Source organism: Oncorhynchus masou, chromosome 3, assembly GCF_036934945.1.
Source record: "Oncorhynchus masou masou isolate Uvic2021 chromosome 3, UVic_Omas_1.1, whole genome shotgun sequence".
NCBI classification, from domain to species: domain Eukaryota; kingdom Metazoa; phylum Chordata; class Actinopteri; order Salmoniformes; family Salmonidae; genus Oncorhynchus; species Oncorhynchus masou.
The window spans coordinates 42,927,789-43,071,967 of record NC_088214.1 but is presented as its reverse complement, the minus strand read 5'-3'; the positions used below and the strand labels follow the sequence as shown (position 1 = coordinate 43,071,967).

At 42.8% G+C, this 144,179-nt stretch overlaps 7 protein-coding genes across 9 annotated transcripts; 4 read left to right on the top strand and 3 right to left on the bottom strand.

Moving 5' to 3' along the window:
- Window positions 1–81,657: 81,657 nt before the first annotated feature.
- LOC135517215 (B-cell lymphoma 6 protein-like) lies at window positions 81,658–88,252 on the top strand. Its single transcript, XM_064941322.1, has 8 exons — window positions 81,658–81,712; window positions 84,363–84,534; window positions 84,660–84,881; window positions 85,072–86,069; window positions 86,181–86,339; window positions 86,553–86,683; window positions 86,835–86,972; window positions 87,244–88,252. The coding sequence occupies exons 2-8, from the start codon at window positions 84,374–84,376 to the stop codon at window positions 87,385–87,387; spliced, it is 1,953 nt and encodes a 650-aa protein (XP_064797394.1). The 5' UTR covers window positions 81,658–81,712; window positions 84,363–84,373; the 3' UTR covers window positions 87,388–88,252.
- Window positions 88,253–90,797: 2,545 nt separating this feature from the next.
- Window positions 90,798–95,940, bottom strand: cmpk (cytidylate kinase). Its single transcript, XM_064941517.1, has 6 exons — window positions 95,690–95,940; window positions 93,767–93,913; window positions 93,250–93,402; window positions 92,976–93,052; window positions 92,340–92,436; window positions 90,798–92,093 (listed from the first exon to the last, which is right to left on the bottom strand). The coding sequence occupies exons 1-6, from the start codon at window positions 95,831–95,833 to the stop codon at window positions 92,052–92,054; spliced, it is 660 nt and encodes a 219-aa protein (XP_064797589.1). The 5' UTR covers window positions 95,834–95,940; the 3' UTR covers window positions 90,798–92,051.
- Window positions 93,825–117,952, bottom strand: LOC135517276 (UDP-N-acetylglucosamine transporter-like). Of its 3 annotated transcripts, XR_010452020.1 has the most exons (10): window positions 112,733–112,884; window positions 108,605–108,881; window positions 108,253–108,407; window positions 107,980–108,102; window positions 107,511–107,685; window positions 104,481–104,599; window positions 102,569–102,702; window positions 101,976–102,182; window positions 99,913–100,034; window positions 93,825–93,913 (listed from the first exon to the last, which is right to left on the bottom strand). XR_010452020.1 is itself a non-coding variant. In XM_064941441.1 (8 exons), exons 2-8 carry the CDS (start codon window positions 108,813–108,815, stop codon window positions 102,089–102,091), a joined length of 1,011 nt encoding a protein of 336 aa, XP_064797513.1. In that variant the 5' UTR covers window positions 108,816–108,881; window positions 117,311–117,952; the 3' UTR covers window positions 101,300–102,088. The 3 variants fall into 3 exon arrangements, 2 of the variants coding, with proteins under 2 accessions (XP_064797513.1, XP_064797498.1); XM_064941441.1 differs by lacking the exons at window positions 93,825–93,913; window positions 99,913–100,034; window positions 112,733–112,884 and adding an exon at window positions 117,311–117,952 and having other exon boundaries at window positions 101,300–102,182; XM_064941426.1 differs by lacking the exons at window positions 93,825–93,913; window positions 99,913–100,034 and having other exon boundaries at window positions 101,300–102,182.
- fam78ba (family with sequence similarity 78 member Ba) lies at window positions 95,965–100,825 on the top strand. Its single transcript, XM_064941465.1, has 3 exons — window positions 95,965–97,402; window positions 97,788–98,067; window positions 98,598–100,825. Exons 1-3 carry the CDS (start codon window positions 97,068–97,070, stop codon window positions 98,838–98,840), a joined length of 858 nt encoding a protein of 285 aa, XP_064797537.1. The 5' UTR covers window positions 95,965–97,067; the 3' UTR covers window positions 98,841–100,825.
- An 8,323-nt stretch (window positions 117,953–126,275) lies between the features above and the next one.
- imp3 (IMP U3 small nucleolar ribonucleoprotein 3) lies at window positions 126,276–128,235 on the top strand. The gene is made up of 7 exons (XM_064941544.1): window positions 126,276–126,523; window positions 126,871–126,978; window positions 127,117–127,191; window positions 127,325–127,404; window positions 127,573–127,624; window positions 127,718–127,790; window positions 127,957–128,235. Exons 1-7 carry the CDS (start codon window positions 126,387–126,389, stop codon window positions 127,981–127,983), a joined length of 552 nt encoding a protein of 183 aa, XP_064797616.1. The 5' UTR covers window positions 126,276–126,386; the 3' UTR covers window positions 127,984–128,235.
- Window positions 128,187–132,250, bottom strand: LOC135517325 (vesicle-trafficking protein SEC22b-B-like). Its single transcript, XM_064941531.1, has 5 exons — window positions 131,760–132,250; window positions 131,439–131,548; window positions 130,761–130,921; window positions 130,336–130,482; window positions 128,187–129,047 (listed from the first exon to the last, which is right to left on the bottom strand). The coding sequence occupies exons 1-5, from the start codon at window positions 131,832–131,834 to the stop codon at window positions 128,893–128,895; spliced, it is 648 nt and encodes a 215-aa protein (XP_064797603.1). The 5' UTR covers window positions 131,835–132,250; the 3' UTR covers window positions 128,187–128,892.
- Window positions 132,251–132,262: 12 nt separating this feature from the next.
- On the top strand, window positions 132,263–140,169 carry LOC135517340 (uncharacterized protein C1orf21 homolog). The gene is made up of 7 exons (XM_064941558.1): window positions 132,263–132,565; window positions 133,804–133,964; window positions 135,009–135,144; window positions 138,097–138,179; window positions 138,329–138,399; window positions 138,539–138,599; window positions 138,787–140,169. The coding sequence occupies exons 2-7, from the start codon at window positions 133,962–133,964 to the stop codon at window positions 138,829–138,831; spliced, it is 399 nt and encodes a 132-aa protein (XP_064797630.1). The 5' UTR covers window positions 132,263–132,565; window positions 133,804–133,961; the 3' UTR covers window positions 138,832–140,169.
- The last annotated feature ends 4,010 nt before the right edge of the window (window positions 140,170–144,179 follow it).

The window sequence follows — 144,179 nt, the reverse complement described above, 5'->3', positions numbered from 1 at the left end:
ATTGACTGGGCCATCAGGCACCAGTTAAGTAATACTTAAAATGCAAATCCAGGAGTTGTCAGATCTGGCATGCACCAGCAACGTCTGAGCAGGGAAACACAACCTTTCACTTTTGCACTGATTCCTTTGCAGACACCACCACCTTCTGGCAACACCTAGAATTGAAACATTTCACGAGATGTTCATTTTTCATAGACCATAAAAGGTCATTCAGGTTTGAAAAATAGGCTTTTAAATCCCAAGCAACATCCTTGGGAGATGAAACAAGTTATACTGCGAAGGCCAGTAAGTCTGAGAGCATCATTTCAGGGTTTATTTATTTTATTGCCACATGTGTGGCAACATAATGTCTCTCTCTTTAAAAAAAAAATTGCAGCTAATTTACTCTCTGTACCGGTATTGGAACACTTGATAAGAACTTTAATAAATGAATATTTAAAACATTTATAATCATGAGGCATACATTTTAAAATGGCTTCGTTAGCGTTATTATACAGGGTCAAGTATCGATGAAATATCTGACAGATAAATGCCATTCGTGATAGTAATACTATATTGACACAACCAAGAATTGCCATGCAGGTAAAACACCACTAGAGGACAACAGAGGTCCAATTTAGTCAATTAGATCACATTCCTCTCCTGTGGAGATGAGAGCTCATTTGTTCAGCATTTATCGTCTTGGACATTTCAACAAGTGATCCTTTCAGGCTAAGCTGCAGCGTCTAGCTGGGGGGATAAGGAGGATGAACAGTGTGCTAAGTGACAGCTATCTCTGAGATAGCTTATCCGAGTTCACACAGAGCAGTAACAGCAAATCGTTCACATGAGTGGTTTATATTCGTACATACTGTACGCTGGGGTCAATTTCATTCCAAGACAAGACTCATCTCCCCAGGTCATATGGCTATAGGAGTTTTTTTTGGAATCATACAACACATGGAATCAATCAACCAAATACACTACCCGATGCAGCAGAGTGACCTCACTTTTAATGCGTTAAAAGTGACGTTTTATGGCCCTTATTGATAGTATAGGGGGAGACGGGCATTTAGACTGATGAAATGCATTCACACAGCGGCACTTAACACAAAGCACCGGTTCCCCCGCTTCAGCACAAACGTATCGGATCTGGATTGTATCCAGCTCTCACTAAAGCGATCCCTTCTACTGCTCTAGAGCTGGGCTGCTGTGCTGCTGGTGAATGCAGACATTTCACCTGCATGGTGCAGTGTGTGTCAGGGATGTGTCGAACCTAAACGACAAATGGAAATCCGTTGCAGCATTAACATCCCCGTTGCCATGCTATTTCATAGATGCACTTGCAAACAGTATGAGATTCCAGATGATTCCAGAGGATTCCAGATGATGTCGCTGTACCAGTTCGGCTTTTAACAAAGTGCAGCTTTATTATAAAAGCAAGGAGAGAAAGGGATAACTTTGTCCAAGACTTGGTCGAATGTAGATGCAAATCTGATAGACGCCTCACACAATGAAGAGTTTTTCTTGTCAAACACACACAGCTTTGATTTATTCATATCTGTCGACAAAGCTCTGGAACTTTTCAATCGTGTCCTCGTATCACTCTGATCTCACCCTCAAGCGTGAACTCGCATGGACAACTGTGTCAACTTAGTCAATAATGCGATAGAACGGTTAAGGCTTCTACTCGATCATGACTTTCAGTAAGACATTTATCCATAGATAAAAAAACCAAGGTACTATTTTTAGAATTGGGAGTGCATATTCTATACTCTTTCATTCTATAGTGTTTGAAGTGTGGCTTGGTCTTCTGACTGTAGGGCTACAGGCCATGTACACTCTAAAGTCATTGCACATATGTAAATTAACCCTGTATCATCCTCACCTCTTGCTATACACCTGCCACCAAGCTTTCACACGTATCTCAGTCACCAACTAGTTAAGCATTTCCCAATAGCTCTCTTGAACAGGAATCTATGGTGGCGCTCCTTCCAGGTTAACACTTTAAAAGGACAATAATCCCTCAAGGGGCTCAGCGGAGATCGTCTGAGAGCTGCGCTTTAGGGACTGTTCGTATTCCTCAACCTCACCTAACATGACCTTTAACGAAGACTCCGCAGGGGACCGGAAAACCAGAGAGAGTTGGCATTTAGGCCAAAGACCATGTGGGGACACCAAGGGTTAAACCAGGCAGAAACACCTGCCAGGAATCTCCTATTTGACAATTAGCGAGATTTAGTTCACGTAAGTGGATTAGTTGATTAGTGAGAGTCAACAAGAATCTGTGTCGGTGTAATCTTGACCTCTTTGCTCGGGCATCCAATCGTCATCACTGACCAACCCTCATGAAAAAGTACTACTAAATTACTACACAAAACCTATTTTTGCCGTAGTGACTATAGAGACTTGTAGTTGTGTTCATTATGGATCCCCATTAGCTGCTGACATGTCAGCAGATACTCTTCCTGGGGTCCAGCAAAAATCAAGGCAGTTATACATTTAAAAAAAATACATTACACTACATTCACAACAGATTTCACAACACATTAAGTGTGTGCCCTCAGGCCCCTACTCTACTATCACATATCTACAACACAAAATCCATTGTACGTGTGTATAGCGTGTATGTATCATATGATTGTTAGCATGTGTCTGTGCATATGTTTGTGTTGTTTCACAGTCTCCGCTGTTACATAAAATGTATGTTTATGTGTTTTTTAAAATATAATTTCACTGCTTGCATGAGTTACTTGATGTAGAATAGAGTTCCATGGCTCTACATGATGTAGTACTGTGCGCCTCCCATAGTCTGTACTGGACTTGGGGACTGTGAAGATACCTCTGGTGGGATGTTTTGCGGGGTATGAGTGGGTGTCCGAGCTGTGTGCCAGTAGTTCAAACAGACAGCTTGTGAATTCAACATGTCAATAGATTTCACAAATACAAGTAGTGATGAAGTCAATCTCTCCTCCACTTTGAGGCAGGAGAGATTGACATGCATATTATTAATGTTAGCTCTCTCTGCACATCCAAGGGCCAGCCGTGCTGCCCTGTTCTGAGCCAATTGCAATTTTCGTCCCTCTTTGTGGCACCTGACCACACGATTGAACAGTAGTCCAGGTGTGACAAAACTAGGGCCTGTAAGACCTGCCTTGTTGATGGTGCTGTTAAGAATGCAATCCAGGCCTCCCAGGTGGAGCAGTGGTTAAGTGCGCTGTACTGCAGCGCCAGTTGTGCCACCAGAGACTCTGGGTTTGCGCCCAGGCTCTGTTTTAAACAGCCGCGACCGGGAGGCCCATGGGGCTACGCACAATTGGCCGAGCATCGACCGGGTTCGGGAGGGATGGCCGGTAGGGATATCCTTGTCTCATCGTGCACCAGAGATTCTGTGGCGGGCTGGGCGCAGTGTGCGCTAACAAAGGTTGCCAGGTGCACGGTGTTTCCTCCTACACATTGGTGCGGCTGGCTTCCGGGTTGGATGCGTGCTGTGTTAAGAAGCAGTGCGCCTTGGTTGGGTTGTGTATCGGAGGATGCATGACTTTCAACCTTCGTCTCTCCCGAGCCCGTACGGGAGTTGTAGCGATGAGACAAGATAGTAGCTACTAAAAAACAATTGGATACCACGAAATTGGGGAGAAAAAGGGGTAAAAAATCAACATTAAAAAAAGAATGCAATCCAAGGTTACTCCAAGCAGTTTAGTCTCCTCGATTTGCTCAATTACCACATTATTCATTGCAAGATTTAGTAGGAAGTTTAGGGTTTAGTGAATGAGATTATGTAGTGAATGGGTAGTTTATGCACTACTCAAGATACACAAGTTGTGTTATGTTCAGTCGGAAAACAGTAGAGATTTTTACTACTTGATATTGCTAGTAAATAAGTAGCCAAAACACTACAGTTTTACTAGACAGGCTTTTTTTTACCACATCAAAAAGATTGCTTGCCAAAACAATATTGTGTTTAGCCTAGCTTGCTAACCACATTGAAATGTAGCTATTTAGCCTCTGTTTTAATGATGCTAGCTAATTAGTATGGAGAAACACAATTTTTACTCCACTTCGATACAGCTACTACGAAGTGACTTTTTCGTAGCAGATTAAGATAATTCTCCTAATCTGCTGCCTAAATTAACATAGCAGGTTAAGAGAATAAGGTTAAGGTTAGGAAAAGGGTTAGAGTTGGGGAGAGCGAAAATGGTCTCCTAACCTGATAGCTACGAAAATCACTTCTGGCTGAAGTTGTATCGAAGTGGTGTGAAAAGAGTGTTTCCCAATAAGTATGTGTGTGTATGCAAATGTACAGTATGTTCATATTGGTATACTTACCCACTCTACTTTTGACTGAAGACTATATTCACCTCAAAAATGAATAAGAAATAACAGTTTTTGTATGAGGACACAGTTTTGGAAATCCGTGTCTTTGAGTGCCATGATGAAATTGCGCACCTGCTAAAATCGGTTTCCTATTGAACATACTTCTTTCATATTAAATACTATAGTTTGATTACATTTTAGGGTGTCTGAGGAGTAAATAGAAATGCATTTTGACTTGTTGAAACAAAGTTTAGAGGTTGATTTTTCGATGAATTTCTCTGCTGGTTGAACAAGTGGATTACTTAAATCGATGGCACCAACTAAACAGACATTTTCGGATATAAAAAATATGTTATCTAACAAAACGACACTACATGTTATATCTGGGACCCTTTGGATGACAAATTAGAGGACGTTTTTAAAAAATTAAGTAAATATTTAATCTTTACATGTGAATGTATGAAACCTGTGCCGGTGGAAAAATATTTTGATGTGGAGCACAGTCCTCAAACAATTACATGGCATGTTTTTGCTGTAATAGCTACTGTAAATCGAACATTGCTGTTAGATTAACAAGAATTTAAGCTTTCAGCCGATATAAGACACTTATATGTACCTAAATGTTTAAAATCCATAATAACTATTAGAATTTATTTGAATTACGCGCCCTCCAGTTTCACCGGAAGTTGTCCCGCTATTAATTAAGGGAGAATTATGTAGTGATTTTAATAGGAAATATGTGGTATCAATGTATCATTCATAACTACTTAAATGACTACATAAATCACTACTGGTTTACCACACATCTCTTGTGTAGATCTTGTATAGTACTGATGAGTAGTAATTCAGTAGTACTTTTTCATGAGTGAATGACTGTAAATCAAATCACTGACCCATAATTAAAACACTGGGATGGCACAGAACCTACAGTAGGAGGAGAGAGTAGGCCACTGTAGTGCCTGATCAGAATAATCATAAATACGAAGACCCATAAGTGTCTATGCTTTGTTGAGTCCACATGGTCTTCTGAGGAACTTGACTAATTTACCTTTGTGTATGTTACATTATGTCACCAGCACACCTTTCAAACATCTAACACAAGCTTTTTCAGAAACTGTATTTACCCAAATTGAATTGTATGAGACATCACTGGTTATGGAACAATGCAGAATGTTGTAGTTTGTAGTACATATTGGAGACTCACTGAATAGCCAGTGATCTGACCTTGCAGTAGATGATGGGGATAGGACCCACAGGATCCTACACAAGGAAATCTAAGCAGAAAGAATCAGTGATGCAGGAAACAGATAACCTAAGGACAGCAAATAGGAGATGTGTGCAACCAGAGCAGCTCGCAGGGATCACAATTGACAAGACTATGGCAACTTGGCAAGACACACCTAACCTCTCTACCTTCAGATAATCTTCAACTGTTGCTTTTGACAGTGCGCTGCAGGTTTTGATTTTAAGATGAATATAAGCCAACATGAATGATTTGCAGTCAAGATTATTTTATTTAAGCTAAGGTAATTAGATCATGCTCTGTTGATGCCAATTGCAATTGACTCAGCATCACTCAGCTAGGCTGAGTAGCTGGGGGTGGGGGAGGGGGAAAACCCAGCTGACTCATAACGTTCTGGGAACCACATGTTTCTTAGAGCTTGGTGAAAGCGTGGTTGTCCTATGGTTAATTTGCATACAACCTTCCCACAACTTTCTGGGAATGGTGCAGGATAGTTGCTTGGCTTTGGAACATTCTCAGCACATTTAAGGAACTTAACATTTCATTACTTTAACAGAATGTTTTTTTAAAGTTCAAACTGTTATGTACTTGAGTGAAGACCCAAAAGCGGTTTTAACAGAAAACAGAGTTCTTTAATGAAAAAACAGGAATGGCATAAATCCTCTTCCAACGTTGTCAATGGAACAAAAAGAACGTTAGTATAATGCAGGATGCACCTGCCAGGCAGACTCCGACAGGATAGGACAAGGTGGAAGCAAACGAGACGACAGCTTGCTTCTGGCATGAAAAACACAAACAAGAATCAGACACTGAAAGTAGCAGGAACAGAGAGAGAAATAGAGACCTAATCAGAGGGGGAAGAGAGAACAGGTGGGAAAGAGTGAATGAGCTAGTTAGGGGAGATGTAGAACAGCTGAAGAATGAGAGACAGAGAAGGTAACCTAAAAAGACCAGCAGAGAGAGACAGAGTGAAGAGAAAGGACAGGAACAGACATAACAAGACATGACAGTACCCCCCCCCACTCACCGAGCGCCTCCTGGCGCACTCGAGGAGGAAACCTGGCGGCAACGGAGGAAATCATCGATCAGCGAACGGTCCAGCACGTCCCGAGAGGGAACCCAACTCCTCTCCTCAGGACCGTACCCCTCCCAATCCACTAGGTACTGATGACCACGGCCCAGAGGGCGCATGTCCAAAATCTTACGAACCCTGTAGATAGGTGCGCCCTCGACAAGGATGGGGGGGGGAAGGGACGAGCGGGGGCGCGAAGAACGGGCTTAACACAGGAGACATGGAAGACCGGGTGAACGCGACGAAGATAGCGCGGGAGAAGAAGTCGCACTGCGACAGGATTAATGACCTGAGAAATACGGAACGGACCAATGAACCGCGGGGCCAACTTGCGAGAAGCTGTCTTAAGGGGAAGGTTCTGAGTGGAGAGCCATACTCTCTGACCGCAACAATATCTAGGACTCTTGGTCCTACGCTTATTAGCGGCCCTCACAGTCTGCGCCCTATTACGGCAAAGTGCCGACCTGACCCCCTTCCAGGTGCGCTCGCAACGCTGGACAAAAGCCTGAGCGGAGGGGACGCAGGACTCGGCGAGCTGAGATGAGAACAGCGGAGGCTGGTACCCGAGGCTACTCTGAAAAGGAGATAGACCGGTAGCAGACGAAGGAAGCGAGTTGTGGGCGTACTCTGCCCAGGGGAGCTGTTCTGACCAAGACGCAGGGTTACGAAAAGAAAGACTGCGTAAAATGCGACCAACAGTCTGATTGGCCCGTTCGGCTTGACCGTTAGACTGGGGATGAAAGCCGGACGAGAGACTGACGGAAGCCCCAATCAAACGGCAAAACTCCCTCCAAAATTGAGACGTGAACTGCGGGCCTCTGTCGGAAACGACGTCAGACGGAAGGCCATGAATTCGGAAAACATTCTCGATAATGATCTGAGCCGTCTCCTTAGCAGAAGGGAGCTTAGCGAGAGGAATGAAATGAGCCGCCTTAGAGAATCTATCGACAACCGTAAGAATAACTGTCTTCCCGCTGATGAAGGCAGTCCGGTGATAAAATCTAAAGCGATGTGAGACCACGGTCGAGAGGGAATGGGAAGCGGTCTGAGACGGCCGGCAGGAGGAGAGTTCCCAGATTTAGTCTGCGCGCAGACCGAACAAGCGGCGACAAATCGACGCGCGTCACGTTCCCGAGTGGGCCACCAGAAACGCTGGCGAATGGAAGCGAGCGTACCCCGAACGCCGGGGTGGCCGGCTAACTTGGCAGAGTGGGCCCACTGAAGAACGGCCGGACGAGTAGGAACGGGAACGAACAGAAGGTTCCTAGGACAAGCTCGCGGCGACGGAGTGTGAGCGAGTGCTTGCTTTACCTGCCTCTCAATTCCCCAGACAGTCAACCCGACAACACGCCCCCAGGGAGAATCCCCTCGGGGTCAGTGGAGACCTCAGAAGAACTGAAGAGACGAGATAAAGCATCAGGCTTGGTGTTTTTGAGCCCGGACGATAAGAAATAACAAACTCGAAACGAGCGAAAAACAGAGCCCAACGAGCCTGACGCGCATTAAGTCGTTTGGCTGAACGGATGTACTCAAGGTTCCTATGGTCAGTCCAAACGACAAAAGGAACGGTCGCCCCTCCAACCACTGTCGCCATTCGCCTAGGGCTAAGCGGATGGCGAGCAGTTCGCGATTACCAACATCATAGTTACGTTCTGACGGCGATAAGCGATGAGAGAAAAACGCGCAAGGATGGACCTTGCCATCAGAGAGAGAGCGCTGAGAAAGAATGGCTCCCACGCCCACCTCTGACGCGTCAACCTCAACAACAAACTGTCTAGAGATGTCAGGTGTAACAAGAATAGGTGCGGATGTAAAACGATTCTTAAGAAGATCAAAAGCTCCCTGGGCGGAAACGGACCACTTAAAGCACGTCTTAACAGAAGTAAGGGCTGTGAGGGGAGCTGCCACCTGACCGAAATTACGGATGAAACGACGATAGAAATTAGCGAAGCCCAGAAAGCGCTGCAGCTCGACGCGTGACTTAGGAACGGGCCAATCAATGACAGCCTGGACCTTAGCGGGATCCATCTTAATGCCCTCAGCGGAAATAACGGAACCGAGAAAAGGGACAGAGGCGGCATGAAAAGTGCACTTCTCAGCCTTCACATAAAGACAGTTCTCCAAAAGGCGCTGGAGGACGCGTCGCACGTGCTGAACATGAATCGGGAGAGACGGTGAAAAAAATCAGGATATCGTCCATGTAAACGAAAACAAAAATGTTCAGCATGTCTCTCAGGACGTCGTTAACTAGTGCCTGAAAGACAGCTGGAGCGTTAACGAGGCCGAAAGGAAGAACCCGGTATTCAAAGTGCCCTAACGGAGTGTTAAACGCCGTCTTCCACTCGTCCCCCTCCCTGATGCGCACGAGATGGTAGGCGTTACGAAGGTCCAATTTGGTGAAAAACCTGGCTCCCTGCAGGATCTCGAAGGCTGAAGACATAAGAGGAAGCGGATAACGATTCTTAACTGTTATGTCATTCAGCCCTCGATAATCCACGCATGGGCGCAGGGACCCGTCCTTCTTCTGAACAAAAAAAAACCCCGCTCCGGCGGGAGAGGAGGAGGAGACTATGGTACCAGCGTCGAGCGAAACAGACAAATAATCCTCGAGAGCCTTACGTTGGGGAGCCGAAAGAGAGTATAATCTACCCCGGGGGGGAGTAGTTCCCGGAAGGAGATCAATACTACAGTCATACGACCGGTGTGGAGGGAGAGAAGTGGCCTTGGAACGACTGAACACCGTGCGCAGATCGTGATACTCCTCCGGCACCCCTGTCAAATCGCCAGGCTCCTCCTGTGAAGAAGGGACAGAGGAAACAGGAGGGATAGCAGACATTAAACAGGTCACATGACAAGAAACATTCCAGGATAGGATAGTATTACTAGACCAATTAATAGAAGGGTTATGGCGCACTAGCCAGGGATGACCCAAAACAAGAGGTGTAAAAGGTGAATGAAAAATTAAAAAAGAAATGGTTTCGCTATGATTACCAGAGACAGTGAGGGTTAAAGGCAGCGTCTCACGCTGAATCTTGGGGAGAGAACTACCATCTAAAGCGAACAAGGCCGTGGGCTCCCCTAACTGTCTGAGAGGAATGTCATGTTCCCGAGCCCAGGTCTCGTCCATAAAACAGCCCTCCGCCCCAGAGTCTATCAAGGCACTGCAGGAAGCAGATGAACCGGGCCAGCGGAGATGGACCGGAAAGGTAGTGCGTGATCCAGAAGGAGAGGCCTGAGTAGTTGCGCTCACCAGTAGCCCTCCTCTTACTGATGAGCTCTGGCTTTTACTGGACATGAGGTGACAAAATGACCAGCGGAGCCGCAGTAGAGACAGAGGCGATTGGTGATTCTCCGTTCCTTCTCCTTGGCCGAGATGCGGATACCCCCCAGCTGCATAGGCTCAGCATCCGAGCCGGCGGAGGAGGGTGGCAGTGATGCGGCAGGTGGCAGTGATGTGGAGAGGGGAGCAACGGAGAACGCGAACTCCTTTCCACGTGCTCGGCGACGAAGATCAAACCGTCGCTCTATGCGAATAGCGAGAGCTATTAAGGAGTCCAGACTGGAAGGAACCTCCCGGGAGAGGATCTCATCCTTAACCTCGACGAGGAGACCCTCCAGAAAACGAGCGAGCAAAGCCGGCTCGTTCCAGTCACTAGAGGCAGCGAGAGTGCGAAACTCAATAGAATAATCCGTTATGGATCGATTCCCCTGACATAGGGAAGACAGGGCCCTGGAAGCCTCCTCCCCAAAAACAGAACGGTCAAAAACCCGTATCATCTCCTCCTTAAAGTCCAGATACTGGTTAATACACTCAGCCCTCGCCTCCCAGATTGCCGTGCCCCACTCACGCGCCCGTCCGGTAAGGAGAGAAATGACGTAGGCGATGCGGGCTGCGCTCCTGGAGTAAGTGTTGGGCTGGAGAGAGAACACCACGTCACACTGAGTGAGGAATGAGCGGCACTCAGTGGGCTCCCCAGAGTAACACGGCGGGTTGTTGATCCTGGGCTCCGGAGACTCGGAAACCCTGGAAGTGGGCGGTGGATCGAGGTGGAGTTGGTGAACCCGTCTTGTGAGGTCGGAGACTTGGACGGCCAGGGTCTCAACGGCATGTCGAGCAGCAGACAATTCCTCCTCGTGTCTGCCTAGCATCGCTCCCTGGATCTCGATGGCGGAGTGAAAAGGGTCCGGAGCCGCTGGGTCCATTCTTGGTCTGATTCTTCTGTTATGTACTTGAGTGAAGACCCAAAAGCGGTTTTAACAGAAAACAGAGTTCTTTAATGAAAAAACAGGAATGGCATAAATCCTCTTCCAACGTTGTCAATGGAACAAAAAGAACGTTAGTATAATGCAGGATGCACCTGCCAGGCAGACTCCGACAGGATAGGACAAGGTGGAAGCAAACGAGACGACAGCTTGCTTCTGGCATGAAAAACACAAACAAGAATCAGACACTGAAAGTAGCAGGAACAGAGAGAGAAATAGAGACCTAATCAGAGGGGGAAGAGAGAACAGGTGGGAAAGAGTGAATGAGCTAGTTAGGGGAGATGTAGAACAGCTGAAGAATGAGAGACAGAGAAGGTAACCTAAAAAGACCAGCAGAGAGAGACAGAGTGAAAAGAAAGGACAGGAACAGACATAACAAGACATGACACAAACATTGTTACATTTCAATTTTGGTAATAGTTCAGAGAACCCCCTAGAGTCGATGTCCGTGCCTCCATAATTTAAAAAAATCCCAATACAAATAATTAGAAAATCATATATATATATTAAAAAATAACCTATCATTTTCAGTTCTCAGAGCATGAATAAAAACTCTGAGGGACACTTTCAAGGAACCATAGTAAAACATTCTCAGAACCTCCCCACAACCTAATGAAATTTTCACTGATGTTCTCAGAATGTTTCAAAAGCTCGTTTCACAAACAATGTGAAACGAAAAACATACATACCCACAACATCCAGGGAACCAAATGTGCTAGCTGGGAAACAATCTGAACAGCAGCATCTCCAGTAAACAGCATGTCCCTAATATTCCTGTCTCCATCTCAACAGTATAATACATTCCACTGACCTGAACAAGCTACGGGATCACACTGTACACCAACTGAGAATGGGTTACCATGGCAACACATGTGTCATCCATTATCCCTTGAACTGTGATTATTTACCTCAGCAGGGATGTTATTGTCTCTGTCCATTCGGCACGGTGTGTGTGTGCGCGTGCGTGTGTGTGTGTATGTCCCTGGGTTTGTGTGTGTGCGAGCAATAGTGTGTGTCTCTCTCTCCCATCTCGTCAGAGTATACTACAGTAACAGTATACTAAAATAATATAATGTGCTTGTTTTAACAAGGTGTTCCTTGTTAACACGGAGAACTTCTTTTATCCTAGAAACATGGGACGGTTTCCCACCATGCCATGATCTAAGGAATTAAATGAGCCCCGCTAGCACATGGCTCCTATGACGGGACACAGATAACCAAAGAGGTAGGCTTATTTTATTAATAGATACTGTGTATGATTAGAATCTATCTACATTAGTTCTTGGATCGAGTCGGGAAAGCGCACCTGGAGCACAAATTGTGCATACTGTATCCATCAACGTCGATTATTCATGCCAGAAATGTAAAAGGAAAATCTTTAGTGAAACCATGAAATAAGATTTCAAAGAGTGCTCCAACAAAAGACAAGCAGGTGCAACCTGGCTATGGACATTTTACTTGTGACAGAAGAGTCATATGACATAAGAGTTATATCTTGAGAATGTGTCATGATAGGCTGCCGTGGCATTCTGTTTTTAGATAAAGTACTATTCAAGCACCCTGTTTGTGGGACTACTGCCACTACTACCGTGCTCAAGATAACAGCACAACACATACAGATAGATGAGCCAAACATGGTACGTTGATTTGCCCAAGGTTCCGCTTTCCGTAACAGAAATCATGTGTAGATCGGGCAGGAAAGGGTTAATGGGCAATAGAAATATGTCAATTCCAATGAGTTTAGAGGCGCTGTGGCGGCAGGAAGCTCGTGGGGCCAGCTAAGTTCACGCTGTGCGGAATGTGGACGATGTTTCCAACTGACTTAATTTACAGGCGACGTAGGCGTACCGTGCAGCACTCAGAGGCATGTCGAGAGGGGGGACAGAAAGGGGAAGAGGGGAATTAGAGGAAGCCAATTGTGAACGGCGGTAGACATTGTTTCATTGTGAAGTGTAACTGTATTTTATTTTGATTTAACTAGGCAAGTCAGTTAAGACCAAATTCTTACTGACAATGACGGCCTACCACGTCCAAACCCTGGGCCAATTGTGCGCCGCTCTACGGGACTCCCGATCACAGCCGGTTGGGTTACAGCCTGGAATCAAACCAGGGTCCGTAGTGACACCTCTAGCACTGAGGTGCAGTGTCTTAGACCGCTCCGCCACTTTGGAGCCCACACAATACAACCTCTCGCTACCTGTGGCTTTCCCGCCATCTGCCTCCGTATTGTGCTCTCCCAGATACCTGACAAAGAGGGAAACCAGTGTGGTCGAAGATTGGGTAAGTATGCAAAGCTTGTTTGGAGAGCTGTATTTGTCGCTACCAGCGGGGAATAGGTAATTTTCTGTGATCATTTCCCTGTAACATGCTGGTCTTCTTGGTCTCTGTCTGCTGACAAGAATAAATTGCAGGCTACTACCCTAACATTGTCTTTGTTTGTCCCTTCCTTGCTGAGAGCGGCAGCGGTGATCAGAGGAGAGTGTGCAGGTGACCAGCCGGTGACCATTGAGCCTGAGCCCCTTCAGCATCAACTGGAAACCCCAGAGAGCTTCTGTTGCCAAGGCCCATCTCAGGCAATAAACCCACGGGTCACTAAGTGTGCGGCTCAATGTGATTCATCTCTATGGAAAAATCAAAGGGGGCTGGCTACACTGCCCTGCTGGCAACGCAGCATTGCTGGACTTTCCAGAGCCAGAGGAGGCATCCCAATCCAAATTAATTGTACGGTTTACTTTCGGAAGACAGGCCTCACAGTGTGAACTCATAAAAGTCAGAAGTGTTGATCACAATGCACTCCATATCTACCAAGTTCAATGTGCCAGTATAATGTTAAGGGTAGTTAAAATCCGGTCATATCTCTGTGTTAGTAGAGCGTTTACATCATATGTAAGATAGAACTCTCCTGATATATACCTGTAACTGCCAAAATAAAGGAAACACTTGAGTAAATTAGGGATACAAAGTATATCGAAAGCAGATGCTTCCAAACAGGTATGGTTCCTGAGTTAATTAAGCAATTAACATCCCATCATTAATTATCCCATCATTATTTTGGCTACTACGGCTAAGAGAAAAGATCTCTGACTTTGAAAGAGGGGTCTCAAATGAGCATAGGGGGTTTAAGTGTGTGTGTGTGTGTGTGTGTGTGTGTGTGTGTGTGTGTGTGTGTGTGTGTGTGTGTGTGTGTGTGTGTGTGTGTGTGTGTGTGTGTGTGTGTGTGTGTGTGTGTCACCAGATGTCAACCCATTTTAACACTTCAAGAGCGCTGCCATACACAGCATTTTCCACCACCATCAACAAGACACCAAGAAGAATGGTGTCGCATCCCTCCAATAGGGATCCAAAAACTTTGCCAAGGTGCATTGAAGCTGTTCTGGCGGCCCATGTTGGCCCAACGCCCTATTAAGACCATTTATGTTGTTGTTTCCTTTAGTTTGTCGGTTACCTGTAGGTGCCCTTTGCATTGCTATGTGCAAAATAAAAATAGCCTTGGGTAGATCACGAGTTGAATATGGTGGATATGGGGGTGTTGATAGTATGCATATTTTCTCCGTCCTAGTTAGGCTGGTTAGAGTTGCTGAGGAGGCAAACTAGATTTTGAAAGTGTGGCTGGACTTTAAAGGGATAATCAGTCATTCTGATTTATTTTATTTGATCTTTATTTAACTAGGCAAGTCCGTTAAGAACAAATTCTTATTTACAATGACGGCCTACACAGGCCAAACCCGGACGACACTGGGCCAATTGTGAGCCACCCTATGCGACTCCCATTCATGGCTGGTTGTTATACAGCCTGGAATCAAACCAGGGTGTCTTTAGTGACGCCTCTAGCACTGCTGCGCCACCCGGGAGCCCAAATTATAAACTGTAGGCGAGACCTAAAGGTGTGTGGTCATTCAGATGTGATGAGAGAAAGATCAAGAGGTCTCATGATGACTATGAGTGATGAATAGTGAATGGGGATTGTAACAGTGAAAGAGGAGTGCCCATGTTGTGTAACTTGTTTCCAATCACAGTGTGAGCAGTGTTCCCATGGGAACAGTGCCCAGCTACAGCAAGGGCTGCTGTGCTGTGTACTCAACTGATCCCTTTACAGGAAATACATGGGGGTTACATTTCCTGCCTTTTAATGACGTTTGTAATAAAAAATAAATCTCATGCGAATTATATGGAGACTGTACATAATGTAGTTTGTGGTCCAGAGAGCTGTTTATTTTTGTCCTTGACGCCTCAGGTCTGCCTGAATAACTTTTATACTCAAAAACGCTGAGCCCACCATCAAAATCTGTTCTGGTATAGTTCTTGAGTGAATCCTTAGAGACATTTGGAGTCTTTCAACTTTCCACTATTGTACATAAACGTCTTGCTTATTGCCTCGAGTGGTAAAACCAACCGGCCAGTGGGCCAGCCTGTACAGTTTCCAACTGGAAAGGGGACATTTTTGTTACGTAACCGTGTCAGATATGATCAATAATTGGACATTGAAAAACCAGTTGTAAGATAAATAAGCTTATGTTTTCATCTGCATATGTAAAAAATATACTTATAGTAGTGTAATAATAAAGCAACAACAGTACGTGAAGTCCTGACCTCGTTGACTCTTGGAGGCTTCATAAAAATGTATCCTTTCACCTCTATATCCTCTCTTGCTCTCATTGCAATACTGTGGGGATGTATTGCAATATGAGGGTGCATACACGTGCGCGTACAGAGACAGACACGAGCACACACAGCCCTTTCCAGTTTATCCCCTCACTTTGATTGTACTCATCTTTGGCTGGCTAGCGGCCAAGCGAAGGAGTTCTGAGCAGAGGAGATGGTATGACTCTGAGCCTCCTCTACAGTAGGCCTGGAAGGAATGTTCCCAGCTCTGGGAATCCACCCAGATCTCCCGTAAGATCCTCCTGACTGTGGCCTGTATGTGAACCGAAATACCTCAACTGAAGCTAGCTAGTTAACTAGCTACCAGCTATCAATCAGCTAACCACTGCTAGCGGTCATCAGCTTACCTTTAGCTCGGGAAAGCTCTCGCCAGTTCGTACAACGCGCTTCAAACCAGAGCATACCGGACCTATTTTTCTCTCCATATCCCCAAATTCCTACCACAAACTCTGAACCTTTTCATCTGAATCATCACAGCTAGGTAACCGCAACCCGGTTTGATTACTCCTGGCTAACGTTTTCGTTCCGGTGCTAGCACCAACTAGCCTGGGGCTAGCCCATGCTAGACCCATCTCCCGGCTCACTACTGTGCTACAATATCCGGACCCCTTCTACTGCCGGTCCAGGGCATGGACCACCACCATTCCTCTACGACTGGAATACCGACATAATCTGCCCGAGAATTCCAACAGGCCCCTCAGGCACTACGCCCGCTGAAGGCCCATTCTGCTAACCGGCTAGGCCTGCTAGCTACCTAGAGCTACTTGGAACCCTACTAACTGCACGACGTCACCGCACGAAGAGGCAAAAACAGACTTACCCCCATCGCGACGTCTCCCAAAGGCTAACTTGCTAGCCCCGGTCTACTAACTGATAGCTTGCCTGCCCCGGTCTGCTAACTGCTAGCCCCTGCTAACTGCTTGCTAACCCAAATATAGTAGGCCTAGCCTATAGAAAGCTGATGGGATCCTCCTCTTTTTAATAGAGGCCATCAAAAGTCTGTTTTCTGACACAATTGCAAAGCCTATAGAAATGTGGCTTAACATGGGCTCATAGGAACACTTATTTCATTCCATGCATCAACCAGCTATGAGGAGCTGACTCTCCCTGTGATCCTATTACGCTGAAACTCTGAGTGCCAGGGCTCTTATGAAGTGTTTGATGTGATTTTAGACTGCATTTGCATTGACGTCAGAGTGATTAGAGGGACAATGGAGCGCTGAATACCAGGCCATTAGCGACTGGCAGTTAGCAAGTTGGGTAGCCTACTAACGACCATCAGAGCGCAGTTTTCGAGAAGCCTAGTTACCGGTGACTCAACGGAATTTGACTGTAGTCATGACTGCCGGTGTGGCGGTAATACGCTCACTGTAACAGCCCTACTCATGGTTACCAAAGAGAACCAGCAGCCTCACAGCTTTTGCAACTGGGACACTGACTGACAATCCCCTTAACTGGCAACACCTGTGTGCCAATGAAGGCTTGGCTCATCACCAATACCCGGTTGCTGCTGCCACCTGGGGATGTAGTGTGGAAGTGTATCATGGTAGCGTGTCTATGTCCTAACACTAACCCCCCCCCTTATCATAATAGTTGCACTTTACATATTTGTTTTAAGGAGAAAGAATATTATTTTGTAATTGTACTTTTTTCACGACAGGACAGTCAGAAAAGGGGGATAGACAATGAAAGGAGTCACAGGCAGTAAGGGCACAGACAGTTGCCGATGCTCAAACCCCTATTGCCAATGGTGGTCTGGGGTTGAGAGCGTTACCATTTGACCAGACTCCGGTACTATAGTGTTTTTGAAGGTTAACATTCATTCTTTTGTACTCGTTTTCAGTGTTACCAAATACCACTTAAAATATAGTGAAACGAGGTTCAATGTGAAATGTGTAAAGGTATCATCTTCCTACATGCCTTTGGGCCATGTCTGTCCAATTTCCTAGACAGAAAATGTACTATATCCATACTACAAACAGGGTCATCCCTCACTTCAATGTGTGGCATTCTATACGCTACAAAGCAAAATTACATTACTGTAATGTGCTTGTCTGTAATAGGTTCAAGCAGACCAAACAAGGGTAGTAGTGAAAACCTGTCACCTACAGCTTTCAAATACAAGCCCCAGGTGGGAGCCATTTGTGTGCTGTGGTAGGGACCGAAACAAGCCTGCTGACTTGTCTTCTCTTCTCTCCCCTTCCAGCCCGCTCCTAGACTGCTGGGGTCGGGTTACCGTTGAGCTATTTTGGCAGCATGTGTCTTGTGAAACCAGAGATGGCATGGAATTTGATCCTTTGACCCCACGTCAACGTTTGCCTACACCTCTCCTTTTCTTTTTACTCCACCGCCGCCCCATTGAACGTTCAAACCATTCACTTTGAAAGGTTTGATTCATATTAGCAATAGTTTCCAAAAGTTGAGCCAACATAGTGTAGTTTAAAACGTTTTCATGCAGGGCCAATGTTGTTAGCCATATTTGCAACAGTAGCACCAACTTGTGCTTTGTGAAACGGGATACAACTGTAGTGTTTACATAAACCATGACACTCATTGGAACAGCTATCTATTTCAAAAACCTTGGACGGGGCACATTTCTCACACAGGTTTGTTGAAAACATAAGAATCCCTCTGCTTTTGCTACTTGTAGTCTACAATCTAAAAAGCCTAGCTAAATTGGCGGCCACGACCACCAAATAGCTAAAATAGTTTTTCAGAAACCTACCGACCCATTAGGTTAAAAACCGCTCCAAAGGCATTAGTTGACTGACCTTCTGCTGTGGGGTGATCTGAGTAATAGTTTACCAACACATAAATCACCCTTATAGACTGGCTGGGCCTGTGTGGCTTAGAAGCACATGTAAAGGGTTACTGATGTTACGTAAGAGACAGTTCCATAAACAGGAAGCTACTGTGAGAGTGGGAAAGTTCATGATGAAAAGGAGAGAGATTGTGAACATTCATGCTCTGGTACAGTGCAGTCCTTTGTGAGCCATGCTGTGGCTAATGGCTTACTTCTCATGTTAGAAACCAGTTCTTCCATCCTCCCACCTGGTGAAGAAATGTTTGTTTTAGTGGAACGAGAATCGGACATAACAGAAAGTGCTCTTCACTGTAATCAGAAGGTTAATATTTATACTGTGCGTCTCTCTTAGCTAAGAATTGAGGAAAGACTGACTGCGTCTCTTGTTTTTTTAATAAGAAACAATGTTGGAAAGAATGTTGGAAATTCCAAATTTTTTGCATAGTCAACTTACTCACCGCACACTTACCAAGTGAACAGAACGTGGTTTCAAAAACACAAATAAAGCAACACCTCATGGCACATCGCCTCTCCCCCATGTGACCTACTTGTTGTGTGTAACTGATAGATGCACAAACACAGGTCACATGGGGGAGAGGCGATGTGCCTTGAGGTGTTGCTTTATTTGTTTTTTGGAAACCAAGTTCTCTGTTCACATGTGCTTTATAAAAGGAAAGGGAGCTCCATGCACTGCAGTCATGGCTCTGTATAATACTGTAGGTTTCCTTGAATTTGTTCTGGACACACACTACATGTTAATGTTCTAAAATGTATGTCAAGTGTTTTGTCTGTGTGTTTTTGTTATTTGTCAGACCACAGTAAGACTAGCTGTTGCCATTGGCGTCGGCTAATTGTGATCCTAATAAAAATACAAATCAAGAGGTCACCAGATGACGACCTGAGATCAACCTAATTGCACAACAACCTTTTTCTTGACATCAAGCAAGAATATAATCCTTTAGTTTAAACTGGTTCATCATTATCATTAGTCAATCTGTGTACTGAAACCCCAATTGTTTCCTAAATTAAGCTCTTCTAAGCCTGATTACAAGCCACTGTGCCTTACAGCTTGTAATTTATCCCCTTAGCTCGTTGGTTTGCTCATTCAACAACACTGCCTCAGCAATGCTATTTGTCCCTAATTCATTCACTCGCTCTCCAACTCACAGAACATTAGATTTGGATCATTCAGTGACTAAATCCACCCATCATTGTCATACATTGAGTCAACTGTTAAATGATGCCTTTGTTCGGGACACAGTTTTCCTATTCATTGCTTGATTAGATGAATTAGGTCAAAATGCATGACCATTTACGTAAATTTGCCATAACGACTTCAGGAACACAGTGCTCTAAAGCGAGCGATTACATAAACGGTTCACTAACGAGGAAGAACCTGATATTAAATGCGTGAAAGACCACAGATATTAGACGGTCACATTTTGATCAGTTCAAACCACTTACAGTGATTCAATCTTCTGCACTTCCCAAAGTTAAACTCAATAGGGGCCATGTTGTCATATGATTTTTCCGAAAGGATATCTCAATTTTGCTTAACTCACGTCACACTGTAACAATCAAAGAAACAAACGAGTGTCCTACCCTAGGGACAGGCATGATGAAGGGTCATGACAGTTGCCTGTTGTCCTTTTTCCAGCTCAGCCTCTCTAGAACATAAGAAAAAGCCAATCCAAACAAAGCAGTATAAATCCCCAGTGGAGAGACATCCAATGGGCAAACAGAGACAGAGGGAGGCGGGGTAATCTTTCAAGATGACAGTAATAGCTGGCTAATCCTGTCAGGACAATCAGTTGTTTAGTTTATAAAAAGTTGTGAAATGGCAGCCTGAGTGATGTAACAAAACAAAGTCGGATAGGCACAGTGAAATGTGTGGGTTTACTGAGTCAGTCATTGTAGTACAGCGCCCCTGGAGAAAATTAGGCTTACATATCTCACTCAAGGGAACATCGGCAGATATCAGCTTGTTATAACCAAACTAGATATTTAGGTAAATTAACCTTAAAGCTGGAATCCCTGGTTGCTACATCCATTTTTGGACTTATAATTTAATGATATACACTATCGGTCAAAAGTTTTAGAACACCTACTCATTCAAGTGTTTTTCTTTATTTTTACTATTTTCTACGTTGTAGAATAATAGTGAAGATGTCGAAACTATGAAATAACACATGAAATCTTGTAGTAACCAAAAAAGTGTTAAACAAATCAAAATACATGATATATTTGAGATTCTTCAAATAGCCACCCTTTGCCTTGATGACAGCTTTGCACACTTTTGACATTCTCTCAACCAGCTTCACCTAGAATGCTTTTCCAACTGTCTTGAAGGAATCCACACATGCTGAGCACTTGTTGGTTGCTTTTCCTTCACTGCGGTCCGACTCATCCAAAACCATCTCAATTTGGTTGAGGGCAGGGGATTGTGGAGGCCAGGTCATCTGATGCAGCACTCCATCACTCTCCTTCTTGGTAAAATAGCCCTTACACAGTCTGGAGGTGTGTTGGGTCATTGTGCTGTTGAAAAACAAATGATAGTCCCACTAAGTGCAAACCAGATGGGATGGTGTATCGCTGCAGAATGCAGTGGTAGCCATGCTGGTTAAATGTGACTTAAATTCTAAATAAATCATAGACAGTGTCAGCAGCAAAGCACCCCCACACCATAACACCTCCTCCATGCTTTACGGTGGGAAGTACACATGTGGAGATCATCCGTTCACCCACACCGCGTCTCACAAAGACACGGCGATTGAAACCATAAACCTCCAATTTGGACTCAACAGACCAAAGGACTGATTTCAACCAGTCTAATGTCCATTGCTCGTGTTTCTTGGCTCAAGCAAGTCTCTTATTATTGGTGTCCTTTAGTAGTGGTTTCTTTGCAGCAATTCAACCATGAAGGCCTGATTCATGCAGTCTCCTCTAAACATTTGATGTTGAGATGTGTCTGTTACTTGAACTCTGAAGCATTTATTTGAGCTACAATTTCTGAGGCTTGTAACTCTAAGGAACTTATCCTCTGCAGCAGAGGTAACTCTGGGTTTTCCTTTCCTGTGGCGGTCCTCATGAGAATCAGTTTCATTACAGCGCTTGATGGTTTTTGCAACTGCACTTGATGAAACTTTAAGAATTCTTGAAATTTTCTGGATTGACTGACCTTCATGTCTTAAAGTAATGATGGACTGTCATTTCTCTTTGCTTATTTGAGTTGTTCATGCCATAATATGGACTTGGTCTTTTATCAAATAGGGCTATCTTCTGTATACCCCCTACCTTGTCACAACACAACTGATTGGCTCAAACGCATTAAGAAGGAAAGAAATTCCACTAATTAACTTAAAGAGGCACACCTGTTAATTGAAATGCATTCCAGGTGACTACCTCATGAAGCTGGTTGAGAGAATGCCAAGAGTGTGCAAAGCTGTCATCAAGGCAAAGGGTGGCTACTTTTAAGAATCTCAAATATAAAATTATATTTTTTGGTTTCTACATGATTCCATATGTGTCATTTCATAGTTTTGATGTAATCTCTATTATTATACAATGTAGAAAAAAGTAAATATAAAGAAAAACCCTTGAATGAGTAGGTGTTCTAAAACTTTTGACCGCTTCTTGAAGAATGAAACTTATAAATTCCTTGTGAGCTTATTTCAACCTCAACAGAACCCAAAATACAAGCTAGTTTTACTCCAATGTTAGTAAAGAAACACTGTACAGTCTTAACATGATTAACTATAATGTTGATATCATGGATGGACAATCCTTGCATCCATAGCTAGAGTGGTTACATTTCTCCAGGCCCATCCCGCAGCATTCACCAAAACACAGGTGGAGTGTCGCTTTGTTATTGTTTCAATTAAGGATTCTAGCTTTAATTTAGGGTCTAATCGGCAGGAGCCCTCAAAAACAAAGGAGCTTTGTGAAAATAAGTTGTTTTCCCTTGTGAAAACATGATATTTAACAATAAATCAAATTTGTTCAAGACACTCAAAAGACACTCAAACAGCCATATTTTCTAACATACCTTAACACAACTGTAGCAACACCCATCTGTTTAGCCTCTCCAGTCATTCTCTCCATGCTTGTGGAATGACCACTATGTAAGGTATTCCGACTACCAAAGCCCTGACCTGCTTACAGTATGTGAGTAGTAGAGTGAACTACATCCTCAGACGTTTAGTAGCCTGGTACTTCATCGATTGCAACTCTCTTTTCGCTCATAGAAAAGAGAATCGCAGTAATCTTACTGAAATCTGAAATTGTTTAATGTCAATTTGGCACTGTGAAGTGTAATGCATTATAATCGTAGGACACAGCATACCCTTCGGTTATACGATAATACCAAACAATGCTCTTTTTGTGGATACCGGGCGTACCCAAAAGATTCCAATAGTGTTATGAGATGGAAGTGAGTGAAAGTGTTATAGTGAAAATCCAAAGGCATGTTTATCTCATAACACTTCGTGTATTAGCATTGAATTATAGAAAAATTCATTGAATTATCAGTGACATCCTGACCACTTGAATATGTGCATTCAAGTCCAACTTGCACATTGATCCTCTATCGGCACATTTTGTGACCACTATAAAACAGCAGTTGGCAGTAGCCGTTGTAATGCCGTTAGTATTACAACGGCCTTAAGGCGTGGTTAAGGGGCTTAGGTGTGGGGGATCAAAATGCAGTCTGGTGAATGGCTGACGCTCTGGGTCGGGGGACATGGGACAGCGCTGTCATGTGGCATGAACATGTGTGTCCTTGTGAAAAATCTCTCTCTTCTGAAAACTTGAGAGTGAATGCAACTAACATAAGTGTATCAACAAACATGTTTTCAGCATTCCTCCCCCATTCCTCCCCCAGTCCACATCTACATTCTACATTAGGGATTGGCAACTGGCGGACCCTGTTTTGTAGGCCCGAGGATTCATTTCCCCAAAGAATAAATAAATTCAGTGACTTCCGGCGCCGACAGAGATGGCCGCCTCGCTTCGCGTTCCTAGGAAACTATGCAGTTTTTTTTAATGTGTTAATTCTTACATTAGTACCCCAGGTCATCTTAGGTTTCATTACATACAGTCGAGAAGAACTACTGAATATAAGATCAGCGTCAACTCACCATCAGTACGACCAAGAATATGACTTTCGCGAAGCGGATCCTGTGTTCTGCCTTTCAACCAGGACAACGGAATGGATCCCAGCCGGCGACCCAAAAAAACAACTTCGTAAAAGAGGGAAACGAGGCGGTCTTCTGGTCAGACTCCGGAGACGGGCACATCGTGCACCACTCCCTAGCATTCTTCTCGCCAATGTCCAGTCTCTTGACAACAAGGTTGATGAAATCCGAGCAAGGGTAGCATTCCAGAGGGACATCAGAGACTGTAACGTTCTTTGCTTCACGGAAACATGGCTCACTGGAGAGACGCTATCGGAGGCGGTGCAGCCAGCGGGTTTCTCCACGCATCGCGCCGATAGAAACAAACACCTTTCTGGTAAGAAGAGGGGCGGGGGCGTATGCCTTATGGCTAACGAGACGTGGTGTGATCACAGAAACATACAGGAACTCAAATCCTTCTGTTCACCTGATTTAGAATTCCTCACAATCAAATGTAGACCGCATTATCTACCAAGAGAATTCTCTTCGATTATAATCACAGCCGCATATATTCCCCCCCAAGCAGACACATCGCTCTGAACGAACTTTATTTGACTCTTTGCAAACTGGAATCCATACATCCTGAGGCTGCATTCATTGTAGCTGGGGATTTTAACAAGGCTAATCTGAAAACAAGACTCCCTAAATTGTATCAGCATATCGATTGTGCTACCAGGGCTGGCAAAACCTTGGATCATTGTTATTCTAACTTCCGCGACGCATATAAGGCCCTGCCCCGCCCTCCTTTCGGAAAAGCTGACCACGACTCCATTTTGCTGATCCCTGCCTACAGACAGAAACTAAAACAAGAATCTCCCACGCTGAGGTCTGTCCAACGCTGGTCCGACCAAGCTGATTCCACACTCCAAGACTGCTTCCATCATGTGGACTGGGACATGTTTCGTATTGCGTCAGACAACAACATTGACGAATACGCTGATTCGGTGTGCGAGTTCATAAGAACGTGCGTTGAAGATGTCGTTTCCATAGCAACGATTATAACATTCCCTAACCAGAAACCGTGGATTGATGGTAGCATTCACGTGAAACTGAAAGCGCGAACCACTGCTTTTAATCAGGGCAAGGTGACTGGTAACATGACCGAATACAAACAGTGCAGCTATTCCCTCCGCAATGCTATCAAACAAGCTAAGCTTCAGTACAGAGACAAAGTAGAATCTCAATTCAACGGCTCAGACACAAGAGGTATATGGCAGGGTCTACAGTCAATCACGGACTACAAGAAGAAAACCAGCCCAGTCACGGACCAGGATGTCTTGCTCCCAGGCAGACTAAATAACTTTTTGCCCGCTTTGAGGACAATACAGTGCCACTGACACGGCCTGCAACGAAAACATGCGGTCTCTCCTTCACTGCAGCCAAGGTGAGTAAAACATTTAAACGTGTTAACCCTCGCAAGGCTGCAGGCCCAGACGGCATCCCCAGCCGCGCCCTCAGAGCATGCGCAGACCAGCTGGCTGGTGTGTTTACGGACATATTCAATCAATCCCTATACCAGTCTGCTGTTCCCACATGCTTCAAGAGGGCCACCATTGTTCCGGTTCCCAAGAAAGCTAAGGTACCTGAGCTAAACGACTACCGCCCCGTAGCACTCACTTCCGTCATCATGAAGTGTTTTGAGAGACTAGTCAAGGACCATATCACCTCCACCCTACCTGACACCCTAGACCCACTCCAATTTGCTTACCGCCCAAATAGGTCCACAGACGATGCAATCTCAACCACACTGCACACTGCCCTAACCCATCTGGACAAGAGGAATACCTATGTGAGAATGCTGTTCATCGACTACAGCTCGGCATTTAACACCATAGTACCCTCCAAGCTCCAAGCTGCACAACGCATCACCGGGGACAAACTACCTGCCCTCTAGGACACCTACACCACCCGATGTTACAGGAAGGCCATAAAGATCATCAAGGACAACACCCACCCGAGCCACTGCCTGTTCACCCCGCTATCATCCAGAAGGCGAGGTCAGTACAGGTGCATCAAAGCTGGGACCGAGAGACTGAAAAACAGCTTCTATCTCAAGGCCATCAGACTGTTAAACAGCAACCACTAACATTGAGTGGCTGCTGCCAACATACTGACTCAACTCCAGCCACTTTAATAATGGTAATTGATGGGAAATGATGTAAAATATATCACTAGCCACTTTAAACAATGCTACCTAATATAATGTTTACATACCCTACATTATTCATCTCATATGTATACGTATATACTGTACTCTATATCATCGACTGCATCCTTATGTAATACATGTATCACTAGCCACTTTAACTATGCCACTTTGTTTACATACTCATCTCATATGTATATACTGTACTCGATACCATCTACTGTATCTTGCCTATGCTGCTCTGTACCATCACTCATTCATATATCCTTATGTACATATTCTTTATCCCCTTACACTGTGTATAAGAAATTAGTTTTGGAATTGTTAGTTAGATTACTTGTTGGTTATTACTGCAATGTCGGAACTAGAAGCACAAGCATTTCGATACACTCGCATTAACATCTGCTAACCATGTGTATGTGACAAATAAAATTTGATTTGATTTGAAATACATTTGGAACTCAGTCTGGGTCTACACAAGGTGCAACTTGAAATGTGGTTGTGCATCAGCAGTTTTTCTCTTATGTCAGTCACTGATAGTGACTCAATTAGCCCATGTCAGCAAAAAATGGATTGGTAAATTAGTCTAGCCAGCCATCTAAACGTGCAGTAATCATGGTCGAATTACCGACCGGAGGGCCCCATTGATTTTGTTAGTCACTCTCACTCAGATATCATATTAAAAACTACAAACATTTCTCGCCACCCTATGGCAAAATGTGCAAACAGACTCATTTGGATAGAATTGCAGGCAAATAGTGGTAGTAGTAGTAAAACTACTAATTCTTCTCTCTTCCCAATGGGTAAATGAGTAGAATTGCAGGAAATTAATTTGTCTTTTTTTTTTAAGAAGGAAAAAAAAGATCTCTGCAGTCAAGATTTCACTTTGGGTCTCCAAAATGCTACGGCTGGTTCTGACTGCATATGTGAGTATGGATGAGGGTGCGCAGCCCCTCATGATGAGTGCAGATGTTTTGTGGCTCCCACCCCTTTTAAAGTTGCCCATCCCTAGTCTACATCTATGTAGGCTGGCATGTACCCTGGCAGGCTATATTACTTTCGTAGTGCAAAGCCAGTTCATGTTGAAACATGTGGAACATGGATACCGTATTTCACTGGCTCACTGAAATGGGATCAATTATCAGTCAGGGCCTTTCATTGGTCATTGGACAGTCTAATGTTGAGATCACAGGTGGCTTTGCACTTAGCCTATCTAGTTCATGAGGTCAAGTGACAGATACACTCTTCCACTTCCTGGTGAAATCCTGACTTGGCTTCCCTGTTAGCACTTCTGATCTCATCCCATCAAGCAGCTTAGTGGTCTTGCTTGAGGACAGACTTCATTCACAGTAACCTTATCATCAAATTACATCTGGAAAATATTCACAACAATGTACAAAATGAATGAATGGACAATGGCAGTGCTTTAAAGAGCAACTTAATGCAAGAACCAACTTCTCTGGTTCAAAAAGGTCCGTGGGATCAATATTAGTCCGAAATATTTATTCCAGTGCCAAAATTGACAAAGTGTAAGGAGGATAACTTGTCATAACTCAATTTTGGAATATAATGACTTTTTGTCAGATTTGTGTAACTGAGTTTGTCACGGTTTACATGGGTTTGGGTTTTGAGCATGCCCACTTTGTTATGTACTTGAGTGAAGACCCAAAAGCGGTTTTAACAGAAAACAGAGTTCTTTAATGAAAAACAGGAATGGCATAAATCCTCTTCCAACGTTGACAATGGAACAAAAGAACGTAGTATAGTGCAGGATGCACCTGCCAGGCAGACTCCGACAGGATAGGACAAGGTGGAAGCAAACGAGACGACAGCTTGCTTCTGGCATCAAAAACACAAACAAGAATCAGACACTGAAAGTAGCAGGAACAGAGAGGGAAATAGAGACCTAATCAGAGGGGGAAGAGAGAACAGGTGTGAAAGAGTGAATGAGCTAGTTAGGGAAGATGTAGAACAGCTGAAGAATGAGAGACAGAGAAGGTAACCTAAAAAGACCAGCAGAGAGAGACAGAGTGAAGAGAAAGGACAGGAACAGACATAACAAGACATGACAGTACCCCCCCCACTCACCGAGCGCCTCCTGGCGCACTCGAGGAGGAAACCTGGCGGCAACGGAGGAAATCATCGATCAGCGAACGGTCCAGCACGTCCCGAGAGGGAACCCAACTCCTCTCCTCAGGACCGTACCCCTCCCAATCCACTAGGTACTGATGACCACGGCCCCGAGGGCGCATGTCCAAAATCTTACGAACCCTGTAGATGGGTGCGCCTCGACAAGGATGGGGGGGGAGGGACGAGCGGGGGCGCGAAGAACGGGCTTAACACAGGAGACATGGAAGACCGGGTGAACGCGACGAAGATAGCGGGAGAAGAAGTCGCACTGCGACAGGATTAATGACCTGGGAAATACGGAACAGACCAATGAACCGCGGGGCCAACTTGCGAGAAGCTGTCTTAAGGGGAAGGTTCTGAGTGGAGAGCCATACTCTCTGACCGCAACAATATCTAGGACTCTTGGTCCTACGCTTATTAGCGGCCCTCACAGTCTGCGCCCTATTACGGCAAAGTGCCGACCTGACCCCCTTCCAGGTGCGCTCGCAACGCTGGACAAAAGCCTGAGCGGAGGGGACGCAGGACTCGGCGAGCTGAGATGAGAACAGCGGAGGCTGGTACCCGAGGCTACTCTGAAAAGGAGATAGACCGGTAGCAGACGAGGGAAGCGAGTTGTGGGCGTACTCTGCCCAGGGGAGCTGTTCTGACCAAGACGCAGGGTTACGAAAAGAAAGACTGCGTAAAAATGCGACCAACAGTCTGATTGGCCCGTTCGGCTTGACCGTTAGACTGGGGATGAAAGCCGGACGAGAGACTGACGGAAGCCCCAATCAAACGGCAAAACTCCCTCCAAAATTGAGACGTGAACTGCGGGCCTCTGTCGGAAACGACGTCAGACGGAAGGCCATGAATTCGGAAAACATTCTCGATAATGATCTGAGCCGTCTCCTTAGCAGAAGGGAGCTTAGCGAGAGGAATGAAATGAGCCGCCTTAGAGAATCTATCGACAACCGTAAGAATAACTGTCTTCCCCGCTGATGAAGGCAGTCCGGTGATGAAATCTAAAGCGATGTGAGACCACGGTCGAGAGGGAATGGGAAGCGGTCTGAGACGGCCGGCAGGAGGAGAGTTCCCAGATTTAGTCTGCGCGCAGACCGAACAAGCGGCGACAAATCGACGCGCGTCACGTTCCCGAGTGGGCCACCAGAAACGCTGGCGAATGGAAGCGAGCGTACCCCGAACGCCGGGGTGGCCGGCTAACTTGGCAGAGTGGGCCCACAGAAGAACGGCCGGACGAGTAGGAACGGGAACGAACAGAAGGTTCCTAGGACAAGCTCGCGGCGACGGAGTGTGAGCGAGTGCTTGCTTTACCTGCCTCTCAATTCCCCAGACAGTCAACCCGACAACACGCCCTTCAGGGAGAATCCCCTCGGGGTCGGTGGAGACCTCAGAAGAACTGAAGAGACGAGATAAAGCATCAGGCTTGGTGTTCTTTGAGCCCGGACGATAAGAAATAACAAACTCGAAACGAGCGAAAAACAGAGCCCAACGAGCCTGACGCGCATTAAGTCGTTTGGCTGAACGGATGTACTCAAGGTTCCTATGGTCAGTCCAAACGACAAAAGGAACGGTCGCCCCCTCCAACCACTGTCGCCATTCGCCTAGGGCTAAGCGGATGGCGAGCAGTTCGCGATTACCAACATCATAGTTACGTTCTGACGGTGATAAGCGATGAGAGAAAAACGCGCAAGGATGGACCTTGCCGTCAGAGAGAGAGCGCTGAGAAAGAATGGCTCCCACGCCCACCTCTGACGCGTCAACCTCAACAACAAACTGACTAGAGATGTCAGGTGTAACAAGAATAGGTGCGGATGTAAAACGATTCTTAAGAAGATCAAAAGCTCCCTGGGCGGAAACGGACCACTTAAAGCACGTCTTAACCGAAGTAAGGGCTGTGAGGGGAGCTGCCACCTGACCGAAATTACGGATGAAACGACGATAGAAATTAGCGAAGCCCAGAAAGCGCTGCAGCTCGACGCGTGACTTAGGAACGGGCCAATCAATGACAGCCTGGACCTTAGCGGGATCCATCTTAATGCCCTCAGCGGAAATAACGGAACCGAGAAAAGGGACAGAGGCGGCATGAAAAGTGCACTTCTCAGCCTTCACATAAAGACAGTTCTCCAAAAGGCGCTGGAGGACGCGTCGCACGTGCTGAACATGAATCGAGAGAGACGGTGAAAAAATCAGGATATCGTCCATGTAAACGAAAACAAAAATGTTCAGCATGTCTCTCAGGACGTCGTTAACTAGTGCCTGAAAGACAGCTGGAGCGTTAACGAGGCCGAAAGGAAGAACCCGGTATTCAAAGTGCCCTAACGGAGTGTTAAACGCCGTCTTCCACTCGTCCCCCTCCCTGATGCGCACGAGATGGTAGGCGTTACGAAGGTCCAATTTGGTGAAAAACCTGGCTCCCTGCAGGATCTCGAAGGCTGAAGACATAAGAGGAAGCGGATAACGATTCTTAACTGTTATGTCATTCAGCCCTCGATAATCCACGCATGGGCGCAGGGACCCGTCCTTCTTCTGAACAAAAAAACCCCACTCCGGTGGGAGAGGAGGAGGAGACTATGGTACCGGCGTCGAGCGAAACCGACAAATAATCCTCGAGAGCCTTACGTTCGGGAGCCGACAGAGAGTATAATCTACCCCGGGGGAGTAGTTCCCGGAAGGAGATCAATACTACAGTCATACGACCGGTGTGGAGGGAGAGAAGTGGCCTTGGAACGACTGAACACCGTGCGCAGATCGTGATACTCCTCCGGCACCCCTGTCAAATCGCCAGGCTCCTCCTGTGAAGAAGAGACAGAGGAAACAGGAGGGATAGCAGACATTAAACAGGTCACATGACAAGAAACATTCCAGGATAGGATAGTATTACTAGACCAATTAATAGAAGGGTTATGGCGCACTAGCCAGGGATGACCCAAAACAACAGGTGTAAAAGGTGAACGAAAAATTAAAAAAGAAATGGTTTCGCTATGATTACCAGAGACAGTGAGGGTTAAAGGCAGCGTCTCACGCTGAATCTTGGGGAGAGAACTACCATCTAAAGCGAACAAGGCCGTTGGCTCCCCTAACTGTCTGAGAGGAATGTCATGTTCCCGAGCCCAGGTCTCGTCCATAAAACAGCCCTCCGCCCCAGAGTCTATCAAGGCACTGCAGGAAGCAGATGAACCGGGCCAGCGGAGATGGACCGGAAAGGTAGTGCGTGATCCAGAAGGAGAGGCCTGAGTAGTTGCGCTCACCAGTAGCCCTCCTCTTACTGATGAGCTCTGGCTTTTACTGGACATGAGGTGACAAAATGACCAGCGGAGCCGCAGTAGAGACAGAGGCGATTGGTGATTCTCCGTTCCTTCTCCTTGGCCGAGATGCGGATACCCCCCAGCTGCATAGGCTCAGCATCCGAGCCGGCGGGGGAGGGTGGCAGTGATGCGGCAGGTGGCAGTGATGTGGAGAGGGGAGCAACGGAGAACGCAAACTCCTTTCCACGTGCTCGGCGACGAAGATCAAACCGTCGCTCTATGCGAATAGCGAGAGCTATTAAGGAGTCCAGACTGGAAGGAACCTCCCTGGAGAGGATCTCATCCTTAACCTCGACGAGGAGACCCTCCAGAAAACGAGCGAGCAAAGCCGGCTCGTTCCAGTCACTAGAGGCAGCGAGAGTGCGAAACTCAATAGAATAATCCGTTATGGATCGATTCCCCTGACATAGGGAAGACAGGGCCCTGGAAGCCTCCTCCCCAAAAACAGAACGGTCAAAACCCGTATCATCTCCTCCTTAAAGTCCTGAAACTGGTTAATACACTCAGCCCTCGCCTCCCAGATTGCCGTGCCCCACTCACGCGCCCGTCCGGTGAGGAGAGAAATGACGTAGGCGATGCGGGCTGCGCTCCTGGAGTAAGTGTTAGGCTGGAGAGAGAACACCACATCACACTGAGTGAGGAATGAGCGGCACTCAGTGGGCTCCCCTGAGTAACAGGGCGGGTTGTTGATCCTGGGCTCCGGAGACTCGGAAACCCTGGAAGTGGGCGGTGGATCGAGGTGGAGTTGGTGAACCTGTCTTGTGAGGTCGGAGACTTGGACGGCCAGGGTCTCAACGGCATGTCGAGCAGCAGACAATTCCTCCTCGTGTCTGCCTAGCATCGCCGCTGGATCTCGACGGCGGAGTGAAAAGGGTCCGGAGCCGCTGGGTCCATTCTTGGTCTGATTCTTCTGTTATGTACTTGAGTGAAGACCCAAAAGCGGTTTTAACAGAAAACAGAGTTCTTTAATGAAAAACAGGAATGGCATAAATCCTCTTCCAACGTTGACAATGGAACAAAAGAACGTAGTATAGTGCAGGATGCACCTGCCAGGCAGACTCCGACAGGATAGGACAAGGTGGAAGCAAACGAGACGACAGCTTGCTTCTGGCATCAAAAACACAAACAAGAATCAGACACTGAAAGTAGCAGGAACAGAGAGAGAAATAGAGACCTAATCAGAGGGGGAAGAGAGAACAGGTGTGAAAGAGTGAATGAGCTAGTTAGGGGAGATGTAGAACAGCTGAAGAATGAGAGACAGAGAAGGTAACCTAAAAAGACCAGCAGAGAGAGACAGAGTGAAGAGAAAGGACAGGAACAGACATAACAAGACATGACACACTTGTAACATCTAGGGATAATTATCGGAGAAACAGCAGTGCTGATTGTGTTATATCCAATGCTATGGCAGAACAGACAGTAACCACGTTTCCATCCAACAATTAAATGCAGATGCATTACCTGACGCATGAAAAAAGTCATGACTGGGCTGATGGAAACAACATGAAATTCTATAAATGCCGACAAGACAATTTGTTTGTTCGATGTGGTGGGCTATTTTTGTGTTTGTGAAATTAATTATGTGAGAAATGCCAGTGGAAACTCGTTTATTTAGCTACAGATTAAATAATTTATGAGGAACTTCACAGGCCGGTGAAAGTGCACGGTGACATGATGTAACTGTAGATGCTTGGCTGCCATTTGACAAATAAAAATATTCTCACTCTTATCCATAATAATCCTCATGTAGACTAGCCTACCCGCACTGTATCTGCGAGCTATTGGCAAGAGCACACGTGTCAACCAGAGTAGGTACATTTGTTATTTTACGCAACAGTTTTTGTGAAAAAACTATCGGTAGAGTTGAAAATGTGATGGAAACACAGGTGCAAGAGACTTTAAGCGAAGAAGTACATTTTTTTAGCACTACGTCATCCCGCACTGATTTTAAAAAAATCAACAACAAGTCCATTCGGTGGAATTACGCCGCTGGTGGGGGAAAACGTGCATATTTTCTTTATGCTGATTTTGGAATATCCGCATGAAAATCTTAGCGCCAATTGGATTGATACCTAGCTAGTTAGAAAGAACTGTCCACGTTACGCAGTGCCACGGACTTGTTTACATAACACATCACCAATGTTATGTTGAAAGAACACTTGACCCCTATAACCCTTTATGGAGTGGCCACCTGTAGATGTGTTTGATAGCGATCACTCCAGTCTGCCCAATGCTTGCCTTGGACTGAAATGGGTGGAAGCCCGTTAGCCTACTCATTTTGGGTGTCGGTACTGTTTACATTTAGGTGCAAGAACTCCATAATACCGATTAGCTAATACTCTATAAGAGGAGCAGGAAGTCGAGCAGTAGAAATTGAGGTGTTGTTATTCAGTTCTATGACTTCCTGCCCAAGTCAAGCACTGAGTCCTCCACCGTTTTGGGCAAAATGAGAATCAACTGAGACAATGCCCACTTACTTGAATCCCAACTCGTACCCGGATCCCCTCAGTTGAAACTCTTGCCACCTCAGTTTTAGTTTAATGTCCTTTTATAAAATTATCAAAAAATATGAAATGATTGAGTGACAGGTTGGCACAAAATCTGTTTCTCCACTGCTCTGTGTCAGCACAATGGACATAGCACACAGTCGTGTGTGTAGGGGGCCTATGGAATTCCACTGGTTTCCGTTGGCTTTTGGCAGATAAAATAAATGAAAAACCAGATTAAATAAAATTATAGCAGGCCAAATTGTCCAGGGCTTCTGCTGAGGAAAGAAAAAGTGAAAGTGGAACCTTGGCCTAGGCTACTGTTGATTGTGACGGATGGATGCCTTTTTCATTCAAGTAAAACAAAAGTTTGAGTATGCCTAGAGTGGAAAGCCTACAAGGTAGGGCTCTAGACTGCGATCATTTAGTCACGTTTTGCGACCCTTTGACACCTGGCTGTGGGAGTAAAACAAATATTGGTTGGATCGGTATGTGCTGCGCATCCATTCACCTCACTAAAACGTCCTGTTTTTTTTAGGAGGCTGAAACCATGATTTGGTCAAACAGTTTTAGGTTGTAGTTATTATAGGAATATTTCTCTCTATACCATTTGTATTTCATATACCTTTGGCTATTGGATGTTCTTATAGGCACTATAGTATTGCCAGCCTAATCTTGGGAGTTGATAGGCTTGAAGTAAACAGCACAATGCTTGAAGCACAGGAAAGAGCTGCTGGCAAACGCAGGAAAGTGCTGTTTGAATTAATGCTTATAAGCCTGCTGATGCCTACCATCGCTCAGTCAGACTGCTCTGTCAAATATCAAATCATAGACTTAATTATAATAACACACAGAAATACGAGCCTTAGTTTCCGGATTTGACCATATTAATGACCTATCATTTCGAAAAACAAAACATTTATTCTTTCAGTGAAATACGGAACCGTTCTGTATTTTAAGTCTGTAAGTCTAAATATTTCTGTTACATTGCACAACCTTAAATGTTATGTCATAATTATGTAACATTCTGGCAAATTCATTACGGTCTTTAGGAGTTAGGAAGAAATGGTCTTCACACAGTTCGCAACGAGCCAGGCAGCCCAAACTGCTGCATAGACCCAGACTCTGCTTGCACAGAATGCAAGAGAAGTGACACAATTTCCCTAGTTAGAGAAATTCATGTTAGCAGGCAATATTAACTAAATATACAGGTTTATAAATATATACTTTTGTCTTGATTTTAAGAAAGGCATTGATGTTTATGGTTAGGTACACATTGGTGCAACGACAGTTCTTTTTTCGCAAATGCACTTGTTAAATCATCACCCATTTGGCGAAGTAGGCTGTGATTCAATGAGAAATGAACAGGTACCGCATCGATTATATGCAACGCAGGACAAGCTATATAAACTAGTAATAACTACACATGGTTGATGATAACTAGTGATTATGTTAAGATTGATTTTTCTAAGATAAATTTAATGCTAGCTAGCACCTTACCTTGGCTCCTTGCTGCACTCGCATAACAGGTAGTCAGCCTGCCACGCAGTCTCCTCATAACAGGTAGTCAGCCTGCCACGCAGTCTCCTCATAACAGGTAGTCAGCCTGCCACGCAGTCTCCTCGTGGAGTGCAATGTCATCGGCCATAATCGGTTTCCAAAAATTGTTATGAAAACCCGGCCCTAATTAATCGGCCTTTCCGATTCATCGGTCGACCTCTAGTAGGAAGCTCTCTCATCTATTTATATGCAGATGATAGTCTTAGACTCAGCTGGCCCCTCCCAGGATTTTGTGTTAAACGCTCTACAACAAAGCTTTCCTAGTGTCCAACAAGCTTTCTCTGATCTTAACCTTGTTCTGAACACCTCCAAAACAAAGGTCATGTGGTTTGGTAAAAATGCCCCTCTCCCCACAGTTGTGACTACTACCTCTGAGGGTTTAGAGCTTGAGGTAGTCACCTCATACAAGTACTTGGGAGTATGGCTAGAAGGTGCACTGTGCATCTCTAAGGACATATCCAATCTGCAGGCTAAGGTCACATCTAGACTTGGTTTCCTCTATCATAATCGCTCCTCTTTCACCCCAGCTGCCAAACTAACCCTGATTCAGATGACCATCCTGCCCATGCTAGATTACGGAGAAGTAATTTATAGATCGACAGGTAAGAGTGCTCTTAAGCGGCTAGATGTGCTTTAATATTCGGCCATCATATTTGCCACCAATACTCCTTATAGGACACATCACTGCACTCTATACCCCTCTGCAACCTGGTCATCTCTGTATACCTGACACAAGACCCACTGGTTGATGCTTATTTACAAAACCCTCTTAGGGTGGAATGAGGCCTAAGGCCTATCTGAGATACCCCCTGTCCTCCACATACAACATCCGTTCTGCCAGTCACATTCTGTTAAAGGTCCCCAAAGCATACACATCCCCGGGTCCCTCTTTTCAGTTCACTGTCGCTAGTGACTGGAACGAGCTGCAAAAAAACATTACAACTGGACTGTTTTACCTCAATCTCTTCAAAGACTCAATCATGGACACTCTTACTGACAGTTGTGGCTGCTTTGTATGATGTACTGTTGTCTCTACCTTTTTGCCCATTGTTGTTGTCTGTGTGCAATGTTTGTGCTGCTATCATGTTGTGTTGCTGCCGTGTTCTTGTGTTGCTACCATTCTGTGTTGTCTTAAGAGTCTCTCTTTATGTAGTGTTGTGGTGTCTCATCCTGATGTGTTTTTTGTCCTACTTTTTTTATCCCAGTCCCCTCATGGGGCCTTTTGCATCTTGGTAGTTTGTCATTGTAAATAAATATTGTTTCTTTACTTACTTGCCTAGCTAAATAAAGGTTAAATAAAACATGTACTGTTTGATTTATAGATAGCTACTATGAGTGGGTCTTTTCTTAGGAGTTAGTGATCTAGCTAATGTATTTTGAGTTTCCACTTACTCAGGTGGTAAATTAGCTCCAAATAAATGTGCCTATGATATTAGAGCACATAAAGATGCAGGCAAATTTATATCTATTGAACCCCCCAAAAAATCTGAAATTCTGGTGCCCTATTTTAAATATTCCAAATGTATTTTGTTTCATTCTGAGACGTTTTCGTTGGAAAAATGTGTGTGCTCCATATTTATTTTAAGATAGGTTAAGTAGGCCTGTTGTAAAATCAATATCATTAGCATATTGCTGTCATTTGTTGTGTCCGGTAGGCACTAGCCTTTCTTGCTTATTGCTGCAAATTAACCTGTTCAATTTTTTTGTGACGGTTTAAACCAGTTTGCAAGTGTTTTGTTACATTCTGTTGAGCCATTTTCTTTGGCCAAATCAAATTCCAACTATAATGTTGTGTTTGCCGCAATATAAAATCCTTCTCGTATTTTCCCTATAAACAATGGCTTGACTTACTTTTGATGTTACCCTAATAAAGTTTACAAACTTTTGTGAAGGTTTGGTGTGGTATGGCTATTAGCCTATTATACTGCAGGTCTGAAGTATGGTATGAAGGCAGTGCGCACAGGTGCTCCAAATGACTCCGACACTTGAACTTGAGGTGTTGAAGAATGGTTTAGGCCTATAACCTAACAATATAATGCTTAACTTTAATAAAAACATATTCTAATAGAAAATGTACAAATTAAATTCTTCTACTCCTTTATTATGGCATGTATAAAGAAATTAATGTTGGGGTCGTAGCATGCCACCAGCATATATCTCCCCTCTCTCTATGCCTTAGCTTCTCTCTCTTCTCTCTCTAGGCCTTAGCTTCTCTCTCTTCTCTCTCTAGGCCTTAGCTTCTCTCTCTTCTCTCTCTAGGCCTTAGCTTCTCTCTCTTCTCTCTCTAGGCCTTAGCTTCTCTCTCTTCTCTCTCTAGGCCTTAGCTTCTCTCTCTTCGCTCTCTAGGCCTTAGCTTCTCTCTCTTCTCTCTCTAGGCCTTAGCTTCTCTCTCTTCTCTCTCTAGGCCTTAGCTTCTCTCTCTTCTCTCTCTAGGCCTTAGCTTCTCTCTCCCCTCTCTCTAGGCCTTAGCTTCTCTCTCTTCTCTCTCTAGGCCTTAGCTTCTCTCTCTTCTCTCTCTAGGCCTTAGCTTCTCATCCCTCATATGCAGTGGATGCCTATGCATGCAATGGCTTGATGTATTTAGAGCTAAACCTGAGGTGGACAATAAAGGCTATACAGTTTTGCATATGCTACAGATAGAAGCACAAGGAATCTGTTATGGTTTTCTTGGTAGCCTATTTGTTTTTGTGGTTGTAAATGGAACAGTATGTATTGGAAACGTGTTCGAATTTGAGCCACAGAAGGGTATTGTGCCATATCACAACATGTTTGAAGTGGGCCTATAGACCTATTTATTTGGCAAGACAGCTGTGCATGGCTCCATCTCAATGTAGTAGGCTGTGTTTTGGTTATTTGGATCCCCGTTCACCTTTTTGTTTGCTGTGTTTGTTCACCGTTAATGTAACCAGTTTAAATATAGATTGTCGTGCCTTTTATCGATCTGATATTTTGTTGAGTAGGCCTACTATTTGGTTCCACTGTTGTTCTGTTTGCATTCATTCGCATTCGCAGTTGTTGGTATTTTAAACCAAACTGCTACTCAGTATACTAGGCTAGGTTGCATGAATGACTAGGCTAGATTTAGTTCCATTATTTTGGTTGCATTCACATATGCAGTTTAGTAATTGGTGAATTACCCCATCTATCTTTTGGTCTATATTCATTACCAAAACTGCCTCACTTTACTGTGTAGGGTGTTGTCCGTTGTGCTGATAAAGATTGTTGTGAAATCTGTAGTTTCCCTGTAACTTCAAAAGCCCACAAGCCCCACAAGACTCTGAAAGTAAAACATTACAGGTCCGAAACATTTATGGAAGGGAAAAGGGCATTTCCACGTCAAAGGTATATGGGTCATTCCAAGGTTTAAAAAAAATTACAGTCTAGTGTCCTTAGAGGGTTTTAAATAGCTAGCATGTTAGCTAACCCTAATTCTAACCTTAATAACACTTTAACAACTTAGGGTTAGGTAACATGCTGGTGTTATGTCTTTACTATGGTTTAAATGATATGACATGCTATTTTATAAAATCAATTCTCTGTAATTGATATGACCTGATTAAACTAATCACGTAAATGTAATTAACTAGGAAGTCGGGGCACCACATACAAATTTTTATAGAGCTGTTGTCTTCCGAATAAACTCTTAAAGACCTGGTAATATTTTATATCAGTAACAGTCAATTATTAATCACCTTATTCAGTCTCATCTGAACGTCGTAAAATTCTTGGTTATCTTCACGAACCCTGGCTAACAAGTTGAATCAGCAATTACAAAATTTGGTTTAATTATTTATTTACTAAATAATCACACACAATTACATGTACACAGGATGGATCATACATTATTTACTAATTATGTCATTAAATAAAACGTCCCGAGCGGACAAAACCGATATGACGGCTGTTTACACAAAGAAAGGGGGTTGGGTTTAAATGAAAGCACGGGAAGACTGAGGAAGAAAATAATTGAGTCTCGTAAATACAGAATCTTATGCATTCTAAAAAACCGCCCATTTGGAAAAGGAAAATGCAAGAAATATTTACTCTGAGCTGCTCTTCAATAGATTGGTCATAGATGGAAGGCTGGGTTGCCCAGCAGAGATCTCCCTTGTCCTTTGAAGAATATTTCTGGGCGGATACGTTGTAGTACCCTGTTGTCTGAAGGGATTGTCCGATCTTTCCTAGGCCACACACGTTTACAGCTGCTGCTGATAACTCGACGTCTAGGATGTATCACTTCTTTAGTGAATAAGAGTTCAAATTCATACCAAGTTGCCATACTATAAGCTCATGCTCGATTCTAGCTGGTTTAGTCGAAATTCATCCTTCCAGGGTGGCGATTGTCACCGCCACATTGAAATTCTCCCTTCTAAATGTATGGACATCAGTCCTCACGTCATCGGGAACACAATATTCATTTTGTTAGGTTGTAGTCGTGTAATTAGAGCTCACGCTGAGATTTGCTTAGTTCGCTGTGATTTGGGTTACGGGTCTCTTATAGGAAAGGGGTTGGGTCATCATTTCCAACCAATGCCTATTCACGTGGGCGTGGCCACTGAGCATATTTTACTTATGAAAACAATTCTCTAATCTTAAAAACTAAAATTACATTTAATCTTTTGACAAATAGTTTCATATTTAAACATTTAAATTGCACAACAATTCCATGTGAATCTGATGTGTAGACTTTGAATGTGTAGGCTTTCCAAGATACAGTTTATGTCATCCTATCATCAGTAATAATTTCTCAGATGACAACTGATCTGACATCATATTTAAGTACCAACGGATACTTTCAACTGGTTGGATTCCTGAAATATTGTTCCATTCCCAACCTTTTGATGTTGCCTTTCGGTGTGGTAGCAAAGGGCTTTCCAATAGTCCATTCTGTAGAGTAGAGAGAGAAAGGGGGGAAAGGTATTTATGGGGGTCATAAACCTCACCAACAGGGCATCGTCATGACACCATCTAAGTCTAAGGCTAGAGTTAGGGTTAGCTAACATGCTAGCTAATGTTAACCCAACCTTAAACTCTAACCCCTAGCCTAGCTAACATTAGCCTCCTAGCTTAGCCAATTTGTGTCTATTTCACACTAAGCTGTGATAGTGTTGGATTTTGGGCACTGATAAACAGCGAGTAGCTTGTGTGTTATTTAGGATAGTTTCACAGCTTGCTCAATAGTCTGCAATGCACTACCAGTTTTCGAGCACATTTGAGAAATACTGCATCAAACACCTTAACTAGATGTAAAATTGCATGACTAAAAAAACATCCAAAGGAATTACAGATTTTTTTATTTAGTTTAGAATCATTCTGACTATTTTGAGGAAGTGGTAGGCTAGTGGCTATGTTTTTGCTATGATGTCTCAAGAGCAACCAACAACAGTAACTGCCAGGGTATGATAACACACCCACATCGAACCACACCCCCAAGACTGAAATCTAATTTTTCTTTATGAGCAACAGAAAAACACATGGGGAATCAATGATTTCAGTCATTCTTTAAACTCTCACAGGCCCGTGTTTGTTTCTGTCTCAATTCTCTTCCGCTTTAATTGCTAACCTCTGTTTGCTTGTTTGGCTCACTTTGAGAAGAAGGTGATTCTACTAATTGGCAAGACGACAAGGGAAATATAGTGTTCTTGTTGAAATTTTCCATCACCTTTACCCCAACGTGGTCTCAGGGCAATTTGTTTTTTTCTGTACATAAATCTGTGACAATCCATTTAGTATAATATACAGTGCCAGTCAAAAGTTTGGACACCTACTCATTGAAAGGTTTCTTTTCGTTTGACTATTTTCTACATTGTAGAACAATAGTGAATACATCAAAACTATGAAATGACACATATGGAAATATGTAGTAACCAAAAAAGTGTTAAACATAACAAAATATATTTTAGATTCTTCAAAGTAGCCACCCTGGTGCATTGATGACAGCTTTGCACAGAAATACGTAAAGTATGCTCCGTATGGCTCTGAGGCCAGGTTGTTTAGCCACAACATGTTTCAGGGTGCATTAGCATTGGCTGGTTTCAAGAGGGATCAAACACACCTTATTCCACTTGAGTAATGATAATATCCAATATTTTCTATATGTTTCCAAAAGTGTTTGGATTTCATCTTAAGCCCATCATGTCAGAATGATATACCTTCACCAACCTGGAAACATAGTGTACATGATGAGCTGTATGTTACAGCAACATATTTGACAACTTTGTCAGGAGATTATAGGCCACATGAAGGGGGTACAAGTTGTGCAATGGCCCTATTGATAAGTTCCTAGACTTCCAAACGTTTTAATCTTTGAAGAAACATATCAGCGAGAACAATTGACAAAATGTATTATTGTGAAACTACCAGGCCTCCTTATCCAAACAAATTGAACACTAACCTGTATTTGTGTGCTCAAACATGGTTTGTTTATGTAAACTGATACTTGCTCACAGAGCTCGATAAACAGCACCAGGCCATGTATTCTGTCCATGACTCTAGCATGCTCTGTCCAACAGCTGTCACATGGTAGACGTATGCTCTGTCCAACAGCTGTCACATGGTAGACGTATGCTCTGTCCAACAACTGTCACATGGTAGACGTATGCTCTGTCCAACAGCTGTCACATGGTAGACATATGCTCTGTCCAACAGCTGTCACATGGTAGACGTATGCTCTGTCCAACAGCTGTCACATGGTAGACGTATGCTCTGTCCAACAGCTGTCACATGGTAGACGTATGCTCTGTCCAACAGCTGTCACATGGTAGACGTATGCTCTGTCCAACAGCTGTCACATGGTAGACGTATGCTCTGTCCAACAGCTGTCACATGGTAGACGTATGCTCTGTCCAACAGCTGTCACATAGTAGACGTATGCTCTGTCCAACAGCTGTCACATGGTAGACGTATGCTCTGTCCAACAGCTGTCACATAGTAGACGTATGCTCTGTCCAACAGCTGTCACATGGTAGACGTATGCTCTGTCCAACCGCTGTCACATGGTAGACGTATGCTTGTAAACCAAGGCCCAACTGATTTAGCTGGGGGTGAAATCAGACGACAGAGGTAGCTTAATGATGAATGGGGGAAACAAGGGGTTATTTGTGGGGCAAAATACAGATTCAGGATGATCAGGGCCTCATTTACTAAAGGCTCTTACTCGCAAATTTGATTGTAAATTGTGCTTAGCCTATGTCACAATCAACCGTAATGCTTTAGAAACCCTGAACTTTGTGATTTGGTTTGATTTTGTATGTACATTTGTGATCTGACTGTAACCATCTGGTTTGTAACTTGTTTAACTTTATTAATGCGTTTAGAGACCTTATTAAAACTTATTTCCTCACTTTTTAAGAAAATTATATTTTGCCTACATGTTGTATATCATAAAGCACTTAGTCAGTTCTTGGTGCTACTGTAAATTAAGTGTAAACAAAAAACAGCATTAAAAAGATCTTGGTTGTCACTAGTTACCACAAAGTCAAAATTATAGAGCGCAATCAGCATGGCTGTTTCTCCATGCAATACCATGTTCGTGGGAATGATCGAAATCAAAAACCCAACCACATGCAAATCGTGACAACTTTATTTCACAAATCTCACAAAGCTCTGTTTTGGAATATACTGACATTATGACAAATGTCCTACTTACACTTCTTAGTCAATTTTGACACTGGAATAAACTCATATCGATGCCACGTAGTCCGTTCTGAACCAGATATGTTGTTTATTGAATTCAGTTCCCCTTTAAAAGCATGAAGTCTAAATTACAGCATGAAATGACTTAATACCGTGGAAAACATTTAATTGACTGCTGGTTTTAATACATGGTTGATGGTCCAACATATGGGCCTGGTCTAAATAGCTCTGATTATAGGAATTTGTGTTGTGGCCTTTTGAGTGAGTAGAGAGAAATCCTGTGAACAAGCTGCGTTGCATTTGAACTAGAAATATTGGCAACCCACAGATATGTCGTCAGCATAAAGACGGGATGTTTCAGTTAGCTCCAGTTTGTAAAGTATGTGGCCGTTGGGGTGTTGTGTTGCTGCGGAGGTTTTACTTTGGCGAAGGCGTTCATTCTACAATGACAGTACTGGTCATATCAAATATGAACAACTTCAAATACTGTTCAAATGAATTGCTATTAAACACCATTGTAATCTGTAATTAGCAGTTGAAACGACAACAAAGCGCACTTCCCGCCCCTTAAAGTAGTCAGAAGTGTTGTATTTGGTCCCATATTCCTAGCATGATTACATCGAGCTTGTGACTCGACAAACTAGTTGGATGCATGGGCAGTTTGCTTTGGTTGTGTTTCAAATTATTTTGGGCCCGATTAAAAATTATTCTTAAATAATGTATTGTGTCATTTTGGAGTCACCTTTATTGTTTATAAGAATAGAATATGTTTCTGAACACTTCAATATTAATGTGAAGGCTACCATGATTATGGATTATCCAGAATGAATTGTGAATAATGAGTGAGAAAGTTAGAGGCACAAAGATCATATTGTCCCTGTGAGGAGCCCAGAATTTTCCCATATATGGGTGAGTTCTTGTCTCTGACCAGGGTGGGATCCTTTCGATACACCTATGGGGCTTGGGCACATGAATGGTCCTAGAGAGAAGGGGGAATACTGAAGCATGCATTGATGACAGTACTACTATCTCCATAAGAGGCTCAGGCTTTTGGAATAGACTGTAACATTGTAAGATTGCGCCCCCCACCACACTTCTCTCGCTGTATAAATTGATGGGTAAGTTACATTATATTTACAGTGCCTTCGGAAAGTATTCAGACCCCTTGACTTTTTCCACATTTTGTTACGTTACAGCCTTATTCTAAAATTAATAACTTTATTTTTTTCCCTCAGCAATCTACACAAAATACCTCATAATGACGAAGTGAAAAAAAAAATACATTTTTGCAAATGTACTAAAAATAAATCAAATAAATATCTTATTTACATAAGTATTCAGACCCTTTGCTATGAGACTTGAAATTGACCTCAGGTGCATCCTGTTTTCATTAAGCATCTTTGATGTTTCTACAACTTGATTGGAGTCTGGAGTCTACCTGTGGTAAATTTAAATTGATTGGACATGATTTGGAAAGGCACACACCTGTCTATATAAGGTCCCACAGTTGACAGATAATGTCAAGGCAAAAACCAAGCCATGAGGTTGAAGGAATTGTCTATAGGGCTCCAAGACAAGATTGTGTCGAGGCACAGATCTGAGGAATTTCTACAGCATTAAAGGTCCCCAAGAACACAGTGGCCTCCATCATTCTAAAATGGAAGACGTTTGGAACCACCAAGACTCTTCCTAGAGCTGGCCACCTGGGCAAACTGAGTAATCGGCAGAGAAGGGCCTTGGTCAGGGAGGTGACCAAGAACCCGATGGTCACTCTGACAGAGCTCAAGAGTTCCTCTGTGGAGATGGGAGAACCATCCAGAAGGACAACCTCTCTGCGGCACTACCAACCAGGCCTTTATGATCGTGGCCAGACGGAAGCCACTCCTCAGTAAAATGCACATGACAGCCCGCTTGGAGTTTGCCAAAAGGCACCTAAAAAAGCAAGATTCTCTAGTCTGATGAAACGAAGATTGTGTCACGTCTGGAGGAAACCTGGCACCATCCCTATGGTGAAGCATGATGAGTGGCAGCATCATGCTGTGGGGATGTATTTCAGCGGCAGGGACTGGGAGGTTAGTCAGGATTGAGGCAAAGATGAATAGAGATCCTTGATGAAAACCTGCTCCAGAGCTCTCAGGACCTCAGACTGGGGCCAAGGTTCATTTTCCAACAGGACAACGACCCTAAGCACAGAGCCAAGATAATGCAGGAATGGCTTTGGGACAATTCTCTGAATGTCCTTGAGTGGCCCAGCCAGAGCCCGGACTTGAACCCGATCGAACATCTCTGAAGAGACCTGAAAATAGCTGTGCAGCAGCACTCTGCATCAAATCTGACAGAGCTTGAGAGTATCTGCAGAGAAGAATGGGAGAAACTCCATAAATACAGGTGTATCAAGTTTGTACCCAAGAAGACTCGAGGCTATAATCGCTGCCAAAGGTCCTTAAACAAAGCACTGAGTAAAGGGTCTGAATACTTATGTAAATGTGATATTTCAGTTTAATACATTTTCAAACATTTCTAAAAATATGTTTTTGCTTTATCATTATGGGGTATTGTGTGTAGATTAATAAGGGGTTTAAAACGATTTAATACATTTTATAATTTTACCCAGCAGCATACCACCCTGCATACCACTGCTGGCTTGCTTCTGAAGCTAAGCAGGGTTGGTCTTGGTCAGTCCCTGGATGGGAGATCAGATGCTGCTGGAAGTGGTGTTGGAGGGCCAGTAGGAGGCACTCTTTCCTCTGGTCTAAAAAAATACCCCAATGCCCCAGGGCAGTGATTGGGGACACTCCCCTGTGTAGGGTGCTGTCTTTCGGATGTGATGTTAAACGGGTGTCCTGACTCTGAGGTCATTAAAGAATGAAAGATTAAATATATAATTTACATGAGTATTCACAGTCAATAATTTGTAGAAGCACTTTTGGCCGCATTCGATATGCTGATAAAGATGTGGAGCCTTGTTTTCAGATTAGCCTTGTTATAATCCCCAGCTACAATAAATGCAGCCTCAGGATATGTGGTTTCCAGTTTACATAGAGTTCAATTAAGTTCTTTCAGGGCCGTCGAGGTGTCTGCTTGGGGGGGATATACACGACTGTGATTATAATCAAAGAGAATTCTCTTGGTAGATAATGCGGTCGGCATTTGATTGTAAGGAATTCTAGGTCAGGTGAACAAAAGGACTTGAGTTCCGTATGTTGTTATAATCACACCACGACTCATTAATCATAAGGCATACACCCCCACCCTTCTTCTTACCAGAGAGATGTTTGTTTCTGTCAGCTCAATGCATGAAGAAACCAGGTGGCTGTGCCGACTCTGATAACGTATCCCGAGTGAGCCATGTTTCCGTGAAACAGAGAATGTTACAATCTCAGATGTCTCTCTGGAAGGCAACCCTTGATCGGTTTTCTGTCTACCTTGTTGTCAAGAGACTGGACATTGGGGAGTAGTATACTCTGGAGCGATGGGTGATGTGCCCGTCTACGGAGCCTGTCCAGAAGACCGCTCTGTCTGCCCCTTCTGCGGCGCCATTGTTTTGGGTCGCCTGCTGGGATCCGATCCATTGTCCTGGGTGGTGGACCAAACAGAGGATCCGCTTTAGGAATGTTGTATTCCTGGTCATAATGTTGGTAAGCTGACGTTGCTCTTATATCCAATAGTTCGTCCCGGCTGTATGTAATAACACAAGATTTCAGGAGGCTGAAGAAATTTGGCTTGAAACCAAAAACACTCACAAACTTTTACAGATGCACAATCGAGAGCATCCTGTCGGGATGTATCACCGCCTGGTACGGCAACTGCACCGCCCACAACCGTAAGGCTCTCCAGAGTGTAGTGAGGTCTGCACAACACATCACCGGGGGCAAACTACCTGCCCTCCGGGACACCTACAACCCCCGGTGTCACAGGAAGGCCATAAAGATCATCAAAGACAACAACCACCTGAGTCACACACCCGAGTGTGTAATTGTTTATTGTTAATGGTGTATGTTCATGTGCTATACTTTTGTTCATTTGTTCCGTGTTTTTTGGGCACTTAGATGTCATTTTGTGCCTATTTTTTGACCGGAATAAAAGTGCGCCTCTTTACTCTACTCTGCTCTCCTGCACCTGAATTCGCCTCCCTTACACAGCCTTAACAATGAGAATGTTTCACTGTCATATACAAAAAAAATCAGCTCCTCCCTTGACGGGGATTGATCAATTTCACGTTTCTAGACTTCGGCCGATCACCTAATATGGATGAAAATACCCTCAAATGAAAGCTGATAGTCTGCACTTTAACCTCATAGCCATTGTATCATTTCAAATCCAAAGTTATGGAGCCAAAACAACAACAATGTGTCACTGTCCAACAAATACATTGGACCTCACTGTATATTTTTCAAGTCTCAATGGGTATATATCATTAATTCATAAGTAAAGAAAACAGATGCAGCAACTGCTGATCGCCCCTTTTAAGTCAAGGTCAATGGATGGGATAACTTGATATCTTGGTGAGTGTCATGTGAGGCAACTGTGAGTCGGCCAAGTTAATCTGGTATCATTGAGTGGAAACCAACTGCTGATCTGGGGATTGACGTAAGATTGGACATCCTGTGACAGCCATCTTGTGCACTGCTCATGGGAAGGATCTTCAAAATTGTCTGTAGCGTCCGAACAGTTTGGGCTACACGTTAATATTATGACCCCTCTGTAAAAGTGAGACTCTCACATGCCTCACAAGACTCATCGGAAGGTCCCCCTGGTACCACTTGAAAAAATTTGCAAACTATTAATAGCTCATTTGGAAACGTGAAAGAATAATTACAGGGGAAAGTGATTTTTTTAAATTACAGACCTTTTTTATTATTAGTATTATCATTATTAGGTTAAGCAAAGGCTATTCTAAACTCTGGTAACAACCTGTTGATTGGGATCACTTTAAAGCCTCTTTTTTGGAAAAGCTAGCAAGAAGGTGCATGCATTTTTGTCTGTAAACATGCAAAACCAACTCTAACGGCCTACTGGTGGCAAACGTCAGCTCAATTTAGCTACCGCTAGATAACAATCAATGCAAGTGAAAGGGGCATGCAGCACATGTTTAAAAAAGGAGACAAATCACCTTTATAAGTAACGTTAAATCAAATAATTGAGTTGATTTTCAGTTGATTTGTCCATGATGTTTTTAACATAGGCTGCATGACTCCCATTGAATCTTAGCCAGCATTTAGTTGAAATTGGCTGAATAGGCTGCATGACTCCCATTGAATCTTAGCCAACATTTAGTTGAAATTGGCTGAATCGGCTGCATGACTCCCATTGAATCTTAGCCAGCATTTAGTTGAAATTGGCTGAATAGGCTGCATGACTCCCATTGAATCTTAGCCAGCATTTAGTTGAAATTGGCTGAATAGGCTGCATGACTCCCATTGAATCTTAGCCAGCATTTAGTTGAAATTGGCTGAATTGGCTGCATGACTCCCATTGAATCTTAGCCAGCATTTAGTTGAAATTGGCTGAATAGGCTGCATGACTCCCATTGAATCTTAGCCAGCATTTAGTTGAAATTGGCTGAATTGGCTGCATGACTCCCATTGAATCTTAGCCAGCATTTAGTTGAAATTGGCTGAATAGGCTGCATGACTCCCATTGAATCTGAGCCAGCATTTAGTTGAAATTGGCTGAAATTTGTAGTGGCTTTTTAAAGAACCAAACCATGGATTTACAGCTGACCATTGAATACTTCCCGTGTGAATAACGATCTAACATAACGTTAAATACTGAACTTCCCCTTTAAGTAACTTTCAATTAACATTGTGTCTACTTGGGGCACATGATGACTTGCAACTAAGGGGAAGAATTTAGTAAGCTGCGAATTCAATGCATCAATACAGAATAGAAATATGTTTTAATATGTTAGTAACCGTTTTATAAAAGCTAGGCGTTTGATATACGGCCAGTTATATTGAGTTGCCCTCATAACAGCCTTCATTTGGTGGGGCATGGACTTTACAATGTGTTGAAGGTGTTCCACAGGGATCCTGGCCCATGTTGACTCCAATGCTTCCCACAGTTGTGTCAAGTTGGCGGTCCACCTTTGGGTGGTGGACTACGGAAAACTGTTGCGTGTGAAAAACCCAGCAACGTTGCAGCTCTTCACACAAACCGGTGCGCCTGGCACCTACTGCCATAGCCCGTTCAAAGGTTTTGTCTTGCCCATTCACCCTCTGAATGGCACACATAGACAATCCATGTCTCAATTGTCTCAAGGCTTAAACATCCTTCTTTAATCGGACTCCTCCCCTTCATCTAAACTGATTGAAGTGGATTTAACAGGTGACATCAATAAGGGATCATAGCTTTCACCTGGTCAGTCTGTCATGGAAAGAGAAGGTGTTCTTAATGTTTTGTACACTCATTGTACACAAGGCAGAAACATTGTTTCCTTGCTGAAAACATCAATGCAACTTTGTAAAAGCTGACCCCGTTTTTCCAAAGCCAAACCCTCCCATTAGCCTCTGAGTCGACATTTTAAGGTGCCAAAATGAAAAATTTGATTTTTTTTTAGCAATTGTTTTCAGTATCCTAATGTTTTTATGTTGTGTTGTCTGTTTCAGTGCAAATCTGCTTGACAATCTATAGCAAGACTTGAAAATGGTTGTCTGGATATGATCAGCAACCAATTTGAGAGAGCTTGAAGAATTCTGAAAATAATAATGGCCAAATATTGTACAGTCCAAGTTTGCAAGCTCTTAAAAATGTACCCAGAAAGACTCACAGCTGTAATCACTGCCAAAGGTGATTCTAACATGTATTGACTCAGGTTTGTGAATACTTATGTACATTAGATATTTATGTATTTATTTTTCAACAAATTTGCAAACATTTCAAAAACACGTTTTCACTTTGTCATTATGGGGTGTTGTGTGCGGATGAGTAAGAAAAAATATACATGTGTATTTCATCCATTTTGAGTTCAAGCTGTAACACAACAAAATGTGGATGAATACTTTCTGAAGGCACTGTATATCGGCCTAATCGAAGTGTAGATTACATCACACTTTCCAATGTTCAAACTTGCAACACGGCTGCATGAGATTTCTACTAATGCAATTCGATGCATCCAATGGCAATGTCCTAATAGGTATAACGCCGCAATGATATGTTACGCATTTGCCGCTTGTCGCAGGTTATTGCTGAACTGATTTGAATCCTGGCCATAGTTGAATACCATGAGCAACTTATGACCAAGAATTTATCAGTTCCTCCTCGTCTTGTTTGTGTGTATACACCTCAGAGACACAATCGCACACCTGCTTTGGAGTTGATTTGTCACCCTACTTTCCACACTCCACTCTAGAAGAACCTTCACTTATGGTCAACACATATCGCTGGCATATATTCCTACAAATACAAGTGATAAAAGTCCAAGTTGCGTTGGTCTCTGGTCTTTAGGCTGTTTCACCAGATGTCAGGTTGCTTTAAGTGACTTGAGTTACGGGACAGCCATGCTGGATTGCACCAGTCACATTCCACCCTCATCAACGCATTGGAAACACCCCTGGTGGTTTTCCACTGGCAATTATAAAATACAGTGCATTCGGAAAGTATTCAGACCCCTTGACTTTTTCCAAATTCTGTTACGTTACAGCCTTATATTCTAAAGTGGAATAAATAGTTTTTCTCCCTCATCAATCTACACACAATACAATATTTTTTGCACATTTATTAAAAAAATAAAACAGAAATATCACATTTACATAAGTATTCAGACCCTTTACTCAGTACTTTGTTGAAGCACCTTTGGCAGCGATTACAGCCTAGAGTCTGACTTGTCGCAAAGCCACTCCTGCGTTGTCTTGGCTGTGTACTTAGGGTCATTGTCCTGTTGGAAAGTGAACCTTCGCCCCAGTCTGAGGTCCTGAGCAGGTTTTCATCAAGTATCTCTCTATACTTTGCTTCGTTCAACTTTCCCTCGCTGAAAGACATCCCCACAGCATGATGCTGCCACCACCATGCTTCACCGTAGGGATGGTGCCATGTTTCCTCCAGACGTGACGCCTGGCATTCAGGCCAAAGAGTTCAACCGTGGTTTCATCAGACCAGAGAATCTTGTTTCTCATGTTCTGAGAGTCCTTTAGGTGCCTTTTGACAAACTCCAAGCCGGCAGTCATGTGCCTTTTTTACTGAGGAGTGGCTTCCGTTTGGCCACTCTTACCATAAAGGCCTGATTGGTGGAGTGCTGCAGAGATGGTTGTTCTTCTGGAAGGTTCTCTGGAGCTCTGTCAGAGTGACCATCGGGTCCTTGGTCACCTCCCTGACTGAGGCCCTTCTCCCCCGATTGCTCCGAGTTTGGCCGGGCAGCCAGCTCCAAGAAAAGTCTTGGTGGTTCCAAATGGAGGCCACTGTGTTCTTGGGGATTTTCAATGTTGCAGAACATTTTTTGGCACCCTTCCCCAGATCTGTGACTTGACACAATTTTGTCTCGGGGTTCTACGGACAATTCCTTCAACCTCATGGCTTGGATTTTGCTCTGACATGCACTGTCCACTGTGGGACCTTATATAGACAGTAATGTGCCTTCCCAAATAGTGTCCAATCAATAAAATTTACCACAGGTGGACTCCAATCAAGTTGTAGAAACATCTCAAGGATGATCAATGGAAACAGGATGCACCTGTTTTTGAGTCTCATGTCAAAGGGTTTGAATACTTATATAAATAATGTATTTCCATTTTATATTTTGAACACAATTTGCAAAAATGTAAAAAAAAACTGTTTTCACTTTGTCATTATGGGGTATCGTGTGTAGATTGATGAGGGAAAAAAATATATGTAATCAATTTTAGAACAAGGATGTAATGAAACAAAATGTGGAAAAAGGGAAGCTGTATTGTTAGCTCATGTCTGTATAGGACCCTTAAGGCCAAGTGATAAAGCAGCTCAAATCTTACTCTATATGGATAGCATGTGCTATATCATGGGGAAAATCTTAACTTCTACGGTTTAACTGATGGCCAGATTTACTAGGCGTTTGCAGATGAGTCATCACAGTCTGCCTCTTACATCATGAGGCATTAAAGTCTGCTTCATGTTATCTCATGAGGAAATATATACTTAGAAGGTAAATAATAATGTTTATGAGAAGGAAGAGGATGTGAAGTTTCATGTTTTGGCTTTGTTTTTTATATTGTACCCAGTGTAAATGCTCTCCTTTTTGCTATGTGAAAGGACAAATAGATAGCGTGTAAAAGTCTTTCTCACAGTTCAAATTGTAGAATAAAAAATATCTGTATACCGTATGTCTGAAATTAAGTTTATGGGGGAGTTGTGATAAGCCAAGAAAGTAATACTAACCTATTTGAGACATTTTTAGATCCCATTCTTCAAAACAACAAGGGAAAGTATTTTCACAAGTTGAAATAGATGAAATATTGCAGGTGACTCCAACACCTGTCTGTAGGTCTCCTGAGGACACAATCAATGCAGGTTAAAGTTAAATCCATATAGATTGCATATGGCTTATCATGGGTAAATAAACTCAGCAAAAAAAGGAACGTCCCTTTTTCAGGACCCTGTGTTTAAAAGATAATTGCTAAAAATCCAAATAACTTCACAGATCTTCATTGTAAGGGCTTTAAACACTGTTTCCCATGCTTGTTCAATGACCATAAACAATTCATGAACATGCACCTGTGGAACGGTTGTTCAGACACTAACAGCTTACAAATGGTAGGCAATTAAGGTCACAGTTATAAAAACTTAGGACACTAAAGAGGCCTTTCTACTGACTCTGAAAAACACCAAAAGAAAGATGCACAGGGTCCCTGCTCATCTGCGTGAATGTGCCTTAGGCATGAGGACTGCTGATGTGGCCAGAGCAAAAAATTGCAATGTCCGTACAGTGAGACGCCTAAGACAGCACTACAGGGAGACAAGATGGACAGCTGATCGTCCTCGCAGTGGCAGACCATGTGTATCAACACCTGCACAGGATCGGTACATCCAAACGTCACACCTGCGGGACAGGTACAGGATGGAAACAACAACTGCCAGAGTTACACCAGGAACGTACAATCCCTCCATCAGTGCTCAGACTGTCCACAATAGGCTGAGAGAGGCTGGACTGGGGGCTTGTAGGACTGTTGTAAGGCAGACATCACTGGCGGTTTTGTCTCACCAAGGGTGATGGTCGGATTCACGTTTATCGTCGAAGGAATGAGCATAACACCGAGGCCTGTACTCTGGAGCGGGATTGATTTGGAGGTGGAGGGTCCGTCATGGTCAGGGGTGATGTGTCACAGCATCATCGGACTGAGCTTGTTGTCATTGCAGGCAATCTCAACGCTGTGCGTTACAGGGAAGACGTCCTCCTCCCTCATGTGGTACCCTTCCTGCAGGCTCATCCTGACATGACTCTCCAGCATGACAATGCCACCGGCCATACTGCTCGTTCTGTGCATGATTTCCTGTAAGACAGGAATGTCAGTGTTCTGCCATGGCCAGCGACAAGCCCGGATCTCAATCCCATTGAGCACGTCTGGGACCTGTTGGATCGGAGGGTGAGAGCTAGGACCATTCCCCCCCCCCAGAAATGTCCAGGAACTTGCAGGTGACTTGGTGGAAGAGTGAGGTAACATCTCAGCAAGAACTGGCAAATCTGTTGCAGTCCACGAGGAGGAGATGCACTGCAGGACTTAATGCAGCTGGTGGCCACACCAGTTACTGACTGTTACTTTTGATTTTGACCCCACCCCCCCTTTGTTCAGGGACACATTATTCCATTTCTGTTCGTCACATGTCTGTGGAACTTTTTCAGTTTATGTCTTAGTTGTTGAATCTTATGTTCATACAAATATTTGCACCTGTTAAGTAAACGCAATTGACAGTGACGTTTCTTTTCTTACTGAGTTTACATCTTTCCCATATCTTTTTTTATGGCACATATTTATAGTAACTGTTAAAGACAGTTGAACAGAGGACATTGCTGGCATTCGTCGTAATGATACACTATTATAATGTTTTTTTGTGCCCGTTGCCCTTTATTTATTTTACTATAAATCCCCGACATTTAAAAGCTTTTTTTTACAGCCCAGTTTAAAGTAGGACTTAATTGTTATTTGCATGTTAACAATGTATACTTTCTGGTCCTTATCTAAAAGTCTGAAATATAGTTACTTCATGTAATTAAAATACAATATTAGGTCAAAAAAGAAGCATTACCAATTAAAAAGAAACGGATCAACTTTGTGGCTTCTTGAGGTACGATTTTATCAAGAGAATTAAACAAGATGTCACTTTCAAATGGATTTCGTACCTTCACACTATCTGCGGTGACTGAGCTGAGCCCTATACTACCGTGTGTGGGTTGAGGAGTTAGCGAGGGTAACTTTGGTCAACTCTGCGTTTAACTCCGGATTACAGGTACCACAAAAGTGGCTCACCTTTTAGCCAGGTAAATTTCTATGGCAAAGAATCGTTCAGAGCTAACCTCTTCCCGGGCAGACAAACTCAGGGCTAACTCCAATTGTCAGATTCCCTCCCCCTCGCAAAGATCCCGTCATCATCCCCTTCATTTGAGGAAGAGGACTGATTTAAATAGTTTATTAATCAAATGTTGTTTTGTATTGAAAAGATATGAATGTTAAAGTTCACATTTTACATTTCGTGATGACAGAATGCATTTGAAGCTTCACGCATGTGTTTGACAATTGCAATTATTTTAGCAATAGGAGAGGCAAAAAAGGTGCTTGTGCATTGATTAAGACGTTATTAACGATAAGTAATCAAATAAAGACGCCACTTTAACAAGCCTATTTCACGCCATGGCCTGATGAGTTTGCGATATAACTTTTCTGTCATTTTGACTTCGGCACAAATGAAAATGTGGTGCTGAATCGCACATGGATTGATGTTTCAGCGTTGTCTCAATGAAGAGTTCGACATTCAACTTGCCACGAGTGACATGCACGTGCAGCTACAGCCTGCTCGGGTTAGCGGCAGGCGGAAGAGCAACACCCGCCTCCGTAGTACGGACTAAGCCTGAGCTGGAATATGAACCTAACTAAAGCTGGATAGCTTTAGAAAACCCTGAGTAGATCTCGCTTCAATCGTAGTGTTTTTCCAAGATGTTTTGCAAACATGACCTTTGACCCCTGTCAGGTAAGTATGCACCTGGGCAGTAGCGGTACGTGGGTAAAATAACTGGGGAAGCTAAGCCAGCCTATGTTTTGTGATAAGTGAGTTGTTTGCTCTATAACATGTTAGTTCATATGCCTTGCCACTGTGATATATAGACCTAAGGCCGGTAAAAATCTGTCGTTCTGCCACTGAACAAGGAAGTTAACCCACTGTTCGTAACTGACTTGCCTAGTCAAATAAAGGTCCAATAAATAAAGGCCAAGACAATAAGAATACACAGTGGCAAAATAAATTCAACCACACCTTTGATAATCACAAAATCGGAGAGTAGCCTCTATCTGGTGAAGTTCACAAAGCATATTGTATGTAACAAACAGTTACATGACTTACAGCATGGTCAAGTGTAACAGTATAACTTTAGACCGTCCCCTCACCCATACCCGGGCGCGAACCAGCGACCCTCTGCACACATCAACAACAGTCAACCACGAAGCATCGTTACCCATCGCTCCACAAAAGGGGAACCACTACTTCAAGGTCTCAGAGCAAGTGACGTCACCGATTGAAACGCTATTTTAGCGCGCACCACCGCTAACTAAGCTAGCCGTTTCACATCCGGTACACAAGCAAGTTAACGTTTACAACATTTTCGTACTACTTAACAACTATTGATTTAGAACCACAGAGTTACCGCAAGCCGTAAAGAAAACAGGATGTGCCTCCAATATTCCAGCAGCATTTCAACATCATCAAATCACCTATGCTTAGTCTAATACAGTGACAACTAAAAGATACCAGTTTTTGTTGTCCTAGTAGGCCACCTGCCTAAAATGCTTGCTTGCTAGCCTAACTTCCTTTCATGGGCAACGATGAGCCAGCTAGTTAACATTAGCCCACTACATCTAGCTACATAGTGAACCTCCATCCTCTCAAGCCAGGGGCACGATGTATGAATTTATGGTTGGATCAGAATCGCTGTTTACAATAATTAGCCAGTACAGAGAATTAAGTAAATCCACAAGTCCAAATCCCTATCTCCATCCATGACTAATTTAGAAAATCTAGCGAGCCAACGGAGGACAACGACAATGAGACGCAACAATTTTTTTTAATTCGGTCAATGACGTTTTGTTTTTGATGTGATTGGAGCTGGCTTCCCTTGACACTTTGTTTGGGTGCGCCAGGACCATTCACAGTTGAGCTCGATGCTGATTGGCTATAAATGCTTGCTGGCTTCCTTTGCATTCAATGCTATGGTCAGCAACAATGGCATACTCTTTTTGACCAGACACACCAGATAGGTGGGCTACACACGCAGAGACAGAGGGGTGCTTTTTCGCCCAATCGGAAGCTTTCTCGGGTGAGATACATTTAGCCTCTTGCGGATTTGATCTCATGTTGCAGGTTTGATCTCATGTGAAATGTGACATTGGGATGCAAAACTTCAACATGTGATAACATGAAACTACACGTGACAACATTTGAGCAGATGTGAAAACCCAGGGCTCAAATGTGATTTAAAATATTTGACTTTGAAAGGCATAATTTACATGAATTCAATTGGTCATGGTCCCCTGCAGGTTTTGTCTATTTCCCGGGTTTGTTCCAAGGACGTCTTTAGGACGTTCTTAGAACATTGTGTCATGGTCCCATGGAGGTTTGTGTCTAGTTGTAGATTTACCGTATTTTCACCACAACTAGTTACTGTATTTTTACAGATAAATTCAGGTGTTAACAGACAGTATGCTGCTGTGTACTAATTACTTGGGACTCTTGGTTGCTAACAATCTGAAATATCCCGCAACAGTGCAGCTACACCATCAGATCTGTGAGCATGCAAGAGATTTGGCCACAGACTTATTGACAAGAATGGATTTCTGCACTTTGCTAAAAGCTGCCCAGAATCAAGTAAATAATTGTCAAATTATCATCACCAACGTTGAACTATCAGTGCTCAAGGACACTTGACGTAGAGGATAGAATCATTATTTGGGGATTTCAACGTGCAACCTTTTGACTAGGAGTGTATCGATGTTTCTGCAGTGCCACCGAGTTCATAAACTGTCAAAAAAGAAGGTTATGGGCAGTGTGCACTACAGTGTTGTAACCTGGGGGACAAAAACGTCAAAGGTACACTTCACAGGTACATGCAGTTGAAGCCGGAAGTTTACATACACCTTAGCCAAATACATTTTAAACTCAGTTTTTCACAATTCCTGACATTTAGTCCTAGTAACATTTCCCTGTCTTAGGTCAGTTAGGATCACCACTTTATTTTAAGAATGTGAAATGTCTGAATAATGGTAGAGATAATTATTTATTTCAGACCCAGTGGGTCAGAATTTTACATACACTCAATTAGTATTTGGTAACATTGCCTTTAAATTGTTTAACTTGGGTCAAACGTTTTGGGTAGCCTTCCACAAGTTTCCCACAGTAAGTTGGGTGAATTTTGGCCCATTCCACCTGACAGAGCTTGTGTAACTGAGTCAGGTTTGTAGGCCTCCTTGCTCGCAAACACTTTTTCAGTTCTGCCCACAAATGTTCTATAGGATTGAGGTCAGGGCTTTGTGATGGCCACTCCAATACCTTGACTTTGTTGTCCTTAAGCCATTTTGCCACAACTTTGGAAGTATGCTTGGGTTCATTGTCCATTTGGAAGACCCATCTGCAACCAAGCTTTATCTTCCTGGCTGATGTCTTGAGATGTTGCTTCAATATATCCACATCATTTTCATGCCTCATGATGCCAACTATTTTGTGAAGTGTGCCAGTCCATTCTGCAGCAAAACACCTGCACAACATGATGCTAATACCCCCGTGCTTCACAGTTGGGATGGTGTTCTTCGGCCTGCAAGCCCCCCTTTTTCCTCCAACATAACGATGGTCATTATGGCCAAACAGTTCTATTTTTGTTTCATCAGACCAGCGGACATTTCTCCAAAAAGTACAATCTTTGTCCCCATGTGCAGTTGCAAACCGGAGTCCGGCTTTTTTATGGCGGTTGTGGAGCAGTGGCTTCTTTCTTGCTGAGTGGTCTTTCAGGTTATGTCGATATAGGACTCATTTTACTGTGGATATAGATTCTTTGTACCGGTTTCCTCCAGCATCTTCACAAGGTCCTTTGATGTTGCTCTGAGATTGATTTTCACTTTTCACACCAAAGTACGTTCATCTCTAGGAGACAGAACACGTCTCCTTCCTGAGTGGTATGACGGCTGCGTGGTCCCATGGTGTTTATACTTGCGTACTATTGTTTGTACAGATGAATGTGGTACCTTCAGGTGTTTGGAAATTGCTCCCAAGGATAAACCAGCCTTGTGGAGGTCTACAATTTGTTTTCTGAGATCTTGGCTGATTTCTTTTGATTTTCCCATGATGTCAAGCAGAGGCACTGAGTTTGATGGTAGACCTTGAAATACATCCACAGGTACACCTCCAATTGACTCAAATGGTGTCAATTATCCCTATCAGAAGCTTCAAAAGCCATGACATAATTTTCTGGAATTTTCCAAGCTGTTTAAAGGCACAGTCAACTTAGTGTATGTAAACTTCTGACCCACTGGAATTGTGATACAGTGAATAATAAGTGAAATAATCTGTCTGTAAACAATTGTTGGAAAAAGGACTTGTCATGCACAAAGAAGATGTCCTAACCGACTTGCCAAAACTATAGTTTGTTAACAAGAAATTTGTGGAGTGGTTGAAAAATGATTTTTAATGACTCCAACCTAAATGTATGTAAACTTCCGACATCAACTGTATATGAACTTACACCGTACAGTTTGGTACATTGTAGGTATAACGGGACATGTTTCTGCCCAATATTTTGAATTTAAGGTATGATTATCACTGCGCTTTGATAGGTGGGGGCAATGTACCAGTGAGGCTCATCAGCATATTTGGGGGCATGGTCAAATATATGTGTATTTTTGCCTATCGTCAGTAGGGGTGGATTAGCAGTTTAAGTGGCTAATGGTTATTCTGCCAGTAGAGCACCTCCTTTGACACTGCCTGCTCTGCAAATGGTGTACGAGAATATGTCAGTAATGAGCTGCACTGTGAAGAGGTAATTGTGCATTTTCTAGTAACATAATTGTAACAATTAAAAAAACTAATTGTTGTATTTTTCACGGTATCCAATTGGTAGTTACAGTCTTGTCTCATCACTGCAACTCCTGTACGGACTCGGGAGAGTCGAAGGTTGAGAGTCATGCGTCCTCCAAAACACAACACAACCAAGCTGCACTGCTTCTTGACACAATGCCCATCCAACCTGGAAGCCAGCCGCACCAATGTGTCAGAGGAAACACCGTACACCTGGCGACCGTGTTAGCGTGCACTGTGCCTGGCCTGCCACAAGAGTTGCTAGTGCGCAATGAGACAAGGATATCCCTGCCAGCCAAACCCTCCCAAACCCAGACGAAGCTGGGCCAATTTTGCGCCGCCCCATGCGCCTCCCGGTCAGGGCCAGCTGCGACAGAGCCTGGACTCAAACCCAGAATCTCTAGTTAACACTGCAATGCAGTGCCTTAGACCACTGCGCCATTCGGGAGGCCCATAATTGTAACTTTTTGCTGTGAATTTGTCCTCTCTTAACTGGAAACTACTTGTTAGTAGCTCATTGTAAAAGTCACATTAACTTCCTGGCAAAATCATATCAGTAACCTACAGGACACACTTGCTAGTAACATACTGTGCCTTCACTGACGCTTACGTTAACAACATACACATCACTTGCTGATAGTCACTGTTACAGTATGCTGCCAATCAGAAGATTGCAAGCATGGCTTATTCCAGCCTTTGCTTTCAGCTGGCTCTTTTTGGTCTCACATCAGTGGGAATGTTCCCCCAGTAATATGCTCTGTTCATAAACATTAAGGTGCATGTGATACCAAAGAACCATTTTATGTTTAATTTATAGCTAATCACAATGTAATTGTAATACTGACATTCCTACCAGAAATTCAGGTGAGTGTGATGGATTAGCTACAGTAAGTTACTGTGAGTTTTACAATAGCCCAGTTGTTGTAGGTTATTGAAATTGTACTTCCTGTGAACAAGCTGCAATTAAGAGTCTGGAAAATGAACTGTAACCTCTTAAAAGTGCCACTCTTGATTGTTACAAGTTCGTACAAAGACAAAGGAGCTGGCAATGTCAAAAAATATGCTCAACCTTAACCTTAACAGAACAATCAAACAACTTAAACTGGTACAACATTTCCACTAATGGATAGCATAATACAAAATATTTTAGACCATAGCCCAAAATATGCTAATGGGCCCCCGCCAGTACATTGCTGGCTCTACCTACATTTCAAAGTGCAGTAACAATTGTACCTAATGCTGCATTCGTAACCAAGTGGGGATTTACCACATACGACTGGGAAAAATTACACTTGAATGGTCCTCCAACTCGTTATTACTATTGGGAAACGTGTCTCTCATCCCTGAAATCCGACTTCTCACACATACTGACCTCTGACGTAACCTACGAAGGTAATTACCACAATAACCACATTTAGGTCTACAATTTTGTTGTTGGTGTCCTTTGACAGCTCTTTGGTCTTGGCCATAGTGGAGTTTGGAGTGTGACTGTTTGAGGTTGTGGACAGGTGTCTTTTATACTGATAACAAGTTCAAACAGGTGCCATTAATACAGGTAACGAGTGGAGGACAGAGGAGCCTCTTAAAGAAGAAGTTACAGGTCGGTGAGAGCCAGAAATCTTGCTTGTTTGTAGATGACCAAATACTTATTTTCCACCATAATTTGCAAATAAATTCATAAATCCTATAATGTGATTTTCTGGAGAAAAATAATCTCATTTTGTCTGTCATAGTTGAAGTGTACCTATGATGAAAATTACAGGCCTCTCTCATATTTTTAAGTGGGAGAACTTGCACAATTGGTGGCTGACTAAATACTTTTTTGCCCCACTGTAGATTCTTGTAGAATATGTTTCATATTCTTCCATATTGTTATAGTGTCCTTAACTATGAAGTCATTAATGTTCTTCGGTTTATCCTTTGACAATAGACACGTAAACAGATTCTGGGGATGAGCATGCGCATCTTCAATGTGTACCCATTGTTCTTCTTCAGTACATTGAACTACATGTCGCAAGTAAAAGTCTTTAGATGTTGGAACATTGCTGCAGGGACCTGCTTCCGTTCAGCCACGAGCATTAGTGAGGTTGGGCACTGATGTTGGGGGATCAGGTCTGGCTCGCAGTCATCATTCCAATTCATCCCAAAGGTGTTCAGGGCTCTGTGCAGGCCAGTCAAGTTCTTCCACACCAATCTCCACAAACTATTTCTGCAGTGGTGATTTAAGCATGTTAATCTTGGTGAGGCAAAAAAAAATCTAAGGTTTTAGATGCATTCCAGCAACCCCACGACACAACACAATACTAAACAATACATGAATTGCACTATAACGGCGACACAGTGCCCACAAACTGTTAGGGCCTACGTCAAGCTGTCCCAACAGCAAAGCTTTTTTTCAGCACCAAGGAATGAATCCTTACCACCGCTACAACTGGCTATCAACGGAGCCTTGTCTGGCAGGTAAACAGTTCATTCAGCCTCATTTACTGCCTTTTTAACAAATGTGGTTTCTACTGACAATTGAGATGTACAAACTATGACAAGGGATGAGAAGCGGATAAGTGGCAATCCGTAAATTCGATTGACATTAATGAGCGAGCTAAGACAGACGTAGTCAATATAACTATTTGCTCAGCACTTTGAAATGTACAGCCATAGAATTCAGAACAAGACCATTCTTACAGTATTCTCCCTGTACACTAAGTCAGAACTGTAGGATAAATAAAGTGGGCATATAAGCAGACAATAAAAGCTCTTACAATATTGGAATTGGATGACTGTTCAAAATGTATTTTCCCAGTCGGAGCTCGTTTTTTCCAGAGTTCCAGATACACTTTTATCTATAATTTCTCATCATATGACAGGGATTGAAAATAATTTGCCAGTAGATTGTCTACATGATTCATGATGATGACTGCTTGCCTAGCTTGCTAGCTACGGTAGATATAACGTGATTTGAAGTTATTTTATTTGTGGCCAATGACCTTGAACCTTCTTGGATGGGCATTTCTAATGTATATTTATTGCAGCACCCAAGGGGGCTTGAACTTTCTAGCTCCCTGTTGATTTTGCGGTGACGTAGTGTACCCATGAGTGACAAAACACTGAGCCAATCACGGCACAACTAGAGAAGATTACAGCTTTATTAACTCAATGTTGTTGTTTTTTTACATTGTTTGCAAACTGATTTGTGACACGTATCAATGCCAAAATAACATGTAAAACGGGGGGGCGCTAGAGAGCGTGCTATGGAGTCGACGTGCTTTGCTAGAGCTCTGCTCCTTTTTGAAACAAATTAGTATTTATCTTAACCTCTCACGACCTATAACTTCAAACAAATATGACAAAGGGAAAAGGCACCAGAAAAGGGAGCGCTAAACAAGATAATTTGAATGAGATAGACAACGAACCAATTTCAACGTCGCCAACCTACGAGGAGTTAGCTGAAGAGGCTAGCTTCCAAGATTCCCCCACAGAGCCTACGCAAAGTGACATACTGGCTGCCATAAACTCACTAAGCAAGAAGGTGGACACAAGGTTGGCTGATATCTCAAAGAGTATTGGGACTGTGAAGGCAACTCAGAGAAGGGTGCATGAGGTTGAGCAGATGACAGTCGATCACGAGGCCAGGCTACAGGACATAGAGAAACAGTGCGCAACGTTAAAAAATGACAACAAAACCCTGAAAGCCCGACTGGAAATGCTCGAGTCGCATTCAAGACGCCAGAACATCCAAATATGTGGCATCCAGGAGGACACTGAGAAAGGGAAACCCACTGAATTTGTCTCAGAGCTGATACCGGCCCTGATGGGGAGTGAACACTTCAAAACGGCCATCCTGATCGACCGCGCACACAAATCTCAGGCAACGAAGCCGGCCAAGGGCGGGCCACCAAGGCCATTCATTGTACGACTGCACTATCCCCAGACCAGGGATCTCATCCTCAAGCTGGCTAGTCAAAAGTTCCCCCTTAACTTCAACGGAGCCAGGGTGTCTTTCTACCCAGATCTTACCTTGGAGGTGAGGAACCAACGGAAAGAGTATGATGAGGTACGCAACAAATGCAGGGCGGCCAACATCCGATATGGATTCCTCTTCCCAGCCCGGTTTAAGGTGACAGTCGAAGGATCAACACGTACGTTTGACAACCCAAAAGAGGCTGATCTGTTCTTGACAAGCAAGCTCCCTGGCTGAGGATACAGAACGGCTGTGTCAGCCGGCTAAATGACCAAATACAGGCCACGAATGTGTTTGGATCTCCGGACTATGTCTCTTCGATTAGAAGATCAGAATTTGGGACTTATGATTGGTGAGATGTTGTGGCTAATATAGCATTGTTTGGCACATCATGTTTTAGCGCCACTCACCTCCTAACGGGAGAGTTAAGTGTTATTTAATATTAGCGTATATGCGGAGCATCTATAGACGACGAGTTAGTTCAAGCTGTATGTCTAGACACCCTAAGGTTTGTGTGTTAGCCAAGGAGTGCTTCGTTTGGGGAGGTCACTCAGTAAAGGGACGGGAGAGGGGATGGGGTCTGTGTTTTATGTTCACGTTTATTATTAGTACAGGTGGCACGACAAGCTCCCGCACGGCGGGACGTTTTTCTTCTGAGTTTTGTATGACAGCAACAATAAAATAAGAAATAAGAAATGCCACATAGTGACAGAGCACAGAGTAGACCAGGTGGAATAAAGATAGTCAGCTGGAACTGTAATGGCTTAGGGCATAATGGCTGTAATGGCTTAAGGTTTTTTCTCATCTTAAATCACTGGGTGCTGACATAGTGTTTCTTCAAGAAACTCATATTAAACGCTCTGCTCAGGCCAAGCTACGAGTCGGTTGGATCGGTCAGATATACCAGTCTAACAGCAATCCTGATAAGGAAAAACATTCTGTTTGTTTACTCATCCTCGATTTCAGATCCTAATGGTCGGTATGTTATTGTGGCTGGTACACTGAATTCGAAACCAGTAACCTTGGTCAATTTATATGGACCCAACTTCGATGATCCATTATTTTTTCAAAGGGTATTTAAGGACATACCAAATATCTCGGATACAAGTGTTATTGTTGGAGGGGACTTTAACTGTACGTTAGATCCTCTTTTAGATAAACAGCTATCAAGATCACTTCAACAATCAAATGCCAGTGTCTGTCTAAATACATTGATGACAAACCTTAACATTGTCGATATTTGGAGACTGACGCACCCAACAGACAGGGATTACTCTTTCTTTTCATCAGTTCATAAATCATATTCCAGAATTGACTATTTTTTGTTGGACTCCAAACTAATTTCAGCAGCTGAGTCGGTTACCTATCACCCTATTCTAATTACGGACCACTCTCCTGTGTCCATGGTGCTGAAACTCGACAATATGTCGACAGGTCGGCGACCGTGGCGCATACCTGCTGAAAGATGAGGCTTTTTGTCAGTATTTGAAGGACCAGATTGCCTTTTTCCTCGGATCTAACGACACGGGGGATGTTGACGATTCCACCCTTTGGGAATCTCTAAAGTCTGTGATTAGAGGTTACATTATTTCTTATACATCAGAGAGGAAGAAACGCGCCAATACTAGGCTGAGAGAAATTGAAAGAGAGTTAGGGGAACAGGAGAACGTCTTTAGGACGAATTCCTCGTATACAGTCCTTGAGAAGATCACAAAGTTAAAATATGAATACAATACCATCCTTTCGAAATGGGTGGGCTCTTTACTTGCTAGAACGCAACAAAGTTATTTTGAACTGGGTGACAAACCACATAAATTATTAGCAAGACAGGTAAGTCATGTACAGGCATCTAGAGCTATTCACAAAATAAAAGACAAGAAGGGTAAAATAGTAACAGATCTGCAGGATCTTAATAAATGCTTTGCACAGTTTTACTCAGAGCTATACCAATCAAAATGCGATGCTACTGATCCACAAACTATGGAACGCTTTCTCGCTGAATGTGAACTTCCTAAACTAGACAGGGGGGCAGCTTCTGCACTCGATGCAGGGACAACTTTAGAGGAAATTAACACAGCGATAGCACAATTTCCAAACAGCAAGGCCCCTGGGCCCGATGGTGTCACGCCCTGGTCTATATTTATTATGTTATCTTCATTTATTGGGTCAGGCCAGGGTGTGACATGGGTTTGTTTGTAGTGTGTTTCGTCTTGGGGTTGTGTGGGGTGTACAGATTAGTCTATGGCTGCCTGAGGCGGTTCTCAATCAGAGTCAGGTGATTATCGTTGTCTCTGATTGGGAACCATATTTAGGTAGCCTGGGTTTCACTGTGTGTTTGTGGGTGATTGTTCCTGTCTCTGTGTTTGTTACACCAGTCAGGGCTGTTTCGGTTTTTGACGTTTGTTGTTTTGTATTGTTCGTGTTTTTTTCATCATTAAAGATGTATCGAACGAATCACGCTGCATTTTGGTCCGATCCTTATTCCACCTCTTCGTCAGAGAAGGAGGAAGAAGAAACCCGTTACAGATGGATATGTAATAGACTGCAGTACTTCTTATAGAATTCTATCTCCACTTATGCTGCGAATGTTTAAACAATCCAAAGAAAATACCAAACTCCCGCAAACACTGTATGAGGCTACAATAGCACTGATGTTGAAAAAAGATATAGATTACATGGAGATGTCGTCTTATCGCCCCGTGTCGTTACTCCCCATAGAAAACAAGGTGTTGACAAAGATATTGGCAAACCGATTGAAAACATATATTTCTGACATCATACACCCTGACCAGACAGGTTTTATCCCGGGCCGACATATATACTACAATTTGAGACGTCTTTTCAACGTAATGTATCCTGATCATAAGGTTGAGGCAGTGGCAATAGCTCTTGATGCAGAGAAGGCGTTTGATCGGATTGAGTGGAAGTATATGATGTCGGTTCTGGAGCACTTCGGGTTCGGAAAGGAATTTATTAATTGGATAAGAATGATTTATGCACACCGAATGGCGTCCGTGGTAACCAATCAAGAAATGTCGCAGTCATTCCGCTTGTTCAAGAGGTGCCGACAGGGGTGCCCTATTTCGCCTGCTCTCTTCGCTATAGCCATGGAACCCCTTGCTACTCGCATTCGGGCATGTGCCGATATAGCTTCTGTTAAAATAAAGGACACAGCACAAAATTTCCCTATATGCAGATGATGTTCTTTTGTTTTTGTCCAAACCTAAAACTTCTATTCCACCCTTACTTAACTTGATAAACACATGTGGCTCCTTCTCTGGCTACAAGATAAACTGGCAAAAAAGTGAGTTGATGCCAATATCACGGCCTGTGGATATGCAATTTCTGCAATCTACCCCGTTTAGAACAGTGATGGACAAGTTCACAAGCCTTGGCATTGTAGTGACAAGAGACCTTGATCAGCTATTGAAAGTGAATTGGGACATGAAAATATATAAGCTTAAACAAAATATAGATGGTTGGTCGTATAAACGCTATTAAAATGGTTGTCCTACCCAGGTTTCTTTACCTCTTCCAATGTCTACCCAACTTCATACCACAAAGCTATTTTAAGAAACTGGATTCAATAGTAACTCCATTTTTATGGGATATCAAGGCAGCCAGAATTTCAAAGAAGCATTTATGTAAGTACAAGATAGAGGGGGGCTTTGGCCTTCCTCACTTTAAACTGTATTATTGGGCTGTTAATCTGAACATTGTGTCTTTCTGGGGTGAAAGTTTACCTGCGATGAGACAGAAGGATATGCCTGCATGGCTTTTGATTGAGCAGGCCTCCTGTCAACGTTCCTCACTCCCTGCACTTGTTAATAGCCCATCATATGTAAAAAAAAATCCACTTATGACTCTAACCCAGTCATTTGTCATACACTTAGGATCTGGAAACAGATTAGGCATTTTCTTAACATACCCACTGTAATCATTGACAGCCCGATTTGCCTGAATCATGCTTTCCACCCCGCATTGGATGATATGGTGTTTTCACAGTGGAAGGAGAAGGGGCTCACAACAATTGGTAATCTATACATAGATGGTCAGTTAGCTTCATTTCAACAACTACAGGGAAAGTTCAACATGCCAACAACACATTTTTTCAGATACCTCCAAATCAGGAATTTCGTAAGGACACATATCCCACAGTATGGCATGAAGCCAAATAGTCCTACATTAGATAGCTTGATCCTTGTCAAACCCCATTCAAAAGGGTCGGTCTCTAGACTGTATGACGTGCTACAGGCCCACATAGAGGTATCCACAGACACCATTAAAAGGGCTTGGGAACAAGAACTTGGGTCAGAAATCTCAGATGAGGACTGGGTAGAAGCTCTCAGGAATATAAACCACAGTTCAGTGAATGCCAGACACAACCTTGTACAGTTTAAGGTGATACACAGGTTACATTACTCAAAAGTGAAACTGCATAAAATATTCCCGGACACCTCACCACTGTGTGAGAGGTGCAAGCAGGATGAGGGGATGTTGACCCACTTATTCTGGACATGTCCTAAGTTACATGTTTACTGGGCTCTCATTTTTGATTACTTATCTAGAGCCTTTGATAGAGTCCTAGCCCCAGACCCATTGACCGCTCTGTTTGGTACAGTTGATGGGAATAACCACGAAGGGAAAACTGTCTCTCTTTGTACTCTATTAGCCAAAAGGCTCATATTGCAATTTTGGAAACTGAAGACTGTACCTACCTTTGAAATGTGGTTTACGGGATTTAGGGAATGTAATACATATGGCAAAGATTCGATACAATACCTCCAATAGAAGTCCAATGTTTTACAAAATATGGCAGCCGATACTGGATAAATGGTCTAGTCCCGCTTCATAACTGGGTTGACAATCTGCTGCTACTCTGTGCTGTACTCCACTCAATATTTATTTTTAGCTTAACTACACTGCTTGTAATGACTATATGCTGTCTTCTTATACATGTACCACCTAATAGGATTTTGTTTTATTTTGTGTATGTGTGAGTTAAATTTTGTTTTGTCCTCTACATTGGTCATCCCATTCAACATTACAATGAATGTCATTGTTAGTATTGCTGTCTTTTTTATTAGATTTTTTATTGTAAAATAATAAACATATTATATAAAATAAAATAAAAAACAAAAAAAACATGTAAAACAGGCAACAATCATTATAAAAATATATATTTTAAAAAGCCACACCTGCCCTGAATGACGTCTCACCACTGCATTTCTGTATGGACCTCGCTTTGTGCATGGGGACATTGTCATGCTGAAAAAGAAAAGTTCCTTCCCCAAACTGTTGCCACAAAGTTGGAATTCTCCTGGCATCCGCCAAATCCAGATTTATCGGTCGGACTGCCAGATGGTGAAGCGTGATTCATCACTCCAGAGAACATTTCCACTGCTCCAGTCCAATGGCGGGGAGCACCACTCCAGCAAACGCTTGGCATTGCGCATGATGATCTTAGGCTTGAATGCGCCTGCTTGGCCATGGAAACCCATTTCATGAAGCTCCAGACAAACATTTATTGTGCTAATGCTGCTTCCAGAGGCAGTTTGGAACTCAGTAGTGAGTGTTGCAACTGAGGACAGACGATTTTTTCGGCGGTCCCTTTCTGTGAGCTTGTGTGGCCTACCACTTCGTGACTGAGCCGTTGTTGTTCCTAGACATTTCCATTTCACAATAACAGCACTTACAGTTGACCGGGGCAGCTCTCGCAGGACAGATCTTTTGTACTGTTTACCCCTTTTTCTCCCCAATTTCGTGATATCCAATTGGTAGTTAGTCTTGTCCCATCGCTGACACTCCCGCATGGACTAGGGAGAGGCGAAGGTTGAGAGCCATGCATCCTCCGAAACATGACCCTGCCACGCTGCACTGCTTCTTCACACACTCCTAGCTTAACCCGGAAGCCAGCCGCACCAATGTGTCGGAGGAAACACCATACAACTGGCGACCGAAGTCAGTGTGTACAGCCTGGGATCAAACCCGGGTCTGTAGTGATGCCTCTAGCACTGTGCTGCAGGGCCTTAGACCGCAGCGCCATTTGGGAGGCAGCAGGACAGAAATTTGACGAACTGACTTGTTGGAAAGGTGGCATCCTATGACAGTGCCACATTGAAAGTCACTGAGCTCTTCAGTAAGGCCATTCTGCTGACAATGTTTGTCTATGGAGATTGCATGACTATGTGCTCGATTTCATACACATGTCAGCAACGGGTGTGGCTGAAATAACCGTATCCACTAATTTGAAGGGGGGACCACATACTTTTGTGTATATATAGTGTATTTGTGGTTAGTTGTCGCTTATTAATCATTCTAAGTATTTCATATTTGTTGTTGTCCACTTAAAGGATTGCTGTAGATCCGGGGTATTCAACTCTTACCCTACGAGATCCCGAGCCTGCTGTTTTTTTGTTCTACCTGATAATTAATTGCATCTACCTGGTGTCCCAAGTCTAAATCAGACCCTGATTAGAGGGGAGCAATGAAAAAGAGTTTGAGGGCTGTAGATGGTGAGTTATTATTTTTCATATTGCCATTATGTCTCTTTTTTTCCACCTTATGTTTCTACCCTGAGATTTTAGAGTATTCTGAATAAGTTAAGTTTATATGTTTACCAATACTGATACGTGTTACGTTTGGGTCCTGTCTAATTATTTCTGCAAGCAGTTCAATTTCCAGTGCAAACAGGACGGGGAGAGGGAAATCCCTGTCTTGTGCCCCTTTCTAAAGCAATTTCATGAGATAATGTATTATTTTTGCTTTAGGGCATTTATATAATGTTTTTATTAAATGTATTATTTCAGCTGGAAAGTTGAAAGCTTACAATGTCTTGAATAGAAAAGGGCATCAAGACGGCCGAAAGCATTTTCGGCATCAACTGCCATTAATGATAAATCTATATCTTGTTTTTGTTGCGTATTGTATTAAACTGAAATATGTTCTTGTATTTGCTTTTAAGTGTTTATTTTTAATAAACCCTTTTTAATTGATACAGTATGTTTCAAGTCCGGTAAGACTTGCCATTATATTGCTTATAAGCTTTGTTATTGTTTTATTGTAAACTCATGGGTCTATAATCAGTAGGGGACTCTCCAGATTTGAATATAACTGAAATAACTGTTTGATACATGGAACTAGAAAGTACTGAATTGAGCAATGTGTTGGCATTTGTTCAAATTTTTTCTCAAAATGTTGAATAGAATTCTATGGGAAAGCAAACCATTTCTGCTGCTTTTATCTGCGCAAATGTTTTAACAGTAAATATTTATTTCTGGGTGATCTCTTTTACCAACACATTTTTTTTGTCTGCTGATAATTGCTTCAGGGTTGTTGAGTCTTAGAAGGCTATAGTATCTGTCCAACTGTTGTTTTATTCTGATTTATATACATTTTCATAGAATCCGTTAAAATGGTAATTTATCATGTTGTTATTTGTAATTACTCCATTTTTATCTTTATCTTTAAAAACTATAACTGGTTTAATTGTATTTGTTTTGTGAGAGCTGCAAGATATTTGTCAAGTTTATTTGCCATTGAGTTTAACCTGTAATTGTTGCCTCTCTTCAAAAGTAAAATATACTATTCCAAGTTCAGCCATTTTATTTTCTTCTTTACCTTGTAAAGATGTTTTATGGGCTTTTTATAAGATAGTGATTTATTTTCCTTTCATTTTCATTTCTAAATCAGATTTAGCTTTTGCTGAGTATGAGATTATCATTCCCTTAATGTATGCCTTAAAGGCCTCCCAGATTATATCACGGTCGGATTTTCTCTATCCTCTATGACTACATTTGTAAAGGTAAAGGTTTACATTTATTCGTACATTTCGGGTCCTGAAGATGCGCTCTGTTTATTCTCCAAATTGTATTTTCTATTGGTGCAATTAAGCATGATACTGGACAATGATCCGATATCACTTTATTATGAATGTTTGAATCCAGTAAATTAAGTTCCTTTTTGGAAATGACAATGTAGTCAATTCTTGAATAGCTTTTCTTACTTTGAGAAAAAAATGAATTGTCTTTTGTAGTTGGGAATAATAATATTCAGGTGTCCACAGCTGGTATGTGGACTGAGCAGACATTTAACAAAAAACACGCAAAAAACATAAAGCAAAGGATGTCTTTATACTTGAGGCGCTATGCCTTTTTTGTGCTTTTAAGCTCCATCTCCTCTTCTAATGTACCCCTCAAAAACAGTGGATTATGCTATTATACATACATTGGACAAAGATTGCCACTCGAGTACAGCGGTGGGTTTATATTACCTTAGAAATTAAATTAAAGTATAGTGGAAGAAGATCTACTTGGGGAGAGTGACAAATGGGATGAGTGGAGGCCAATCACCCTGTAGCGGCTGTCTTCCGACGACGACGAGGAGGAGTAGTAAGGATCGGAGGACCAATGCGCAGCGTGGTAGGTGTCCATATTTAATAGAACAAACTGAACACGACAAAATACAAAAATAACAACGTGAAATAACAAACCAAAACAGTTCCGTGTGGAACACACAGACACAGAAAATAAACACCCACGAAGCACCAGTGGGAAAAGGCTACCTAAGTATGATTCTCAATCAGAGACAACTAACGACACCTGCCTCTGATTGAGAACCATACCAGGCCAAACGCAAAACACAACATAGACAAACCCACCCAACTCACGCCCTGACCATACTAAAACAAAGACATAACAAATTAACTAAGGTCAGAACGTGACAGTACGCCCCCCCCCCCCTGGTGGGTGGAGGTGGCACCGGATAGACCGGACCGTGAAGGCGCACTGGCGCACTGGAGGTCTCGAGCACCGAGAAGGCCCAACCCTACCTGGCTGAATACATTTTTGAGGCTGCCTCTCGGGCTTCCAGCCGCGCTGCCGTGCTGCCTCCTCATACCACCGCTTCTCGGCTTTCGCTGCCTCCAGCTCAGCCTTGGGGCGGCGATATTCTCCAGCCTGTGCCCAGGGTCCCTTGCCGTCCAGAATCTCCTCTCATGTCCAGGAGTCCTGAGATCGCTGCTGCTGCCCGTTACCACGCTGCTTGGTCCTTTGGTGGTGGGTGTTTCTGTAACGGCTGTCTTCCTCCTCCTCCAATGAGGAGGAGTAGTAAGGATCGGAGGACAAATGTGCAGCGTGGTAAGTGTCCATATTTAATAGAACAAAATGAACACGACAAAATACAAAAATAACAACGTGAAATAACAAACCGAAACAGTTCCGTGTGGAACACACAGACACAGAAAATAAACACCCACGAAGCACAAGTGGGAAAAGGCTACCTAAGTATGATTCTCAATCAGAGACAACTAACGACACCTGCCTCTGATTGAGAACCATACCAGGCCAAACGCAAAACACAACATAGAAAACAGAACATAGACAAACCCACCTGACTCACGCCCTGACCATACTAAAACAAAGACATAACAAAGGAACTAAGCTCAGAACGTGACAGACCGCATCCCAATACCCCGGCTAAAGCCCCTCTCCATTCTCACCATGTCACAAAAACATTTCATAAAATTACATTGTAGTTTAGTCCTTCCTTTCCTCTCTCCCAAACCAAATCCATCCTTCTCCACCACCCCTTCCCAGTTCTCCTCCATCCTCTGCGTTCCCTACCATACCCACAGCACTGCTGGGAATTGGAGTTGAGACTTGATTGTTTTTTCCTCCAGTCACTGTCTAATCGGAATGAATTGTTTATATTTTTTCCTCAGCTTAGCAGACAGATCCTAGATGAATCAAATTGACTGGTCATGGATTTTAATCTCTTTTCCTTCCTGTGCCTTCAGAATATTGACTTTGGTCTGATAGTTCCACATCTTAAAGATGACCATGCAAGGGTATTTAGCTTTCTTCTGTTTCACACTGATCTGATGGCATCTCTCCAGGTCCTTCGGTGATACATCCATGCCAAGCTCCTCCGATAGCAGCTTGATCACGTAACTGGAAAGGTCTCCTTTTGCCTCATCTTCCGGTAGGTAGAATATTCTATTTTTAATTTTTTTTTGTCTCATTCTGTTTTCTTGCTGGTCCAATTCATCATCTAAAGTTTGCATTTTGTTGTCCTCTTCGTCCACATGCCGGCCCTGTATATGCATATCTGACATGATAGACTCTACTTTCCTTTCGAACAAATCAAAATGTTTAGTTTGTAACAGTTTGTTTGTTTTGGTGAACATTGTTTTCCTGAATATCCTTTAGCTGTTCGTTCCTTTCATTTGCATCTCCAAGTAGTTTTTTTGTATTTTCCTCTAAGGGAAGCCATGGTTTGTTGGGTTCGAGGCGCATCGTCGCTTTTCCCACAGATTGGTTCACTCTAATATTGAATGTTAATTTCACTTCCATAAGCTGCCTCCAATGTCGTTATAGAGAATTTGGCAGTACATCCAACTGGCCTCACAACCACAGACCACATGTATGGCGTCATGTGGGTGAGCGGTTTTCTGATGTGAACAGAGTGCCGCATGGTAGCGGTGGGATTATGCTATGGGCAGGCATAAACTATGGACAAGTCCCACACATATTCTGAAATGCCATTTATGTCCCAGTCAATTCAGAAAGTAAACAAAGGAGCAATTCCTACTTTTCTGGTATTGAAAATAATTGAATTAGAATATTTGTGTACTTCCTGAATCCAGTTTGTTGTTGTATATTTAGTAACAAAATATAGTTCAGTTGAAAAAATACATTAAAAGTTGTTTCCACTAAGATTACAGGAATTATTATTGTTATTATTATTTTTTACAATTTTGTGCCATAAGAGCATCTAAAGTATCCTATAAGTTTAAATGCAATTGCAAGGGAGGCATGCCAAGTTCATTTGCAGGATGGGCCAAAAAGTACCCAAGTGCATTATTCTAAAATGGATTAAATATTTTTTTCCCTTCATCAATATACACACAATACCACATAATGACAAAGAGAAAACAGGTTTTTAGACATTTTTGCAAATGTATTCCAAATTAAAACTGAAATACCTTATTTACATAAGTTTTCGGACCCTTTGCTATGAGACTCGAAATTGAGTTCAGGTGCATCCTGTTTCCATTGATCATCCTTGGTGGTTCTACAACTTGATTGGAGTCCACCTGGGGTGAATGTAATTGATTGGACATGATTTGTTAAAGGCACACACCTGTCTATATAAGGTCCCACATTCAAAGGAATTTTCTGTGGAGCGCCAAGACAGGATTGTGTCGAGGCACAGCTCTGGGGAAGGGTACCAAAACATTTCTGCAGCATTGAAAGTCTCCAAGAACACAGTGGTCTCCTCCATTCTTTAATGGAAGTAGTTTGGAACCAGAGCATTCAGGATCTCAGTCTGGGGGTGAAGGGTCACCTTCCAACAGGGCAACAACCCTAAGCACACATCCAAGACAACGCAGGTGTGGCTTCAGGGCAATGTCCTTGAGTGACCCAGCCAGAGCCTGGACTTGAACCCGATCGAACGTCTCTGGAGAGGTAGTGACGCTCCCCATCCAACCTGACAGCGCTTGAGAGGATCTGCAGAGAAGGGGAGAAACTCCCTAAATACAGGTGTGCCAAGATTGTAGCGCCATACCCAAGAAGAGTCTGTAATCGCTGCCAAAGGTGCTTCAACAAAGTGCTGATTAAAGTGTCTGAAAACTTGTTTTTCATTTTTTATAAATTTGCTAAAATTTCTATAACCTGTTTTCTCTTTGTCATTACGGGGTATTGTGTGTAGATTGATTAAAATTATTTTTTCCCCCTCATCAATCTTAAAATAAGGCTGTAACATAACAAAATGTGGAAAAAGTCAAGAGGTCTGAATACTTTCCAGAAAGCACTGTAGCAATACACGAATACAGTATTATATTACTGTACAAATTTACTGTATGACTGTAAAATCTACCACAAAATGAATAGCAATGGCCGATGGTGTCATTTCAGGTTTTCACAAGTTGAATCACATGATTTCATTTATGGGAAATCATATGATATCACACATGAAGTTTCACATATGAAATCATGTAAAAACGTATTTTTGGAGCACACTTCTGAAGTGTGCCAAAAACACATAATTTCACTTGTGCAAAATGTGGAAATGTCACGTGAAATCATGTGCTTTTTCCATCAGGGAAGACCTGATAATTGGTCTTTGTTTAAGTATTTACCACAAGCTGTGTGTGGGCTTGTTCTTTCCCGTGTTCAATTTACACCAAAGGGTACATCGAGTCTCGGAACGATGCCGCTAAAATGATTACACCGCATGATATTTCAACTACTGAAGATAACAGCGAGTACGACAGACCTACAGATTAGACATCACATCCTAAAATAGACCTCTTAGTTGCCATGGTCACCTAAACCTCTTTACCTTTTAAGTCTGTAGGCTTGAGAACCGCTGGAGATGTTCCAGCTTCAAATGCCTTAATTAAGATATTACAGGGTAGCGTTTTATTTTAGTCTAATTTCAGCTGGTGTTTGTCTGTTATTTACTAAGCAATAATGTAGTAACAATGAGTACTTGCTGTTAGTTGCTTTTAAACACAGTTAACTACAGTAATGAAATGGTGAGTCATATTGTTCATTCTTTACATCATTATGTAAATAAATACCCCTTTCACAAGGTTATACCATTACCTTCACCTCCTCAGTCTTACCACATCATTCGGCTTAGATTAGCCTACTCAGGGATCACAACATAGATTAGAAATTGACAACCCAGAGTGCTTTTCCAAATGTTTCATAACTGACGGCTAGAATTGCATCACTGCCATACGTTGCACGCAGCTTCTTGCCAAAGGCGTATAATGGAAACATATATTAAATCTGTTTTAAAGAATGTGGAAACATGTTTGGAGTCCCATTGGACTCTGTTTAAAAAGAAAAAAAGATGTTACCAAAAATGAAACCTCTGCGATACTAGAGTGAGGTCAATAGATGAAACATATTTTGATGTCCCCTTGAGCAAGACTTTAACCCTCATTGCTCCTCTAATTTGCTCTGGATAAGATTGTCTGCTAAATGACTAAAATGTTAGTGGCTTTAACAGCATAAATCTATGATAAAACACAATTGTATTGTATCTATGTTTGGGGTTGGCCTGGTTATTTAAAAAAATATTTAGTACAAATATGTAAATGTTTTCCTATTGGGCTATCTGCATATCTGAATAGATTGATTCTAGTATTTTACTTTGCAATAATTTACAATTAGCATGATTGTATTCTTGCTTCTATTATTCTGTCATAATGCGTAATAATGCATGTTGTCCAAATGAAAATGTAATAGAGCTTTCATCACTAATAAAGTTAACACATTTCAAAATGATAACGACATTCGATGAATGTGATCTAATAACATGAAATAGGCCACAGTTGTTGCTGTTGTCTTACATACATTTGAACATCTTTGCCTCTAGAGGACGTGTGGTTAGAGAGAGAAAATTGCTATATGATCGTAACATTGATTAGTTATGGCCTTTTTCAAAGACAAGTCTTGGTTCGTCCACCTCAATGAGGCCAATAGGATGAACATCAGAGAACAGTTAGCCCAGCTGATAGGTTAAATTATTGTTTCATTAAATGATACAAGTATCAAACTTGGTACACTAATGCTAGATACTTTCTAATACTAGATACCTGCAGATAATATAGCTATTAATTATAATTATAAAGTACTGTTAAGACCTTAATAGGGGTCATATTGAGTTCATTTGGACCAGGGCGGCAGTGTAGCCTAGTGGTTAGTGCATTGGACTAGTAACAGAAAGGTTGCAAGTTCAAATCCCTGAGCTGACAAGGTACAAAATCTGTCGTTCTGCCCCAGAAAAGGCAGTTAACCCACTGTTCCTAGGCCGTCATTGAAAATAAGAATTTGTTCTTAACTGACTTGCCTAGTAAAAAAAATAATAATAGAAAATAGTCCAGCAGATCAATTTTAAGCATGCTCCTAATGATTTCTAAATATTGTGTCATCTGTGGATTAGAATGATGCAAAACATGGCTTCATAATAAATAATGGTAGCCTTAGTATGTGTCCCACACACCCCATTAAAGAAGTTATATTGAAATGGCTTCATGTCCGTTGTTCCATTTTCAAATGTTTAAGTACAGGGAAGTAAGCACAGGGAAGGTTTCTTGTCACAGTTCTTGAAATTGACAACACACAGAATATTATATTTTATGTCATTGTAATTAGTAGACTTTTTGGAACACCCATTTGACAGTTTTAGGTGGTTAAATGAAAAAAAATATAGAAAATTAGAATGAAAGTATGTTCAAGAATCAGGACATTTGGTAGATTTTTGGGCACTTCGCCGGTTTTCTACTAATATCTAAAGGATACATAGATATGGCATACTTGGGACATTTTATTGTGTTTTCCAGACCCCCTCAAACATTTTAAGCCATCATTGGTCTGTGTACCAACTATTTATGGAGATACGACCATATGAATCTTGTCCAATATGGAACTGGTTGGTGGTCATTTTGGAAAACGATGTGCAATCAGCGATGTAGTGCTGCCAGAGCTTAATGAAGGATTCATTAGTATTCTGCATAACAGCCTGAATATAATAGCATACTTTAATAGGCTGAATGTGCTCTGGTGGAAACAATACAGGCAGGCTTGTCTGTAGCGTGTTCACATCATCTGCTCAAAGTGCATTTACTCACATCCCTCAAGAAGATCTGAATGCATATTCGGATGAGACTGAATGAGATCAAATGTTTATGGTTGGCATTCAGATGCAGCTTGGATGTTTTTGCCTGTAAAAACGAGAATAATTATCATTCACGACTGACAGAGATGATGGCCTATTTTGAAGTTAGTTAGGCCTTTATATGGTGGAAACGCTGGTTGAGAAATTATGACAAAATATTTTTGGGGCCGCTCCGGCCCCTTTTATAAAAAAAGAGCACTACACCACTGACTATAATAAGTTACATCTAGAATGACACTAAAGCTGGACATCTTTGTTTAGACGTTTATTTACTTTTTGTAAAGGCTGAAAGGTCTCATCATCAAAGCATTTCTAATGGACATAATATTTGGTTCTTATCCGCTGGACTAAATCTTGTGACTTGAAACACCCTGGCCAACAATAAATGTGTGATCACGTCAACTACTGTGCATGTTGTGATTACTAATGATTGAACCAGTGATCGAGCATCTGATAGACTCGAGTATTGAGTGAGATGAACGGATGTGAAACGGCTAGCTAGTTAGCGGTGGTGCGCGCTAAACAGCGTTTCAATCTGTGACGTCACTTGCTCTGAGACCTTGAAGTAGTGGTTCCGCTTTCTCTGCAAGGGCGGCGGCTCTTGTGGAGCGATGGGTAACGATGCTTCGTGGGTGACTGTTGTTGATGTGTGCAGAGGGTCCCTGGTTCGCGCCCGGGTATGGGCGAGGGGACAGTCTATAGTTATACTGTTACAGATGCAGTCGGCCTATATTGACTAGAGCCTACAGCCATCATTGAGAGCTGTAGAACAGAACCCAATGAAATTAGCCAAGTATGAGACTGTTTTTGATGATGTTGCCAAATGTTTTGGATCCTATCTGAAACTCCTACTCACTCACACCCACACACACAATGTTACTTGATTTCAAGTATACATCGTAGCCTAATAAAAAGGGAATTCCAGAAAACCCTATGGGAGAGTTAACTAGGCAAAATAGGCCGATGTTGTATATCTCATTTAAGTGATCCTGAAACTTATATTATCTGGGTAAGACCAAACGTGAACTTCAGAAGGATTTGTGAGCATAAGAGCTCCATTCGCAAACATAATGAAAAATCACCTGTTGCCAGGCATTTCAGAATCCTGAATTATGAACTAAGTGCCTTACGGTCATATGGTCATTGAATGGTGGTGAGACATAGGGGAGGAGATGGGGATAAATGACTTCTCCAAAAGAGAGATGTATTGGATAGGCTGCTTGGGCACTCTTGCCCCAGCAGGTCTCAGTGAGGACTGTTTCTGTCCTCATTTTTTGTAGGCTATAAATACCCCGCTGACATTTAGGCTTTATTTTGTGTTTGCGTGTAGATTTTGTATGTATTTGATTTCATTGCCCCCCCAGCTCCCTCTGCTGGGATCTTTTGATTGGGCCATTACTGACTTTGTGAATCTGTAAGTATGCCCACCTGTGTGTGGCCTGTATTATTGTTGTAACATTGATTACCATTGCGTCTTATGCACGCTGAAGAAGAGCTCATACCCCAAACGTTAGTGCAGAAATATAACTAAGTTTATTCACCGGAGTGCTGTCCTATTTTAGATACTTTTGTATGTGTATGTGAAAACCCCTTCAAATATGTGGATTCAGCTATTTCAGCCACACCCGATGCTGACAGGTGTATAAAATTGAGCACACAGCCATGCTTTCTCCACAGACAAACATTGGCTGTAGAATGGCCTTACTGATGAGCTCAGTGACTTTCAATGTAGCACCGTCATAGCTTGCCACCTTTCAAACAAGTCAATTCATAAAATGTCTTCCCTGCTAGAGCTGCCCCGGTCAACTGTGTGCTGTTATTGTGAAGTAGAAACGTCTAGGAGCAACAATGGCTCAACTGCGAAGTGGTAGGCCACACAAGCTCACAGAACGGGACCGACGAGTGCTGAAGCGCGTAGTGCGTAAAAATCATCTGTCTTCGTTTGCAACACTCGCTGCCGAGTTCCAAACTGCCTCTGGAAGCAATGTGAGCACAATAACTGTTCATCTGGAACTTCATGAAATGGGCTTTTTGTCATAGTTTGGGCTAGGCCCCTTAGTTCCAGTGAAGGGAAATCTTAATGCTACAGCATACAATGACACTCTAGACGATTCTCTGCTTCAAACTTTGCGGCAACATTTTGGGGAAGGCCCTTTCCTGTTTCAGAATGACGTTTTGTTTCTCCGTGCACAAAGTGAGGTCCAAATGGTTTGTCGAGATCGGTGTGGAAGAACTTAACTGGCCTGCACAGAGCTCTGACCTCAACCCCATCGAACACCTGTTGGATGAATTGGAACACTGACTGCGAACCAGGCCTAATCGCCCAACATCAGTGCCCGACCTCACTAATGCTCTTGTAGCTGAATGGAAGCAAGTCTCCGCAGCAATGTTCCAACATCTAGGGGAAAGCCTTCCCAGAAGAGTGGAGGCTGTTATAGCGGCAAAGGGTGGACCAACTCCATATTAATGCCCATGATTTTGGAATGAGATGTTTGACGAGCAGGTGTCCACATACTTTTGGTCATGTAGTGTAAGTAGGCCTAAGGTTTTGTTTAGCCTACATTTTGCCTGGCACCTGCACTTCATAGGTTAGGCTACTTAAAGCAGCTATCAGCAGTTGAAACAATAACAAAGTGAATTCCCCACCCGTTTTTGTAACAAGCTGGGGGATGGGGCTGGAGAAATGTTACCACTCTAAAATTCATAGACAGAGCAATGTATGCAAGGACTGACCGTACATTTTTTACATTTACTTACTTTACAAGCATTGGAGTGAAACATTTTGGGGTCCTGATGGGGTATGACAGTTGAACTAACCCCATTAGGCATTTATAAGTTATATTCTTCAAGAATCAATGGGTTCATATCATCAATTTCAAGTCCAAAAATGGATGTATCAACTTCAGATTGCCCCTTTAAGTTACATAGATGGAATAGCCTAAACACAGGCAAAAGTGCACACCTAATTTTGTGTTTCAAGCAGCCTACTCGTCGGGCAGTATGCTATCCCTAAAGGAATGATCTCATCTTCGTGTCCCAATCTCTTTATTGACTGCGCGTGCTAGGGGATATTGTAAACGAGTCATGTAACAGTAGGTTAAATAAAATAGGTTCAAGTGTAAATCCATTCCAACATGTGTATTACAATTTGTTACAATGTAATAAATAGATAAACAATACAGAGCGGTTCCGCATGACGCCTAGCCTATAGCGATATAACGTTAGCGCATAACCATTGCTGCCTTTGTAGCATTTGCGCAAAAGTTTTATTCACGCCTATGTAGGTGGAGATTTCTGTATATGTTTTTGCCTATACTTACTATTAAATTACTACTAATACAGAGTCCAACCACCTTAGACTACAACGTTGCTATAGGCTACCATTTCCTGAAACTAGCGTGCGTTTCCGTGAAAAAGATTGTAACTGTTTTGTCCCCCACAATACAAAAATGAATGTAATTGCTCCTACTTCCACACAACAGTGAACGGAAAAAGGTTTTACAATCCAAAGTGGATAGCTGAAACTGAAGACGTCTCCAAAAAGTAGTCTGAACATGTTCGGCAACAAATAGTAGTAATGGTAGGGTTGCGCATAAAATAAAATAAAACAAAGCATCTAATGACAGGCAACCCACCTACATATCGCCTGATTTATAGATCAAATATATTTACGCAAAACCTTGCTCGTGTCCATCCTCGTGAACGAGCTCGTTTTCTTCGAGGTCTATATAGAATGGTCAGGTGATCTTGTATGTGGACAGTTACACTAAAGAGTATGAAATAGTTGTCATAGTTAAAAATCCATGTCACCGTTTATTTTCGAAACTTAATCAATATTATATTGTCTCTAATTTACGGTCTAAATAGAATATCCAAATATATGTCGTGTAATGACGATAAAAAAGACACACACAACACCATGTACCCTCCCCACTGATTTGGAAATGGTATGGCCCACTGGTAGAATTCCGAGAATTAAACCCTTGAGTTTCTTAGAACTTGATTCTCAGAACTGGTGATGCACGAAGTTTCCAGGAAAGTTTTATAAGGTGAATTTTTTCCCCTCATTATTTTACAGTAAAACGCTAGAAGTTGCTTGTAGTGGTAGACATTCGTTGTGGCTCATTGACCTCTATTGATACACTTGAAATACTTAAATTCTTTAGATGGTTTTATGTTTTCTTTCGTTTTGGGAACAGTAGGGTCTCTTAGGCTGCAGTTGCTAGACTTCTTGCTGATGTTTATACTTGATTAAAGGTCAAATCGTCTAGGATCTCCTCTGCTCAAGCAGCATGCTTGCCAGATATTCAGTCGGAAGTTCGTGGTCCATTCTGTCATTGGGAAACTATTGCCACATTATGCTCACTTTTTTTATCATGTTGGTTAATCGAATATCTAGATATTATCGATAGATAAAATATTAGGCCGAATGTGCAGTTCCTTTATAGCCTATCCTAATGTACATAAAGATTACTTTTGGGTTTATATAATCAGAATGTTTTTGATTTATCCCAAAAAAATCCGGATAAAATGAATTTGATATGATCAAAAAGTGCATCTTTAATAGTCGTTAAATATTAAATATCAGTAAACTTAAGAGCAAGAAAATTCGCGCAACAGGGCGAGTCTGTCTTGTTAGATCACTGCGTACTACATTTTAGCTTTGAGCACTGTACTTTTCTCTCTCTTGATGTTGGTTTAACTTCGCTGGTAGATATCCACTAAGGATCTGTCGAATAATTTTTCGTTCAATGCTGAGACAAAACAAACACTATTTTGATGTAGGCCTACATTCTTGATTTGTTTTAATGGACCGTTATTATCAATAACTGCCTACTCGTTTTGTACTACATTTACAGTGGGAGCCTCTGTGCAATGTGTAGTCCTGTGGGTACATGCATTTGAAACTCTTAAAAATCCCACAACCTATTATTCGCATTTCCGTATTCCAATTTTTCTCGTTTATTTTTCTAGTTAAAATAAATTGGGTATAACCAGTGTTAAATGTCATATGTTAAACAAGCTGGCTTTCCACGTACAGGCCTATCGAAGAACAGGAAGCGTATTTAGAAGCAACCTAATCTGTGCGCACCCCAAAACGGAATGTACTAAATGCGAAACATGTTGCAAGCGTGAGCCGTCAGCATTTATGGGCTTGGCTATAGGTCAAAAGCAAATAGGAAACTGGGTTTAATTGTGTATTTTATTAAAGTGTTTCTTAAGTAATGTATAGTAAAATATCTGCAGTGAAATAAAGGTCATAATTCCTAAATGTACAAATATTGTATTTGTACGTTTATTTTAAGGGTTAATCATATCTATGGTAAGTCTAATAGCAATATGTCATATTTGGGTACCAGCAAATGGCCTAACTTGTTTACTGTAGCCTGTATAAAGTCTACTTTTCCACAACAGTCATGGCTTGTCACTATTTTTATGTCATTAACATGAGTTCAATGCCTCGGAGTTAGCTATAGTTGACATAGTATTTTAGATCTGTAGCCTCCCTCAGACGTGGTCCCATTTCCAGCAATGCTTTTTACTTCGTTGGACATTGAAATGGTGCCGCCAACACCAAGTTCAATGGTAATAGGATTACAATGGTAATAGGATTATGATTCTACACTATGTCCTCATATACACTATATATACAGAAGTATGTGGACACCCCTTCCAATTAGTGGATTCTGCTATTTCAGCCACTCCGGTTGCAAAGAGATGTATAAAATCGAGCACACCGCTATGCAATCTCTATAGACAAACATTGCCAGTAGAATGGCCTTACTGAAGAGCTCAGTGACTTTCAACGTGGTACCATCATTGGATGCCACCTTAAAAACAAGTCAGTTTGTCAAATGTCTGCCCTACTAGAGCTGCCCTAGTCAACTGTAAGAGCTGTTATTGTGAAGTGGAAATGTCTAGGTGTAACAACGGCTCAGCCGTGAAGTCGTAGGCCACACAAGCTCACAGAAAGGAAGCGTAGCACTCGGAAGCTTCATGAAATGGGCTTCCATGGCCGAGCAGTCGCACACAAACCTAAGATCACCATGTGCAATTCCAAGTGTCAGCTGGAGTGGTGGACTCTGGAGCAGTGGAAACGCATTATCGGGAGTGATGAATCACGCTTCACCACTTGGCAGTCCATCAGGCTGGGTTTGGCGGATGCCAGGAGAATGCTACCTGCCCCAATGCATAGTGCCAACTGCAAAGTGTGTTGGAGGAGGAATAATGGTGTGGGGATGTTTTTCATGGTTCGGGCTAGGTCCCTTAGTTCCAGTGAAGGGAAATATTAATGCTTCAGCATACAATTACATTCTAGACGATTCTCTGCTTCCAACTTTGTGGCAACAATTTGGGGAAGGCCCTTTCCTGTTTCAGAATGACAATGCCCCTGTGCAAGCCAGGCCTAATCGCCCGACCTCACTAATGCTCTTGTGGCTGTGGAAGCAAGTCCCCGCAGCAATGTTGCAACATCTAGAGGAAAGGGGGGACAAACTTCATATTAATGCCCATGATTTTAGAAAGAGATGTTCTACGAGCAGCTGTCCAAATACTTTTGGTCATGTATCGTATAACATATGACAAATATGTGACTAGAGCAGCTTTGCATAGTTTATGTTTATGTTAATCAACAACTCTCACAGTCTGAGCTTGGCGGATGGTCCTTTATCAATACTGAATTTTTCCATGTTTCTCCAGATTCTAACATCATGGCCTCATTGGCAGATGGCTGCATTCAATTCACCCGCCATGCTGGTGATGTTCTGCTCAACTTCAACCGCCTCCGCAGTAGAAATATCCTGACGGATGTCACAATCCAGATTGACGGTCAGCGCTTCTGCGCTCACAGGGCAGTCCTCGTGGCCTGCAGGTACGTTCAAGACCCAACTGCGTGTTTTTCGGCCAAACGTCCTTCTTGTGCTATGCGATTGCCATTGTGAGAGAAAAGGGCACAATCCTAACATGCGATTTTCACATTTTTTTCCCATTTTATAGTGGGCTCTTTTACTCCATATTCACCGACCCCCTGAAGAGTAACCTGAGTGCCATCAGCCTGGACCCCACGGTGGACCCTGATGGTTTTGCCATCCTGCTGGACTTCATGTACACCTCCACCCTGACCCTGAAGGACAGCCTGGTTTTGGTTACCATGAATACAGCGTCATACCTCCAGATGGAACATGTGGTGGACACCTGCCGCAGGTTCATCAAGTCCAGGTACAAACAACATTTACATAATTGCTCGTCCATTTATACTTGGGTGGTAGCCTCCTAGTGCCTGGAACTTTTCCTGGTCGGGTCTGTGAATATTCCAGGCCCTATTATTTTATTTTTTTACTTATTCACATCTGAATAGTATCTGTTTGGAACTAAATGGGTGTTTCTCCTTCTTTCCTGGTCCTTTTAGAGAACAGTCTGTGACTCTGCAGAGAGATGAGGTACTGACGAGCCCGATGCGTCTCTCTCAGGACCTCCCTGCTTTCAGGGCTCTAGATGGGTTGGCGACCAGCCCCAGCCACACATCCATGTCTCCCCTCAGAGACCGGAGGAGCTACTGCCCTAGTGTATTCACTGGTATCAATGCTTCGGGTAGCTCCCACCACGTCCACGGAAAACACATCCCAATGCCCATCGGAAAGCTGCCAGACACCCTCAATTTTAGTGACCTCCACAAAGGGGATTCCATCTCTCAGAAGCTCTTCTCTCCCGCGAATCGCACAGAGGCCACCACCATCGTCCACCACCCTCTTTCATCCCAGTCCTCATCCTCCTCCGTTACGATCCTCCGCCCCCTCCCCTGCTCCAGCCGCCCGTCGGGGCCCTTCATGGGGCTCCAGGGACCTAAACACAGAGGGGCCTCCCCCATGGAGGAGGACAGCATCCAGCCCCCCCAGCCAGACTCCCTCAGCCTGTCCCCAGGCTGCAGCAAAGGTGTGATCTGCAGCCCGCAGAGCCCCCTCCGCTCTGACTGCCAGCCCAACTCCCCCACCGAGTCCAGCGGCTGCAGCAGGAATGCGACCCAGCCCTCTGGCTGCTCCCAGGAGCCCAAGGCCCGCAACTGGAAGAAGTACAAGTTCATCGTGATGAACCAGACCTCCAGGGAGAAGGACGATGATGAGGCCCAGGGAAGGAGCGCTGAGGCTGGGGACTGCACCACTCCTCAGGGCTCTAACAGGACTAGTGGATCAGAGGGACCGATGAAGGAGCTGCAGGCTGCAGAGATGGTCAACGTGCACGGAGAAGAGATCCTTGTCCCACAGGCCAGCCATCACAACATTAACCAACTAAGATGCTCCTCCTGTGGTACAGATGCCCCTCAGCACCTGGTGGTGTGTCCCCGCTCCCCTGGTACCTACAGCGGGGAGGACAATGAGCTGCACTCTGAGTACTCCGACTCAAGCGGGGGTGAGTACTGTACTTCAATTAGTGGGGACAGTGCTATAAACATTGACGCAGTACATTTACATTCATGCTGTTCTACTTTTCATTGACTAAATCTCAATGTTTCTGTTGTAGAGAATGGTTGCAACTTCTGCAACTCAAAGTTTGCGGAAGCGGACTCCCTGAAAGGCCACATGCTCCAGGTCCATGCTGACAAGCCATACAAGTGTGACCGGTGCCAGGCTGCCTTCCGTTACAAAGGGAACCTCGCCAGCCACAAGACTGTCCACACCGGTAAGACTTCTGTTACATCTTAAAGGAGAGATTGGCCCATTTTCAATGGTTTATCGTATTTGTGCATCTCTGTGCGATGCACCAGGATTCACCTGGTCAGTCTGTCATGGAAAGAGTAGTTCCTAATGTGTTGTGTGCTCAAGCGCACATACAAGGTCCTGGAATGGTATCAGTGTTTCATGTTTTTTTTTTTAAATACTTCTTGCAATCCAGGCGAGAAACCGTACCGCTGTAACATCTGCGGTGCTCAGTTCAACCGGCCGGCCAACCTCAAGACCCACACCCGAATCCACTCAGGAGAAAAGCCATACAAGTGTGAAACGTGTGGCTCTCGCTTCATACAGGTGAGGAAACAGCTATGAACTGTGATTCACTCATGAAGGACAGCTATGTCAAAAACTGTATGTGTTATTGTAATATAATGGATGTGTTATTTTATATTTACTTGAATTTATCTCCGACAAATCTAAAGTATCTTATGGATTTTCTTCCTAGGTCGCGCACCTCCGCGCCCACGTGCTGATACATACGGGGGAGAAACCGTATCCCTGTGAGATCTGTGGGACACACTTCCGCCATCTTCAGACCCTCAAGAGCCACTTGCGCATCCACACAGGAGAAAAGCCCTACCATGTAAACACCTTATCTTTCCGTTCACTTGACCCAGTGTGTATCGGCTAAATTGGGACTGGTCCACTTCCTCAATCCCTCCTGGCTTCCTGTGACTGTCTATCAATAGCATAAGCAGAGTATCGTTATATACAAGCCAGGGCATCAGCTTAAATGAATATTGGCTATAGCCTCTGTCCTCCCGCTAACCCTTCATTGAATGCATGAAAGAACCCGTTGACAGACAGTTTGATTGAATTAGTGACTCATTGCGTTCCATTCTTTTCTTCCTCAGTGCGAAAAATGTGACCTCCACTTTCGCCACAAGAGCCAGTTGAGGCTGCATCTCCGGCAGAAGCACGGCGCGGTCACCAACACCAAGGCTCAGTACCGCCGGGCGAACACGGACATGCTCGTTGGCTTGGCCAAGGCCTGCTAAATGGACACTGGGAAGATGGAGTTTGATTGGCAAACAACCGTCTTACGGTTGTAGTAACACATCATAGCGTCTTAGTACCACACTGTCAGAGATTGTTGTGTTTGTTGGCAAATGGCAGATGGCTTCCCTCCAAATGTGAACATAGAACCATATTGTATAATTCATAGACATTCTACATTATGTTTGTATAGAAGTCCGGTACGTACTGATGGAATGTACATTTAGAAAATTATAGCTTTGGAATATGAATTTTTATATTGTGTAATACTTTTTTGCTGAATGTTTTCAATTGAAGGACAGTGTTCTTTTAGAAGACACTCAAAACTGTTAGAGAATGAGAAACACTGTTACATGGGATACAATTATATTATAGATAAAGTATATTGGGGCATGTTCAGCTGAAGATAAGCTAATTTATTATCCAGTTCTTTGTTGTTTCTTATATCTTGTATATTGTGAATACATATATATATATAATGTAATATCTATCCAGATTACCCTCTGCTGGCAGAGTATATGTCTGTAATTACTAAGGTACCAGCCGCTTTTGTCTTTCTACCTAGTGAAAGTTTGTTATTGCGTCTGTCATTTGGTCAAAATAATATATTATCCGACACGGGTACATATGCAATGTATTTAAGGTGCCTTACACTAAGTTGTTTTTTTGTCTATTCAGTTCATTACCGCAAAGTCCTACGTCAGCACTTTCTACCGTTTTTGTTTTGTCTGCTTTTTGCCTCAGGCCAACAAGCTGTAAATACGCCAGCTCCCAAGCTACAAGTCCTCAGGACCGTTATCAACATTTGTCTTTGTAAACTGCAGAGCTTTATGTGACATAGAAATAAAGGAATGTGTTATGAAAACACGAGTGTGTCTTTTGGTTTCATTTGTCAATGTGACAATGCAAATAAGAACGTCTCGGAAATATCACATCCTATCATGATCTGGATTGATATGTGATCAACTTGATAGTATGTGTGGGGAGACGCAGACCGATGTATTACCCAGGGGGAAGGGAAACGGGTTAACCATGTATGTTTAAGAACCATATTTAAGTTGGGTTTTTTTGTACTGATATTCTACCTTTGACCTGTTTCTTCTGCCAGTATCAAATGTCTGCCAGTGTTGACTGTTATGGTTCAAGTTTGATGCCAGACTGAGCAAAGGGCACACTGATAATGTTTTGGCGGCACTGTGTTTCTGTAGCCACTAATGTGACTTCCTATACAAGCCTCTCGGTGAATAAAAGCCTTCTCATTAAATTCATCTTTTAAAATCTCTGTGTGTTTCATTAAACTAAATAATGTGCATTCACAGAAAATCAATTTTGGCAACCCAAGTTTATCATTGAAAAGTTATTTTGTTGCATTGGGAAAGTTTCTGAAGATTTGTATTTATTTAAATGTGATTAGTGATTAATTTACATGTGTCAAATCAAGTTTAAGGTCAACTCTGTAAGGTGAAAAAAAACTTCTTTTTTCTTCTTCCCAAAAGAAACATTGAACATCTAATAGTCAAATGAGTGTCAAATTAAGTGTGCTAATTCTAATTTTGGCAAATGTCTGTTTTGTGGTGGAAAACTGAGTGTGCCGAGCACAACCCGTCAACCCTGTTACCCATAGATAAGTAGACTAGAAATGTTTTGTGAAGCTTGCATTCAATTGTCCATCCCTGTTGCACACAAGCTTCCGTTCCCCCTATTACAAGGGAATTTATGGCTGATTTAAGGTGAAATCGTCAACCCTGTCACTTTAATTTGAGTTTTTCTTAATTTAACCTTTTGAGATGGGAAAGCATGTTTAATATTAAGTTGTTATTAAGTGGAATTAAGTTAATGACATAATGTCAAAATTAGGTGAATAAATTGTTATTTTTTCCAAAATGACACTGCCCATAAGGCACTCTATTTGTGGAATGACACAGGTAGTGAAAGGAAACAGGTACAGTTTGGTAGTATAGTTGACTTATGATTGTGTAACAATATTGAATGTCCTCATTGGTCATGCAGACAGACAACACATTTTGTTTTAATATTAGGCCAGAGTTGAAAAAGCACTTGTATTTCCATAAAATAATTACATTTAGTTTATTAGTGCTCTTTGAAGATACAATGATTCAATGGACATTTTCCTTGAGCACATAAGATACAAGATACAATTCGATGATGTGTATAATTCATTGCATAAGATGTGAACGCTGGAGTTTAAAGGGACAATCAGCAGTTGAAACAATAACAAAGCATGCTTCCCTCAAATGTGGGATGGGGCTGAAGAAATGTAACCACTCTCAAAATCATAGACAGAGATATGGATGCAAGTCATGACCAGCCAGGGTATCAAAAAATGCTAGTTTTAACGATGTCGAGGCTCTAGTCTTTGTTTTACATTTACTTTGTTCAGAAACATTGGAGAAAAACAAGCTTGTATTTTGGGTTCTAATAGGGTACGGCAATTAAACTAAGCTCATGAGACATTTATAAGTTATATACTTCAAGAAACAATGGGTACATAGCACTAAGTCAAAAAAACGGATGTACTGTAGCAACTGCCGATTGCCCGTTTAAATTGAGAAATTGACATGAAAAACTCGAATAACAAATAAAGTCAAAATGGCGACGTGACATTTCTCAACAAGTGAACCACTGGTGATGTCAGTCTGCCCTCTGCTGGCTTATTGGGTTGACTGACATGGAAGTGATTCCTTTCTGTACCCATCAGTATTTCCATTGTGGTTACATGGTTAGGTAGTGTTGCAGTGGAACTGTACATTGTTACATAATACTTACTATGATGGCTGTTTGTGCACTTAAATAACACAATTGCATTCTCAGTTGAAAAAATATATATAAATAAAATGTAACTATAACTGGCTATAACCACTCACCTATGAATTGAGCAATAACACACCAGGAGTTTAGCTAAAACTTCCTAAATGGCATATATTATATAAGCACATTTGTGATCATGATAGCCGACAGAAAGCTTGGATGAAATCAAATAAATGTAATGTAAACAACGTCGAAGGAGTTTGGTCTGATACGGAAAACTAGTTATACCAACAACAACCGTTAGTACAAGGCTTGAATGAAGATTATAAAATAGTTCAAAAGATATCAAAATCTCAGTGAGGAACAATTATATTGAGCTCTGTATAACTAGCCACATTAGTCTCAGGGACCCGTCAGAAAACAGTTGAGAGACACCCTTAAAACAGTGTGACCTGTCTGACTGGAACTACTGGTGAGTTTGTCTGGCTCCGTAAGTTTTCACCTGTCGAAGTCTAGATTCTTAGGTTGACTGTTCCCTTGAAATAGTGTGGCCTTCTGTGAATGCTGGAATTACCTGTTTTGAGTGGCTCCATAAGTATTCACCTGTCAAAGGAAATAAAGTACAGAAAGACACAGAGGGGGGTATATTTGGTTTGTTTGTATTTGACGATTTCTCCCACTTTACATGGCAACATACTCCGATTTGACAAAACTGGTCCTTTGTCGCATAATCAAAGATTTAACAAATAACACACAACAGAAACTTAACTGTCGGGAGCTGATCTTTGTGCACTTTTGTAATGACGCATACATAACACAGCCAAGTCCTTGTTGGAGAACAAAGTAAGCATTGGACTTCACATTTTCAGCCACACTACATGGGGCGACAAAACATGTCAGTATTTCAGCATTCGGGAGAACACCAAAGACTCTTTCATGTGCAGTGACACAAACTTGCAGATAGTCCCAAGTTTAAACTTGATTTCACAAGTTTAAGTTCAAAATTGGTCCCACACCGTATGTGCAGTAACAACTATCGTTGCCCTGCCAGTTTAATCCACAAATTTGTAATACTGCAATCATGGCTGCTGTGACTCGATTCCCTGTGGTCCTATGGGACCGCTGTTCATATTTCTTCCAACATGAGACTGGTGCTTTTTATATTTTATTAGTACACAGGGGAAGTTCATAAGACAATTTTCATTTCTGAGTACCTGTTCCTCGTGCTCTATCGTCCTGTAGGTTCAGTCCAACCCTAATCTAACACAAGGTTTCCCAACTCAGTCCTGGCGCCCCCCCTGGGTGCAACCCTGATCTAATTAGCTGGTTAATAATCTGAATAAGGTTAGTTATAACTGGGGTTGGAGTGAAAATGGACAGGATGGTAGCTCTCCAGGAACAGGGTTGGAGAGCTCTGATTTAGCCCATAGAAGTGGTTGGTCAGTGAAAATGAACGTTTTCGCTTAGGGAACAGCTAACAATGGTGTGTACGCAGATTTGATCACAAAAAAAAAAACATTAATTTAACATACAGTACTGTATATGCCTCTGCTTGACAACAAAAATAAGTGCCTCGCCAAGCTAAGAGCAATTCTATTAGTCTTGTCCCTATACAAAGCCCCACGACTACAATGACAGGCTTGTCAGTTGGTGTACAACTACCGTAGTGAAACCCAGTGCGGTTGGTCAGTAGAGCATCTTACTACCCATCTTATTCACTCTTACACACACATTCAATCACACCCTTGGAAGAGCAGCTCGGCACTGACAAAAAAAAAAGTTTTTTTTTTTTTTAAATGTAAAAAGTAATTTGAATGGACATGTATAGTGTTACTGCAGCTGATACAAAGACAAACAAAACTGTGAATGTTACAGTTGTTGGCAGTTGGCGGGGATTTCAACCCTCTTTGTCCAGGATGGCTTTGACGTTGTCAAAAACCTGAAACAGAGAGGGAGAGAAAGAGATGCATTAGAGAAAACAAGAGAGACATTGTGTTTTTTGACAAGTGTGTGATTGCCAGAGGGTGCAGGGGAACAGAGAGAAAACCAATAGGGAAAGAAAAAAACTCAGAGGGAATTAACACAAAACTAAAATAGAAGTTAAGAGTGAATAACTTTGCACTAATGAGTGTGTTCCAACTGCCCATCTTGTGTGCCTTCAATGGCTGTAAACTCCTTTGCTTACCTCGTCCACACCGCACGAGGCATCCACGGTGCGCACCTTGCCCTGTTTCTCATACAGTGAGATGATAGGCCGTGTCGACTGCAGGTATGTCTGGATCCTTCAGGGGAGGAAATGGAAGCTCAGAAACATGCCTGACCAGCACCCAGGACTCAGAAGAGACCCAAAATGGGGTCACAATGACGTATATACAGCCAAGCTAAAAACAAAAATCGCAATCTCAAAAGCAATGTTTTTTTCACTAGAAAGTTCATTATGAAAAGGTCCATTATGTCGTTTAGTGTACAACCCGACTGATTTCATACAAAAATACACGTTATAGATCTGTCACACTCATTGAAATAGTCTGATGAATGGTAGATCTGTTGTATATGCAATATTTCTATGCTTCCCATCTGTAAATTGTTTTAACGTCTTATTACTTTCAGTTTTGTATCACACCTTACAACTACAGAAAATACAGTATTTTTGGAGACTAAAACTATATTGAACTGAAATCAGGCAAACATTTTAGAAACCAGGAAATGTAAGTACCCTTTTTTTTATGAACAAGAGCGGTGTCTCCTTTTGAGAGTTCCAGTTCATATGAAAGAGGTCAATGGTCAGTGATCATTGAAAGCCTTAGTGTTTGGACGCTACCTTTTCTCCAGGCTCGCTCTGTTGTCATCGGTGCGCCCGCTGCTCTTCCCTCTTTCTAGACATCGGTCGATACAGACCTGTAGACAAGAAAAAACACAGAGCTCTCAGCATAAACCATTACACTGTCAGCTAAGCAATAAAGACATTAACACTAGGATTAACACAAATGTGGCTTATATCTGAGGTATGTCTTCCCCTTACAGTGATTTTGCCCCTTCCATTTCATCCCCTCCCCTTCCTTTTGGGAGATCCTCCCCCCAAGGTGTTTAATTACCTCACTAGTACAGTCGAAGAAAAGCACAAATTTGACGTTAGCCTTCCCTTCCATGACAGTGGTCCACCCCTGGAGGTTGTCTTCATTTCGGGGGAAGCCGTCGATGAGGAAGCGGAACTTCTTCTCGTCCATCTCCATGGTTTCCTCCATGGCCTGAGGACAAAGGAAAGTGAACGTTAAAAAAGGGATATTCTGCACCAAATCAAAGTCAGACTTTTTTTAATGTCTAAAACATGGTGCGTCTTTATTACACACTAGCTGTAGATCTGACATCAAAAATATTTTGAGGTGAACTATTTCTTTTGAGTATGGATTAATTCAGCCCATGGAGCAATGACAGAAACTATTTCAGTAAGAGGAGGGGGGAGAAAGACTTACTCAGACCACAATGACTGTTTAGTGCTACTACGCTCTACCCCATGTTAACTAAGCGAATAGCAATTCTGATTCCTAACTTACTGTACGTCAACAGCCAACACAAACCTTGTAGCCATAGGTACCTGGAGTTGGTGCATACCTTCCTGAGTAGGTTAATGGTGATCTCGACAGGGACGATCTTGCCATCCTTGATATAACTGTCAATGAGCTGTCCGAACTCTGACCCCTCTCGGCTTCGCTCGGCCCTCAGCAGGTCTCCGGCAGACAGGTGAGTGTAACTGTAGTTCTGTGAAAAACGCAAATTAATGCCAGCTTTTACTAAAACAACACACTCTGAGAATAATCACTGATCCAACCGCTTACGTGGGACAATAGTACAGAAACATACCTGTTCTGTACTAACAAAGTATGTTACTTTCCATAGGAATCAATTGGATATGAGAATTAAATTGTCTGGGACTAATGTCATTTATAAAAAGGAGTCCAATAGTAACAATGCATTAAGTAGAGAATAAACAGAAAATAACATTGTCATAGGCATCATGGGTTATGGTTCTAAAATGATGCTGCTGTGCTCCATTGACACTGAAAGCAAGGGGAGGGATTTTTATATTTCGCTGTATGAAGACAGGCTTTATAAGTGGGTGGCTGGCTTAAGAACTCGTGTGGTTTCGTCATGCTTGAACAGGATGCTTGCGCAAACACAAGTGGCCCAGCTCTGTTTGAATATAGGTCTAAACAAAGTAATTTGCAAATGCAGGAAACAGAAGAAAGCCCATGGGGAGCTACAATGTAGTGTGTTAATAGTCAGACAGCTGAATAGCAGTAGTAGTTTATCTTTTGACTAAAACCCCACCCAGACTCAGATACACGTCAGCCTTCATTTCTCAAGACTACTTGTTCAAGGGCATTGGCTGGAGGTTTAGAGCAGGTGCAATGCAGATAAACTGAACTTTACATCATGTGAATTGCAAAACAGCTGAACTGATAAGATGTAGACTACACATGGGTGTGACATCAAGAGCAGTGCATAGGTTACTCTGTGTATGTAGCTAGAAGCCTTTCACAACGAACATAGAGCTAGCCCATTCCGAGACGGTATATACCGTCCATTCACGAACCTGTCTGCCGGCTGAGGACAGCGCCCCGACGATGCCAAAATGCTCGGTCTAAAATGTAAACACGTCTCCCACCGAAGACGGAGGCGACTACAGTTGCTAATTAGCTTTCTGCGGGCGCCGCACACCTGTGTGTAACGGAAGAAGGACGCCCACAAACACGTTGTAACTGAAAAATAAGTGTCAGCTGCAACTGTTAAAACCGCTTAAAAGTGTACATTCTATCTCTGGGAAATAATTTTTGACGTCATATCTATGTAGAGGGCTTTATGGATCTATGTACTGCAATTGAGAAGCACATTTAAATGGAGTATTTGGCTGCCAGAGGCAATTCGCCTCTGAACATAATAGGTCTTTGGACTAAAAGGAGTAGGCTACCCTCTTCTGTCACTTGGTGAGTCATAGCCCACTGACTCCCGAGGGGTATACTACCAAGAGTTTTCCATATAAAATTGACTAAATATTCTGAAATTGCTCATTTTTAAGAAAAACTAGAAATGGGCATGGTCTAATTTACTCAACAACCAATAACCCCCCCCCCCCCCAAAAAAAAAAATCTGGATGTTTATCAACGTTTGCTAGCTAACACATTGATTCTGCTTTGTAGTACACCCTTCTGATATTCAGGAAAAATCTTCAGATAGTTTTCTTGTTGAAAGGTTGACTGATTGAAATATCATGTATTAATTGTTCACATGACTAGCTAGTTAGCTGGCTAGCTAGTGTAGTCTTGCATAGTTATGCTAGCTAACATATCAAGTAGCATAACAACCTATTGCATTGAGGACAAGAAAGGGAAGTTGATCCATTTAGCTGGTCTCTCGTGGACAGAAGCCAACAAAAGTGAGCACAAACCCCTCATATCTGTTAGTGTTTCCCAACACAATTCAATGCCCTGTCAAATTATCTTTGTCCTTTTCATTGTTCTTTTCTCGCCATCTTACCTCAACGATTCTGGCACACTGGGTCCCTTTCCCCGCCCCAGGCCCTCCCAACACGAACACAACCTGCGGCTTCATGATCAATGCGGCCCTGTACACAACGCTCGGCACCTTCGCTGATAACCTACTCAGTAAATGGAAAATCATAAACCGATAAAACCAAACAATACACTAAGTGTACCCGGTTCGATGAAGAACAGATCTAAAGCCCGGTTGATGCGTGTCAGTGGGAAGTCCGCCAAAGCAACACCACTTCCGCGTTTGACGTGGCCAACCAATGGCAACAAATGGGGGAGTGTCCAATGGGTGTAAATCACGCCCACATGATGTAAACTTTTCAATACAGGCGTCTCATGACGCCTCTCCCTCTGTGGTTGCCGCTGTCTTATCCTCCCAGCATCAGCACCTAGCCGAACTGAACAGCGACCGTTGTCGAGGAAATGATGCTCTAACAAGCGAGGGAGTTGGAGCAATAATGCTCAATCGGGAGACGGAGGTATTATATATGGATGATTCGTGTTACCAAAACATTTTAGGGATGTTTGGGCGTCTGGGTATCACACCTTGTCGCGGGCACGTTTGTGAATCTCTCGTTGCGTTCTCTCACCATTTATGATGCACCATTCATGATGCGAGCTTCCCTCATCATTGATCCCAAGAATGGAATGAAGAAAACGTTGAAATAGCGCTAAGGAGATTTATTGTCTCAACAGGGCACCATAGCCTGCCACGCGCCGTTTCGTTGATTTATATAGCCTATAGGCTATACTTAGCCTACTATCGCCGGTTTTTAGGTAGGATATGAGCCATTGTATAACGTCTTCTTGTTGTGACTATCTCATTTGAGGGCGCCGTACAGATAACAGGGCTATGCAAGCCATCCAAACAAAGGCACCCGAACAACCCCATTGACACAACTGCTGCCCCGTCGCCACTGACATGACAACGCTGAGTCGAAGGAGCAGGTGCAAAGGGCACCGACCTGCAGCCGGACGCGTGGACTCGAAAAGGAAGTGGGACTTCGGGCTCGCAGAGAGTAAGCAGCATCCCGGAGGGGGACCTATTGCAGTTTCTGGGGACAAGCACCAAGGACAGTGCGGCACACAACAGTCACACCGGGGAAGGCTGCAGGGGGCTGTTCAGTGTACCTTCCCCACACTCACTCTCCATACCTCACTTGCATTAACGTTCCGTTTTCCCAGTGCAGAAAAATGCTTAACTGCTGCTGTACTGATTTGATATCGAATGTTGCCTCAATGTCTTTATTCAAAATGATGCCTCTATTTCGTTTTCTTCAACCCAGTAATTTGACCGTATCAGTGATGGGTAAATGAAAAGATTGATATTGGTTTAAAAGCTGGATGGAATCCGAGAGGGACTGATGTACATACTGGTCAGGTATCGTCTTCTGCCTTCGTCTCTGGTTCTGCTTACTCTGCTACTTGCCAGCACCATGGGCTGTATCCAGAGCATCTCCTGCAAGCCTCGCATTAGAAGGGAGAACATTGTAGTCTACGAGGTATCGGCCTCCATTGACCAGTGCCCAACGGTGATAGAGGAGAACTCGCCCATAGTGCTGCGGTATAAGACACCTTACTTCAGGGCCTCCGCAGGGATCGTGATGCCTCCGGTGCCCCGCAATGAGACCTGGGTGGTGGGTTGGATCCAGGCTTGTACACAAATGGAGTTCTACAATACTTATGGGGACATTGGCATGTAAGTTCTGAGTTGATGTCATCCACCATCAGTCATCTCGAAGTGCCACTCATTCAATCTCTGACACACACACACTCTCTCTCTCTATGACACACACACTACGCCCACAGCACTTAAGTATATTGGCCTAGGATTTAGTTCAGTGGGCTAAAACAGTCTTGAGTTACTTGGCCAGGCAATCCTAGTCTGTCACATGTGAGCTGTAATATTGTCTGTTTGTATCAGTTGTAGACCATTGGTGAATTTCGAACGCTGGTGAAATTCTAGCCGTGCATGGCCTGCTATAAAAACAGAGTCCCATTAAGTGAGGTCTTTGCACATGTATCATGTTCTGTTGTATTGTTTTGTGTATTACTAAAGACATTCTGCATGTCCACTACCCCAGGTCCAGCTGGGAGTTACCAGAGCTCCGTGAGGGCCGGGTCAAGGCCATCAGCGACTCGGACGGGGTCAGCTACCCATGGTACGGCAACACCACTGAGACGGTCACCCTTACGGGTCCCACTTCCAAACCGTCGCACCTCACAGTCAGCATGAACGACAACTTCTACCCCAGTGTGACCTGGGCCGTTCCCATCAGCAACAGCAACACGCCAATGCTGTCACACATCACCCGAGACCAGAGCTTCATCACCTGGTTGGTTGCCATCAACTCTGTCACCAAGGTAGGCTTCAGAAGATGGGCTTCCTTGGATTTTGTGAACGGCTCTGTTAAATTGTGTTTTTTATCTTAAGGGGATAGTTCACTTAAAAATCTAAGTTTGTCAGATGTTTATAGACCTCTAAAGTAGTCTAATCTCAAAATAAATCCACATCCCACACCATCTGTTGTGTGGATCCAACAATATGTACCTCAATCCCAAATTAATGGTAAAGATTAGCCCCATCTAACTAGTTTGAGCGACACAACGGATGGTGTGCAATGTGGACTCACCCCAACATACTTGAGGTCTGACTTTTGTCTTAAAACATCTGACAAACTGTGATTTTGAAGTGAACAATCCCTGTATATTTTTTGTTGTCGCTCAGTGTTAATTCTAGACAAGAACAGAAATGTACAGCCTTGGGGTCAAAGTAGGCTACAGATTGTGAAGCAATGCTCTAAGTGCTAACTGTAAAGCACTTTGGGCTGCAGCATATTACATATAAGTTGCTATAATAGTTAACTTCACTATTATGTTTTCGGACTATCCAGGAGCGCATTGTGCTGCAGACTGTGCGGTGGCGGATGCGGGTGGACATCGCCGTGGACCCTGACATGCCCCTGGGCTCCCGGGCCTCCCTAGTAGGCCGTCCTCACCAGGAGCAGCCCCATATTCTCAACTACCAGGAACCAATACCCCCCAACGCCCTGGGACGACCCAATGCCAATGACGCCCAAGTGCTGATGTGGAGGCCCCGCAGAGGGTCACCCCTAGTGGTGATACCGCCCAAATAAGGTTGTAAAGACTGAGAAAACACAATGTGATTAGTTCATGGTAATGAGGAAGTGTGGCCCATCGAAGGAGAGGGAAATTAGGGAAGATTGATAAGGGAAGTTCCCTTATCAAACATGGCAGCTGCAGCTCTTCACTCGCACCTACTGTCAGGGTTCAATGGATGATAGAAATCGTGAAAAAGTTTAGGTATTTTCTCTGGGCTGGACTGCATTGGAATTGACACAGCGGAAGTCTATAGAGCGAGACTGCTTTCAGAGGCAGGCTCAGCACTGCATCAGCGTTTGATTGAGTCCGGCTGTTTTTGGACGGCCACAGTGCTGTACTAGAGTTCTATCTATCTGCCTTTGGAAAGAAAGGTACAGAGCTATCAGAGTTCTACTGAGGTGGACTGAACACAGAACCTATCGTACAGTAGGTCTTATTGCATGAGAGAGAAAACGGTCTTTGACTGGAATAAGAATAGTATTTTGTATCAGCTGATCACACTTAGGACATGGAATGGAACTTCTTACATTGGCCATGATATCCTGAAAGCTGGAAAACTCCCTCAGTGCCAATTATGGACGTAACAGCATTTAACATAGAACACTTTAAGAACACTTTGTTAAGATATTTAAATGATGAGGCAAATCATATTATGTGAATCTTCTGTTAGTTTAAGATAAACTCAATCATCCATCAGATTGTATTAAGAGCACCTACTTGGCATAAAGGTCTAAAACGAAATGGGCTGATTGTGGTCTCATTTAAATGTGCCATGTCTATGCACTCACATAGAAAGGTTTAAACGGTGTGGGTTTTCTGGTGTGAGTTGAGTATCTACATGCATACACATGAATGTCCAATGTCTCAATCCAACCTGCTAGCCCCTAACCATATTGCTTATCTATACAATCGTTTCAGATCTACACCAAGTGCCTTGTGTTAGGGGCAAGTGGTTGATTTTGGGATTGGGCCATAGTGCCACAGTACACTATCAAGGCAAATAGCCTGGGCTAGCGGGTTCATTCAGAGGGGCCCCTGCCATATGACACAATGTCACAAGACTCATGCTCCATCTGTGCTGCTCACCAGTTTCAGTCGTCACCTTCCCATCTGTCTGTCCATCCCTTTCATCACTCCATCATTTTCTCCCCTCTCTGCATGCCTCCAATCCCTCATCTCCACTTCAAGACTATGCAAACACAGAGGGACTGTTGACCGAGAGAGATAGAAGAATACATGATCAGGAAAGACAGGGTGGTGGTAATATTCACAATGAGGGCTTTGTCGTGTCCCCAAAATAGCTGCCATTGATTGGGTCTCTTTCTATCCACATTCACAAATTGTCATTCTTGTGTAAGATGGAAGCTATTTCCATGTTAGATACACAATGAAATGAAAATATATTATATGAACAGTTTATGAACTTTTGAATTGGTACCAAACATATTCAGTGATCTCGGGCTCGATAGGAACCAGGATTGCCTTCATTAGGGCACACCACAGCAAAATGTTTTTCCAACACAAAACGCATTTCTTATTGGACGGGTTCGGGCAGTCTGTCCCTGTTTCCGCCCATTTTGTTCCATTCAGTGCCTCATGAATATGACCCAGTTGTTGAGAAACATCAAATAATTTATGACCTCTTACTCATCAAACAATCCTGCTTTGGGATTTCATACCTAGATGAAACAACATCCACAATACAAGCTCTTTCAATACAAAACATCGGTTTAAACCCTTATTTTACATTTGATTACTTAATTTATTCATTTTATCTTGCACAACAGGTCATTTTTGAATAAAAACATCAGCAACTGGATGTGTAATTCTTTGGATCTGAATGGCCGGACAATGAGCAGCAAGTTTAAAGCATTCCTTCCTTTAATCTTTTTCTTCCTTGTCCCCAATAAAAGGACATCCAGTATCTCTACAGTCATTGGTCTCAACCCCTCCCCTCTGCAGTAAATGTGCTACAACCCAACGCTCCCACTAGGTGGAGCTGTCACTCAAAAACAAATGAGGGGCGGTAACCTGTGAAGCATTACATTCATTTAAATGTCCTCCCCCTTACTGCCCATCAGTACCCCTAAAATACATTCATACTACAAATTCCCATTCCCCTACTCCCCAAATACATGATAAAACAGTAACGTTGGTAGTGAATTCTTGGATTCATCGATGAATTCTCATTGTTCCCTGTAAAGTCTATTTTCCTATGATTCCATGCTTTGGTGAGTTTGGCTCTATCACCCGAGGTGAGAGGTCACGTGAGCAGAACCCTTCATATGCCCTGCATAGGCATCATTAAACATAGTACATTAAACATCTTACGACTCCTTTCCCAGGAGTTCTGCTCCTCCTTGACTACGCAGACCTTCTCAGTAGCTCTGAGTGATTATTGCTTTTCGAGGTCGTTTTGGTTTCAGATTTTCAAAGAAAAATTCTAATTTAAAAAATGACATTAAATACACTATGCATTACATCGAATCAAATGTTATTGGTTGCATACAGATATTTAGCAGGTATGTTATCTGGGTTGAATGCTGGAACACAGAATATTAAAAAATAAAAAAAAGTCCTATGATGGTAGTGACTGCACATTACTGCTTATTAACTATCAGTTATTCAGATGACTTTAATAAAATATTTTAGCTGTGTATATTGCATGTTTCATTTGATGACGTTATTATTTCATTCCAAGTCATCATCTCTATAGAGCTGCTGCCTATGCTCTCTGACAAATCTCTATTTTGTAGATCTTCACAGTAAATAAGGCAGGCTTTTATGACCACTAAATACCAATACCTCAAGCAACTGCTCTCAGATGTATGCACTCTTGATCACTCATCCCTCTGTCTCTTACGTTGCAGGCGTAAAAGAAACAGACCAGAAAACTAGCTGCGCAATGAATTATGGTCTTTCTAGTTAATTATCACGTTTTCTGCACTAAACTATGAAGAACATTGGCCTGTTGGAAACTACAACTCCTTACTACATCGCACAGTTCTGGCATGGTCTTATTTATCTCTATAGAAACTGCAGTGCAATGTGTGTATTGAGCAAAGAAATAAAAAATTCAATGGAATGAAATTCAAATAATTGAACTAAGGTCAGTCAATTAGTTGTTTTAAAACTGAAAAATAACCGACATTTTGGTTAATTGCTCAGCACCACTTCTTGGCAACATATTCCTCCCTCCATCTTTCTCCGTGTGTCTCTTCTTTGGGGTTCCTGGGCTGTGGGGTGGTGGAGGGGAGACCCTCTATACTTTGCTGTGGTTGACGGCTGGCCTCTTGCCCTCATAGCCATAGAGGAAGGTGGCAGCAATGACCAGCATTGCTCCCAGGAAAAACACACTGGGAGAGAGAGAAAGAAGATGTTGTTAGAGCTATGGGCAGAAATGAATAATCAGGGCGTTTTCATATATGAATTCAGCTTCCTGGTGCGGATGCCTTGAGCAACTGCTGGTACTCTGGTCCTGGAAATTGGGCAGGGACAGGGATTGGTTTAGGCCAGGATTATTTTGTGTTTCAAATATGCTCCATAGCACAGATCAGGGTATCAAATGCTCCAGGATCTAGATAATACAGGTATGTGTGAAAATGTCCTTGATTTGTATTGTTTCTTCTTCTTATTATTATTATTATCTCTATTTTACCCCTGAAGTCTGTGGAGACGTGAACCTTTAGTCCAATATGGACCTGGCCAAATTATTTATGAAAGTGTGTTTGTTTGTGTGTACCTGGTAGGGTCGAAGTCCTTCAACCAGAAGTAGGATATGAGTGTCGACAGGATGATGGAGAGTGACGTGGCGAAGCCCTTCAGGATGTTGTCTGCATACTTAATGACTGCTGCTATGACCAACCCGCCCAGAGCCTGGAAACACACAAAAGGACATGGGTTTGATGGAAGACACAATACACACAACCAGTCACACATAAAAATACACACAAATACATAGGCGTTCATGCATGAACACACATACACTTTGCCTCTCTTTCTCATTTACTCTTGCTTTCTCTCTCACACACAAGTGTGCACACACACCTAGAGTGAATAGTCAGAATAGGCAGAGTAAAGGTTGTTAAGGTATTTTTTATAAGGAGGTTCACATCCTTTTGCTCTGGCTTACCTCACTTTACAGTAAATCAGGGTTGTATGGGCTACGTCAGGGGTCGGCAACGTAAGGCAAGCGTGCCAGCCTTGGCACGCGACGGTATTTGCCTTGGCACACCAAGGCCTGGCAAGCAACCCCACAATTTTAAACAGTGGTATAGATATTTTTTCCTCACTTATTTTTGCCAGTTTATTTTTTTAACTGGAGAAAATATTTGAAATTGAATGCAATGGTTTTGATATTGCATTGGTATTCACTGCAATGTAGTAGTTCCCAAGGTATGTAATTCCTGATTAGCCAATGAGCTTCATAATTTTGCAGGAGTTTCATATTATTAGTTCAAGGCAAGACGACCCACCTCGCCTCTCCCGCCAAATTCAAATCCCAAGGCAGCGCTGAAGATGAGATTCATTTTCACAAAGCTAGCAACTAGCAAGCCTTCTTTAGTTATTTTGAAAAGTCATCACAAAATGTCATCAGCAAAGAAAAATGTATGGCTTCTTGGACAAAGGAATATGGATTTGTTGAACTGAAGGACCAGTCTGTTGTAAAACTTGTTTGTTGGGCATTAAGTGTGCCCCATCCTTTTGAAACGAGACATGAGGAAAAACGTCAAGGATGAGGGGGACAAGGCAGAAGGAATCACGAGGGCGGTGTCCAGGTATGAAAAGCAAAGCAGTGTGTTTACAAATCTACATGCAGTCAAAAATCAAGCGCCCGAGCGACTCCTAGTGGCGGGCTGGGCGCTTGCAGGCTGACCCCAGGCATCAGTTGAACTGTGTTTCCTCCGACACATTGTTGTGGCTGGCTTTCGGGTTAAGTGGGCGGGTATTAAGAATCACGGTTTGGGGTGTCATGTTTCGGAGAACATATGACTCGATCTTCGCCTCCTGAGCCATTTGGGGAGTTTTTTTGTTGTTGTTTTAAATAGATGCACCTGTGATTAGTGTGGCTCTTGATGGGAGTGTGGATGTGAATGACATTCCACGTCTGACAGTTGTTGCAAGATACTGTGACTCCGAACAGGTACGTGAGGAGCTGCTTCGTCTTAAACCCATGCAATGGTACTACTGAAGGAGAAGTCGTAGCAAGAGCCTTCACCGATCATTTTGAGAGAGGTTGTCGATATTAAAAACACATTCGCTATTACAACTGATGGTGCCCCCGCTATGGTGGGGAAACAAAGGATTCGCAAAGCTGATTGAAGATAAGATTGGCCACCCCGTGGTTAAATGCCACTGCATCACTCACCAAGAGAATCTGTGTTCCAAGATGAAGTCCGTGGAGCTAATGGACAGCGCGCCTCTGTTCAGCAAGCTATGGAATTCTTCCATTATTCGGGCAATTAGATATTCAATAGACACAATTAGTTGTAATGCACATATGAAAATCATAACTGGCACGCAGATCGTTAGACATTTGTAGGATAAATTGTCAAATTGGCACTCCACACAAAAAAAGATTGTCGACCCCTGGCCTACGTTATAATTAAATGTATGCGCTTTTTGAAACTATAACTTAAGCATATTTACAGTACCTGCAGGGCTACAACGGTCCAGGTGAGTGAGTTGTAGCCTTGGAACACTCCGGACTCCCTCACTCTCTCTCCGTCGTACACAAACACTCCAATAAGACCAAACACCAGACCAAACAAACCTAGGAGAGGGAGGGAGATCAAATCAAAGTTTATTTGTCATTTGTTATTTGTCATGCACAGGATACTTTATTTGCATTTATTTATATAACCTTTATTTAACTAGGTAAGTCAGTTAAGAACAAATTCTTATTTACTATGACGGCCTACCAAAAGGCCTCCTGCGGGGGCTGGGATTAAAAATAAATGAAATAAAAAATATAGGACAAAACACACATCATGACAAGAGAGACAACACAACACTACATAAAGAGAGACCTAAGACGACAACATAAGGCAGCAAAATATGACAACATGGTAGCAACACAACATTGTAGCAGCACAAAAACATGGTACAAACATTACTGGGCAAAGTCCACAGCACAAAGGTCAAGAAGGTAGAGACACCAATACATCATACAAAGCAGCCACCACTGTCAGTAAGAGCGTCCATGATTGAGTCTTTGAATGAAGAGATTGAGATAAAACTGTCCAGTTTGAGTGTTTGTTGCAGCTCGTTCCAGTCGCTAGCTGCAGTGAATTGAAAAGAGGAGAAACCCAGGGATGTCTGTGCTTTGGGGACCTTTAACAGCATGTGACTGGCAGAACAGGTGTTGTATGTGGAGGATGAGGGCTGCAGTAGGTATCTCAGATAGGGAGGAGTGAGGCCTAAGAGGGTTTTATAAATAAGCATCAACCAGTGGGTCTTGCGACAGGTATACAGAGATGACCAAAAACACTCAAACTTTTATAGATGCACAATCGAGAGCATACTGTTGGGCTGTATCACCGCCTGGTACGGCAACTGCTCCGCCCACAACCGTAAGGCTCTCCAGAGGGTAGTGAGGTCTACACAATGCATCACCGCGGGCAAACTACCTGCCCTCCAGGACACCTACACCACCAGATGTCACAGGAAGGCAAAAAACATCAAGGACAACAACCACCCGAGCCACTGCCTGTTCACCCCGCTATCATCCAGAAGGTGAGGTCAGTACAGGTGCATCAAAGCTGGGACCAAGAGACTGAAAAATAGCTTCTATCTCAAGGCCATCAGACTGTTAAGACAGCCGTCACGAACAGAGTTGCTGCTGCCAACATACTGACTCAAATCTCTAGCCACTTTAATAATAAAAAATTGGATGTAATAAATGTATCACTAGCCACTTTATATAATGTTTACATACCCTACATTACTCATCTCATATTTAAATACTGTACTCTATACCATCTACTGCATCTTGCCTATGCCGTTCGGCTATCGCTCATCCATATATTTTTATGTTCATATTCGTATTCGTTCCTTTACACTTGTATAAGGTAGTTGTTGTGAAATTGTTAGATCACTTGTTAGATATTACTGCATGGTCGGAACAAGAAGCACATGCATTTCGCTACACTCACATTAACATCTGCTAACCATGTGTATGTGACAAATAAAATTTGATTTGACCAGTTTACAGAGGAGTGTAGAGTGCAGTGACGTGTCCTATAAGGAGCGTTGGTGGCTAATCTGATTGCCGAATGGTAAAGAACATCTAGCCACTCGAGAGCACCCTTACCTGCCGATCTATAAAGTACGTCTCCGTAATCTAGCATGGGTAGGAAGGTCATCTGAATCAGGGTTAGTTTGGCAGCTGGGGTGAAAGAGGAGCGATTACGATAGAGGAAACCAAGTCCAGATTTAACTTTAGCCTGCAGCTTTGATATGTGCTGAGAGAAAGACAGTGTACCGTCTAGCCATACTCCCAAGTACTTGTATGAGGTGACTACCTCAAGCTCTAAACCCTCAGATGAAGGAGTCACACCTGTAGGGAGAGAGGCATTCTTCTTATCAAACCACATGACCTTAGTTTGGAGGTGTTCAGAACAAGGTAAAGGATAGAGAAAGCTTGTTGGACACTAAGAAAGCTTTGTTGTAGAGCATTTAACACAAAATCCAGGGAGGGGCCAGCTGAGTATAAGACTGTATCATCTGCATATAAATGGAGAGCTTCCTACTGCCTGAGCTATTTTGTTGATATAAATTGAGAAGAGCGTGGGGCCTAGGATTGAGCCTTGGGCTACTCCCTTGGTGACAGGCAGTGGCTGAGACAGCAGATTTTCTGACTTTATACACTGCACTCATTGAGAGAGGTAGTTAGCAAACCAGGCCAAAGTCCTCTCAGAGACACCAATACTCCTTAGCCTGCCCACAAGAATAGAATGGTCTACCGTATCAAAAGCTTTGGCCAAGTCAATAAAAATAGCAGCACAATATTGCTTAGAATCAAGGGCAATGGTGACATCATTGAGGACCTTTAAGGTTGCAGTGACACATCCATAATCTGAGCGGAAACCAGATTGCATACCCGAGAGGTTACTATCGACATCAAGAAAGCCAGTCAGTTGATTATTGACAAGTTTTTCCAACACTTTTGATATACAGGGCAAAATAGAAATAGGCCTATAACATTTAGGATCAGCTTGATCTCCCCCTTTAAATAAAGGACGAACTGGAGATAGGCTTTGCGACGATAGGAGCAGCAACCTTAAAGGTTCTAAATCATCTGACCCAGATGCAGCAGGTGAAAAACAGTACAGTGAAATGCTTACTTGCAAGCTCTTACTCAACAATGCAGTATTCAATATAAAAAACAATATTGAAAAGTGTCTTAAAAAGAGCATAGAATCAATAATGCTAAGTCAGGTAAAATACACACAAGAAAAAAAATGAGAATATACACTATATATATACAAGGTCAATACCAGTACCAATATCAATGTGCAAGGATACTGGTGATAGTTGAGGTAGTTATAGTATGTAGATGTAATCAGAGGTAGAAGTGACTGAGCAGCAGGATAAATATTATAAATAGTATCAGCGGCGTATATGGTGATTGTGTGTGTGTGTGCGCACAAGGACACACACACACAGATTTCAGTGATGCTGACCTAACTGGATGTTGCGGACCCATACACTCTGTTTGGTTTCTTTGAGGATCTTCTCAAAGTAGACTCCAGCGAAGCCACTGGAGAAGCAGGCTATTAGTACGGCTATCACACCGACTAACTGGGAGCCTGCAGACAGAGGCTTCGAAGATGGCCCACCCAGAGACTCTGTAGGCCACTGTGGAGACAAACACACAGTACATCAACAACATTCAGTATGTAACATCCACAAACAAGGATGCGCATGTGGAGTATGGTTGCAAAATCCTGGAAACCTTTCATGGAGATCGTGTTACCACTGATTTATGCAAATGATTCGGAAAAACCTGTGAACCTGTGAAAAGTTTAGACTTCTGCCTCCCTAATGTGAATACATGACTAATCTGACAAAAACCCATCCAAACAGACCAACCAATTAGATTTGGTATGAATGAGAAGTTATTGAATTGTGTGGTGTGTTTAATCTTGTCACCTGTACGAGAGCGATACCAGTCATGAGGATGAGCAGAGATAGCCACTGGTAGAGCCCGAGTCTCTTCCCGAGCATGGACACTGAGAACAAGGCCGTCGTCAGGATTTTCAGCTGGTACGTCACCTGGTTGGGGACAATATCGATTTAAATTCCTGCCAGTCAAAACTGGTCAAGAAATGCAGTGTGGAGTCCCTCAGGGCGACATTCTTGGTCCACTTTTGTTCCCCTTATACATGTTGCTACACACAAGCGCACGCACGTCACGTCTCTCACCTGGTAGGTAGCAGCATCCAGGTTGGACAGAGCGACATAAAGCAGGTTGTTCTGGAGTGTGTAGATGCCTGATGGGATGGCCAGCTTCAACGTCTCCATGGGCTTGTTGAGAATCTCTTCATTCAGCACACGATTCAATGCCCGAACACTGAAGCCTGACAGGAAGAGAAACAGAGATTTAACACCCATACACTGAATCCTAAGAACGGGATAGATAGACAAAGAGACTGTAGCATAGATCCTATAGATAGACAAAGAGACTGTATTTTCTGTGTTGTCATTGTTTATCCATTCACTGTGTCACAGACAGAAAGCCAGGCGGCCGGACAGCCAGATCGATCACTATACCCACTGTGGTCGTAGAAGACGAGCAGCAGGCAGGTGAGGATCTTGAGCAGCTCGGCCGAAACCACGGCTGAGGAGGCTAGGTAGCGCGGCCCCTCGCCCAGCAGCGTGCGCGAGTACCTCATGGTGAGCACCAACGAGGTGGTCTGCAGCACCAGCACTCCCAGGGACACGTACTTCAGCCGCGACTGGGACTGGGAGGCTGAGGGCAACGACATGGAGACGTGGCAGGACGACTCCTCAGAGCCAGGGGGCGGGGCCAGAGGGGACAACCCTGGGTTAGGCTGTGGGAGAGATGGACAGTGAGACAGGCTGTGGGACACACATACAGGACAGTGAGGACACAGGCTGGGTTAGGCTGTGGGAGAGATGGACAGTGAGACAGGCTGTGGGACACACATACAGGCTGGGTTAGGCTGTGGGAGAGATGGACAGTGAGACAGGCTGTGGGACACACATACAGGACAGTGAGGACACAGGCTGGGTTAGGCTGTGGGAGAGATGGACAGTGAGACAGGCTGTGGGACACACATACAGGACAGTGAGGACACAGGCTGGGTTAGGCTGGAAGGCGGCTATTTAACACACGCAATCCCTTGGTAATTATAAATAAAAGTTCTGAATTTTCATAGCATTTCGAAAAGATTTTGTTTACGCATGACCAAAAATCTAATTGATGTTATAGTGAGTTTAAGGCAGTTAGGTGGAATACTACGAAGCTGTGTTGTTCGTTTCGAGAAGTGCTACCAACTGATTGATTTGACTTGGTATGGTTTATGCATCAATATCCAATGAAAAATGTTGCTGAGAAGTCAAGCTGCCAAATACATATTCGCAGGGAACATTGTTCATCAACCCAAATTGCACAATCACTTGTATTTAGGCCTTACACAGTAAACACATGCATTAACGGTGGAGGAGTCTAACCCACAAGAAACATGGTGAACACCAAAAAAAAGAGCTTGCTACTAGAAATGGAGGACAGGCTATCCTGGGTGCCAGACTGTTTCTGCTCTTTTTTCCAACTCCTTATGGAATTGTCATGCTATGTTTGGCTTGACGATGACAACAGAGTAGGCAAAACACAAACAGACCACATGCATACTTGAAATACCAGTATGCATGGCATGCCAACTCAAACATGCATACAGTAAGTACTATAACATTCAGTCTCATCTGTGTACAGTGGTTCAAAAGCCCAAAAAAGACAAACAGTCATCCAACTATTAACTACTGAGAGTTAGAACTTAATTATATAAATACAATGATAGACTTCGGGGCAATTCCACGGAAACAGAATGACACACTGAGACTCAAGATTTTTTTTTAACAAGAAAAGTATGCCAAACAAGAACCGTTGATAGCAAAGCTAAACCATACAACTGCCCATTTTACATAAACACATTTACTAAAAAAAAAAACAATGCAGATGTGAAGTTTGGTAACAGAATGACAGTCAAATCTCCCTCAGTTTTTAACGTGACCATGTTTTCCAAAAACTCTTAAATATCTACTCCAAATTAAGATTGAAAATATGTCTCACAGATCACAGTACAGCATATTTCAGTACAGTACAGTACTGTGCTGTCCAAAATTTTGAAACGGATGTCTATGATTGGTTCAGAGTTGGACTGACAAAATGTCAACTTTTCCCTTGTCAGTTGGTGCTCAGTGGGTGAGAGGGGTGGTTACATAAAACAAAGGGGGGGCCTCATGGGTAGGTGTCAATAAGAGCCATGGGTAGGTGTCAATAAGAGCCGGGAGAGGTGACATTAACTGGGGAAAGAGAAGAGAGAAAGGGGGAGGAGTTGTCCAGACTCACACTCTTGCTTTGACCACCACATAACAGAAAGAGAACAGTTATGAGCTGAACATAACAGTATTACAATGGAAGGGAGGACAGTAGCAAGTGACCAAAGGCGATTTGTGATTACCATGAATTCCCATTGTAGCCAATTCAGTCATTATGTTACCGATTTCTTGGTCATTCTGTTATTACAAGTTTTAAATCACTTCATAGATCATAAACCAAATGATCAGTAAAAATACTATAACTATTTGATAGGTCTACCTTTACATGTTACTTATTTGAACTTTTCTTTATCCTCCCTGAAAAAAATCAAAAAATGATGTGGGTTTTTGGTAACAGACAACAAGGCAAAATCTCTCAAACCTATAGAAGTCAAATAAGGGCCCTGGTACAATGGTGACGCTGGGGGAGTGGTGCCAGGAAAATTGACATCTCCATCAACGTCAAGTTTGGACACACCTACTCGTTCAACGGTTTTTCTTTATTTTTACTATGTTCTACATTGTAGAATAATAGTAAAGACATCAAAACGATTAAATAACACATATTGAATCATGTAGTAACCAAAAAAATGTGTTAAACATATCCAAATATATTTTGGATTTTAGATTCTTCAAGTAGCCACCCTTTGCCTTCACGACAGCTTTGCACAATCTTGGCATTCTCTCAACCAGCTTCATCAGTTAATCACCTGGAATGCATTTCAATTAACAGGTGTGCCTTGTCAAAAGTTTATTTATTTATTTCCTTCTTAATGTGTTTGAGCATAATCAGCTATGGAACCATATGCAGCGGTCTAACACACTACCCAAACTGGACGTGTCGCGTGCGCAAGCATTGCAAAATAAATGTACACATACATGTTATTCAATCATTGCACCCACACTGCTTGTGCACGCCAACGAGCATCTGCGTTGCCAGGCGCTAAAATAGAAGTTGCTTCTATTTGTGACGCCAAACGCGATACAAGTCCTGCCACTCCCATCTCCTCGTTGGCTTTCAGAAGCATATACCCACGTGCCATCTCCTCATTGGTTACACCCACGTGGGTGATTGAAAGATGAACTGAGGTTGGTTATACACCTTATTATGAAATGCCAATCGCCATATAAAGTCCAAAGAAGAAAAATCCTGGAAGGAGGAGAGATGACTAGAAACGATTCGGTTAACCGTTTTATATATCCCATGATAAATTAGCTAGCAACAGCAAGCTAGCTAGCTAAATTGCCATACGTTTAATGCTTTTCAACCTGTCCACAAATTAATATAATTGGTTCAGTGTTTGTTTTGATATTTCAACCTGCGTGTCGTGATCACGTTTGGTGTGGGGGGACAAAATCAAGTTGCCGGTTTGGGCATGGTGATAAGACACTGCATCGTAGTGCAAACTGCATTGCTACAGATGCTGGTTCGAGACCCGTGCCGGCCACGACCGGGAGACCCAAAAAGCGACTCACAATTGGCCCAGCGTCATCCGAGTTAGGGGAGGGTTTGGCCGGCAGGGATGTCCTTGTCCTATTGCGCTGTAGCGACTCCTGTGACAGTGAATTAAATAGTTTCTTTGTCATCTTGCTAGGTAGACATCTAGCTGTGACCATCTGGCTACGATCAACAAGGGCTTTCTACAAAATAGCAGCATTAGCACAGCTAGCTAACATTTGTGATGGGGGGAGAAGAAAAAAACTATACAGTTACATATCAGGATATTATTTTTGACGATATATCGTGTGGACAATACCAAATATTATTTTTGCGCTAGTTGGCAGTACATGAACCAAAAGTTCAGTATGTTTCCTTCATAGCTTGTTCTCAATCTCAATCTTGGCTCTCTCTTATCCCTCTGCAGCAGACATTTGGTGAGCAATGTATTTGGAACATCGAATCGCAATAAAAACACAGTATTGAACCGCAATACATATAGTATCGGCACATAAGTATCATAATAATATCGTATTGTTCAGTCCCTGGTAATTCTCTGCAATAGCTAATATTGGAATCCAGAACATAAGCAACACACACAGACTTGCATTGCCAAACAAAGGTACTACCACCTTCTGGTTTGGAGTATTTTAACACGGCTGAGTGGCTGACGACTTCGGGTCTTTGCTGTGTGAACACAAAAGAGTACTGTCGGCAGGCAAATGTTTGACAATCCTACCGGTGTGTCTTGAGCTATAACTTGTCCCACAAAAAAACTCCCCAAACCTTTCCTGAGCAACTCATAACCTTAGGCTATGGTTGGCCTCACCTAGGAACATCCACTCCTGAGCTAATACCCCTCCGTCAACCCCCTTCCCCACCCCCAATCAATAAAACAAGACAAACCATAGAAGGACGGCTGAGGAGGCAACGTGGCTCCTGGAGGTAAAGTCAGCTGTGTCACCTTGGCCAGCTAGAGAAGAGATTTGAGCAGAGGAGAGAGGCAGGCTGCCACTCCTTCCCATGTGCTTAGCGCTCGGTGACTGGTGAGCCGGATGGGAGAAGGATATTCAGTGGTGTTGCAAGAGCGATGTCAAAATCCTGTAAGGGCAGGGCCCCGGTCGTGGACTGTAAGTTGTTTACACATGCTGACTGGGCCAGCTGTAAGCACACTCACAGGCAGGCACTGTTTTTAACTCTGTTACCCATAGTCCTAGTTTATTTCAGGCTCCCCTGTCTCAACCCACCACTACAATGTCACCAAGCAAGATTGTCAGGCATTGGGTATCTTTTGAGTGCATTCAGGGAACTTAATTTCAAGGGCAAAATGTGATGCTCTGATGAAGGTCGACCGACCGAAAGCTTAGCAACCATTTGTGCACGGGAGCATTGTCATGCTGAAACAGGAAAGGGCCTTCCCAAAACTTGCCACAAAGTTGGAATCACAGATCATCTAGAATGTCATTGTATGTTGTAGCGTTATTTCCCCTTCACTGGAGCTAAGGGGCCTAGTCTGAACCATGAAACCATTATTCCTAGCCGGAACCCCAGACCATTATTCCTTCTCCACCAAACTTTACAGTTGGCACTATGCATTTGGGCAGATAGCATTCTCCTGGCAATCCCAGATTCAGCCGTTGGACTGCCAGATGGTGAAGCGTGATTCATCACTCCAGAGAACACATTTCTCTGCTCCGGAGGAGTCCAACGATGGCAGGTTTTACACCACACCAACCAATGCTTGGCATTGCGCATGGTGATCTTAGGCTTGTGTGCAGCTCCTCGGCCATGAAAATCAATTTCATGAAGCTCCTGACGAATAGTTCTTGTGCTGACGTTGCTTCCAGAGGCAATTTGGAACTCGGGTAGTGAGTGTTGCAACCGAGGACATATGATTTTCACACGCTACACTCTTCAGCACTCGGTGGCCACGTTCTGTGAGCTTTTGTGGCCTACCACTTCATGGCTGAGCCGTTGGTGATCCTAGACGTTTCCACAATACCAGCCCTTACAGTTGACCGGGGCAGATCTAGCAGGGCAGAAATTTGAAGAACTGACTTGATGGAAAGGTGGCATCCTATGCCGGTGCCACGTTGAAAAAGTCAATGAGCTCTTCAGTACGGCCATTCTACTGCCAATGTTTGACTATGGAGATTGCATGGCTGTGTGCTCAATTTTATACACTCGTGAGCAACTAATATGAAGGCGTATCCACATACTTTTGGCCAAACGATGGAAATGAGTGCTCAACTATTTGTAAATCATCTCAGTTAAGTCTCACTCTCAGTAAGCCCAGTTGTGTAGGCTAAGTCATCTCCAGTTTAACTGCACACAACAGCCACTGGAACATCATCTGGGAGAGAAACAGCAATTTCATAAGTAAATATTAGTTAGGCCTACTTTGTAGCATAAAATGGAAAATAAATGTGTACACGCTCTAATATTAGTGAGTAGGTAACGTAGGTGCAGAGAGCAAGTCGGGCTAACGGTGAGAGCAGAGTGGTGACGAGGCAACAACACAGTGGCCTCATTATGTAGACACTCTCCAGCTGCTGCTAGTGGGGAGTGGCCACATAATCCCTCTCTGTGTGTGTACCGGGAAGGGGAGGGGAAGGGGTGTAGGGATGTCAAAGCACTGGGTTGCTAGAAAGCCGACCTTCACACACGCATATGCATACACAGTCATCTTAACACACACACACCACTCTGCCTTCTTAGGAACCAGACCTGGGTTCAAATACTGTATTCTTTTCTTTCAAACATTTTGAATTACAGTGCATTCGGAAAGTATTCAGACCCCTTGACTTTTTCCACATTTTGTTACGTTACAGCCTTATTCTAAAATGGATTTAAAAATATATATTTCAACAACCTACACAATACCCTATAATGACAAAGCAAAAACAGGTTTTTAGACATTTTTGCAAATGTATAAACTGAAATATCACATTTACATAAGTATTCAAGTCGGCAGGGGGTTAGAGCGTTGGGCCAGTAAGTGAAAGGTTGCTAGATCGAATCCCCGAGTTGACAAGGTAAAAATCTGTCGTTCTGCCCCTAAACAAGGCAGTTAACCCACTGTTCCTAGGCAGTCACTGTAAATAAGAATTTCTTAACTGACTTGTCTGGTTAAATAAAAAAATTCAGACCCTTTTCTCAATACTTTGCTGAAGCACCTTTGGCAGCGATTACAGCCTAGAGTCTTATTCGGTATGACGCTATAAGTTTGGCACACCTGTATTTGGGGAGATTCTCCCATTCTCCTCTGCGGATCCTCTCATGCTCTGTCAGGATGGATGGGGAACGTCGTTGCACAGCTATTTTCAGGTCCGGGCTCTGGCTGGGCCACTCAAGGACATTCAGAGACTTGCCCCGAAGCCACTCCTGCGTTGTCTTGGCTGTGTCCTTAGGGTTGTTGTCCTGTTGGAAGGTGAACCTTCACCCCAGTCTGAGATCCTGAGCGCTCTGGAGTTGATTTTCATCAAGGGTCTCTCTGTACTTTGCTCCGTTCATCTTTCCCTTGATCCCAGTCCCTACCGCTGAAAAACATCCCCACAGCATGATGCTGCCACCACCATGCTTCACCAGACCAGAGAATCGTGTTTCCTATGGTCTGGGAGTCCTTTCGCCATTTACTGAGGAGTGGCTTCTGTCTGGCCACTCTTCAATAAATGCCTGATTGGTGGAGTGCTGCGGAGATGGTTGCCTCCATCTCCACAGAGGATCTCTGGAGCTCTGTCAGAGTGACCTTCGGGTTCTTGGTCACCTCCCTGACCAAGGTCCTTCTCCCCCAATTGCTCAGTTAGGCCGTGCAGACAGCTCTAGGAAGAGTCTTGGTGGTTCCAAACTTCTTACACTAATTAAGAATGATGGAGTGCCTTTCCAAATCATGTCCAATCAACTGAATTTACTACAGGTGGACTTCAATCACGTTGTAGAAACATCTCAACGATGATCAATGGAAACAGGATACACCTGAGCTCAATTTCGAGTGTCATAGCAAAGGGTCTGAATACTTATGTAAATAAGGTATTTCTGTTTATTTTTAATACATTTGTAAAAATGTCTAAAAACCTGTTCTCGGTTTATCATTATGGAGATTGATGAGGAAAAACATTTATTTAATCAATTTTCAGATAAGGCTGTAACCTAACAAAATGTTGAAAAGGGGAAGTGGTCTCAATACTTTCCTAATGCACTGTAAGTATTTAGATATTTCATGTGATTGAAATCGTGTACCTTATTATTATTTGGAATTACATTTGTCGTACACCATTTAAAGCTGGAATCCTTAAAGAAAAATTCCACCCCAAAACTATTAGTCCATTGTTGACGTAGTTCAAAAATGTTTTGCTTGACAGCAATCAAGTTGTCATGATATGTAACTTTCAAAATAGAGAAATCATTCCCGTATAATACATTTTGCGTCATATGATGCAAAAAGCTTCATACAGGGACAACTGTATTTTGAAAGTAAAGGCAGGGGAGAGCAACTGCGCCCTCACCACGAAGATTTGAAGTTGAAGGCAGGCGGTACTGCAGGCATTGTTCCATAAAACAGGATGCCCCATTATCGTGATTGGGGAAATGGTGATCTTCATGGTCAATATTCTTGGATATAAAACAAATCATCAAACCCAATCATGGTAACAATAATTGCTTCTATTTCACCAGATGTATGTCCTTGAACCGATTACTTTAAAATCACACACAGACTAAGTTAGGCCGTCATTGTAAATAAGAATTTGTTCTTAACTGACTTTCCAAGTTAAACAAAGGTTAAATAAAACAATTAATAATAGAGTTAGTTGCTAATGGCAGCCTGCAGTACCTCAGTCGGCCAACTTGAGATACTCAATGAGAGGGGGAGCACTGAGCTGGCCTGCAACATAACTTCCTATAACTAGAACTGCGCATTTGATAATTCCAAAAACTCCTCCATTATAACAAGATGGTGACATGCTAAAATGACACTTCCTGATCTTCAAATGGGCCACTGAGTATCCCAATAGGAAACAATTGGGTGACTTCATCGATGGCTTCATACATTTTTTTTTTTTACAGTCTATGAGTAAAGGCGAGGCACCTCACGTTGGCGGCATTCAGTTTCATTCTCCATGCTAAAACTCACAATTTGCTCACTCCTACCAATTGATGCATTGACATCAGTCTTTATTATGGCAATTCAAGATGGCGCTACCCATACACCTGTTTCTATTCCCCGTTTAGGTCCCATCAGGTAGCCTGATTTTAGATGTGTCCATGTAAACAGGGTTATTATGGAAATCGTCTTTCTTGCAAAGCATGTAAACGTTTCAAACCAACTATGATATTAATCTGACTAACCACAATAATCATGTTACTGTGTGCATGTAACCGTACTCATGTTGCAGATTCAACAGTTGGCTTCTTGCTGGCGTGCGAATCTTGACATATACACGTGTTTAGAATGACAGTAAACGCTTGAATAGAGTCGCAACATACCTGTAGTAGGAGAGGTGAGCAGGGGGAAATACTTATGATGACGACAATTTATTCAAATAACTCTCTCTCACTGTCCCACTCTTCCGACTGGTCTAACAGACTTCTGGCAGAAATAAATAGTCTAAATGGCAGAGATGCTGATGTCAATACGTTCATTCCAGGAATGTGGGGTTTCTTTTCAGTACTTCTCTTTGTACATCTGGCTGAAACCTTCCTCCACAAACCATCAACATGTTTCAGTTTACTTTTCCCAAACCGAGGTTTAGAAACTCTGTGCCTGACCGGAGTTCCCTCATCCGTTTTTCAGGGGAAACGTAAAGTCGGTTGAAAATACTTTATCCTTGAAAAGAAAAAAAAGGCGACACCAGAGTGGTATACTGCGAAACGAGCTAGATGTACTCAGGCTTTTATGAAGCGAGCCGGCTTCAGTTAGCGTCACATTCCAGGTCAGGCTTCATCCGTTCTACGATGGTGAATATTGCTTGTCCGACTGCCGCGAACTCCAGCAGCGAACACACCCTTTTCGCGCCATTTCGCCCGTTGTTGGGCAATGTTAAAAGTCATATGGTGGACGTAGATTTCAGCGCGCACACGGTTATGCTAGTGATGTGCTGTTCGCGAGTGACTCGTTCTTTTTGAACGACTCTTTTTACTGACTCAAGAGTCATGATTCGTTTTTCAGAGTGACTCGTTCATTTCAGTCATCTGTTTGACCAGCTGGCTGACCGCAATTACATTGCGTGTCTGAAAGTGGGGGGGATCAACAGCGACAGGCGTTACACCTGTGCTATGTAATTGGTTAGATGGTTTTAATTTCTTAACACGTTTTTATTGTTCAGTTCCCGACCGCGTGAAACAAGACTGGGAGAGCTAAAAAGGCACTATTCTTGATAGACAATCATACTGTTCCATTTGAATGTTAACAAAACACACATAACAAACACCTCACTTAAACTAAAAGGAATGTTGACGTTAGTTATTAATCTATCAGTTTTCCATTTATTACCAATAAATCTTAATTATTAGGCCTATAATTCATTATGATGTCTCTTCGGCTGTCATCTGTTGTGTTTTGTGAAGAAGGGTTATTATAATTACTCTTGTATAATTGGGCAGCAAACAGCCTACCGGTTTTTCATTTACCAATAAATCTATGTTTGATTATTAGGTAAGACTTCCTTTTAAGGGTGCATTATTACTGTGTAAATACATGTGTAATTAAACTAACAAGTATTGTAGTTAACTGTAATGACTCATAGTTACAATGTAATAACATGTATCTGGTAGTAGTTGCAGAAGGATCTTGCTAGCTCATGCGTGGCTCTGCCCACCTCCTTGCTTGTTCTGCCAACTCGACTCACAAGTGTCCCATTGGAAACATCAAGGTGCGGTCTATCTTGGGTCAGTTGTAAACATCTATGGTGGTGGGGATGGTGCCACGTGACTCAATCTCGGTTTCATCAGACCAGAGGATATTGTTTCTCATGGTCTGAGAATCATTTAGCCTCTGGTCACTCTACCATAAACTCTACCATAAAAGCCTGATTGGTGGAGTGCTGCAAAGATGGTTGTCCTTCTGGAAGGTTCTCCTATCTCCACAGATGAACTCAGGAGCTTTTTTCAGAGTGATCAACAGGTTCTTGGTCACCTCCCTGACCAAGTCCCTTCTCCACCAATTGCTCAGTTTGGCCGGACAGCCAGCATTAGGAAGAGTCTTGGTGGTTCCAAACGTCTTCCATTTAAGAATGATGGAGGCCCCTGTGTTCTCAGGGACATTCAATGCTGCAGACATTCGCAGATTCCTTTGACCTCATGGCTTGGTTTTTGCTCTGACGTGCACTGTCAACTGTGGAGCCTAATGTAGACTGATGTGTGTCTTTCGAAAACATGTCCTAACAATTGAATTCACCACAGATGGACTCCAATTTAGTTGTAGAAACAGCTCAAGGATGATCAATGGAAACAGGATGCACCTGAGCTCAAATTCGAGTCTCATAGCAAAGCGTCTGAATACTTGTGTAAAACAAGGTATTTTTGTTTTTTATTTGTAATACATTTTCAAACATTTCTAAAAATCTGTTTTCGCTTTGTCATTATGGGGTATATGTGTGTAGATTGATAAGACATGTTTTTATTTCATCAATTTTAGAATAAGGCTGTAATGTAAGAAAATGTGGGGAAAATCAAGGGGGTCTGAATACTTTTGAAATAGCTAAATCCTGTGTAACACCTAGTAACTACATTGTATTTATACAGATATAACATGTGCTCTGTGATGTACTAGTGTGCTTATTCTCCCACTTGGATGGCACGTCCATAAGCTTTAAATTGAGGGCCAGGTTGTGAGGATGGGTAATGTACTGTAAAGTACACATTCATTTCAAGTAAGTACTCCTCAAGATACACAGGATTTAGCTAGTTAAAATTAAGTGTAACACCTAGTAACTACATTGTACTTATGTAGATATTTCATGTACTGTGGTGTACTAGTGTCTTTATTTTTCACTTGGAATGGCGCTTTTAGAACGTACTTTGCAGGTACACTATAATTACAAGTAAGTACCCCTCAAGACATACTTCATTTGAACTAGCTAAATCCTGTGTAACTAGTAATTACATTGTACTTATGTGAATATTGCATGTACTCAATGGTGCACTAGTGTGTTTATTCTCACAGTTGGATGGCGCTTCCAGAAATGTAAAAAATGAGGGCCAGGAAGTCTGGATGGGTATAAGTTCCCTTTTAGTTACAAGTAAGTACCCCACAAGATACACTTCATTTTAATTAGTAATTACAACTAGTGATTACATTGTACTTAGGCAAACATTAAATGTACTATGCTTTGAAATAGTATCTTAATCCTCATCTGGGGTGACTCTCGTATAAAATCTGTTTTCATAAACTTGACCAGGTTAATCTAGATGGTATGCTATATGTTGTGGGAAAGTGCTAGCCACAACGTTGACTGGAGATACTGTGTATTTTGAACAGTGCATATGCATGGTTAAGTAATTAGAGCCTATTGAGCATAGGCTATAATCTCTCAGACACCCAGCGCATCCACAATGGATCCCAACCTTTGTCACAGGTGATAATGAAATGGATGCAGCTGAGAATCAGCGAAGCAATAAGTTGGTGAATTTAGTGGGAACCTGGCCATTTGTAACATTCATGATAGCAAGCATTAGTTGTTACACTTCTGTACTTACAGACTGCAACTACCTCCAGGTACATGTTATTACATTGTAACTATGAGTTGTTACAGTCAACTACACACTTGTTACAGTGTAATTACACATGTAATTGCACTGTAATAAGGACTGCTTAAAAGGAAGTGTTACCAATTATTATAACTCATGGCATTTATTTGACTATAATCAGATGATGACAATAAAATTGTGTTTGGCTCAGTATACTTACTCTTGTGGAATTGGCCAGCAACCCAGCTTAGAATAAGAGTATTCAAGGACAAGGGTCAACAATAAAAGCCATCACTAATATGACTCCCACCAGAAAACTACTGTACACAACAGATGAAAAGGCAATGGCAAGTTAACTTAATGACTTCTACATAACGTTTGACTGATATTTACTTCTCTGCCAAGTGTGTTTACATGCTCAACACCATTGTTATTGATGGCTGTGACCCTAAGTTAGAATTTAACCCTAGAGAGGCCACAAGAGTCTTTAGGCAAACTGGCAACAGGACCCGATTGCATCTCTGCTTTATGCTGAGGAACTTACACTAGCCTGGGTCGCTGTCTTTCAGAGGTCTGTACATTCCCAATCATCACCCATCTTCCCCAAAAGCCTTTGATTCCCCCCAAAAAAGCCTTTGATCTCCAAAAGAAGACTGTAGACCTGTGGCTCTGACCTCTATTGTAATGAAGTGTCTTGAAAAGATCATGGTGAGCAAGCTTCAGTCAGACTAAACAACACTGTTGGACCCATATCCGTTTGCGTCCAAATACAAAACGTGGCACTGATGAAGCAATCCTCAGCATAGTGCATTTCGTCATGCAACATCTGGAGAACCTCAAGGCCTATTGCTCGACTGCTATTTGTGTATTTCAGTTCAGCATTTAAGATCTTGCAGCCACACATCCTCCTCAGCTCAGACAGACTTCAGTCGAACCCTACACCATCAGGTGGTATCACTCATTTCTGAACAACAGGACCCTGTCTGAGCCCCAAGGTCATTAGGGTGCCCCGCAAGGCTGAGAGTTCACCCATCCTATTCACACTATATACGAATGAATGTACAAGTAGACACCCTGACAACTATATTGTCCAGTTTTCTGATGATACTTCTATTCTTGGTCTAATGTATAGACACTGACACTACTGTGTATAGGTCAGAGATGCAGAGGTTTGTGCAGTGGTCAAACAAACTGAGGAAATGGTTTTTGACCCCATATCTGATGGTGACCACTCACCTATGGTGGTCTATAATGTGGACATTACTCAGGTCCAGTCTTACAAATGCTCCAGGGTCCATCAACGCTGTTATTTTCTACATAGGTTCAGGACTTTTGGAGTCAAACAGAAGGTCATGCTCATGTTCTTGTCAGTTACCTTAAAATCACAAATCAATGGCCTGGTCCAGACAGCCATGAAGGTGATATGTGTGAGGTAGCACCAGTCACTGCAGACTGTCTTTGATCAAACAATCGGAGACAGGCTAAGAAAATAATATCAGAGCTCTCCCATGTACTCCACCCAGAGTTTCAGCTTTTCCCTTCAGGCAGACGCAACATGGTCCCTCAGTGTAAGCTGGACAGATATAAGCACTCCTTCATCCTCCTGTCAATCAAAATGCTAAACAGCAATGTGTAGGGGGAGCCCGTGTGCAATGTGACATACACTGAGTCTTCAAAACATTAGGAACACCTTCCTAATATTGAGTTGCACCCCCTTTTGCTCTCAGAACAGCCTCAATTCATTGGGGCTTGGACTCTACAAGCTGTCGAAAGCATTCCACAGGGACGCTGGCCAATGTTTCCTTCAATGCTTCCTACAGTTGTGTCAACTTGGCTGGGTGTCCTTTGGTTGGTGGACTATTCTTGATACACATAGGAAACTGTAGAGCATGAAAAACGTGTTGTAGTGTAGCAGTTCTTGACACAACCAAACTGGAGCGCCTGGCACCTCCTAACATACCCTTTTCAAAGGTACTACAATATTTTGTCTTGCCCATTCACCCTCTGAATGGCACATACACAATCCTTGTCTCAATTGACTCAAGGTTTAAAAATCCTTCGTTAAACAGTCTCCTCCCCTTTATCTACACTGATTGAAATGTATTTAACAGGTGACACCAATGAGGGATCATTGCTTTCACCTGGATTCACCTGGTCAGTCTACGGTATGTCATAGAAACAGCAGTTCCTAATGTTTCGTAAACTCAGTGTATACAGTTGAAGTCGGAAGTTTACATACATTTATGTTGGAGTCATTAAAACTCATTTTTCAACAACTCCACAAATTTCTTGTTAACAAACTATAGTTTTGGCATGTCGGTTAGGACATCTAATTTGTGCATTGCACAAGTAATTTTTCCAACAATTGTCTACAAACAGATTATTTCACTTATAATACACCGTATCACAATTCAAGTGGGACAGAAGTTTACAAGCACTAAGTTGACTGTGCCTTTTAAACAGCTTGGAAAATTCAAGAAAATTATGTCATGTCTTTAGAAGCTTCTGATATGTACAGTCGAAGTCAGAAGTTTACATACACCTTAGCCAAATACATTTAAACTCACTTTTTCACAATTCCTGACATTTAATCCTAGTAAGTCGCTCTGGATAAGAGCGTCTGCTAAATGACTTAAATGTAAATGTAAATGTAAAAATTCCCTGTCTTAGGTCAATTAGGATCACCACTTTATTTTAAGAATATGAAATGTCAGAATAATAGTAGAGAATGATTTATTTCAGCTTTCATTTCTTTCATCACATTCCCAGTGGGTCAGAAGTTTACATACACTCAATTAGCATTTAGTAGCATTGCCTTTAAATTGTTTAACCTGGGTCAAACATTTTTTGGGGTAGCCTTCCATAAGCTTCCCACAATAAGTTGGGTGAATTTTGGTCCATTCCTCCTGACAGAGCTGATGTAACTGAGTCAGGTTTATAGGTCTCCTTGCTCACACACGCTTTTTCAGTTCTGCCCACAAATCTTCTATAGGATTGAAGTCAGGTCTTTGTGATGGCCACTCCAAAATTTTGACTCGGTTGGCCTTAAAGCCATTTTGTCACAACATTGGAAGTATGCTTGGGGTCAATGGCCATTTGGAAGACCCATTTGCGACCAAGCTTGAACTGATGTCTTGAGATGTTGCTTCAATATATCCATATAATTTTTCTTCCTCATGGTGCCATCTATTTTGTGAAGTGCACCAGTCCCTCCTGCAGCAAAGCACACCCACAACATGATGCTGCCACCCCCGTGCTTCACGGTTGCGATGGTGTTCTTCGGCTTGCAAGCCTCCCCCTTTTTCCTCAAAATATAACAATGGTCATTATGGCCAAACAGTTCTATTTTTGTTTCATCAGACCAGAGGACATTTCTCCAAAAAGTATGATCTTAGTCCCCATGTGCAGTTGCAAACCGTTGTCTGGCTTTTTTATGGCAGTTGTGGAACAGTGGCTTCTTCCTTGCTGAGCGGCCTTTCAGGTTATGTTGATGTAGGACTCGTTTTACTGTGGATATAGATACTTTGTACCCATTTCCTCCAGCATCTTCACAAGGTCCTTTGCTGTTGTTCTGGGATTGATTTGCACTGTTCGCACCAAAGTACTTTCATCTCTAGGAGACAGAATGCGCCTCCTTCCCGAGCGGTATGACGGCTGCGTGGTCCCATGGTGTTTATACTTGCGTACTGTTGTTTGTACAGATGAACGTGAAGGTAGGCCTTGAAATACATCCACAGGTACACCTCCAATTGACTCAAATTATGTAAATTAGCCTATCAGAAGCTTCTAATGCCATTTCTTCTAAAGCCATTTCCAAGCTGTTTAAAGGCACAGTCCACTTACACGGAACCCAAACTGACAATGCTCGTGCGCCATCGTGCATAAATGTATTTTGTCCCCCCACACCAAACGCGATCACGACACGCAGGTTAAAATATCAAAACAAACTCTGAACCAATTATATTCAATTAGGGACAGGTCGAAAAGCATTAAACATTTATGGCAATTTAGCTAACTAGCTTGTACTTGCATGCTAATTTGTCCTATTTATCTTGCTTACTGTTGCTAGCTGATTTGTCCTGGGATATAAACATTGAGTTGTTATTTTACCTGAAATGCACAAGGTCCTCTACTCCGACAATTTAACTTATATGGTGATTGGCATCTAAACTTTCATAGTATTACCACGATGACCGGCAACAAAGTTCATATTTCAATCACCCACGTGGGTATAACCAATGAGGAGATGGAACGTGGGTACCTGTTTCTGTAAACCAATGAGGAGATGGGAGAGGCAGGACTTGCAGCACGATCTGCGTCAGAAATAGGAATTACTTTTATTTTAACCATTGGCAACGCAGATGCGCGAGCAGTGTGGGTGCAATAATTGAATAACATAGATTCCTAAAGTTATTTTGCAACGCTCGCAATGCGAGCGGTGTAGTCAGGGTATTAGGCGTTCAACAAGCCATGTGCGACATGCACGCGCAGTTACAAGCCTGCTAGAGTTAGTGGCAGGCGGACGAGCAATATCCACCGTCATAGTACAGATGAAGCCTGATCTGGAATGTGAAGCTAACTGAAGCTGATTATCTTTATAAAAGACTGAGTAGACCTAGCTTGCTTCATAGTATGCCACTCTGGAGTGGCCCTATAACATGAACTGTCTGTCTGCAGCAGAGGAGACTGTGGGAGGAGCTATAGGAGGAAGGGATGATTGTAAAGATTGGAATGGAGTAAATGGAACAGTAGCAAACAAAGCAAACATATGGAAACCATGTATTCCGTTCCTGCCATTACGATTCGCCCGTCTTCCTAAAGATCCTCCCACCAGCCTCTTCTGGTCTGCAGTGAAGTTGAGTCTCTCACATTACATTGTCTTGAAGTCTATTCCCAGAGCCCTGTACTACATGTGTGGTTTGAGGAGTTAGTGAGGTAACTTTGGTCAACTCTGAGTTCAACTTGGGATAACCGGTACCAAGACAGTGGCTCAACTTTTAGCCAGGTACATTTCTATGATAAAAAATCCTTCAGAAATAATCTGCTACTGGGCAGGCTAACTCCATTTCTTGTATTTTTTTTAATTTTATTTACGGATAGCCAGGGGCACACTCCAACATTTAGACATCCTTTACAAATGAAGCATGTGTGTTTAGTGAGTCAGCCAGATCAGAGGCAGTAGGGATGACCAGGGATGTTCTGTTGATAAGTGCATGAATTGGACCATTTTTTTTTACTAGAACTTTTGGATGTCAAGGAAAATGTATGGAGTAAAAAGTACAATATTTTCTCAAGGAATATAGTGAAGTAAAAGTACACGTAGTCAAAAATAATACATAAGTAGTACCTTAATTAAAGTATTTTTACTTAAGCACTTTACACCATTGGAATTAATAAAAGTATTATATTGATAGGAGTGGGGCAAAAGAGTACTTGTGCATTGATAAGCACACCAAAGGACCTCAAACACGTTATTAATGTTAAGTAATAATAAAAAGAAGACAGCACTTCAACAAGCCTATTTCACACAATAGCTTGCTGAATTAGCCAGATAACTTGTATTTTATTTTAATTTAGGCACAAATGAAAATGGGGCACATACTCGTCCACGGATTGGAGTTTCTGCATTGTCTTAATAAAGAGTTCGGCGTTCGACATGTACGTGCAGTTACAAGTACATACTCCTGCGCAGTAGATGGCGCTATCACACAATTGATTTATTTATTTTTGGAGGTATGATTCTCTTTGTTTGCGAATTAGCACCAGGTCGCCGAAGAAGAAAAACATGCGCTTCCTCTTGGTCCGGAAAGCGTGGAAGTAAATGTATCTTGATAAATACATGTTAGTTTTCTAGTCACAAACTTATTACGGCAAAATGGTTCGAAAATTGAAATTTCATGAGCAGAAGCTTTTGAAGAAGGTTGACTTTATCAACTGGGAGGTAGACAACAACCTGCACGAGGTGAAAGTATTGCGGAGGTATCACATCGAGAAGAGAGAAGACTACACCAAGTGAGTATGCAGTTTTATGGCCTGTATTTTGTCTCCAGCTATATGTAAAATGTGTTTTAAGTTAATCAGTTTAGGTTTTGATGCGGAAGTTATTGTTAATTTGGTATATAGTATAATAAGGGTGACTATTCCTAATTCTAAAATGGCCTATCTACAGGAAGCATTCTAGTTTAATTATGATGGCTTCGATATGGACAAACATCCAACCATATTATTCCATCTATTGTATTCAAATTTGTTCTATGTGGAGGCATTTTTAGCACATTGACAACCCCTAGAACACTGTCCCTACTCAGCAGCCTCCGCGTGTTTTGATTAGCTACAGTCTGCTAACGTTATATCCATAGGTACAATAAGTTGAGCCGTAACATCAGAGAGCTTGCTCAGAAGATACGTGATCTGGACGAGAAGGATGGCTTCAGAGCCCACAGCACAGGTCAACTACTTGAGAAACTGTGAGTATCAGTGGAACTGAATTCGAACCCGGACCCCTGCGCCCATAGGAAACTGTCTGTCCTCTAAAAGTAATGTGGGTAACACACAAGTACTACCGAGTGATGATGGTGTCTAGCATTTTGCATCTCTTCTTAAAGGTACGGTACTGGGCTGATCCCCACCAAACAGAACCTGGCCCTTACAGAGAAAGTCACCGCCTCTTCATTCTGCAGGTGAATAAACAAACCCATTCCATCTCCCAATAGCAACAGCAACAGTAAGAGTAAAAGTAGATGTTGCATTCTATCCATCACTTGCAATACCTCTGGCTCAATTCGGTCCCATCTCCATCTCTCTGATTTCCAGGAGGCGGCTACCCACTATAATGGTAAGCTTACGAATGGCTCAGAACCTGAAGACAGCCATCACCTTCATCGAACAGGGACGTATCCTTCACATGGTAACAGTACTAGTGATGTAGCGCCTGTGCGCATGCTGTGGCAATGGTGGGTTTTTTTACCCTCTTGTAGGGATCATAGACTGAAATGTCAATTAGATTGTTATTCTGTGTTGGATTATCTATGTAGTGCTTTGTGGCCTTGACTGTACCTTAGATGTGCGTGTGGGACCAGAGATTGTCACAGACGCAGCTTTCCTTGTCACCAGGTAAGTGTAGGGTTGTCTGACTACTTTTGGTACTTTTCTTCCTTTCTGACATCTTGTCAGCCCCCCAAAATCCTAAATGTTTTATTTCATCAGAAATATGGAAGACTTTGTAACATGGGTTGACTCTTCAAAGATCAAACAGCACGTCATGACCTACAATGATGAGGTGAGAGAGACCACGGTCTAAGATAAGTCTGACAAAGTTCAGTTTGTTTGTATAGCTCAAAGGTCCCAGGCATATTTGTTTGGATATACGATGGTCTAGTCTGATGGTAAATCCTGTTGTACAAATGGAGATTCTGACTGTCTCATTGGTGCCCTTTGTTTTCCAGAGGGATGACTTTGATCTTGTGGTATAGACCTACAGTATTCATCACTCATGGGAAGGACAAGAGGAATGTGCAGAGGTTTGCATGTGTGTGCATAAGAAGTATGAGCATTTGTATGGGTGAGCCCATGTTTGAACATGGTGTGTGTGAGCCCATGTTTGAACATGGTGTGTGTTTGACTGAGTGTGTATGGGACTATTTTTTGAGGAGGGAAGGAGTGTTATTTCAACATGTAGTGTTCAACTTTTTATAAACATTAAGATAAATATACATTTCAACATCCTTTTTTACAGTTCTGTAACCTTTGAAAACAATATACAACTTTTTTGCCATGGTAAAGGGTTGTTTCACACTTAAGACCATTTGCATATAGATAGAATTGTCCTTCAGTGACATTGTAAAAAACTAATTAAAACAGAATGTAAACTATTGAGTTTTCAATCCCTTTTATATTCCAACTAATGGGATTATACCTCTACTGAGAATTCAGAAAGCTCTACTTTGCTCACATTACCAACCACAGGGCAGTATCTTTATACAGGTGTTGAAGAATTCTGTGTTTGGTTAATCATGTCACCTGGATTTTAACCTCTTATTTAAAGCATTTTCCATCAATCTGTCTCCTTATTTTTGTCAGATGGTCCAGCACCATCCTCAGACAATTGCTTTATTTTTTTGGTCTAATTCTCATTTCTGGAAAAGGCTTCAAATTAAAATCCAGGTCATTTGACATGATTAACCAAACAGTGCCCTAGGTACGAGACATGACAAAGCTGAAGAAGGCACAGTTCCATCCACTACTTACAAGGTCTCTCCCAAAGGCATCGATGTAGGACCTTAAGCTTTGCTGTTAACAGAAACCACCAATATGGCATCCTAGAATTAATAGGTACCGGCGAGTTTAAATGGGAATTCAGACTGTCACCTTCCTTATGCCAATCAGATCCACCAGAAACGCATATAGACGATGAGTGTAATGAAGAAGACTGCCCCTGCTGCTATCTTGGCATAGATGGATCGGGTGTTGAGGTACTTGGCGTCGCTGCGGTACTTCTTTGAAAGGCTGGACAGATCGCTGGCTTTGGTGTCGAGAGCTGGAGGGAAAAATATTAATAAAAAATTTGAGGACTAGTGACCAATAATAGCTGTATTAGAGTGTATTCGGAAAGTATTCAGACCCCTTGACTTTTTCCACATTGTTACGTTACTGCCTTATTCTAAAATTGATTTTTTTAAATTCACCTGTCAATCTACACACAATACCACAATGTCAAAGCAAAAACAGGTTAAGACTTATGCAACAAAAAAATTAAGTATCATATTTAGATAAATATTCTCCCATCTCCACAGGGGAACTCCAGAGCTCTGTCAGTGACCATCGTGTTCTTGATCACTTCCCTGACCAAGGCCCTTCTCCCCCCCGATTGCTCAGTTTGGCCAGGTGGCCTGCTCTAGCAAGTCTTGGTGGTTCCAAACTTCTTCCATTTAAGAAAGAGGCCACTGTGTTGTTGGGGACCTTCAATGTTGTAGACATTTTTTTGGTGCCCTTCCCAAATCTGTGCCTCGACACAATCCTGACAGACCTCACGGCTTGGTTTTTGCTCTGATGTATTGTCAACTGTAGGACCTTTATATAGACAGGTGTGCCTTTCTAAATCATGTCTAATCAATTACATTTACCACAGGTGGCCTCCCAAGTTGTAGAAAAATCTCAAGGATGAGTAATTGAAACAGGATGCACCTTAGCTCAATTTCAAGTATCATAGCAAAGGGTCTGAATACTTACGCAAATAAGTTATTTCTAAACCTGTTTTCGCTTTGTCATTATGGGGTATTGTGTGTAGATTTAAGATTTTTATTAATTTAACCCATTTTAGAATAAGGTTCTAACTTAATGTGGAAAAGGGGAAGGGGTCTGAATACTTTGAGTGCACTGTATGCAAGCTTCAATCTTAAATGGGAAAGATAGGCACCACTTAAAAATATGGAAATAGATGTTGCCCATCTTGTCCATTCATTTGGGATTGAGGCCTGCAGTTTTACCTTAATTGATATTGTGGTTCAACAACTGATAGCATTGAATATGGGCTCAGCTCAATGTTCGACAACATCTGACAAACTTACAGTCCCAGTCAAAAGTTTGGACACCTACTCATTCAAGGGTTTTCCTTAATTTTACCATTTTCTACGTTGTATATGCGTCATTTCATAGTTTACTATTCTACAATGTAGAACATAGTAAAAAATAAAGAAAATCCCTTGAATTAGTAGGTGTCCAAACTTTTGACCGGTACCTGTAGATTTTGGACTGAACCATCCCTTTAAATGAATTAAGTGTATTTTATGTCCATGGCGGGTTTGATGCCAGGGCATGATGATTACCAGATAAGGCCTCTCCTCGTTGCAGGACCTCTTCAATGTTTGCCACCATGATACGCTGGACGTCCTGCAGTTCTGTGTTGATGCTGCCCAGGTTCCTCCGTGCCCTGCTGTCAATGTAGTTCTTCTTTGTCTTCTGGATGTACACATCTGAGGAAGGAATATACACAAATAACACACTACGTGTTGGTTTAGGGTGCATCAAGTCTAATGTGGCATCCGCTCGCCATTACTTACATCTGCGCTGAATTGAAAAACAAGGGATGGGGAAATGCAATATGGTGGACGTCTACTGGGATTTTCTTTTGCCAGTCTTATCTAGTTGTCTTTTTTACATCAGCTATGATGCACCCTTACTTCAAATATGTTTTGTTTGCCTAGGGTGTCTTGAATTGGATGTTAATGATTGAAAAGAGAAAAGTTCTCACCAAACTCAATGAAAGAGTACGGCCTGGAGACTGTGGGGACTTTCTTTCCATGCTGTTCATTGAATTCTGTTTGGAGGTCTTCCAGGTACCCAAATACCAGTTTCTTGGGAAACACAGCTTCACACAAGGCCAAGTAGCACACGCCATGTTCTATTACATAGCTGGTGAGACGAACACAGATGTGAACCATTAGTGGGAGAAACACTTAATACATTAGTTTCTCAAATAGGCCGATTAAGATTTCTACATACAGCACAGCGGCCGTCCAGTCACAGACTAGTCATCACATTATTGAGAAGAGTTTCTCCTGAACACGTAACCAAATGTTATTGGTCACATACACATGGTTAGCAGATGTTAATGTAGCAAAATGTTTGTGCTTCTAGTTCTGACAGTGCAGTAATAGCTAACAAGTAATCTAACAAATTCACAACGACTACCTTATACACACACTGTAAAGGGATTGAAAAATAATTGGTACATAAATATATGGATGCACAATGGCCATGCAGCATAGGCAAGATGCAATAGATGGTTTAAAATACAGTATATACACATGAGATAAGTAGTGTAGGATATGTAAACATTATTAAAGTGGTATTAAACTCGAGTTTTGCCTTGTTAGGAATGGAAACTCGGCACCAATGACACAGAAGACTCCATAGAGCTCATACTTACTGGAAGGACATGACCCCAGCCTCCAGAGTACATCTATTGGGACTCTGGGCATTTAGTTTGCGGCACAGCTGCTTAGCCTGGCTCTGGTAATGTTGCAAGTCTCTTCCTGACTAAACACAGGGAGAGCTAAAGGGTTATGAAATCATTCTTTCAGTTAAAAAAAACAACACCTACACTATGTATGATAGAAGTGCCTCTAAAACAAGGCAATATAAGTGTTAGTAGTATTCATCAGAATATTATGTAATTTAGCTAGCTACATAGTTTGTAAACCGTTAAGTTAGCAAGGCTAGCTAGGAAGAGAATGTGGTTCATTCAAACCTGCTCGTCTTCTTGCATCGATGCAGCAAGCGGCAGACCATCTGCTACTCGAGCGATCATTGTCAGTAAAATCATATTGATTGAAACCTCTACAATCCACACTACAGACTGAGTCGTAGGTTTTTGCTGGCTGTGTAAAAACTTCAAATAAACTTGGCTGCGTAGCTTCTGCTGTCAAATCTGACGCCGGAGTAGCTCGATGCGGGTGCTGATACCGCGTTCACAATTTCCGACTTGCTGATTCGTTGGAACGCGGCACGTGTGTAACTACAACCAGTTAACAGGTCGAACATTTTAGACTTTTCGGCATTTACTTTTTCGTAGCAGGTTAGGAGACTTAGGTTAGGGTTAGCTAAAATGCTGTCCTAACCTGCTACGAAAAGTCACGTCTGGTCGTAGCTGTACTCCAGAGATATTTTTGTGGAGATTGGAATCGTATTAATAACCCTCTTCTGTGCGTTGCCCATGCGTCGGCAATGGGCCGCGCGGTGCATTCTGGGACAAGGAGAGCTCTCCCCCAGGGAGTGAATGGGTGTCAATTGGGCGCATACTCAAAAACCCAACATTAGCATGCATTTCGTCAACAATAATTACAACATTACAAATCTTTTCCGAGATGTGAGATAATTAAATTGTTCTATATAATATCGTATGGCTTTGGAATCGTGATATGACGTACTTTTTAGGGAAATAGGCAAGTTTCTCGACTCATACACTGACTTCAAGAAGTAATTGCGATACGATTAGTTTATCAACTGGTTGACGCAGCATGACAACTTGGACACGATTGGTCGACCGTCTTCTGGGTGAGGCGTTACGTTTTTCAATTTATGGCGCAATTGGATTCCTATCTTCACATTTCTCCAATATCTCTGTGTTCTCCCTCAAGACACACAACCCCTCAATGCGCGAGGGTTCGTCACTAGTTATCATAGCCACAAATAAACCCCGCCCATTTCTACAATTTATCTTTTTTAAATGTGATTTTAAAGCATACCCTAACCTTAACCACACTGCTAACCGTATGCCTCGCCCTAACCTTCAATTACGACCAAAAATATAATATTAGGTTTAATACATTTTGAATATGTAGGCCAATTTAACTTTGTGGCTGTGGTAACTAGTGGAAGATATTGTTGTTGCGCCCTGGAATTGGGTCCGACGGCAACTCAGATAGAGAGGCCTGTAGTGGCCAAAGTCCTTTTCAGCATCAGCATGACCATTGAGTGCTTCCACCACTGCAATGTAGTCAACTGGGTGAGACGTCCAACTTCATTAGCTGAGCCCTCCTGGTGACCTTGTTGGAGTCATGTCCGACCGGGACATGAAGGGATCAGCAAATCGAGAAGAAGAAAATAAACTACTTTAAAATGGAGATGCCCATGCGCTCACATAAATTATAATGGCACAGATACAAAGATGAGCCCTCTATCTATCTCTATGCTCTAAACTTTCTTCTTATTCTTAGTGTGGTTTTCCAGCTGCCTTTCACAGGTCGGAGTGTGAATTTCACATTTGTTCAAAATTGTGCCCTCCAGATTTCACAAAAAAAGGGCAATGGGAAAAAGAAATGGCCCAACCATCCAACTTTACATAAACGCCACTATCCCCAACAAACCCACCACCCTTGTTTGGCCCTAACATATCCTCTCACAACCTCCTGTAGTTCTTCTTCACCAAAATCTCTGACACCCAAAGCTTCTCTGCTGCTGCTATTACCTCATCAATCTTCTTGGATTTTCCGTTCCATTTATGAGGTACAATTAATGACCATGGTTAATTTCCTCACTGCTTCAGCATAACACTTTCTGCACTGCTCGAAAACTGGCTACCTCAAACGGACTCTCTTGACCCACACCTCTTTCCACCGAAACTACACTCTCCACCGAAACTAAACACAAGTCAGATGTTTTATGTGAATGTTCTTTCAGCCATAATATTAGAATATAGTTAAGTCTCATGAGGCTCGATTACATGTTCTGGGTAATGTCTGAAAATCATCAAGAAGCAACCATTTGTGTCATCAGTTTCACTAATTCTCCAGACCCGACAGTGAGCCAGGCGGATAGCATCTCGATTGCTAATGTCTGACGGTGTATTGAGAGATGCAGATGCTGTCCCCGATGCGGGCGCCTGTCGTTTGAAGCCGGTCGAAACTCCAAGAACCAATACAGGCAGAACCATGGACAGATCCTGTAAAAAATGGTAAATTTGCTAATGTTTGTACTTGGAATAACATTGGATATTTGTATTGGTCCAGTCGTTTTGTTTGTTTGTGGATGTTCCCTGGATCGTTGTGCAATGAAACCGTGCTCTATTGCACTATTGCATTTTCTTTTATTATAGTCGATAGCAAACATTCAGCCTTCGTCAGTTTTTCGATGATATTCGAGTCAATATTGGTGCCGTTTTTTCAGTTTTCTGTTATTAAATGAAATAGCAATGGATGCTGCCAGCCGCCTGACTATAAATAAAGCTCAATTGATAGCATCATCGATGCACTGAAATAGCATGATGATAACACAGCCTACATTTTCATATAGCTTTCTAATGTCATCGCGCTAACTCAGTAGAATACAGTAGAATATCGAAACGTGATGACAGTCCAATCGGTCAGCTGACAACGCAGCTGGACACAGCTCATCAGATCAGTGCGCTCAACCAGAGACCCGTCTGTCCAATAATAATCAGGTCGTCAGACCAGTCTCCATTCGAGGGCTTATGCTATGAAAATGTATCTGCTCTTGACTAACAACCAAAATGCCTCAATAGCACACACAGCAAGCTATTATTTGCATACTCTCTCGGTCTACCATGTCAATACTTGGACGGTAAATTGATTGGGTCACGAACGCATAGTCCTAATTGTCACATCCCCCTCATTCGCTGGTGCCCAACAATCTAACCGGTTCGCAGTAGATTATACGGTGCCTTGGCACCATTGGCATCGCGAGCACCTTTGAATGGCCTATTGTGTGAGGTGCTGCTGGTACGATCGTGTGTTGTGATTGTAGTTCTCAACTGCGCATCGCAAAACTAGGCAGGCTTAGTGAAAGGCCTTGGCCAGTGCGTTATTCTTAGATATTTATGATTAAAACAAATTTTAAAAAGATTAATGATGGTGGATTGTTCATTTGGGTGGAATGCTTCTAGGCATGTTGCCACTGACACAAGGTCAGATACTCCCTCATCCTTAAAATCTCCTTCTCCCTATCAAATCAACCTCTCTCCATCCCTTACTTCCTCTAGGTCAGCCTGTGGTGTGCGAGGGTGAGGAGGAAAGCGGGTAAGGAGATGGGCTGCACCTCGGCCAAGCAGGTGTCGGCAGTGCCAAGTGGTGAGGAGGGCCGCAGTAAAGCCTACAGCAATGGGGACCTTCTTTCCGGTCAGTACACATTCACCTGTACAGGTCTATTCTGGAGGGTTAAAGAATGTTTTGAATGTTCAGACTTGCAGAACGTTCATATGGGAAAATATTTTACTGTGTGGCTCATTTGTTAGAGCATGGCACTTACCATTCTAAGGCTTGTGGGTTCAATTCCCGATGGGGCCACCTGTACTTAAAATGTAGGGTTATGCTGTAAGTCACTTTGGATGAAAGTGTTGTCCAAATGGAATAAACAGATATGCTTGTGTGGAAAAATATCATGTTGAATGGTATGTTAGCTTTATTTGTTACATTTCGTACACATTTTGGCAATGTTTTGACAAAGTCAGCAAAAAAAAAAGAAATGTCCCTTTTTCAGGAACCTGTCTTTGAAAGATAATTCGTAAAAATATAAATAACTTCACAGATCTTCATTGTAAAGGGTTTTAGCACTGTTTCCCATGCTTGTTCAATGAACCATAAACAATTCATAAACATGCACTCGTGGAACGGTCGTTAAGACACTAACAGCTTACAGACGGTAGGCAATTAAGGTCACAATTATGAAAACTTAGGACACTAAAGAGGCCTTTCTACTGACTCTGAAAAACACCAAAAGAAAAATGCCCAGAGTACCTTAGGCATGCTGCAAGGAAGCATGAGGACTGCAGATGTGGCCAGGGCAATAAATTGCAATATGAGTACTGTGAGACGCCTTCGACAGCACTACAGGGAGACAGGATGAACAGCTGATCGTCCTCGCACTGGCAGACCACGTGTAACAACCCCTGCACAGGATCGGTACATCCGAACATCACACCTGAGACCAACATAGCATACAGCAGTAAAACACTTGTTGTTAAGAAACTAACAAATTACAGTACTTTTGTTTTTAGGTCAGTGCCTGTCCGGGTTTTGTTTTGGTCGGTTTGTTTTTACAGGATGGCAGGTACAGGATGGCAACAACAACTGCCCGAGTAACACCAGGAACGCACAATTTTTCTTAGAAGGAATGAGCGTTACACCGAGGCCTGTACTCTGGAGCGAGATCGATTTGGAGGTGGAGAGTCCATCATGGTCTGGGGTGGTGTGTCACAGCATCATGGGACTGAGCTTGTTGTCATTGCAGGCCATATCAACACTGTGCATTACAGCGAAGACATCCTCCTCCCTCATGTGTTACCCTTCTTGCAGGCTCATCCTGACATGACCCTCCAGCAATGCCACCAGCCATACTGCTCGTTCTGTGCGTGATTTCCTGCAAGACAGGAATGACAGTGTTCTGCCATGGCCAGCGAAGAACCCGGATCTCAATCCCATTGTGCTCATCTGGGACCTGATGGATCGGAGGGTGAGGGCTAGGGCCATTCCACTCAGAAATGTCCGGGAACTTGCAGGTGCCTTGGTGGAAGAGTGGGGTAACATCTCACAGCAAGAATGGACAAATCTGGTGCAGTCCATGAGGAGGAGATGCACTGCAGTACTTAATGCAGCTGGTGGCCACACCAGATACTGCCCCCCCCTTGTTCAGGGACACATTATTCAATTTCTATTAGTCACATGTCTGTGGAACTTGTTCAGTTTATGTCTGTTGTTGAATCTTGTTATGTTCATACAAATATTTACACATGTCAAGTTTGCTGAAAATAAACACAGTTGACAGTGAGAGGATGTTTCTTTATTGCTGAGTTTACAACACACTGAGTACTAGCATACCTACCCACGTGCTTTCCTTAAATAGTGGCTGGTGGTGCTGCTAATGATAGTGCAGCAAACTCAGGGAGTAGTCCGAGAGGAGAGTCATACATCTAAACCATTCGGTCCCAAGCATGCTATCCACAGTTCCAAGACCGTTAACATTTACATTTACATTACATTTAAGTCATTTAGCAGACGCTCTTATCCAGAGCGACTTACAAATTGGTGAATTCACCTTCTGACATCCAGTGGAACAGCCACTTTACAATAGTGCATCTAAATCATTAAGGGGGGGGGTGGTGAGAAGGATTACTTATCTTATCCTAGGTATTCCTTGAAGAGGTGGGGTTTCAGGTGTCTCCGGAAGGTGGTGATTGACTCCGCTGTCCTGGCGTCGTGAGGGAGTTTGTTCCACCATTGGGGGGCCAGAGCAGCGAACAGTTTTGACTGGGCTGAGCGGGAACTGTACTTCCTCAATGGTAGGGAGGCGAGCAGGCCAGAGGTGGATGAACGCAGTGTAACATGTACAGTGGCGCAAAAAAGTATTTAGTCAGCCACCAAATGTGCAAGTTCTCCCATTTAAACAGATGAGAGGCCTGTAATTGTCATCATAGGTACACTTCAACTATGACAGACAAAATGAGGAAAAAATAATCCAGAAAATCACATTGTAGGATTTTTAATGAATTTATTTGCAAATTATGGTGGAAAATAAGTATTTGGTCAATAACAGAAGTTTTTCTCAATACTTTGTTATATACCCTTTGTTGGCAATGACAGAGGTCAAACGTTTTCTGTAAATCTTCACAAGGTTTTCACACACTGTTGCTGGTATTTTGGCCCATTCCTCCATGCAGATCTCCTCTAGAGCAGTGATGTTTTGGGGCTGTTGCTGGGCAACATTTCAATCGAATGGATCGGGAATATCATGAGTGGCTGCTCTAATTCCAGTCATGCTCTAATCCGAAGCATGGAGCTGTCAAGTAAAAATGTATTGTCACAAGCAAAAAATAAGTGGATGTCGCTGGTAGTGTTAACAATCGCATAAGAACAGAAATATAAAGGCACTCGCGTGTCGAAAAGTTAGAAAGTCTTTATTGCAACTTGGTTGCCAACATTAATAAGACCCACCCGTTCTCACCTACACTGCGTTTAGCTTCTGCATCAGGAGTTGGACTGAAAGGGATGTGTTCAGTTGTAGTACTAGCGCCACATCCTCCAGCGTCCATTGGACAAATCCTCACTTTTCTTTTTTTTGTTTGTTTTTAACAGACGAGTACAAAAAAGGAGTGGAAAAGGTCAAGTATATCAATGGAGAAGAGGACAGACTGAACACCTGCAACCAGGACAGCACGGTGAGAACTGCCAGAATTGTATTTTTTTTTTAATGAACCCTCAAAAGTTAGCAAGGGAAGTTAGTCAAGGGTAAACCTCTACACCTACATACTGTACACTTACAAAAGGATTCTGCCAGTGATGTATGATGGCCCCCTGTGTGTTTCAGGAGAAAACTGCCCTGCTCACTAGGGTCCAACGCACAGATGACACAGGATCAAATGGCAATGGGAAGACACAGTAAGTTGAACTATTTTTGTTGTCATCGTGACAAAAATTAATGCAGTGTTTGTTGTCCCTTTCCATCCCTGAACTAACGGAGTTGAAATGCAACTAACCATAACCCTTTAGTGTGAATGACTCACTTCTTTCTCCACAGTATCCATTCTTCAGAGAGCCAGCAAGAGTTCTTCAGGATGCTGGATGAGAAGATAGAAAAGGTGAGGAGAGAGAGCCTAGTTCCAGATCTGTTAACTTCAGCATGACAATGACCTTAGGGGTTGGCAAGAGAGCCAAACTGATCAGGGGCAGAGCTGAAATCATGTGTGTGTGTGTGTGTGTGTGTGTGTGGGGGGGGGGGGGGGTCAGTGTCTGGGGACAACTCCATCTTCTGCTTTGCTTTTTCAGGGGCAGGACTACTGCTCAGAGGAAGAGGATATGACATCGCACTGACGTCCACTATCTGCTCCCCTGAGAGGAAGGATTTGTCCAATGGAGGCTGGTGTCATTCCAGCCATTACAATGAGCCCATCCTCCAATTTCTCCCTCCACTTGCCTCCACTGGATTTTTCCAATGGCATGGACAGACTGTACCACATATACCTTACCCAATGGCCCCTCCTCCTTTTGGACTGGCCCATTTCGTGGATGGAGTGGGAGACACGTTGACCCTCAAGCACCTTTGCTTACCACACTGTCTATATCTACAACCGTCTCCCCTTAACAGATGTTTGAGTCCATTGCGACAATGTCCCCCCCCCCCCCCCCCAAAAGGAGCAAGGACCACTTCCATGCACCAGGCGTATAATTTTGAACAACTCTCCAAGTCTGTCGCCATGGTTACCCTGCACACGAAGTACAGCAGCTGCTCTAGACTCTGTGACTGTGGTCCGTTAAAAGACACTGGCATTACAGTCATTTTGAACCCATGGATTGACTAAAGCCACGACCAATAACCATGATGGTATCAGTCTCAAAGAACATTTGTCAATCCTTATCTGATTCTGATTGGATTATGATCAGTGGAGGTAATGGAGAGCAGAGGAAAATGAATCTGGGGATTATTCCAGGGGTCGTATTCATTGGGCACCAAATGGAAGAAAACGTTTTGAAACAGGGAGGGCCTTCGAATAAGAAGCGGCAGTTGACATTTTCCATAGCAAAATGTTTTTTTCTACAGTGTTCCCAAATGAATGCGATCCAGGTGGCTGAAACATTGAGCATTGCAGATAGAAACACGAATACCGCTGCTGATGCTCCTTATCATTGCATTATATCCTTATCTCTATGTAGTGTATATCTATCTGCCACATTCCAAGCGTGCCACCCCAATGAACACACCCTTGGAGGGGAAACTGGGGTTACTTACTTCCTGCATTCCAAGACACTTTTTGAATCTTCTTTTCTACAGTATGTTCATATGCGATTCATAGTCTTATCTATGTCTTCTTACTTCACCACGTAGGGTATTCTTGTTTAATTTTAATGCTCAGGGTTGAAGTGTTCTAGTCATTGTCTTTTGTAGAAGAGCCTACCTCTTCATTAGGGTTTGTTGTCCCATTTGTGTACACACACACACTGTTATTTCCCTAGCACCCTACTGTCACTATCTGTTCTTCTTACCTGTTAATAAGACCATCTCAGTGTTAAAGCTACAGGCAGTATACTGTATTAGGAGCATAGATCATGCAATGGTCTTTGCATTTGTTGTCATGGTCATTTTTCTGCGCTTGCTTTTCATGTTCAAATGTTTTTTATTTTATTATAGTCAAATAAAAAACAAGAAATGTTTTCAGGTCACTGTAATATAATTTGTCCAAGAAAATGGTTGCACATCCAGTTCTTGTGGTGTTACTATTACCTAATGATGCAGAGGCACAGCCACGTTTTTTTTGTTACTATAGTCTGTATCTGTCAATGTCAAATGATGGCGTAGCAATGATCTAAAGGAAGCATCCACAGTAGGTTTAATGCTGCCCTCTACAGTTTAAAAATGCAAAGTAAATGGGGAGCGAGACATCACACAACAAAACGTCGTGTTACAGTTATTCTAGCTCGTCTCTTCTAGTGGACTGTACATGTTCTGAGTGGTGCCATTTGGTAGTGGCCTACTGCAGTCTGCTACATTAACCTGTTGCTTAATGGAGGTACTGTATGGACATTTAATTCAATTCCAGACAGCTTTATGTATCCTCTCAGGGGTAATGTCCTGCATTTCACAGTGTCTTTGATGATCGATTATGTGTCAATTGTCAGAGAAGTTAAAACAACAAACCTTCAGGCCCACAGAGACTGTAGCACCTTGTGAAGGCGGTTATGGCCGTTTTAGTATTTCCGTCATATTTCATATTTTCGCAGCCTCAGTGTCTTATTTTATGTAGGCTTTTTATTACATTTTTTAAAAGTGAACCTTTTATTGAACCAGGTAAGTCAGTTAAGAAGTAATTCTTATTTACAACAACGACCTACCAGAAAGCAAAAGGCCTCCTGCGGCATGAGGGACAACACTACAGAAAGAGAGACCTTAGACAACAGCATAGCATGGCAGCAACACATGACACCATAGCATGGTAGCAAAACAACATTGCAGGAGCAGAACATGGTACAAACATTATTGGGCACAGACAACAGCACAAAGGGAAAGAAGGTAGAGACAACAATACTTCACGCAAAGCAGCCACAATTGTCAGTAAGAGTGTCCATGATTGAGTCTTTGAATGAAGAGATTGAGGTAACTGTCCAGTTTGAGTTTGTTGCAGCTCTTTCCAGTCGCTAGCTGCAGCGAACTGAAAAGACGAGCGACCCAGGGATGTGTGTGCTTTGGGGTCCTTTAACAGAATGAGATGGGTATACACAGCTGACTAGTTTATATAAGAGTATAGAGTGTCGTGATGTGACCTATAAGGAGCATTGGTGGAAAATCTGATGGCCGAATAGTAAAGAACATCTAGCCGCTCGAGAGCATCATTAGCTGTCGATCTATAAATTATGTCTCCGTAATCTAGCATGGGTAGGAAGGTTATCTGAATCAGGGTTAGTTTGGCAGCTGGAGTGAGAGAGGAGCGATTATGATAGAGGAAACCAAGTCCAGATTTAACTTTAGCCTGCAGCTTTGATATGTGCTGAGAGAAGGACAGTGTACCGTCGAGCCATACTCCCAAGTACTTGTATGAGGTGACCACCTCAAGCTCTAAACCCTCAGAGGTAGTAGTCACAACTGTGGGGAGAGAGGCATTCTTACCAAACCACATGACCTTTGTTTTGGAGGTGTTCAGAACAAGGTTAAGATCAGATAAAGTTTGTTGGACACTAAGAAAGCTTTGTTGTAGAGGATTTAACACAAAATCCAGGGAGGGGCCAGTTGAGTATAAGTATCATCTGCATATAAATGAATGAGAGAGCTTCCTACTGCCTGAGCTATGTTGTTGATGTAAAGGTCTGGTCGGCTAGCTGTTGACCCTATCAAAGTTGCTATGTCCGGGTTCCCAAAAACAGTTCAGGTAGAGAGCAATGAAAGCTATGCCCTCCCTGACAAATTTGAGGTAGGGAAAACACTGGCAAATTCTCAACAATAATCTCCCAGGTGCACTTTGGTTCATCATTACGAGACCACAGCCTGCCATTCAGTCTGTGGTTCACTTCTGATCACTGCAGTGTTCATTACCAGACCATAGCCATCTACTAACGGTCCCTGTCCCCTGTGGTTCATTGCAGAATGAATAATGAGAACGCAGCGGTCACTTCCATAGCCACTTTGGTTCTTCTGCGGTTCACTCCTGCTGGCGTCTCTTGCGGTGCTGCCAGCGGCCCTGGTCCTGGATGCCCATGGTTAGTACAGGGGTCAGCAGGCCATCACACATCCTCTGGTACACCAGGCTGGAGTCAGGTGCCACCACACACAGCAGCATGGTCGACCCTCTGACCAGCACTGACCGCATATTGGGAGAAGGAGGAGAAGAGGTCAGAGATGGACCAAATTATGAAGAAAATACACTGTAGGCACACTCCAGTTTCAGTTTGCCTACATCCTTTGAGGGTGCGGTCATTATCCGCGGGTGTTCCGCAAGTGTTGCCAATTTTGCCATTCTCGGTATAGCTTTGCATCAGTCTTATGTTGTCTTCTTGTACATTCATTCCTTTAAAACTTCCCTGCATTCAGAGGTCTTATAATGGGGTGGTTATTCAATAAAAACACCCGGTCTTATCTCACCATCTGTGGTTCAGGTAGTAGGGCACCGTCTGGGCTTTTCCATCCTTCTCCCTTGACTCCGGCAACACCAGTCGCAGCTCAGAGCACCCCACACAACTCGCGTCTTTACACTGACGCGCTATAGTGAAAGGACAGAGATGATTCGCCGGCTAACTCCCAGATAGCACGGACCCACTCGGAAAGCTACGCTATTGCAATGTATTAAGGTTCCTTGGTGAAAAATTGTTGGTGTTATAAATCCCGGGGCACTTCTAACTCCCTTTATTTAGCTAAATGTGTGTTTTTGTTTTGACTAAGATATACTGTGTAAAGGAAATAATTAAACTAAAAAAGCAAATGTTTGATTAGGTGTGAAACTTCAGTAAACTGTGCTAGTGTGGACCACCTCCATCAATCATGGACCTGGTCTGCAGCACCAGACAGGCAGGTGCTTCTCATAGCTCTTCTCTTCAATTTGTGCTTTGGAAGACTCACTTCTTACTGAAAACCTGCAATGCTATTATACTTGCCAATTGTATTTATTGCAGTTAGTGTGCTCCTTCTTATTTGATAGTCAGTACTTATGGTTTCAGTGAAAAACAAGACACATTTGCAAGGAAGACAACTTTAATTAACATTCTTTCTCAATGTTCAAAACACTTTCTGATAGTGTCAACTGAAAAACGTATAGGCAAATATGAAAGGCTAGCCTATAACAGTAAATGTAACACTTAAAAGGCATTTGGTACATCACAATAAACAAAAACACAGCCAACAATTACCCGGGCCAAATTGTTCATAAGTTAACATGTTAGATATCATAGCTATTTCTACTCAAAATCCACATCGACGGCGCTGTAGTGGAGCGGGTTGAGAGCTTAACATGCGCCGCACGCAACTGCACAGTCGTGAAGAGGGAACGACAACGCCTCTTCCCCCTCAGGAGGCTGAAAAGATTTGGCATGGGCCCTCAGATCCTCAAGAAATTCTACAGCTGCACCATTGAGAGCATCTTGACTGGCTGCGTCACTGCTTGGTACGGCAACTGCACCGTCATCGACCGCAAGGTGCTACAGAGGGTGGTGTGGACGGCCCAGTACATATCAGGCAGTGTCAGAGGAAGGGCCGAACAATTGCCAAATACGTCAGCCACCCAAGTCATGGACTGTTCTCTCTGCTACCATCAGGCAAGTGGTCCCAGAGCATAGGGTCTAGGACCAACAGTCTACGACACAGCTTTCATCCCTAAACTATAAGACTGCTGAATAGCTAATCATGTGGGCTACCCGGATTATCTGCATTATCTCTATTTTGCACGGACTCTATGCACAGTCACGAGACTACCCACACACACTTACACTGAACATCTCACACTTATACACACACGCATACTGATGACAAAAACACACACACTCACTTTCACACATTTATACGTACTCTCATTATATACGTACACTCCTGCTACTTTGTTTTTTGCTTTTTTAAATCTTATTATTATCTATCCTGATCATCACTTTATCTCTGCCTACATATCAACCTCATACCCCTGCACATTGATATGGTACTGGTACTACCTTTGGAAAGTATTCAGACCCCTTGACTTTTTCCACAT

Bases quoted from the DNA above. Each gene is read 5' to 3' on its own strand.
- LOC135517325 (XM_064941531.1), bottom strand. From the start codon at position 131,834: ATGATTTTACTGACAATGATCGCTCGAGTAGCAGATGGTCTGCCGCTT. The intron at 131,549-131,759 runs GTTTGAATGAAC...CCCTGTGTTTAG, and splicing joins CGATGCAAGAAGACGAGCAG to TCAGGAAGAGACTTGCAACA. The intron at 130,483-130,760 runs GTGAGAACTTTT...TTCCTTCCTCAG, and splicing joins GTACTCTTTCATTGAGTTTG to ATGTGTACATCCAGAAGACA.
- LOC135517340 (XM_064941558.1), top strand. The intron at 135,145-138,096 runs GTCAGTACACAT...TGTTTTTAACAG, and splicing joins CAATGGGGACCTTCTTTCCG to ACGAGTACAAAAAAGGAGTG. The intron at 138,180-138,328 runs GTGAGAACTGCC...TGTGTGTTTCAG, and splicing joins CCTGCAACCAGGACAGCACG to GAGAAAACTGCCCTGCTCAC.
- imp3 (XM_064941544.1), top strand. From the start codon at position 126,387: ATGGTTCGAAAATTGAAATTTCATGAGCAGAAGCTTTTGAAGAAGGTT. The intron at 126,979-127,116 runs GTGAGTATCAGT...CTCTTCTTAAAG, and splicing joins GGTCAACTACTTGAGAAACT to GTACGGTACTGGGCTGATCC. The intron at 127,405-127,572 runs GTATCCTTCACA...ACTGTACCTTAG, and splicing joins CACCTTCATCGAACAGGGAC to ATGTGCGTGTGGGACCAGAG.
- LOC135517276 (XM_064941426.1), bottom strand. The intron at 108,408-108,604 runs GTGGGTATAGTG...TCTTCCTGTCAG, and splicing joins GCTCGTCTTCTACGACCACA to GCTTCAGTGTTCGGGCATTG. The intron at 107,686-107,979 runs GTGACAAGATTA...TTGTCTCCACAG, and splicing joins CTGGTATCGCTCTCGTACAG to TGGCCTACAGAGTCTCTGGG.
- fam78ba (XM_064941465.1), top strand. From the start codon at position 97,068: ATGTACATACTGGTCAGGTATCGTCTTCTGCCTTCGTCTCTGGTTCTG. The intron at 97,403-97,787 runs GTAAGTTCTGAG...CCACTACCCCAG, and splicing joins ACTTATGGGGACATTGGCAT to GTCCAGCTGGGAGTTACCAG. The intron at 98,068-98,597 runs GTAGGCTTCAGA...CGGACTATCCAG, and splicing joins CCATCAACTCTGTCACCAAG to GAGCGCATTGTGCTGCAGAC.
- cmpk (XM_064941517.1), bottom strand. From the start codon at position 95,833: ATGATTTTCCATTTACTGAGTAGGTTATCAGCGAAGGTGCCGAGCGTT. The intron at 92,437-92,975 runs GTAGCGTCCAAA...CCTCCCCTGAAG, and splicing joins AGAGCGAGCCTGGAGAAAAG to GATCCAGACATACCTGCAGT. The intron at 92,094-92,339 runs GTAAGCAAAGGA...TCTCTGTTTCAG, and splicing joins CCTCGTGCGGTGTGGACGAG to GTTTTTGACAACGTCAAAGC.
- LOC135517215 (XM_064941322.1), top strand. From the start codon at position 84,374: ATGGCCTCATTGGCAGATGGCTGCATTCAATTCACCCGCCATGCTGGT. The intron at 84,535-84,659 runs GTACGTTCAAGA...CCCATTTTATAG, and splicing joins GCAGTCCTCGTGGCCTGCAG to TGGGCTCTTTTACTCCATAT. The intron at 84,882-85,071 runs GTACAAACAACA...TGGTCCTTTTAG, and splicing joins CGCAGGTTCATCAAGTCCAG to AGAACAGTCTGTGACTCTGC.